Source organism: Gopherus flavomarginatus, chromosome 16, assembly GCF_025201925.1.
Source record: "Gopherus flavomarginatus isolate rGopFla2 chromosome 16, rGopFla2.mat.asm, whole genome shotgun sequence".
Lineage (NCBI taxonomy): Eukaryota > Metazoa > Chordata > Testudines > Testudinidae > Gopherus > Gopherus flavomarginatus.
The window spans coordinates 21373502-21496821 of NC_066632.1; the positions used below are offsets into that span (position 1 = coordinate 21373502).

General features: G+C 44.0%; 1 protein-coding gene across 7 annotated transcripts; it reads left to right on the forward strand.

The window, feature by feature from the left end:
* Positions 1 to 2916: 2916 nt before the first annotated feature.
* On the forward strand, positions 2917 to 116891 carry LOC127035685 (cyclic AMP-dependent transcription factor ATF-7). Of its 7 annotated transcripts, none has more exons than XR_007769900.1 (13): positions 2917 to 3044; positions 36889 to 36957; positions 75492 to 75588; positions 79370 to 79488; positions 82727 to 82861; positions 84153 to 84310; positions 87416 to 87515; positions 88767 to 88880; positions 90964 to 91116; positions 93121 to 93318; positions 96269 to 96377; positions 102068 to 102601; positions 116508 to 116891. XR_007769900.1 is itself a non-coding variant. In XM_050925915.1 (13 exons), exons 3-13 carry the CDS (start codon positions 36910 to 36912, stop codon positions 102283 to 102285), a joined length of 1449 nt encoding a protein of 482 aa, XP_050781872.1. In that variant the 5' UTR covers positions 2917 to 3044; positions 26184 to 26273; positions 36889 to 36909; the 3' UTR covers positions 102286 to 107155. The 7 variants fall into 7 exon arrangements, 6 of the variants coding, with proteins under 6 accessions (XP_050781872.1, XP_050781873.1, XP_050781877.1 ...); XM_050925915.1 differs by lacking the exon at positions 116508 to 116891 and adding an exon at positions 26184 to 26273 and having other exon boundaries at positions 102068 to 107155; XM_050925916.1 differs by lacking the exon at positions 116508 to 116891 and adding an exon at positions 28914 to 28976 and having other exon boundaries at positions 102068 to 107155.
* Positions 116892 to 123320: the final 6429 nt, after the last annotated feature.

The following is a 123320-nucleotide window of genomic DNA, read 5'->3' on the forward strand; positions in this document are numbered from 1 at the left end:
TTTATAAGGGGGGGGGGGTCGCATTCAGAGGCTTGCTATGTGAAAAGGGTCACCAATAAAAAGGTTTGAGAAAAACTGCTGGTACTGGCAACTGATACTGGGGCCATGTCTACACTATGAGGATTACAGCGGCACAGCTACAGCAGTGTAGCTATGTCGTGCTAGTGTAAATACTTCCTACATTGATGGAAGGGGATTTTCCATCGATGTAGGTAATACTCTACCTGAGTGGCAATAGCTAGGTTGACAGAACAATTCTTTCATTGACCTAGCTGTGCCTATACTGGTGCTTAGGTTGGTTTAACTATCAGGCGCTCAGTGGAGTTCATAATCTAATTAGACAAAACAAAGGGTGGGAGGGGAAACAGAGACATGGAGGGGAAGTTATTTGACCAAAGTCACCCAGCAGGTCAGAGACAGAACCAAGAATAGAACCCATGTCTCCTGATTCCCAGTCTAGTACCTGATCCGCTGGATCATGCTGCTTCTCAAGAGGGCCTAGTGCCCAGATTTCACAATGTATGTTCCTAAAAGGCTGAGATTATTATTTATTTGTATAGCAGCAGTGCCTAGGAGCCCCAGTCAGGGACCAAGAACTCATTGTGCTCTGCATTGTACAAACACAGATCAATAAAACTGTCCCTGGCCCAAAATGCATACCTGCTATAACCCTTTTTTTACCATGTTTTATGCTGGAAGGTGTTAATGGCTGCCATCAAGATGACAATCACATATACAGACAATCACAGACCTGGTCAAAGCCAATGGGTATGCAAAGCACTCTTCATTCAGTCTAAATGGAAGGAACAATTAAGTCCTTTTTATGTAGTGATATCTAGAACCAATACCAGGCTACTGCCCAAGGCACTGGGTCACATGGTGAAGCCTGAGCAAAATTGAGCTACTGATCGGAGGACGGGGGATTTCCCTGGTTACAAATGCAGGAGCAAGTGGCAAGCTGTTTGTGTGAGAGGCAATAAGCCTTGAGGCACAGGACTGTCTGGAGAATCAAGCTTGGAAATTGCCTACTGTTATTTATTGCTATGCTGTTCAGCAAAGCAGGACTTAGTTCAAACTTGTTTATTTACAAAGAATATACACAAAGAGTAGACCTGACTCAAATTATTCATTTGTCCTCCTAATGGGAACAATCTGGCAACAGCCCAAATGGCAGTAACTACTCAGGAGCAAACACACATTTATGCATCTTGGGTGGCTTAGTTTTCAAATATCAGAGGAGGTAGCCGTGTTAGTCTGGATCTGTAAAAGCAGCAAAGAATCCTGTGGCACCTTATAGACCAACAGACGTTTTGGAGCATGAGCTTTCGTGGGTGAATACCTACTTCGTCAGATTCATGCATCTGATGAAGTGGGTATTCACCCACGAAAGCTCATGCTCCAAAACGTCTGTTGGTCTATAAGGTGCCACAGGATTCTTTGCTGCTTAGTTTTCAAACACCTCTTTTGCAAGGAAGGGTTGCTTTGAATAACCAGCAAGTTACATGGTGCTGTATTGTTATCATTGGTATCCAAGAGGAATTACAGTCATTGGCAAGCATTGTAAGAAACCTAGGACTTCATGGCTGTCAGGTTTGGTGCTTACCATGGACACTGCAGCAAGGGGAAGAGAATCCAGATCTTCATGCTCCAAAAACACAAGCTTCTACCACTTCTGCCAAGAGGAAATTGACAGTAGCAGTATAGGGCTGATGACACACAGCTAAATGGGTCAATTTCCAGCCAGTAGAGAGTGGAGGTAGATAGAAAAAACATGTATGCTAGCTAGTTCTTTATAGTTGGACAAAGGAAACTTAGTCATCGTCTCTAAAACTATCTACAAAGTGGTGTGTGTGAAGAGTGCTGGTGTGAAGTCAAATGCCATTCATATGCTGGGAGCTTGTCTGCTGTCCTCTCTTTGAAATCTGGGGGACAGAGAGCAGTGGGGTCACTATCCCCTCAGTGGTGGGCGTGAGGGGGTCTCTCTCACTGTCCCCTCAGTGGTGGGGGTGATGGGGGGCTCTGTCCATGTCCCCTCAGTGGTGGGGGTGAGGGGGTCTCTGTCCATGTCTCCTCTGGAGGGTAGGGGTGAGGGGGGCTCTGTCCATGTCTCCTCTGGAGGGTGAGGGGGTCTCACTGTCCCCTCTGTGGTGGGGGAGAGGGGGGGCTCTGTCCATGTCCCCTCAGTGGTGGGAGTGAGGGGGTCTCACTGTCCCCCCTGTGGTTGGAGGGGGCTCTGTCCATGTCCCCTCAGTGATGAGGGGAGGGGGTCTCACTGTCCCCCTTGTGATGGGGGGGCTCTGTCCATGTCCCTTCAGTGGTGGGGGGAGGGGGTCTCACTGTCCCCCTTGTGATGGGGGGGCTCTGTCCATGTCCCTTCAGTGGTGGGGGGAGGGGGTCTCACTGTCCCCCTTGTGATGGGGGGGCTCTGTCCATGTCCCTTCAGTGGTGGGGGGAGGGGGTCTCACTGTCCCCCTTGTGATGGGGGGGCTCTGTCCATGTCCCTTCAGTGGTGGGGGGAGGGGGTCTCACTGTCCCCCCTGTGGTTGGAGGGGGCTCTGTCCATGTCCCCTCAGTGGTGGGGGGAGGGGGTCTCACTGTCCCCCCTGTGGGGGGGGGCTCTGTCCATGTCCCCTCAGTGGTGGGGGGAGGGGGTCTCACTGTCCCCCCTGTGGGGGGGGGCTCTGTCCATGTCCCCTCAGTGGTGGGGGGAGGGGGTCTCTGTCGCTCTTTTCCGCGCTGTCCCGTCCAGTAACGCCCCCCTCCGAGGAAGGCAGAGTGGGCGGGCACGTTCCACCCACCGCCTCTCGCGGGCAACGCCCACCCCTCCGCTTTGGCACACATCCCGGCTGATGATTGGTTCTCTCTTTTCCATGCCCCGCCCCGTGGGAAGTCTCGCGAGACTACCGCGCGTAGGGAGGGAGGGGGCACCCCAGCGCGAGACCCAGGGACAGCTCGGGAGGGACGGAGCCAGCGCGAGGTTCCGTAGCCAGCGCCAGGCAGAGGTGCGGACCTGAAGCAACCCAAGTGTGCCCCCCGGTCTCGAGGTGAGCGAGGCCCCCCGCTATCCCCCTGGAGTAGACGCTGCCCCCCCAGCTCCCCGAGTTTTCGTGAGAGTACCGGCCCCTTCCGTGAGTGACAAGCGTCTTCGGCCAATCGGTCCGCCGGGCGGCTTGGAGTGATGGGCGCCGCAACCAACAGCGTCCGGGAATGATGTGGATCACGCCCCGTCTTCAGGGAGGGGCGGGGCTCTGGCTTGCTGAAGCCTCCAAGGGGCCCGGGCGGTGGCTGGTTGGGGGGAGGGGGCCCCGCCACGGACAGCTGGTGGGGGGGGTTTGTGTGAAAATGTCTGCTCGTGAGGGGGGCCTGGGCTCCTTGGTGGGGGGCCCCTGAGTGCTGTGGTCTAGGGGGTGGTGAGAGGCCCCCGTGATGAGAAGGGGTTCTGGGCTGTGTGGATGGGGGTTATGGGGGGGGGGCCTGTGCAGCAGGGCCGTGCTGGGTCAGCAGGTGGCTATGGAGAGGGTCCTCGTGCAGTAGGCGAGATCCTGGCCTGGGTAAGGGCTTGGGACTCTCTAGTTAAAATGAGTGAGTTAAGGAGATGGTAAGCGCGGGGGGAGAGGGGGCTCATGGGATTGGTAGATTGGGGGTGTCACAAAAACAACTTGATGGGGGTCTAGGAGTAGCGTGGGTAACGCTGAGACTAGATGTAGTGGGAGTAACCCTTTAACAGTCCCCTCCTGGGAAGTGTATTGGAAGGGGTTGACTTCCCCGCCATCCCCAGGCAAGTTTAGATCAGTTACTCTAAACATCAGTAGGGTAAAAACTTCATGTTTAAATTGCACAATCTGTGTGCATGTCTGTGTATAACAACAATTATTTAAGAAAAAATATGTTGTGCAATTTAAACATGAAGTTTTTACCCTGATTTTAACTTGCCTGGAGATGGGAGGAGTCATCCCCTTCCAATAAACTTCCCAGGAGGGGGCTCTCTCTCTCTATTGTTTCTTAAATAATTATTTCTCACTTTTAGATTTTGGGAGCCCAAACTTTATGAGAACTTCTTGAAGCAGTGAGTGTTTAATCCATTACTGCACAATTACTTCTCTTTCACTTCCATACAGTTTCTAGTAAACTAGAACTATTAAACCGTCTCATTTGTCAAAAGGGTTTCATCTTTATTGCTAAAATTAATTGGGCCCCATTTTCTCTCCTTACCCTAACAGAAAAAGACCAACAGGTTTGACTTTTCTTACATGAAATGTTACATGAAAATAAAAATACTTGGTGATGCGTATAAAATCAACATGGATTAATCAAATAAACTTAAATTTTTAAGACCAGACTCTGTTGTAATTTGCACCCTTCATGAAATCCAGTTGAGGACCACTGCCATCCTTCATAAACTCTTTCCATTCTCTAATCTGTACCTTTTTCCATGCTGCTTTCTTTGCATGGAATGCCATCTCTATCCTGGTTCACCAAGTAGCTACTGTCTCCATATTCAGGTCCCTTCTAAAGACTGCATTTTTCTATGAATATATTACAGTGATAAAATGATATGCATACTTTCTCTGGGCTCCTCAGCATGTCTTGTTTCATCGTTGTGTTCTACGGGGTAGGGACTTTCTTCAGTTTGTCTGGTACAGCATCGAGTACATTGCTAACCATAACCAATAGCACTATCCAAAATGATTGCATGGTGCTTTACAAACTGTATAAATATAGTTATTGCCTATGCACTAAAATATAGACACTTGTGGTGTAGAATGCAGCAGCTAATCTGAACCACCAATTCTATAAAACAGTGATTTGACACAAATTAAGAATAACTTGATCACTTGAACAAAAGGGATTTTATGAGTGTAGAATATAATTGCCCGAGTTGGAATCTGGTTACTAGTAGGGTTAACTTTCTTAATTAATTAATTAATTAGAGATGGTTCTTAATTTGGGCCAATTATTTCTAATCCCAGAATCTGATTGGGAGTAGAGTGGTGGAAAACCAGTCTTTCTGTTTCAAAACAGCGAGCAAACAGGCATTGGATGAAGCTATCCTGTCCACAGGATCCTAGTTTACAAAACCTGGAGGGCCACTGAATTATAAAAAATTGTTCAATTTTCACAGTTGTACTCAAGCAGACATTTGGGGACTGTCAAATTTTCTCTATATTTCAGGTGATACATTTTCTCTCTCTAAATTTATTTATGCTGTTTAATCATAGCTGTTAGATCAGGAGAATATCTTTCAGGATATCTGGTCCATCTCACTGGCCAGTGCAGGATTATTCCATTCTAGATTTTCTTGAGACAATCCAGACAAGCAATAGGGTTTCTTTGAGGAGACTATTCCTGCATCTAACAGATTTATTTAACTTTTGACAACTTTATTTGTACTTAGCCAAGTTTTGCCTTAAATTTGTGCCAATAATGGCACAAATTTAAGGCAAAACTTGGCTAAGTACAAATAAAGTTGTCAAAAGTTAAATAAATTTGGTTATACCTACTTGTACAATGCTCCTTCACCCTCATTGGCATTCACTCTTCAAATAATTGTAGGCAGTTAACATGTATTTTCCACTGCATGCATTCAATGAAATGGGCTGTAACCCACAAAAGCTTATGCTCAAATAAATTTTAGTCTCTAAGGTGCCACAAGTACTCCTGTTCTTTTTGTGTCCCTCTTAGTTGTCATTAGCCGAATTACACATGTACTACTTTAATGTTTCTTCATAAATCAATCCTTTCTGTGACTTTATCACTTTCCCCCCTGAATGTCCTCCAGTTTGTCAGTAGTGAGTGCTGATATTGGATTGCTTAGAGCTGCATACAGTTGACATCAGAGTTTTAGAGATGAGGCCATAACCTTTTTGCTCTGGGTGTAGGCCTGAATCACATTTCTCCACCCCCCTTCCTTATCACATTACAAGCTCCTGTCTGTCCACTGTCACCTCAAGTATCTTCTTCCCTCCACCTGTGATCTAGTTTACATTCCCCAGAGTATTAAATGCATTTATTTCAAGTTGAATTTCTTTTTTTGCTCATATGTCATGCCGTTTTTTCTAATGTTTCTAGATTTTATTGTTTCTCAGTTCTCCCTGGTGTTTGCAACACCTCCCAGTTTCTTTAATGCTCTGATTTCTTTGTTCTCTTGCCCCACCACCCGCATTCTACATAATGTACAAAGATGTCAAATGAAAGTGAACTTCATCTTGACCCAGTAGTGCTCATCCTGGTGCTGCATCCCGCTTGGTACATTGCAATTATCATTAACCTTTTAAAAATCTGGTTGAAGGACTGCAGTTAGTCTGTGTGACAATGTTCTTATGAAGCTAATTTGGAAGTGCTGTAAAATCCATGTGGCCTGACTCCTACTGTGATGATGATTGCAAAGATATGCAATGCACAAAGTATGGAATAGTAACATATTGAACTGATTTGTATTGTCAATGTAAATAATTATAGTGGTTTACAGTGAGCTTAGTTCTTGTGACACATGGTTATAAATTAAAAAATGTGAGCATCGTGTGGGAGGGAATGTTTAGCAGTTAGAATAGGGCCTAGGAGTTGGGATTCCTGGGTTCTCTTTTCTGGCTTTGTCACTCTAGCCATGTGATACTGGGCAATTCATTTAGCCTCCCTGTGCCTCAGTTTTCCATAGGTAAATTAGCTCTAATACTCACCTTTGTAAAAGTGCTTTGTGAGCCTTTTGTCGGGTGAAAGGTGCAGTAAGTGCGGATTGACATTTGGAAATGTTGCTTTAAAAAGTTTAAATGGGGAAAAATAAAACCGTCTCATTTAAAAATCAAACTTTTTTGATTGGGTTTCTTTATTTTCAGATTTCTTGTTAATAGGGCTCGTGGTGGTGGTTGGGAAGACTGAGGAGGAGAACTCCAAAATGGGCAAAGTGAGCTGACTAGAGTCTGAGGTTCCCAGACTGGTATATAGGGAAGTTATTAATTCTCCCTCTACTTGTTGCTCTGAAAGGTGAGGAAACTTAAGAGATGAAGTGCTAATGGATATCAGGAGACAGTTGTGTGAAGGAAACTAGATCTCTGTTCCGAACCTCCTTTGGCACATAGAACGTAGGTTATGAATCTTGCCTATTGTAGGTGATTTGGGGAGGTGGGGAATATGAGCACTCAACAATAGAATTCTTATGGAAATATGTAGCAGTGATTGGAGTTTGCTACCATTTGGGACATTTCCTGGTTCACATTCTGTAGTTTCCCCTTCATGGTAAAAAGCTTTAAAACTTCTCAGTAAAACTTTTTAGAGAATATCATCATTCTACGGGTCTCCTGGTGTGGCAGGTGTGTTCAGCATGTTCATCTGGGGATTGCAGTATTTGGATTCCATATTGGAATGATGCATAGAATCATATTTCTATATGATATTTTGCTTTACATGCTCCTCACTTTTTGTTAAGCACTTAATGCTATATTTTCAGAACTGCTCCTATCCCATTTAATCACTTAAATGAACTGAACATCTTTTCAAGGGTGACTCCCCGTGGAAGCTGTTGGCTGGTGAGTTCTTTTAACAGCCTGGCCTCATGGACCTGATTTTTCATAGATGTTGTCTCTTCTGCTCTCACTGACTTCTTTTGAAACTTGTATTTTTTTTTGCTTTAAAGAAACTCCTAATATGATGAGTTGACTAATTTTTCAGCAGTTTAAACTTAAATTAATAGTCTTCTTTTCTTTTGAATTAATTGCTAACCTCAATTTCCAGCATTATATATTTGTTGCTAAAACGTTAGATCATAACATATGTGTTGAACTTTTGTCTTGTTGCCATATTTCCCATGACGTGTCAGTTAAACAATTGCCAGTGACTCAGTGGCCCCTTTGTTCTCCTCTTCCCCCTTTCCCTTGATAGTGCAGACTAGGTCTGAAATAATTAAGGCTAGACTATGCACAGAATTGCTCTGGTTTAATAAAGGTGTTCATTTTTTTTTAACAGATTTAGTTAAACCAGTACAAAAGGCTGTGTGGATACAGTGTTAGCTTAAATTGCTTAAGAACAGGTTGAACTAAACAGAAATAAGGTTCAGTCTACGCTGTGGCGGCACACCTGCTGCAGCATTGTCATATAGGTGCTTCTTACATTCATGGAAAAGTTCCCCCCCCCCCCGCCCTCCACTGATATAGTTAACTCACCTCTCCGAGAGGCATTAGCAAAGTTGACGCAATCATTCTTCCGTTGACCTAGCTGTGCCTACAGTGGGGATTTGGTCGACCACACACAACACGCAGTTTTTCACACTCCTGAGCAATGTAGCTAGGTCGACTAAAGTTTTAGGTATAGACCAAGCCTAAATGTCTATGTAGAGGTTTGTGCCATTTTCACAAAAGAGGTGCAGACTTTTGTGTGGACAACTCCTTAGCTGCAGCATTGTTGCAGAGGGGAAATAATTAACTCTAGAAGACGCTGTCTTTTGCTGGTGCCAGCTTCACAACTATGAGAGCTACTGGCATCAAACGCTCATCTCTAAAGTAGTGCGTTAAAGTTCATGCCCTAGGATGCCTCCTCATTTTTAAATGCACGGAGATGGGATGGTTCTTAAATGTTAATAGGTAACTTGCTTTTGCTGTAGTTGCTTTTTAGTTCTTTTGAGAGAGAAATTTAGCTTAGTTCTTCGTACCAGTTCATATTTCTCTCTATTCTGTAACTGTTTATCATGGAGTTTCTTGCATTGTTCTCTGAAGCATGTATTCTAGCCATTGTTGGACAGAACACTGGTCTGCACTGCAGCCCCAAATGGGCTGTCTTAAGCTAGAGAACCAAAGAGGAGCAACCCAGAATTGAACCCCCAGTGTGTGTAGTGAAGTTCCCTAAAGAAGGCAACACAGTATGATGACAGATTTCAGATAGCAAGTAGTCCTTCAGCTCATGTTTCATAGAGGGAGATGTAGCTCTGTTAGGAAAGTGCTGCAGTAGTCTGGAATGTAACTCTCTTCTGTCCCACCCTTACATGAAAGAATAAACTGATGGCGAAGTACTGCTGCCAGCCATTACAAGCTGATTCATGAGTGAACAAAGCCTCTCTATCACATTAGAGACTGGTATTATCTTCTTATTCATGATAAACTTACAGTGCATATCTTCCAGATATTTTCTGTGTACTTTTTGTGAGGCAAGAGAGGTATTTTAGTATTGAACTGTGCTAAAGAAAAGTCTTCAGGTTCCTTTTATCTGAAACGCCAGTTATAAATGGAGTGTTGTGGTGAGGCTCTCCCTTTCAGTGCATTTTGAGGGTGTGCTCCCACAGACCCAGGATTTGCAATGCCACTGAAAATTAGTTCCTTGGATTTTGCTAGCCTGCCATGCTCACAAAGAATATTTTTTCAACTCTGTGTTGGCAAAGGTAAGGAGAGGAAATGATTCTGTTCTGAATACCACTGTTACTTTTTAAAAAATAGCTGCCTAAGGCCCAGTCTACACTTAAAACTTATAACAGCATGGCTGTGTTGATCAGGGATGTGAATAAAAACACAGCCCCTAGTGAAAGAGCTAAACCAACAAAACCCCCAATATAGGTGCAGCTGTGCTGACAATAGAGGACTTCTGTTGGCATAACTAATGTCGTTAGAGAGATGGTGTTCATACACTGGCAGAAAAATTCCTTCTGTTGGTGAGTATGCTGACAGTGTATGGTGGTGACTCTGTAGTGTAGACATAGCTTAAGGTGGAACATAAGCTTTTGTCTAATAGCAAAAGCTTTCACTTATGGTTGCAAAAATAAAAACCTACTACAGTACAACCTTAATTATCTTACTGTATTGGGGGATATTGAATAATTTCAGATAATCAATGTATTGAGTATTTGGGGGAATTTCCACCATAGCAAATGAGGCATAATTCTGTTTTGGGTATTTGAGAGTCAGATGACACTGGTCTACAATTTTTGAGAAGTCGTCTGCTTCAGAGATAAAATGTGATATTTATTATGTATTTTGATGTGCTGAATTCAAATATGACAATGATTGGCTACTGTTTCTAAGATATTTTTAAGTTTACATTTTATGTCTATGTATATTGTGTAGATAGTAGAGTTTTAATCATAAATTGTAAACCTAGGTCTTTTCATGTGTTTATGGTTGTTTTACATGATAATATTTCACCTGTCCTGTTTATGTAACACTTTAAAAATCAGCAAAAGGGTTATATAAATAAAATTTATTATGAAACAAAAGGCAAAAAAACTATTATGTACATAGTTTAGTCCTATTGAGTGTCTGCTCGGCGCTTCTTGGCTTGTCTCTTATATTCATTAAATGGAGCATCTCTTGTCACTGTCCAGCAATAGTCTGCAAGCATTGATGGGCTCCATTTGCCCTGATAGCCTGCCAGGAGATTCCACTGCTGTAGTCTGGAGCCCAACAGCTCTGCCTTACTCTTGGGTAGTTCCAAATCCCTGACAAGGTCATTCAGTTCACCTTGTGTTATGAGGTGTGGTTCAGAGGAGGAGGATGGGAGAAAATGTGGGTCCTGTGACACTGATGGTTCAGGACCAGAAGTTTCATCCTCTTCCTCTTCCTCATCTGACTCAAGTGAGAATGATTCTGGTGTATCAGGAACTGGCAGCCCTTCTCCGTGGGGTACTGGGCGTATAGCTGATGGAATGTTTGGATAATGCACAGTCCACTTTTTCTTCTTTGACACACCTTTCCCAACTGGAGGCACTATGCAGAAGTAACAATTGCTGGTATGATCTGTTGGCTCTCTCCAAATCATTGGCACTGCAAAAGGCATAGATTTCCTTTTCCTGTTCCACCACTGGCGAAGATTTGTTGCACAAGTGTTGCAGTATATGTGTGGGGCCCACCTCTTGTCCTGATCTCCAATTTTGCAGCCAAAATAAAGGTGATAGGCTTTCTTAACCATAGTGGTTATACTGCGCTTTTGTGATGCAAAAGTCACTTCACCACAAACATAGCAGAAGTTATCTGCACTGTTCACTCAAGTACGAGGCATCTCTGCTCACTTTGGCTAAACAGAAATGTGTCCCTTTGCAAAATCAAACACTGACAAATAAGAGAGCACGACACTGTATGATTTCTAGAGCTGATACAGGGCAATTTGTTCAGCAGAGTGATGTAAGCTTCGTTATGATTGCATCATCCATGACTTCTAGGAATAACATGATGCAATTCATATCATGTATGACGCAATACCAGCTTCAGATTGCATCATTCATTGTTTTGCCTAAAAAGCAAGTACTGTCCAAACCCAGTCATAGATTTATTCATAGATCCAGTCAAAGATGTATTTTAGTCATTTCTGGTTTAAATTGAGATCCCTTCCCTTTGTAACTCACTTATCCTCTGCCATTCCCAAGTCAAGGGTCGTATATACTGACCCAATAGCATATCTTGAAAACTAGAGCCAATCAACAATTTTAAGCATCATTTTCATTCTCAGTGACCCAGAATTAGTAAAGTTGGACTACATTTATTTCAGAAGCATTTAGCTGTAGAGCAGTGTAATCAGGTTCACATCGTAGAAGTAAGTACTTAATGGTACTATTTTGGGGATTCTCTTCGGGGTAATGTTTCACTGTCACTTTCCCTCCCCTCAATTGAAATATGACATCATTTGGGCAGGAAAAACTTGAATAACTAATCTGCTTCTAATAAATAAAAGTTTGTCCTTGCTGCATTACTTATTGCGCTAGAATCTGAAGTTCAAGTCTACTCAACATCTCCTATTTGAGATCTATAGTCTAGATCAGATATAGAAAGATGGTGGTTTTAAAATTTTCAACATTGTGATAATTTGAATTAGAAGGAGAAGAGAGGCAGGTGAAGTCCAAATATAGTACTAAGTATGTCACTGGTGGTATCTAGGTAGATGTAAATTTCACTAATGTAAACTGCTTAAATCTTGACTTGTGAAATCTGACTCCTTTATAGGGAGTGCACAGATAATTTAGGTCCAGGATTTAGTATTTAAATCCAGGAGTGGTGATTGTCACTTACTTTTATTCTTATTTGGTTTATATTTTACATTTTCATAAACTTCTGTAAAGTTTTTCCCATTCACAACAGAACTAGACTCACCAGTCTAGTTTTAAACTAAACAGTGTTCAAAAAGTAAACAGTGAACCATAAACTAAAACTTTAATTCCATCAGTTTTCATAATCTGAGGTAGTTTTAATAACCCAATATGGTATCTAGTACAGGTATGGATATTTTCATCATAATAGCTTGACAGTTGATAACTTTATTCACTCATCTTCAACCAGAAGTTCCCTGCACAATGTACTTTGATGAAGAAATGCATATAATCTTTGTTTTATTTCTTTGTTTTGAATCTCTGCATTTAACACACAATTGTGGAATATATGAATTTTGATAATCTATAGGATGCTCTTTTCTCACTTACATAGTGCCTCTCATCTGTAAGGATTCCAAATTCCCTATATGGGTAATCACTTTGCTCTCTGCTAAAAGGTAGCCCTTTCTTAGGTGAGCTGCAGCAGTTGTAGACATTGCCTTGTTTACAAATGGATCACTTCTTGCACCCATCTGTGAGCACTATAGCATCACTTTAGCCCCTCATGCATCAAATAATCCACACTGTAGAATTTGAATGCTGAATACATATAAATGCCCACTGTATGTTATAAATAAAAACAGGCAATTTTTTGCTTTTGGTGAGGGAAATATTTTCACTTAATGTTCACACATATACAACTGCCTCATGGCTTCACTTAACTCCAGCTCTCACACTATGAAGCTCTCCTGCCTACATAGCGCTGTACATACTACCATTTGTGCCGGGGTAACTTATGTCATGCAGGGATGTGGTTTGTTTTGTTTTTCACACCGCTGAGCAACGACATCTTTGGGAACAAAAGGGGTAGTGTAGACATGGCCTCGGTCCTGTTTACTTTCATTGAGACTTGGGTTCCTAAGTGCCTGTGGCCATGTCTACACTAGCACTTACGTCAGTAAAACTTTTGTCGCTCAGGAGTGTGACACACCCCTTTCCCCCGAGCGACACAAGTTTTGCTAGTATAAGCTCTCGTGTGCATAGCGCAATGTCTGCACGAGACGCGTTACTGCCGCTCGTTGAGTTGGTATTATTATGTCTACATGAGCACTCTTCCAGTGCCACAGCTGTCAGTGTAGACATGGCCTAAATGACTTTTGTAAGTGGGATGCAGACTCCTAAGTCATTCAGGCACTTCTCATAGTTATCGCTGTAATAATCAATAGGGAGCACTGGGTCTCTTACATTTTTTTCTCCATTGTTCTTGCAATCGTAGTATAACTGCATGTGAATTATTTCTGCCCCAAGTATATTAGGTGTCTTTCAATAGATGAACTTAGTGTACATAAGGACATGCCAAAGCTAGTGAACAAATACAGGGGAAGGCTAGGATTATGTCAAGATCAAGGTGTTGCTTAGGTGGTTATGAGTTCATTTTGGAATACCTTTTTTTTTAAATGTAGTTGTCTAGTCTGCTGGAAACTGTGCCAAAGTTTCTAATTCTGTGACCTCTATATGGAGCACCTTCAGCAAAGGGTTACAAGGAGTCAGTGGGTCAGCATGCTGAACAGTTGCAGTCTAGTCTTAATACGTCAAGATCAGTAATATGAGAAGCAGGTAAGACACAAACTTTAGATTTTTTAGTGAAACCTTGTGCAGTGTCATTTTGGTTTGATGTTGGATGCCGAGATGCCTTGGATCTCCTTGACTTTTGTCAGCCTGGATTCAGAGCTGAGTTCAGCACAGTCTGGTTATAATATAGATCTGGGGTCCATGCTGATAGTGTTAGATTTAATCAGCTTCTTTGATACCCTTGATTATGCTGTGGATCTGACTTGGCTGTGACTTCAATCAGAGTTCATTTGGGCAACTATTTTTCAGACCTGTGTCCTTCACCTGTTACTTGAGTTCATTGTAATATAGAGATTGTACTACTGCAATGCATGCTACGTAGTGCTACACCTTGGATCAATTTGGAAATGAGCTAGTGGTTTGCTTCTTGAATAGAGGTTTCTCCTATGAGTGCTTGACATCAGTGTACTGTGAATTGTACTTTCTGTAGGTTTCTGGGTAGAGTTTTAAGTGTTGTGTTTGACTTATAAAGTTCTAAAAGGCTTGGAGCCTACTTATGTGCAAGATTTGCTCTTGACTTCTGCTATCCTGGCTTAGCTGCAAACAGCTGGAGCTTACCTTAGTTTAGTGAAAAGAGAGCTGCTGGCAGGACCTTCTCTGTGAACTGTTTGGTGACTTGGAATTTACGCTTTTCCCCCCCAGGCTGCTTGCCTCTTGCTTTGAAATACCATGAATCAGTTGATCTCCAGGCATGCTGCAAAGTCTTTCTCTTTTTTCCAGGCTTTTGGGGAGGGAGGCAGGAACTTAGGAATTTGAATATTGTGCACTCATCAGTGGGGGACTAGAGGTGGTCTTTCTGATTCTTCTGGTTTGGGAAATTGATGACTTACTGTTATGTTTTAAGTTAGTGTTTTTTTATTTTGTTTATCAGAAATGTAAATAAATGACACTAAGCAATTAATAATCCTTACCTAACCCATGTTAGGTTGGTAGGTATTTGGAGCGTAGTAACCGTTTATCTTACTGGATTTTTGCAGTTGGGATCCATGCTTTCAACATGAAACCAGGTTGGAATGCCTATGGCTTTAAAACACTGAACCTGTGAGGTACATGTAGGACACCTTGTAAACTATTTTTAGCCATGTACCTGCATTGCAGGTCGGTTCCCTTATTGACTATGATTAGTACCTATGTCCCCTGGAGATTGTGGTTGTTCCAGATCATCTTAACTTGCAGATATGCTCAATGGCTTTACAGACACGTGTTCCTTTTGTATCTTTTTTTGTGAATTTCTTTCATTACTAAATCTTTTTTTTAAAAGAGAAACTTAGATCTGATGTCTTTCAGTGTCCTTACTCTGCTGATTTTATGTACCTGAGTCGTCATCCCTTCTCTTATATTGTTGCCCAGGTGCACCTATAATGCCTTGCTCTGTCTCTAGCATTGAAGTTTCAACTCAGGCCAAGTCCACATTATAATCTTTTTTTTGTGGTTAGTGGTGTCATTTCTTCTTATGACATTTTTATCTTGATAAGTCCTAGAATAGAGGCCACTTTAGTGGCAAAGAAGTGCTTTTGCCAGTATAACTTGTTTCATTCAGGGAACTGGTAGAAGCCAGAAACACTCTTGGCAATTTAAATTGTGTCTACGCTGGGAAGATTTGCTGGTAGAGCTACTGGCAAAGCTTTTCTAGTGTAAACTAGGCCCCGTGTGACTGATGCATCTGGTCTTGAGGCCATATTATTCCTTTCACTGGAGTTTGTTTTGTTCTTGGCTGAAATATGCTATCGATGCCTCTCTCATATCATCCTGGCATAAGTATGTTGGATTTCTTTGCAGCTTATAGTTACCAAAAGTGCATATGGGGATTGATAAACGTTAACATTTCCCTTCCCTTCAGCCCTCATTAAATAGGACCCAGTTTGTGCTCTGGATATTTAATTTGTTACATTATAAGCTTCCTTTAAGCCACTTTAACTGTGAATTTTTTTTCCTGACGTGGAAGGTTATTCCCCCAATGGCAGCGATTTCAATATAGTGTGAGTGAACTCCAGCCCCTCTTATTCTAAATTTTAGAGGGTCAAGGTTTTCAAAGTCCTCAGGCCGGTATTAGCAGTGTACTCCAGAGCTTCTGGGCACCAATTTCTGTGCATGCACACAGAAAGACATAATTTAGTGGGAAGTAGTTGGACTTTGCTTTCACCCTGCATTATAGGATAACTTGGAATAATTTGTTAAATACCATGTGACTGTTGGAGATTTACCTCAAGTAAGTTTCTTGCCAATATTCCAGTTTATACAGTTGGGTTTGCTTTATCAAGTTTATAAAGTGTCAGAGTGGTGTGCCTCTAAAGCAGATTTTATAGCATTAGCTTTTGGGTTTTCTTTCCCAGATGACAATTTTAAGCTTTCTTCCAGCTTTTTTGTTACAAAGCAAACATTCCCACTCCTTCCCCCCACACCCCAAAATAACTCTAAATTCAAAGCATACTGCTAGCAATAGTCTGTGCATATTTACCTTAGGTTCTGAAGTGGACTGTTTCCCAGAAAAACTTTATGAGGATGTCTCTTGGTGTGTAACATTTAGTGATGAATGGTCACACTTACAAAGATACTTCATGAGATTTTCAAAAGCGCCTAAGCAGGTTAGGCACTGTCTTAGATCCAGAGGGTCTGGTCCATGCCCGGCATGTAACCAGTTCTTTGAGTGGGACCCCGTTAGTGTGCTGGACCATTGTGTTCCATTCATTGTGTTCTGTTCCAGGAACGAAGCCTAGTGGCTCGAGTCTCAAATACTTAGCCTGATTTCCCATGTATAGGGAGAGAAGACCGACCCCTTTCGCCTCCCCCTCTCCCCCATGTGTAGCAATGCCAAAGTGACAGGTATAGAGTCATAAAAATACTTTATGAAATTCCTGTGTTTGTCACAGGCACCTAATTCCACAAAGTACCTAATCTGCATGTTTAGGTGCCTGAAATATCTGTCGTAAATGTGGCCTGAAGAGATCATGGGTGAAATCTTCAAAACTTGTCTCATTTTAAAAACTGACTTCAGTCACTGGGATGTTAGATGGGGTGGGATCTGAGTTACTACAGAGAATTCTTTCCTGGGTACTGGCTGGTGAGTCTTGCCCACATGCTCAGGGTTTAACTGATCACCCTATTTGGGGTCAGGAAGGAATTTTCCCCCAGGAAAGATTGCCAGAGGCCCTGGAGGTTTTTCACTTTCCTCTGCAGCGTGGGGCACGGGTCACTTGCTGGAGGATTCTCTGCACCTTGAGGTCTTTAAACCACGATTTGAGGACTTCAATAACTCAGACATAGGTTAGAGGTTTGTTAAGAGCGGGTGGGTAAGATTCTGTGGCCTGCATTGTGCAGATCAGACTAGATGATCATAATGGTCCCTTCTAACCTTAAAGTCTGAGTACGTAGGAGCCAAAGTCCTACTGACTTTCAGTGAGAGTTAGGCTCCTAAGTGCCAAAATCACTTTTGAAAATGGGACTTAAGTGCTTTTGAGAATTTTACCCTATATCATGATGAGTTACAGTGTTTTTGAATATTACTGTAGTATAGTACAATAACCCATGGCAATGTGGTGATGGAGACAGGGCTGAGAAATGAACTATGCGTAAATCCCGAGGAAGGGTTGGCAGTTGCCTATCCTATATCTTGTTTGTGGATCCTTGCCTGTTGCCATTCTTATCTCCCAAATTGTCACCAACATATTTAGTGCATTGTGTGCTGAATGTTCATTTTGGTCAGAAAGCTTCAGGCAGAGATCTGCTAAACAGTATATTTTAAAAAACAAAAAGCACTTCTGGAACTGTCTCAAAGCAACAGGTTTCCTTCCTTGCGTTGTAGTGGGAAATCTTTTACTATTTTAGTCACTTCCCCAAGCTTTCAATTTTATACTTCCTCCTTTTTTGGATAGCGAAGTAGAAATGTGTGTTTGTTTTTATTTTTTTGTCTCACTTTTATTACAGAGTAATTCCTCCTTAATTATAGTAAGTACTACATTTTTCCACATTCCAGCTTCTGTTGGTGATCATGGGCTCTGCGTCTGCTACCAGTCTACCTACATTTTTGTATCTTCCATTGTAAGATGTATCCCGAAGTAAAGATTCTGTGTAGCCATCTCTAACAATCCAGTTTTGTTGTGGTTTTATCTTCCCAGTAGCAGCGTATTGTCTTTTCTTAGGGGTTGGCCTAAGAAAAACATCATTAGCATTTCTATAGGCTTGTTTTTATCGTGGGGTTAGTAGTTAATGTTATTGGCACGACTCCCAGGTCTCAGTAAAATAACTGGGATGGCCTTGCTACTTAGTGTGAGAATTAATCCTGTATAACTTTTTTAGGAGTTAGCTAAATTTCATATCTCCATTTTTAGGCTTCTGGCATGCAGTAATATAGTAGTGAGCCATAGGCCCAAAGCACTATGTTCTGAGAGCATGATTTACTGGAAAGCTAAAACAGACTTTTAGACTTCTTATAGTATCCATGTTACATCTTATAAAAATCACATGAAAGTACCTTGGGTGGGCTGTGTTTTATGTAAGTATGCAGTGTTGTAGCCATGTCAGTCCCAGGATTTTAGAGAGACAAGGTGGGGGAAGTTGGTCCAATTAAAAAAAAAACAAACACATGTTACTTGACCCGCCTTGTCTCTTATGTGGATAATATTGTAAGAACACTATTTCTAGCTCAGCTTTCCTGACAGTCAAGTTCTGTTATGCCTTTGCTTTTGCAATAGTTCAAATCAGGCTCCTGTATTTTATAAAAGCAATTTTTAAGAAAACCCTTAAACCCTTTATCTGAAAGAGTTACCTATTTAAAGTGCCTGGGACAGCTGGAAACAGGTTTTCTGCTGAACTGCATATCAATGTAAGGATTTATTTATTTTTTTACCTGTAACTTTCTCAGTTGCTTGCTATGAAGCTCTTTGTTTGATCTAAGCCTACTCCTTTTCTCTGAACCTGTTCCTGCCTGTCTAAGTGTGATGTCCACAATGGATTTCAGCCTTGACTGCAACTGCTTTGTTATACAGAGTACTTTTTATTTAACATAATCCTTTGTTCATTCTAGTAAATGTCCTGCAGTAATCCAGGAAAGAGTAAGCACGTTGTACAGTTTGGGCTTCCTCAGGGTAAACTTTCCTCTGTATTTGTTTGCTGCTAGCGCTAATCCTCTGGTTGTTCTCCCAGTATGTATTCAAGTCTCTCTCTTTCTGCCTCCACCTCCCCAGCCATTCCCTAATTCCTGTTTCTTAAAATTTAATTAAATGTTTTTAATATCTTTTATGCTTATGGTGCCTTTCACTATGAAGGTTCCCCAGACGCTGTTTATATACAGTGCTAGTAATACATATATACAGCCTCTGTGGGAGGGTGGCCAGTAGCCAGTTGGTTCAGAGCACTCTGAATAAGAGTATGAAGATGGGAAATTTTGACCAAGGATACTTGGGCAACTCTCTACTTCTAGAAAAAGTGCCTGAGGATCTCTGATGGCCCTGCTGAGCACACAGAACTGGAGTGTCTAGTCTCCTCCTCCAGTACAGTTCTTTGGAAGGGTGAAGGGCTAAGCCAGCCCTCCTGAGATTATAAAATTGTAGTTTTAAGCCTGGTCTGCATCTAAAAATTAAATCAACCGAGCTATGTCACTCAGGGCTGTAAAAAATTTCACGCTGTGGTTAGGTCAACCTAACCCCTGGTGTGGATGCAGGTAGGTTGATGCAGGAATTCTTTCATTGACCTAGCTACTGCCTCTTGGAGAGGCGGATTAACTGCACTGATGGAAAAACCGCTTCTGTCAGTGTCTACAGTACAGTGTTACCGCAGCATAGCTGCAGCACTTCAGCTGTTCCACTGTAGCGCTTATAATGTAGACATGGCCTGAATGTCCCTTGTTAGGTGTCTCAAAGCCAGTGCTTAAACGTTCTGAACTGTCCCTCCCATCAATACATGTGTTCTTGTCTCCCCTCAGTTCTCCCGCTTCCTAGAACTGTATGCTGCAATTAGAATAATCAATTCACATTAAAATACCTGTCTTGCATCATTGATTCTCAAAAATAAAACATCAAATTTTAGTGAGAAAAAAATTTGCTAATGCTACCTCTTTTAAATGATATACAGGGAAAGAAGTTTATAATTATACCTGTATTCGTTCAAAACAAACTCTCAACCCATTCATAGCTGCAGTGTGCCCTAATTTGAAGAGTTTAGTTTAATTTATGGCCAGATTTCACTCTTAGCACATTCTTCCTCCCCACATCCACACAAGCAAAAGGAAAGATGTTAGAAATATATCTTTCAGTTCTGTTTCTTTCAGCTTTTTCCAGCTGGTTAAATCCCAGTGAGTTTTAAACCCTAAGCATGTGAGCAAGTGATTCCCATACTTGAGATTGGGTTTCCCACAGGTGAGACTGGCATGACCCTTTGGAATTTTTCACCTTCCTCTGGAGCATGGGGCGCAAATTACATGCTAGGATCTTTTGCATATATCTCACCTAATCAGTTCCCTGCCATTGTGGGGGCCTCTGGCATTGGTACAACTTGGTCTTTCCTGTTCTTTGCCTGTGGCACACAATAGTTCAATCTCCTGAGAGCTATACTACTTTGGTCTAATTCTGATTGTTGGGCTTGGTGTAGGGGTGGCTGGGGGGCGGCTCGCAGCCTGTGACATACAGGCAGTCAGACTAGATAATCTGGTGATCCCTTCTGGCATAAACTGTGACTCTTAGCTGATGATAAAGCTTTCCACAAGCAGGTCTCTAAGACCTAGTCTGCAGTTTTATATTGATATAACAATTTCAGTTAGGGGTGTGTGATGTTTGCTTTACTGAGATAATTAAATTGGTTCAGCATGGACATGTTTGTACTAGTGTAAAGGTGTCTATTAATCCTCTACATCTACAGGAAGAAGTTATACCAGTGTCTAGAACTGTATCCACACTTGGGAAGGGTTGTACTGCTTTTACTAAACTGATCTAGTTAAAACCATATCATTTTTGTGCGTGGAAAAGCACTTATTGAGATCTAGGCTGTTAAGACTGGTGGGCCCCAGGCATTCTTGTAGTAACAGTAGTCACGTGCTGTGTACAGTGCAAGAATATAGCGATATTTTTAGAGCATTTTTCATGCAAACAGTATCACCCAACATTCTACAGCGCTAAATCATGACCAGAGAATTTCCATCCTGATACTGAGGCATGAGAGGGAGAAGGATGTTCTTAGTGAAGATTTGATGAGATGAAGAGATACTAGGAAGCTTTTCTAAGTGGCAGGAGCTGTAGAGAAGTTTTTTTACTACCAGAGTGGCCAGACTGTACAGGAAGACAGAGGCCAGTGTTAGGCAGAATGTGAGAGGAGGACAAGGTCTGTTTTCTTCTGTGTAGGTTCTTATATTGTGCTCATCACCATAGTATCTGAGGGCCTTCCAGTAGTACATTAAGCAATGTGACTAAAATGTTCTGCCTGCCTGCGGAAAGGAGAAGAGAAGTATGTGCAGTTGAATGTTCTGTTCTGGAATATTTTAAACACCCACCCACCCTCCTTACAGAAGGCAAGGTCAAAGATGTGCCTGATATTGAGTGGAAGATGGTGAGGTTTATGATGATCTTTAGTTTCTGTGAGAATTCATTCCACAGTCTAGAGCTGGCTTCCAAGAAAGCTCTGTCTCCTGCAAATTCAAGCTTTATCTTTAATGTTGAACGTTTCTTTGTGTCAGAAAACAAATTTGTTGACTAGTCTTCATCGCAGATATAACCAGTTAGTTCATTTTATCACCCACTTATCATTGTGTCAACAGATTTAGGTTGTACTGTAGACATAGCCTATGTCAGCATAATTTATATCACTTGGGTGTGAATAAACCATCCCTGAGTGACATAAGTTACACCGACATAGGAAATGTGCACACAAATGCTTATGTCGTCAGGAGAGCTTCTCCTGCCGACATAGCTTCTGCTGCTCGCAGAGGTGGGTTGGGGTTTTTTTGGTTTTTTTTTTATGCTGACGGGAGAGTTCTCTTTCGTCAGCATACAGCATCTTCACCAGATGCAGCGCAGCTGTATCTGTACAGCTATGCCAGAGTACGTTATAGACATGGCCTTAGTCATTGCATGCATTTTTAAGATTTATGTATGCATGGGTAATTGCAACTTTATTGCTTTAATAAAATTTTAAGTACAGATAAGACATTGTACACGGATAGTGACCACACACACACTTGGACTTTGTGTGTTCCTAGTGTCTCCAAATGTGAGAAGAGCACCAGAGGTAATGTTCTCTCTGAGCTTGAAACTGTAGCAAGAAGAACTGAACCCATGGTAGCTAATAAAAAAAAAAATTACTAAATTCAATTTAAAATAAAAAGGCTGCAATGGAGCTGTTGGCTATCATTTCGCTACCCTGACCCCAGGTCATTGAGTACCCTGAAAATAAGGACACAGCATAGACTTTACCTTATTTTGTTGATTTTTAAGGTGATACTGTATGGGAACTTGATTTGATTCTCAATGGGAGGCCAGTGGACGACAGGTTTGATGTGTTTGCAGTAGCCAGTGTTGCTAAGAATTTGTTTCAGCATTCTGTACCATTGGAGTTCTTAAGCACTGAAGACTTCATGCTCAGGTATATTGTATCACTGTAGCCTAGCCAAGAGATGAGAAAGGTGTGAATAAATGAAGCTAGGTCATCATTGGCTAGAAGACTCCATCCCATCTTGGCAAATGAGAGAGAGAGTAGAAAGAAGACAGTATCATGGCTGCAAACTCTTCAAAATGTTTTAATGTCCCCACCAGCATCACCTCTGTTTTCCTCAGATTCAGTTTCAACCAGCTGTTCTTCATCCATGAGCTGATCTTGTCCAAACTCTGGGCTATCTGGTCTTGGTAATGGAGTGGTCATATGTGATAAGTAGAGTTGTGTCATCTGCCTATTCTTGGTGTGACAGGTAGTCCATGTCATCTGACCAGTTCATCTAGTGGCTGCATGCAGATGTTAAATAAGACCAGAGAAAGAATTAATTCTTATGGAACTTCACAAGTGAGGGTTCTAGCAGTGGAACTGCTGTTTCCCATTATCACTTGTTGGGTGCTTCCCCCAGGAAGAACTCAAACCATTTTAGCGCATTATCCTGAACTTCTGCCACACCTCTCAAGTGCTGTCTTGTCTATCTCATGGTTGACAGTGTTGAGAGCTGCAGAGAGGTCCAGGAGGATGAGAATGAATGTCTGCCCTCTGTCCGTTAACAGGAGACCATTTGTTAGGCCACTGAGGTGGTTTCAATTCCTGGTCCCAACCTGAATCCAGATTTTCTAGGATATTGACTTCAATTAAATGAGCTTGAAGTTGGCCTTTGGGTAGCTTTTCTGAGCTTGCTCAGGAATGGAATGTTTGGAATGGGTCCCATATGAGGAGAGATTAAAGAGGCTAGGACTTCTTAGCTTGGAAAAGAGGAGACTATGAGGGGATATGATAGAAGTATATAAAATCAATCATGATGTGGAGAAAATGAATAAGGAAAAGTTATTTACTTGTTCCCATAATATAAGAACTAGGGGACACCAAATGAAATTAATGGGCAGCAGGTTTAAAACAAATAAAAAGAAGTTCTTTACACAGCACACAGTCAACTTGTGGAACTCCTTGCCTGAGGCAGTTGTGAAGGCTAGGACTATAACAGTTTAAAAGAAAACTGGATAAATTAATGGAGGTTAAGTCCATTAATGGCTATTAGCCAGGATGGGTAAGGAATGGTGTCCCTAGTCTCTGTTTGTCAGAGGGTGGTGATGGATGGCAGGAGAGAGATCACTTATATTGGGCAGTCGTTGGCCAGAACTGATGTATCCAGGATGGGTTTCTTCATTGTTGATCATGCTATTGGCTGCTTAATGGAGAAAGGGAAGATTCCTTCCTTGAATGGGGCAGTGGGTATTTTGATCCAGAATGGCTCTAGTTGATCATGATTCTGCTTTACAAGCCAGGAAGGGCATGGGTCAGATGCACAAGCCTTGAGTTGAGAATCCTACAGGTTAGTGTGTGTCCAGAAGAGAAGTTCTGAGGTCTTGTGAGTTCAGCGTAGAACAAGTCAGTAGAGAGTTTACAAACAAGAAAGTTAGTTTATAGCTTAGTTCTGAAAGGGGAATCAGAGGAGTGCTTCATGGTTTGGGGGAGGGGGGATTGTACATGATGAATAGTTGTACAGAAGACAGCTTTCTTTTCACAAGATTTAGATCATAGTCCCCCTCACAGCAACTGACTTATGATGTTGCCAACAAAAACCATTGACTCACTCTGTGGCCTTTGGCAAATTGCTTAAACTCCCTGCCTTGGTTTTCCCATCTGTAAAACTTGTGTATATATAATCAAAGCACTTTATAGATCCCATATTCGGAGAGGCTCAAGGTTATTTCACACTTGCAATAAAAATAAGAAAAAATACAGATCATATGATATGAGAAACTGTTCACACATAGAACAGCTTCTTAAATGATTTCCATGAGATGCCAGCATGTTTTTAAGGGATGAATTTTCCTTGTGGCAGACTGGCCTTTCATTCCTGTTGTCAGTAAGTTCTATATATCTAATTTCCTAGGAAGCCCTGTTTAAATTTTACCCCTAAGGTCTGTCTAGAGTAAGATAAAATGTTTTGTTTTGTTTAATGAATTAACGAGCACATTTTGGGAATACTTCAGTCTCTGGACTGAAGTAAAGTGGGAAACTTAGCACTTGGTTGTGCTAATGTCCAAATTCATGGGCTGATTAGCACTTTGACATAGAATCATGCAATTGTAGGACTGGAAGGGAACTCAAGAGGTCATCTAGTCCAGTCTCCTGCACTCATGGCAGGACTAAGTATTATCTTGACCATCCCTGGCAGGTGTTTGTCTAATCTACTCTTAAAAATCTCCAATGATGGAGGTTCGACAACCTCCCTAGGCAATTTATTCCAGTGTTTAACCACCCTGCCAGGAAGTTTTTCTTAATCCAACCTAAATCGTCCTTACTGCAATTTAAACCATTGCTTCTTGTCCTGTCCTCGGAGGTTAAGGAGAACAAGCTTTCTCCCTCCTCCTTGTAACAACCTTTTAATGTACTTGAAACCTGTTATGTCCCCTCTTTTCCAGACAGAAAAAACTGGGTTTGTTTAATCTTCCCTCATAGGCCATGTTTTCTAGACCTTTTAATAATTTTTGTTGCTCTTCTCTGGACTTCCTCCTATTTGTCCATCTTTCCTGAAACGTGGCAGTTAAAACTGGACACGCTGCTCCAGTTGAGGCCTAATCATTGTGGCATTAAACTTATTTAAAAATAATTGTTTGAACTTTTGATTATTGAAATAAACAAGAATGACTCCTCGCATCAGTCTCCCAAATATTATTTTCATCACAAGTTAATAGTGTGATAGTTACACAGCAAACTGAAGTGCTTAAGGCCATGTCTACACTAAAAAGCTTACAGCATCACAGCTATACCAATACAGCTTCAATGCTGTAAGATAGCTCCTGTAGCTGCTCTGTGCCCACAGGAAAGTGTTCTCCTGTCAACATAATGAAAGCACTTAAATGAGCGGTGATAGCTATGTCTGCCAGATACGCTCTCCTGCCGACATAGTGTTGTGCATAGGAGCGCTTATGCCAACAAAATGTATGTCACTTTGGTGTGTTCCCCCTCCCCTCCCCCCCAAGCAACAAGTTTTACCGACATAATTGGAAGGTAGACATGGCCTAAACTTGTATAGTAAGGGGGGATGTCATTTTATATCACACCTCTCCCTCTCTATCACCTTTTCCCTTTCATTTGTTATGAGAGACATATAAGGTCATGTCTACATGGGCAAAAATGCTTATTTTTCCGTTAAATTAGCTGAAATTAACAACCCTCCCACCAGCCAAACAGTTGTGTAGGCAAGTTGCTTTCAACCTTTCCAGACTACTGTACCCCTCTTTCAGAAGCCTGATCTTTGTCTTGTGTACCTCACTTCAACTGCTTGCTTACAAAATCAAAGTGTCACAGCACTCTATTACTGAAGAACTGCTTACTGTCTCATTTTTACCATATAATTATAAAATAAATCAATTGGAAATAAATATTGTATTTACATTTCAGTGTATAGTGTATATAGAGCAGTATAAACAAGTAATTATATGAAATTTAAGTTTGTATTGACTTCGCTGATGCTTTTTATGGAACCTGTTGTAAAACTAGGCAAATATCTAGATGACTTGATGTACCCACTGGAAGACCTCTGGATACACGTACCCCTGATTGAGAACCACTGGTGTAAACAATGTTTGACACGATCGTTTGGGTTAATTGTATTCTAGCTTAAGGAGAGTCTAGCAACAACTTTTTAAAGGTGTTAAATTCCATCTGCACAAGTATTGGAGGAGAGTTTAATCCATTAAAGCTAACTTAATTGAAAAACACACATTTTTGGCCAATGTAGACAAGGACAAAAGTACTTTAACTTCACATATGACAGTTGGTGTATAATTAGTTTCTAGTTAGTCTCACAGTTCCATGCGTTTTTTGTGTGAGTGTTTCACAGCAACATGGTAAAGAACTATTATTATTATTATTATTATTATTTTATTTTTTTATTTTTTTTTTTTAGATGAAAACATGGTTGTAAATCCACTGAAACAACTATCAAGGAAACTCCGAACCTGGGGTTCTGCCTGAAACAGCTTCTAACTACTTGCAAGTGAGAGGGATGAGCAGGTGGCAGGGGGATTCACTGATAGAGTTTGGGGAGGCCAGGGATATACATGGGATTGGGGGAGGGAAAGAGGGTTATGTGCAGGGGGTCCTGTGTGGGGAGACAGGCTGTGGCCTTGAATAGGGAGCACCCAAACCTTTATTCCTCTGGCTCCCTTGCATCCTGATTCAACCCCATTCCTTCACAGAACCTACCGTTTTCCCACTTTCCCATTTCTGTCTGCCTTCTTTGTGAGACGTACAGACATTATCTTTGAAAACTCATTGTGATTGGGGTAGGTCCCGGATGACTGGAAAAAGGCTCTGTAGTGCCCGTCTTTCAGAAAGGGAAGGAGGAGGATCCGGGGAACTACAGGCCAGTCAGCCTCACCTCAGTCCCTAGAAAAATCACGGAGCAGGTTCTCAAAGAATCAGTCCTGATCACTTTCTTTTCTTTCAAGTGCATCAGAAACAGTCAGCATGGATTCACCAAGGGCAAGTCATTCCTGACTAACCTAATTGCCTTCTGTGATGAGATAACTGGAATGGATGAGGGAAAGCAGTGAACGCGTTATTCCTTGACTTTAGCAAAGCTTTTGATACAGTCTCCCACAGTATTCTTGTCAGCAAGTTAAAGAAGTGTGGCCTGGATGAATGGACTATAAGGTGATTAGAAAGCTGGCTAGATCATCAGGCTCAACGAGTAGTGATCAATGGCTTGATCTCTAGTTGGCAGCCAGTATCAAACAGAGTGCCCCAAGGATCAGTCCTGGGGCTGATTTTGTTCAATATCTTCGTTAATGATCTAGAGGATGGCATGGACTGCATCCTCAGCAAGTTTGCAGATGATACTAAACTGGGAGGAATGGTAGATATGTTGGAGGGTAGAGATAGGATACAAAGGGACCTAGACAAATGAGAGGATTGGGCCAAAAGAAATCTGATGAGGTTCAACAAGGACAAGTGCAGGACTCTGCACTTAGGATGGAAGAATCCCATGCACTGCTACAGACTAGGGACCGAGTGGCTAGGCAGCAGTTCTGCAGAAAAGGACCTAGGGTTTACAGTGGACAAGAAGCTGGATATGAGTCAACAGTGTGCCCTTGTTGCCAAGAAGGTTAACAGCATTTTGGGCTGTAAAAGTAGGGGCATTGCCAACAGATCGAGGGATGTGATCATTCCCCTCTATTCAACATTGGTGAGGCCTCATCTGGAGTACTGTGTCCAGTTTTGGGCCCCACACTACAAGAAGGATGTGGGAAAAATTGGAAAGAGTCCAGCGGCAGGCAACAAAAATGATTCGGGGGCTGGAGCACATGACTTATGAGGAGAGGCAGAGGGAACTGGGCTTGTTTAGTCTGCAGAAGAGAAGAATGAAGGGGGAGTTGATAGCTGCTTTCAATTACTTGAAAGTGGTTCCAAAGAGGATGGATCGACTTCTTCTCAGTGGTACCAGATGACAGAACAAGGAGTAATAGTCTCAAGTTGCAGTGGGGGGAGGTTTAGGTTGGATATAATGAAAAACTTCTTCACTAGAAGGGTGGTGAAGCACTGGAATGGGTTACCTAGGGAAGTGGTGGAATCTCCCTCCTTAGAGGTTTTTAAGGTCAGGCTTGACAAAGCTCTGGCTGGGATGATTTAGTTGGGGATTGCTCCTGCTTTGAGCAGGGGGTTGGACTAGATGACCTCCTGAGATCCATTGCAACTCTGATATTCTATGATTTCTTTTCTTTGGAGCAAAAACAATTAACACAACAACCTCTGAAGCAACATAGGAAGCAAAGCAGACATCTGAAAAACCCGTGTAGTTTGTTCTCGGACCTATGTAACTTTACTTAACCCCCACCTAAAAGTTTTTATTGATGTAGCAGTCAGTGGCCATGTCTACACTACTGGCTAAATGAGCACTGCTGCAGTCGATGCAGTGGTGTCGATTTAGTCATAAGTCGACCCAAGCTGTGTCGACTTCCGTTATGTAATTTAAATAACTGAACTAGCGTAACTTAGATTGATTTACATCATTAGTGTGCCCTGAAATATAGAAGAGATGAACAATGAGAAGAATGGTCTAGAGCCAACTACTGCTAGCTGCAGCTGTGTTTAAAAAGACCTACGTCTTCCCTTGTTCAGGAGAACTGGGAGATAAAGTGTACATTACAGTATACTGTACTCTGTAAATAGAGGGGACCTGAGCACAGGACCGGGAGTCAGGATCCTTAGAATTCTAATTCCTTGGGCAAAACTCGTAACCTCTCCACCTTTTCCCCCTCCCCCAATAAGGGCTTGTCTACCCTAGGATTTATCGCAGCCAGGTAACGTGTTACCATATAGCTTGCCCTGTCTACACTAGTTTTCAAACATTAGTTAAAATGTTTTAGCTAGCATTTTTTTTAAATATACCTTTGTATCCTAGTTTAGACATATTCCTTCAAATGGTAGAACACATTCCTCAGGTGGGTGTTGCTACTTTTAAAGTGCTTTGAAGATATAAACTACTACAAAAGTGCTAAGCATGAGAGATCGTTTAGCTCCTGTCAACCTATATCAAAGCCTTTAGAACTGTTAATGTCACTTATGGGAGTGACTTTCTTCCTTCCAAGGCCCTCTCATAGGTTCTTGTGGTGTTTGTTCCACTATACATTTTCAGGTGTGGGATCTCAAATGCTTCAAAAGTGATCCAATTCCAAAGCAAGTCTGTGTTGTGTTATAGGTATGTCCTATTGTGATTCTCGATCTGATACTTTGATTTGGTTGAATTTTTCTAGTTCCCAGCGCTTCTGGTAAGATGTTCTGCAAGCATATTTTGGTTGGGCCTCGTGACTGAATTATAGTGTATTAAGTAATAAAGCATGGTAAGTGGTGTGCAGACGGACAAAATAGATGTTCCTGCACCAAAACATTTACACTCCTACTCTGACTTTTTGGAAAATCTAAATATAGTAGTGTCTTGCTAATTCTCACTCTACTAATCCACAAACCTAATAATTCTTCCAAAACCCCCAATGGTCTATCCTGAAATTCCTGAAAATGTAATATGAATGTTTCGGAGGTCTTTGTTTAATAAGCCTTCATTATTCACAAAATATATTACTTTATTGCTTGCCATATTGAATTTTCATTTTACGCCTATCAAATACATGAGCAGAGTGCACTTTGTGATGCAGTATCCTTGGTGTTTATTTTTTGCTCTAATGTGTTTAATGTGCAAGGAGTCTGAGTCATTAGTTTAAATTAGAGAAGGTTTTGCTTTGTTAAACTTCTTTGTGGAGCCAAATCTAACTTTATTATATAATGTGAAAAAGTCATTAATGCAGTGTTAATACTACTTATGCACAATTCTCAAAGTGCTTACAAAGGTGGGCAAGCATCATTTCCACTTTATAGCTGGAGAAACTGAGACACATGGTAGGAAGTGACTTGCCCGAGGTCACAGAGCAAGTCAGTGGCAGAGCTTGGAATAGTTCTCAAGTGTAAGTTCCTGGGTGTAGGGGTTGTGCCTTATTTCTGTTTGGAAAGTGCCTGGCTCATGGTCAATATTATCAGAAACACACATCTTTTGTGTAAGCCTGATATTTAATGGATCACATGGCCTTCTGGCATGTTCAAAAGCCATTTAAAATGATTTTTCCTCACTCATCTCGGTATCAGAAATAACAAACAGTCCCTAAGAATGGAGAGCCATATATTTCACAGAAAAAATGTCCAGCATTCGGCATTGATTTTTGCAAACTTTGAATTTCTTGGATAAATCATGCTAGAGAAGGGTGAGGTGTTATACTATTGTCTACACTCCTCTTGGGAGGACTCATAAATCTTTTTGTGACACTGTAATGGTCTTGATCTGGAAGTGATGATGGTATTAAGTTGTTGACTTAAGTTGGGGGAATAAACACCTTTAAGAAACAGAAAAACTCAGAAACAAAACTCTTGTTTTCATATATTACTGAAGGGTGAGAGGGATGGGAATAAGAAAATATACAGGCTCTGGAAGCAGAAACTTTTTCTCAGGGCATGGCTACACTCGCAAATGTAGTGCGCTTTGAGTTAAACCAGTCTTCGTAGAGCGCAATAGGGGAAGCACTGCAGTCTGTCCACACTGACAGCTGCAAGCGCACTGGTGTGGCCACATTTGCGGCATTGGGAGCGGTACATTGTGGGCAGCTATCCCACAGAGCACCTCTTCCCATTCTGGTGCTGTGGCTTGTGGGAAGACGCAGGGGGTGCAGGGCATTCTGGGTCCTGTCCCACCCCTTTGATGCATCAGTTCGCATCCCAGCAATCTGTCTGCTTCGGTCCACCATTGGTGCCATCTTTCAACGTTTTTTTGTACTGTGTGCCCTGTCTTCCCTTTTGGTCTGTGGGAAGTGGGTGGGATCACATTATCATGCAAGTCTGAGATGACGAGCAGTGGCCGCAGAACTTTTGGATGAGAAAAGCCCCTTTCGTGGGACTGTGTGTCGAGCTCGCCCCCACCCTGTGGCGCAAGGACATGAGATTGAGAGCTGCCCTGCCAGTGGAGAAGTGGGTTGCTATTGGATCTGGAAGCTGGCAAATCCAGACAGCTACTGATCGGTCGCTAACCAGTTTGGAGTGGGGAAGTTGACCATTGGAATTATGTTGATGCAAGTTTGCAGGACCATTAATTGCATCCTGCTCAGAAGAACTGTAACTCTGGACTCTGGGTAATCTGCATGACATTGTGTCTGGCTTTGCACAAATGGGTTTCCCTAACTGTGGAGGGGCGATAGATGGGATGCGTATTCCAATTCCGGCACCAGCCCACCTAGCCTCCGAGTACATTAATTGGAAGGGCTATTTCTCTATGGTTCTCCAGGCGCTTGTGGATCACCGTGGGCGTTTCATTGACACTAACGCAGGCTGGCTCGGAAAGGTGCATGCATCTTTCGGAACACTGGCCTATTCAGGAAGCTGCAAGCCAGGACTTTTCCACAGACCAGAAGATCACCGTAGGGGAAGTCGAAATGCCCACTGTGATCCTTAGAGACCCTGCTTACCCTTCAATGCCGTGGCTCATGAAACCCTACACATGGAGCCTTGTCAGCAGCAAGGAGCGGTTCAACAACAGGCTGAGCCGGTGCAGAATGACTGTGGAGTGTGCTTTTGGCCATTTAAAGAGCTGCTGGTGCTCTCTGTATGGGAAGCTGGACCTGGCCGATAACAGCATCCCCGCGGTATATCTGTGTGCTGTATCCTCCATAACATTTGTAAAGGGAAGGGTGAAAGATTCACTCAGGCATGGAACTCGGAGGTTCAACACCTGGGGGCTGAATTTGAACAGCCAGAGAGCAGGGCTGTTAGAGGGGCCCAGCACAAGGCTGCAAGGGTTAGGGATGCCTTGAGGGAGCAGTTTGAGGATGAAAGCCACTAGTAATGTCTGGTGCCCTGCATGGGAGTGAAGTGCAGTGCAGTGGTTCCAATGTTAGTTGGAATCTGTGTTTTGCTGCGTATGATACCCTGACTTGCAGTGCCTATTGCTTTCCTGGGCTAAGGTATCTTTTATTTTATGCAATAATAATGTTTTCAAAGAAAAAAAAATCCATTTATTGGGAAACAGAAAGAGCAAAGGGGTGGGGTGGGGAATGGTACAATCTCAGATTTGCGTATGTCCTGTTATCATACTCAGCCTTCCCGTTTGGAGAACTGTGCAATGAGTGCTGCACTTCAGGATGGCTGTACTGCATGGTGATGGGGGTTGAGTGCAGTGGATAAGTGTCGTAATTTCACCACCCAGCCCTGAAAACTACAAGTGTTGAAGGCAGCTGGTGGCAATAAGAACCTGGATGTTTGGGAAAGTGGGTTGGAGGTGACATGGGGGCACAAGGGAAAGAGTTTTGGGACAAGGGCTGCAGTATGTGTGCGGGGGGGTAGTGGTGGAGTAATCAGAACTTTCCATGAGGTGGTAGATGCTCTTCAGAAGTGCACTGACAGGATTTTAAAGAAAAATTCAATAATCTAATTCTTTGCTTTATGTCGTTTTTCAAACATGCTAAAAATAATCAAAACAGCAAAATATGGTCCTGGGGCTGTGGGAAAAGGAATAAAAATGCTGTTCTCCCAGTATCCAATAATCTGCTTATTCTGCCTTTTCTTAAGAATAGAGTTTATTGAAGCAATTTATCCTGACTAAACGTGATATAAATCTCTGTACATGTATTCACATGCAGGTTATTATTCTTAGTGAGTGAGCAGTTAATAGTTTTTGAGGGACAAAATGAATATCCTCCTGATATCTTGCAAGATCAGTTAACTGCAATTCTCATAGTGCACAAGTCTTCAAATTTTTAAACAGAGCCTCTTGTTACACTGTCAGAAGTGTCGGAGGGGAAGAGGGAACCTGAAATACATTGGTTCCCCTCCAGTTTTGATTAGTTTTATCAAAGCCACAAGAGTGTCTGCTGATCCTTTTTTTTTTTTCATGTCTTAAACAGCTTTTATGTGAACTGGAAGTATAAATACCAAATGAAGAGAGACTCAAAATCTTAAATATTGGTGGAGGAAGTAAGCTGTTTAAGTGACAGATGTCTGACATTACATGAATTAAGGAAAAGTGAGGATTTTAGCCTTGTAAATTAGAGTAGCCCTTTTTATTCTCCTGCAAATTTAGTAGACTTTATTAGAAAAAATAAAATCACTTCTCCTCCTAGCTAAGTACACCGTGCAGCTCCATTTAAAACCCCAAACTATTAGTTTTAACTTCATAACCGTCTTCACCTTTTTTAAGGTGGATTTTTGCAAAACTTTAAAAAATAACTAATGCCACCTTTCATCCATTCTCCTATTATCACAACATGATTGCTCTTTCTTCAGGTTTTGGAGCTGTTAAACCATTGCTGTTTAAAATTGCTGATGAAATTCACCACTGGACTGAGAGAGGACTTCGCTCCCCATGGCTGTCTTGACAATGCAATCTCCCCTCGTACACAGCTTCACCAGTGTACCTAACCCCTGGCTCTCTGAGAGGGGGCCATAGTCTCCGTAGGCATACAATCCTTGGTACTGAGATTAACAGTTTTGAAGACTTTGCAATCATAGCAGTTTACATCTTCAAAGTGATGTTTAAACATTAATTGTTACACTCTGTGAAACGAGGGGTGGTTATCTTCTTTTACTAATGGAGAAACTGAGGCATGAAGATGGGAATCAACTTGTCAAAGACCGCACAAGTTATTGTCTAACCAGGGATTAGAAATCTGGAGTACCTGATGCACAGTTTTGGGTTGAGTCCATACACCACACTGAAATGGTTGCTGACCTTATGTCTGGAGGTACTGAGGAGTCTTTGGACTGCATGTTGGACCTATGACTTTCCTGGTTGGTAAAAACCAGCTGGGGATATACTGGGACTGTGCTTGGTGAATACCATCACATCCTTTTGGGAGAACAGGGTACCAGCTTCCTTTGAATAGGCAATTGTTAGGTCTTGTCTTAGTATACCATCTCTTGATACTGATAGTCCTGCCAAATTACCATCCTGTTTCAAACTTTACCTTCTTTTGGGAAAGGTGGTGACAAAGCAATTCTAGCAGGATTTGGAGGGAGTCTTAACTTTTCCTTCAGTCCAGTTAGATTTCTGATCTGGTTATGGTACAGAAACAGCATCAGTTGCATTATCCATCTAAAGGAAGAAATCAAAGATAAATTCACCATGTTGGGTCTTTTAGATCCATCTGCTTCCTTTGGTACAGCCTACCACAAGGTTCTGGGGAGATGGTTCTGGCCCTTAGCTGGGGCTAATGGAGTTTGTCTGGTCACTTTGCTCTTTTCTTTCTAGATTGCAGAGAGTTGTTTTGAGTGAATGGGCATGGTGCAGACATGCACATTACTGTGGCATTTGACCTTGTCATTCCTCCTGTTTGAAGGCTTTGTGTACGTTAGTTATTGAAGAAGCATGGACTTACCCTGCTAACAACAACATACTGAAAACACCACATCTATATCTCTATTTTGTGGTGTCATCTGATGCATAGGAGTAATTTTTTCCCCCAATGCCTGAATGAGATTAGGTCTAGAATGAGGGCTAGCTGTCTGAAGATTGTTGGTCTAGAGGAAGATTGTGGTGATGTTTGTAGACTCTGGTTAGAAACTAAAAGAAGTGGTGGAGATCAGCCCCCTTGATTAGAGGGCGTGCACTCACCTTTTGGTTTCTCAAGTTAACAATTTGGGGTCTGAGTTGGAATCTTAGACAGATGTGGCCGAGACTGATGTGTTTCCCTCCCCCCTCCCCAATCTGTACTTGTTGAGGCTTTTGACATATTATAGATACTCTTCTTGCTGTTATCTGCCATGTCTTTGCCATTTTGAGATTAGATCACTGTCAGGAGCTCTCTAGGCCATAATCTTCAGATCCATGAGAAAACTCCTGCTTCGTGCTATGATGATGCTCCAGGATCTATATTGATTTACAGGTACAATTTAAGATGTTGTTGATGATGGATAAAGTCTTAAACAGTTTGCATCCCAGATGAGTCTCCCATGGGTTTTTTCTGATCAGCAGAAGCCTCTGAGCTGACAATCCTGTGGTTTCTGAGGGAGGGATTGCTAGCAGGGCATTTTCCGTGAGGGACCATTGCCATTGGAACTGTTCTCCTTCCCCAACCACAAACAAAATCCCAAGCCAATCTGCTTCCTCTAGGATCTTTTGAGCTTGTTAACTAACCTTCAGTGCACTCTGCAAGACCCATTTAACTTCCTGAGTTTTCTGGAAGGGGTGGGGGTGGGGAGAAGGGGATTAATATTTGTGGTTATCCTCGTTTATGTGCAAATTATGAAGCACCCTTGTTGCTAGTCCGTTATATTTTTGTTTGGAGGCTATTTACCGATTGTTTTCTCGTGTTTATGTAGGGCCTAGAGTTCATTTGCTTAATAAATCTAAACATAGTCCAAATTGTGATAGCAGACTTTGTAGATACCCTTTAGAACGAGCAGAATTGCAATCCACTCACTTCACACAGGCTGCTAAACAGGGAACAGTTTTTAGCCGGCACCAATCTGGGCCAGATTTGATCAAGCCCTCTAGGGAAGGGAAAAGCTCCACATCTCATCATTCCTTTCAGATATGCTATTACTTTACACCCCTAAGCCATCTTTAGCTCCCATTAAAATGAAAACTTCTCCCACATACCCTCCACGTCTTGTTTTGTTGCACCACTAGAGTACTTTCCATATAGTTCCTAAAAATAACACTCTCCACCCTCTCAGTGCTACTGAGGTGTTTTTACATGGTCAGAAATTTTAAAATCTAAACAAAAAGGGTGTATTTTTTTATGAACTAATTTTAGCTGCATTCTGGTTCCATTTCTGTTCTTGGCTCCAGTGATGCATGTCTACTTTCTACAGCCAAGAGCGTAACTCGGAGAGAGAGGCTGGAAGCAGCATGAACAGTCAGCACACGTTCACACAGTAAACCCCCTGAAGAGATAACATTTTCTTTATTATAGCTTTTTAAAATCCAGCTATAAAAATATCAATGGGTGGATGGAACTATTATTTCTAGAATTTGAGGTGGTGGGGGTTACTTTATTTACTCTTATTTTTTATTAATAAGAATAGCTTCACTTGTAGCATAATAGGACAGAGTGCTTTGTTATCCTTGGCTATAATCTGTGATAAACTACCCTTGCCATCAGCCATGTAGTTTACCCACTAGGGAGCCAGATTATTGCCTTGTAAAATGGAGCACCACTCCTATAATCCCTTAATTAATTAAATGACAAATTTTAGTTCTCTCCTATTGAAAATATAACTTGTATGTAGAGCAGACGCGATTTATCTAACTGCTTCTGGGTAGCACGTTTTTCTGTAGAACGTTACACTGTGTGTGTGTACATGCTTTATTTTCGTCATTGATTTTTAATATAGTATACAAACCGTTGGATTAATACTTCGCTTTTCTCTAGTACCTTCCATCTGAGGATACAGGAGTGTTTTTGCAGATGTTTTATTTCTCACAGTCCTACTGTGAGACATGTAGGTACAGTCGCCAATTCCAGATGGGGGTTTGGGGTGGATACGGAGGGTATGTTTACACTGCAGTTGGGAGAGTTCTTCCCAGTGCGGGTAGACAGACGTGCACTAGCACGGGAAGGCAGCTTGAGATAGCCAGGGGGTCCAGGCAGGTTTGTACTCATGTGGCTAGCCCGAGTGACAGCCTGTGCTATCCCTGGCTACACTGCTATTTTCAGTGCACTTATTTGAGCAGAGCTACCGTGTCTGTCTACCCATGCCCAACCTGCAGTGTAGACATACCCTAAGATGGAGAGAGCAGAAATGCCAGGCCATGAAAGAACCAGGAATGGAACCCTGGAGTGCTGACTGCATATCCCTTATCCTGACCATGAGACTCGGCTGTCATGACTCCTCTTTTAACTACTAGACAAAATTTCCTCTTTGCAAATGCAAAAATTACTGCGTCATGTTAATTAAGCATTTAACTCAGACTGGATGAATTCCTTCTTCTGTATATGTAATCTAGGGGCACAGAAACCCCCTTCTTCCTCATATCAGCAGTCTTACGCTCTTTAAAGGAATGTAATTGTCTGCTCCTGATATTTGAATTTTTTAAGTTATTTAACAATTTCCATCCCTCTTTCCTTTCTCCTCAGCTTTGCCCAGCTATATGAAATATGGGAGACGACAGGCCGTTTGTGTGCAATGCCCCTGGCTGTGGACAGGTACTTTTACGGTATACTTTATTGTGAATGTGTTGTTGTGAATCAAAGTGTCTGTTTTTATCACTGAGGCAAAGAGTTTAAAGCCAGCATTTTACATGATCACTGGAGGTAATCAGATCAGAGGATTTGCAGTGTGTAAATCCAAGTTATGAGCAAGTGCAGGCACTACAAAGTAATGAAATCTGCCTTGCTTTGTGCCATATTGTTATTCTGCTGGTGTCTTTCATAAGACCCACACAGCCCAGAAAAAACACGCTGATCTCCAGTTAATGTTTTCTGATAGTGTTACATACGTTCATTCAAGGCTATTTAACCAAAGGACAGATATTCCTTCTCTGTCAGGATGAGTTAGCTGTGATAGCATATTCTGTAAGGCAGCTAAGAATGTGACAGTTGATGGTTTGCTGCTATGTGAACCCCAAACTGCTAGATTCTATTTTGAGCTCCCCCCCAAAAAAAAAATCCTCCATAGGTTACCTGCTGGTGTTAGTTGCAGCTTTGCAAAACTTTTTTTTTTTTTTTTTTTTTTTGCTCACTCGCCTGGGTTGAGTGGTTGGGGTGTGTGTGTGTTTGTTTTATGAGTGAGTAAAGTACGTCTTTTCATGTGATAAAGAACAGGTGAGTAGACTTTTGTGCCTGAGCTCGTAAATATCCATGACAATCCCACCCCCACCCCCTTAGTGCTTCCCTGAAGTCTAACTTAATGCAAAACAAACCTCTAAGAACAGACAGTGTCGCTTTCCCTTCATTAAAACATTAAAGCCTCGTGATCCTTTGTAGTGCTGGTTGCCATACTATCTAGGCAACTTTCAGTTTTCCTTTAAAAACCAAAACATATGAACTATTGAGCCATTCCAGAGGGGACTTGGTAAAATCCAACAAAAATTCCTTACCGCAGTTACTGTTGGCTAATGAATTAAAAGCCTATGTGTTATGGTGCAGAAATTTCAGAAGGGGGGAACAGGCATGCCCCTAAATGGTTTGTGGCTTTTAACCAGATCTTCAGTGATTCATATCCACTTTGTTACCTAATGGTCACCGTCAGGGAAATGGGTTGCCAAACTATTATAATTGACACACTTAAGAGCCATAACAAATTCCCTGGATGAATCCCCACAGCATAATTTACGTTTAAAAAAAAAAAATTAATGCCTCTTCGGGTGTTTCATGATGAACATTAAAAGGCATAATTCTTTACCCTTGAGGCATGTGCTTTAAGACAACATGATGATGATTTGGTACAGCTACTTTGTATAGTGGAAAAATCTAATCCACTAACCAACTACTTTTGGCTTTTTGAAAAAATATGCAATTGCTGAGTCTCTCTTTTGCTGAAGAACATGTATAGTATCAGTCTAATCGAATGCATTTTTTTTATCCTGCCTTTATGTGGACTTGATTTTGTAACTTGTTTGATCTTTCCTTTTGTTCCTGAAATTGTGCAAATCGTCATAAATTGTATCTGATCACTGACATGAAGACTTCAGTTATATAACTCTAAAATCAGATTTGTAAGCAACTGAGGCAACCTAAAACTTTTATTTAAATAATTTGTAAAAAACCCGCCCAAATGAGCTATAAGGGTGGCTGCTTTTTTTTCTTCTTTCATTGTTCAAGGAGAATCCTCCTCCTCCTTGTGTGTAATTCTGTCAGTTCTTGATTTTTAATGTTGAAATATTAACTTTACACCAATATTATTTATTTATTATTACAGCAGTGCCTAAGGGCCAATCAAGAATGCAGCCCCATTGCACTGGCTGCTGTACAGACACAGTAGTAGACAGCCCCTGCGCGACAGACAGATGCATACACTATAAGCCTAGAAGGGACCACTGTGATCATGTTGTCTGACCATGTGTATAACACAAGCCATAGGACTTCTCTGAATTTAATTCTGTTTGAACTAGAGAATATCTTTTAGAAAAACATCCAATCTTGACTGAAAAATTTCCAGTGATGATAAATCCACCATAGCCTTTTGTAAGTTGTTCCAATGGTTAATTACCCTCGTTATTAAAAATGTGCTCCTTATGTCTAGTTTAAACTTGTCCATTTCAACTTCTAGCCATTGGCTCTCGTTTATATATTTCTCAGCTAGATTAAAGAGCCCTTTTTTTTTCTTGCTGTTCCCAATGTAGATGCATCTAGACTCTGACCAAGTCATCTTTGTGTTAAGCTAAATAGATCGAGTTCATGACTCTTTCTTTCACTGTATGGCATGTTTTCCAATCCTTTAATTATTTTCAGTTGTGCACTTTACCCTGAAGGTTTTAAAGCCTTTTACAAACTCTAAGCATGGCGTTCACCACTAAAATGCAGCCATCTCTGCAGTGGAATGCAGCTATTCAATAACACAGAGAAACCGTAGACAACAGTCTGGGACCGGATGTGGAGGTCAATATCCAACTTTGAATGCATTTAGGGAGGCAGAATGTCAGCTGAAGTTAATTTCGCCATTGACAACCTTTTTTTGTCACTGCAAACAAGGAAATACAGAGTCAGCAGGCTTCTACTTCCCCAGGTGTATGTAAGCGTGGTTGGTAGCTTTTAATAACTTGATTTTTATAGTAGAAACTGGGGGACCATCCCTTTTAGGGAGATTGTTTACACTGGTCAAATTCTGATGGCATGTGCTGCCATTTCTGGCGCCAGACCCTGACCTTTGACAGGGGTTTCTTCAGGTAAACATGTGCTCAAATATAGAGGGTCAATTCAACTGTGGCTTCCATTATAATTGCACCCACTTATTCCATGGGTGAATTTGTCCCCAAGTTGCCTAAGAATTGGGACCACTGTTCCCAAATGTAGTTGGCCTAAATCTTTGTATAGGCAGCTAGGTAAATGGCCCAGCCTTTCAAAGATCCTGAGCACCTACAACTCCTGATGTAATCAGTGGGAGCTGTAGGGGGAAAGCACCATTTGAAAATCAGGCTACTTTTTATTTTGATGCCCAACTTTAAGTTTGAAAACATGGGTCCAAGATTCTATTAATATGATATTGCTTACATTATTGCACTAACTAGACCTTTTCCAAGGAAATAGAGACAATTCCTGCCCCCAAAGAACTTGCAACTCAAAATATTGACACTAATAACTACATTCAATATCCTATATGAAATAAGTCTCAGTCCGGCTCCCAATAGAAAGGTTATAGAAGTTACCATCACAGTATGACCGTGCCTGTCCCTTTATTGCCAGTTTCAGCAGAGGCCAAGGATTGGATGGATGAATGTAGGGGAGGGCTCTTCTCTCCACTCTGGAGGACTGTCCCTTCAGGTCAGGGGTGAGGGACATTGGAAGATGAAGCTTTTCTTGCCGCAGTGCATACTTTCTAAACATCAGTCTGCAGGGCTGTCGATCAGGCACCTGTCAGAGACCCTGATGTACTTACCTGCAGTGTGCCAGGTTACAGCCTCTTTTTCTGGCTCCTCCAGAGCCCCCCCAGCTGCACTTTACCCCCACATCTTTTCCTATGTACACACCCCATCTGTGATCCCCAAAAGCCATGAGTTTGCCTCATCACCCCCCCGAACATTGTGCAAAACTCTCTCTGTCAGACCAGAGAGGGGAAGCTTGAGGGAGCCTCAGTGATTGTGGGGCCCCTATATGTGACTATCTTGCATAGCTGGTCGGAGTTCCTTTGGGTAGTGTCCTTTGACTCCTTGAACTTCTTTGCAGGGCGGTAGGTGCTGCCAGGAGTTCTCTGTTCACGTGTCCCATTCTTTTCCCTTGTTTTAAATCTTAGAATCATGCTCCCATTCTTGGGTTGTGTGTGTAGGTTTTGTTTTGTTTTGTTTTGTTTGTGGTGCGGTGGGGTTTTTTTATTATTTTTTTGTCCCATGGAATCAGTTGATCTTTCGTTCTTTGACCCATTCCTCAACTGAGGCTGTGAGGGTGATGAGATAGCAAGCATAAAAAATTGGAGCATTTGGGGGTAGTATAGTTGCATATATAAGACAAAGCCCCTAATACTGGGATGTCTGATCAACCTGGGGTGGGCCCTTAGCTGCAGGTGGGCTCTGCCCACCATTCAGGAATAGCAAATAAGCTGACACCATTCACCTCCACCTATCTATTTATCTATCTCACACACACGCACGTTTCCTGGTTTTATTTGCAATTCAGAACTCATTTATGCTCTTCAGTGAGCCACCGTTTGGAAACACTGCATTAAAGAGCATGTGAGCCCAGGAGAAGAGGGAAAAGGAGAAAGCAGAACAATTCAAATAGCTCTGAAAAGCAGACTTGGAACAACTGTTATGAAGCCAGTCACACACACATTTTTGCTAAAGGGAGAAGTCCATGACTTCCTTATATGAGTTGTCAGTTGGCTCTTCTTTTCCTATGTGGTTGTGGCCAGCGTCTCGCTTTACTTCCTTTCTTGCTAGTTTTCCCTTCCCCTCCACTGGTTCTGTATAGAAATTAGAAAAATGCTGTGATAAGGGAAGGTGAGGGGGAGTGGATACCTAAAATAGATTAGAAGATCTTTCTATACTCACCATATAATCAAAACTAGTGAGCTTGCAGTGGGTATGTAAACATGTTTTGGTTGCTAGGTCTTTAATGGCTGCTATTTTTGGATTCTGTACATGATTACTTCCCAACAGTGAGTCTGATGTGACCCAGCTGAGTTCTAAATGTGCTGCATATACGTTTTAAAAAAGATTCTGCTGAAGGTCGTTTATCTGGTGTGGTGTGCAGTTTGTTTTATTTATTTATTTATTTATTTATTTATTTTAAGAGGACAGATTACTCTCTCTCTCTCCACCCCACCCCCCACTTACTCCCTCCCTCATTGTTCAACAGCTCCTCTTTTTGGCAAACAAGAATGTGTCCCTTGGCTGCAACACTCTCTCTGAAGGAAATAAAGAAAATAAAGAAGCATGTTAGTTTCTGTATTGGTTATAGTAGATGCAAAACTGTGCCTTGAGTAAGGCTTTTGTTGTATGTAATGTGAAACAGATCCAAAAGGTCCTGTTGGGGAAGGTGTCATGCTGTAGCTAATGATTATTAAAATAGTCTTCTAATCCTGTTTAAAATACACTCTCTGTGATTAACTACACCCTTTGGAACTAAATGTTAGCAATAAACTTTAATGTTGTCATTACAATGGAGAGGTATTAACTAAAAATGTATAATGATACAGCACTGACTCCCTAATAAAAGGTAGGATTTTACCAGGTTTAAGCATCTTAGGCATCTAGGACAAAGGTCTGAGAGGAAGGCATGGATTCTGTTCAGAATTCTGCCACTGATTTACTGTGACCTGAGGCAAGTCACTTAGTTTCTGTGCCTGTTTTCCCCTTATGTAAAAATACTTAGCTACCTCTTAAAAGCACTTCCAAGATTCGGGATTGAAAGTGGAATTGAATCATTGACTGACTGGTGTGAAATGGTGTGTGTGTGTGTGTGTGTGTGTGTGTGTGTGTGTGTGTGTGAGAGAGATAATGGAATATACTTCCCTCTAATTCCACCTGCTTTATAATGCTATCTGTGAGGGTTGCACATTTTTTTTCGATTTTTTTTTTTAATGAAGTTTTCTTATGGAAAGAACGTCATTATTAATATGCTTCATCCATAACAGTTGCCTAAACTAGAGAGCTGTTTTAATGGAGATGCAATCATGTTGAATATAATCTACAAGGAAGAGGACTTCGGCCAGTTACCACCCCCAAAAAAACAGAACATTTCATTTTTAAGTGACACATCACTTACAGAATCTCATCACATAACTTTTATACAAGCCATTTCCTCAAACAATCATTTGGGTCTTAAACCCACCCTTAATTTAAGAATTTATTCCTTTCGAAGCCCATTTCATTGAGGTGATGTCCCTGGAAAGTCCAAGAAACTAGAAGCCCAGAACTTTCATGAGGGCAGGAAAATGATTTTTCTTCTTTGTGGCTTATTGTATCCTCTTATCTTGTCATATAATAGAAATAATGTTTATGGCATTGAAGCTGCAGCATCGCTTGGCATTTAACCATCCTCCAAAGCAGTTTATTGCTTTGTATACTCTGCCGCTATGACCATTATCCCTTAAATCTCTATTGCTTTGTAATATACGAGGCAACAAATGGTGTCTGTGATTGGCTAAATGTGGAACTGAAGCTAAGGTGTGTTTTATCGCCTGTATAATACAAATGAATATAGATTATTCCTGTTGTACAAGCTCTGATAGTAAAGAGAAAAAAGGTTCTCTTCTCTCTCTCTCTCTCTCTCTCTTTCTCTCTCTCTGAGGCTTTCCAGTGGCCAGTTGTCCCCTCCATGCTTCAGAATTTCCACTGGCATAGAATATGTGGAGTGCTAAAGCCTTGCCTGCCCTGGCAGTTGTGCCACCACGACAGCCACTGGTATAAGCCATCTCTGTAGACAGCGTAAACTACTGTCTGTACCGGCACAGCTTATCCCAATTCTGAGTAGGGGGCGAACTGCCCTAATGCAAAGAACGGTTTTGCCTGCCTACAGTAGGGTTTGTACTGGTGCGGGTACATCAGTGGCTGGAAATTCCCAGTGTAGGGAAATCTTAAGATGAACTATACAGGAAAAAAACTCCATTGTGAAGCAGTTAGGGCTGCTGTACACAGGATCATGTAGGAAGAGAGTAAATACTAGTAGATGGCTTAATTTTCCAGTGCTGGGATTGTGTTAGGTATTGTGGTGGTGGGGGGGAAGCCTGAACAATGAAGTGTTTTGCATATTAATTTCCTCTGTTTGTTTTTTTACTTTAGTATTTAACTGGGGGTCTGGGGGCAGACCTGTGGTAGTAGAGTGCAGTCAGAGAATATCTTCTCCATCGGCAGCAGTGGATAGAATAAAATCTGAGAGAAATGCTCCTCATGGTGAAGATTGTATGTGCCTGGGCTCATCAATAAGGCTTCTGTGCAACTGGCCCCAATCCGTTAATCAAGCATGTGTGCACAGCGCACAGCAGCATTCAATTACAGGTTGAACCTCTTGTCTGGCACCCTCAGGACCTGACCTTTGCCAAACCAGAGAATCTGCTGAACCATGGGAGGTCAACACAGTATTGTAGTGAGCACAGGGCCGGCTTCAGGCACCAGTGGAGGAAGCAGGTGCTTGGGGCGCCCAATGGAAAGGAGCGGCACGTCCGGGTCTTCGGCAGCGGGTCTCTCAGTCCCTCTCTTCCTCTTTGAGCTGCTGCTGAAGTGTCGCCGAAGAGGGAGCAAAGGACCCACCGCTGAATTGCTGCCAAAGAATGGAGCGGCACAATTGAGCTGCTGCCAAAGTGCCGCCAATCGGCTTTATCTCCTCTCCTCCCCAGCCCCCTGCTTCACCGCTTGGGATGGCAAAAAAGCTGGAGCCGGCCCTGAGTGAGCGGGTCTCTTTTTATTTTTGTCTTGCCGAGGTGAATAAACAGAACAGCGTACCACTGTGCCCTTTTCCAGTTTCTATTTCTACAACAATTCCACCTTTTTCTGTATCGATATTGACACATACTTACACTTAGCAGCATTACCAACACTTCCATGGCTTGCTCGTCTCTTAGATGACATATTTAGGGGAAAAGTAGAGCTAAATACACAGAACGCTGAGAGCCAGGACTGGTGACTGTAAACAAACTTTGCCGGACTGCAGAAACTTGGCCCCACCCCCAATAAGCGGACCTCCAGCTAACTAAAATCATGATGGACCACAGATGTTGCTGGACCAGAGAGTTCTGGACTAGAGAGGTTCAACCTGTTAAACATTAAAAATATCCTTGAATTTTTTTTATTTTTTAAACAGTTTCCCATTATACCAGTTCTCCTCAGGGTCCCCCTCTCTACAAGGTTTTGTGTAGGCTGGTAATTTTAAGAAGATAAAGCAAAAGAAAATTCTAAGGACATAAAAACTAACTCTGTGTGACTCTTCACACCACATGTCCACCTACTTTTATTGAAAACAGGAATTTACACCCATTTATAACCCAGCCCTAACAGTGGAATCATTACCATGCATCTGTGTAACAGAACAGGACTGGAGTTTAAAATAAGAGACACTGATCAAGGAGAGTGGCTTATGTGGAGAGGAGACTGAGGCTTTGTCTGCACTACAAGGTTTTGTTGACGTAAATTAAGCTGACAGTCAAAAACTGAGATGTGCATGTTCACACAACGCTCCTTCTGTCGGCAGAGCATGTCCAGAATTGGTGCTCTAGCACTGACAGAGAGCAGTGCACTGTGGGTAGATATCAGCTCTGCTACTCGCCACCTTCTGCAGCTAGGAGTTGTAGGAAGGCAGAGTGGATCGCAGTGCATCATGGGTACAGGTTCTATGGAGTTTTTTCCATCCCAGCATTCCATGGGTTTCTGACACCGTTTTGTGGCATTTTTCAACGGTCACTGTTTTTACTGTGTGCCTGACATTTCTGTCTGAAAGGATAGATCCCACGCTGCTCTCTACTGTTATTGTCATGAATGGTCAGGCAGTATAACATGAGCACCCAATCTGAACAGGAATCAGAATTGCTTGACTTGCTGTGTGCCATGGGAAGAAACAACACCAGATTACTTTTAGCATTCATGGAGCAGCTGAACACAGTGGACTGTCACTTCTGGTCTTGGGGAAACGAGCACTGAGTGTAGGATCACATTGTTATGCAGGTCTGGTATGATAAGCAGTGGCTGCAGGACTTTCAAATGTGGAAAGCCACAATCCTGGAACAGTGTGCGGAGCTTGCCCCAGCACTGTGGAGCAAGGATGCCAAAATGAGAGCTGCCCGATCAATGGAGAAGTGCAGAGCAATTACTATTTGGAAGCTGGCGACTCTAGCCTGCTACCAGTCGGTTGTGAATCAGTTTGGAGTCAGGAAGTTGACCACTGGGGCTGCGGTAATTCAAATGTGCAGAGCCATTAATTGCATCCTGCTACCAAGGACTATGACTCTTTTTGCAATTTGCGTGAAATATTGGATGGCTTTGTGGCAATGGGATTCCCTAACTATGGCAGGGCGATAGATGGTATGCATATTCCATTTTTGGACCTGGACCATCTTGCAACAGAGTACATCAAGAGAAAGGGGTATTTCTCTATGGTATTGTAGCTGCTTGTGGATCACCCTGCGCATTTAATTGACATCAATTCAGGGTGGTCCAGGAAGGTGCATAACGCATGCCTCTTCAGAAACAATGGCCTATACAGAAAGCTCCTAGCAGGGACTTTCTTACTTGACCAGAAGATTCCAGTGGGGGGGATGCTGAAATGCCCGTAGTGATCCTGGGAGACCCAGTGTACCACTTGCTTTAGTGGCTCATGGAAGCCTTACACAAGAAATCTGGACAGCAGCAAGGAGCCCTTCAACAATAGGCTGAGCAGGTGCAGAATGGCTGTAGAATGTGCCTTTGGCAGATTAAAAGCGCGCTGGCGTTGCTTTTATGGCAGGTTAGCCCAAAAGAGGAAAATATTCCCGTGGTCATAGCAGCATGCTGCACACTCCATAATACTTGTGAGGCTAAGGGCTGGTCTACACTGGGGGTGGGTGTGTTGATGTACAGATATGCAACTTCAGCTAAGGGAATAGCATAGTTGCAGTCGATCTTATTTCGACATACCTCCTGTCCTCACGGCACGGGATTGACGGCCGCAGCTCCCCCGTTGACTCCACCAGAGCGAGAGGTGGAAGTGGATTTCTGGAGTCAACAGGAGTGCATTTGGGGATGGAGTCATCTCATCTAGACAAGATGCAATAAATCGATCTCTGATAGATTGATCGCTACCCGCCTATCCAGTGGGTAGTTTGGATGTATCCTAAGGATGAAAAGCTTCCCCCAGGGTGGAGCATGGTGGCGGATCGCCTGGCTGCTGAATTTGACCAGCCGGATACCAGGGCTAATAAAGGGACACAGTGGGAGGCTATTCGAATCAGGGAGGCTTTGAGGCACCATTTTGACAATGAGCCCCAGTAATGTGTTTTTTCTATACAGCACTCTGCCATGCTTTGTTAACTTGCTGCCTTGCATAAAAATTTGTGGTGATTCCTGAAAGGGACTTGTAGTCAGCAAATGATCAAATTGACAGTGTGTATTACTACCAGCAGCAACAACCACATGTACGAGACCAGAAAAGACTGCTTATCTTTCAAAGAGTTTGTTTTATTAAATACCAATTAACAACACATCCTGCACAAGTGATTGCTGATTGGCATGGGAATGTTTCCTAGAATGGGGAAAGGAACAAAGCAGCACTTCCAAGGAATCTTCAGCAGAGGATTGGCAAGTACCACCAGGAAAGTTTTTTCCTAGAGATCTCTCAGTTTGCATTAACACTGTTCTGCCACACTGTTGAGCTGCACAGAGGAATGTGAAGCACATGTCCAAGACTAGCTGTGTTTGCATTTCTATCCCTTCACCCTGTTCTAGAATATACAAAGCAAAGGACAGCTCTGTCTCATAACATAAGAATGGCCCTACTGGGTCAGACCGTGGGTCCATCTAGTTCAGAATCCTGTCTTCTGACAGTGGTCAGTGCCAGGTGCCCCAGAGGGAATGAACAGAACAGGTAATCATCAAGTGATCCATCCCCTGTCACTCATTCCCAGCTTCTGGCGAACAAAGGCTAGGAACACCATTCCTGTCCATCCTGGCTAATAGCCATTGATGGACCTATCCTCTATGAATTTATTTAGTTCTTTTTTGAACCCAGTTATAGTCTTGGCCATCACAACATCCTCTGGCAATGAGTTCTACAGGTTGACTGTGCGTTATGCGAAGAAATACTTCCTTTTATTTGTTTTTAACCTGCTGCCTATTAATTTCACTTGGTGACCCCTAGTTCTTGTGTTAGTTCATATAACTGAGCAGCATCAACTCAGAAAAGATCACTTATCAGAGCTCTCCTCTTCCATATCATGCATGCTAGAGACTGACTGCTGGGACTGGCTAGACCAGGGGTGGGCAATAATTTTCACAGGGGAGCCACTCCGTGAATTTTGGTAAGTCGTCATGAGCTGCACATTTCTACTGTATTAAGGAAGGGAGTTTGGCTGCAGGAGAGGGCACAGGGACTGGGATGGAGTTTGGGTGCAGGAGGGATCTCTGGGCTGGTGTGAGTGTTGGGGTGCAGGTGAAGGGTGTGGGCTCTGGGAGGGAGTTTGAGTGTAGGAGGAGGTTCTGGCCTGGGGCAGGAGGTTGGGGTGCGGGAGGGGGTGTGAGGTGCAGATTCTGGCTGAGAGGTGCTTACCACAGGTGGCTTCTGGCCGGTGGCTCAGGCAGGTTGCCTGCTTGCTGTGGCCCCACACTACTCCTGGAAGTGGCTGTGGCCAGCTGCTACTGGCACGTCTCTGCGTGTCCCTTGGGAGGAGGGGGGCAGCGAGTCTCTGTGTGATGCCCACACCTACAAGCATCGCCCCCGCAGCTCCTGTTGGCTGGTTTCTGGCCAAAGGGGAACTGTGAGGATGATGCTGGGGGCGGAGGTAGTGTGCAGAGTCATGCTGGAAGTGGCGTGGGGCCACAGCAGGCACACAGCCTGCCTGAGCACCCTGCTGCGCTGTGGGACTTCTAGCGGCCCAGAAATTGCGAGGGGGCAGCCCAAGATCCTGGCGGGCCAGACAGAAATGTTAGATGGGCTGGATCCGGCCCGTTGGCTAGACCCCTATGGATTGGAGAAGAAGTCTGGACTCACAGTGCCACCGGACAACCCTGCCGTGTCCACCACATAATCCTCCAACTCGACCTATTCATCCACGACTTGGTCCTCAGGGTTGAGTCCATTGTCTCCAGCCCTGCTGAAGTATCAATGAGGCTCTTGGCAGTGGAGGTGAGGTCACTGCCAAGGATGGCCTCCAGGTCTTTATAAAAGTGGCAGGCCTTCAGCACAGCACCAAAGCGATGGTTTGTCTCCCTTACGTTCTGGCATGTCTGCCTCAACTCCTTTATCTTGGTATGGCTCTGATATGTGTCCCGTTCATAGCCCTTATCCAACAAGTCACAGGAAATCTGACCATAGGTATTAAAGTTCCTATGGCTGGAATGGAACTGGGACTGCACAGCCTCCTCTTCCCACAGTGCCAGCAGATCCAACAACTCAGGTGTGCTCCAAGTGGGAGAGCGTTTGCTGTGTGGAGCTGCCATAATCAGCTGGGAAGATGAAATGTGAGCTGTCCATGCCAAGAAGACAGGAAGTGGGATTTAAAAAAAATCCCAGGCCTTTAAAGGGGGAGGGACGGATGCCTGTGTACCTGGGTGCAGGGCAGCAGAGTTCAAACTGCTGACCAGAGTAGTCAAGATGAGCATTGTGGGACTCCTCCTGGAGGCCAGTTATAGAGACGTAAGCAAGCACGGTGTCTACACTCACACTTTGTCGATTATAACTTTGCCGCAAAAAGCTCTAAGCCTCTCATGGAGGTGGTTTTATTTTGTCGGCAGAAGGAGCATTGCAGTGTGCAGACCTCCCGTTTGTTTGTTTTTTCCAAGGGAAGCTGACTTTTGTTGACAAAACTGTGTGATGTAGACAATGTCAATAAGCCTGTTGGACTAAAATCTTTTTTGGCTGACAGTCCCCTTGTCAGATAAATATTGAATAAAATTCTGGATATAAATGGTCAAACTTGAACAACACCTACGACAATGTAGAGGCAAAATTTCATTCCATTTTCAAGCTTTCATTCTTTGCCTGGGTTTTGTTGCCCAGTGCATGTATATGGTATGCTTGATCATGAGCTCTCCTTGTATTGTTGCTGCACCTAAATGACTTAAAGATCTGAACCATAAATTGTAATTTCGTTGCTATTAAATTCTTCAAGGAAGTATCTAAGGATACCTTGAAAGATTCCTAGCAGGATAAACTTGGTCTTCCTCCTACCTCATTTATCCTTGTTTGAAACTGCCATAGCTGAATAAAACTAAAGAAATAAAATTCTACAGAGAAACATCATGGTTAAAATCCTTCTAGTATGTTACTGGAATGCAGGTTTACGGAAGTATTTTCTTTCAGATTAAGGCCTTTTCCAGTACCTACATACCAAGCACAAAGCAGTAGATGGTACGTATTATACTGTTATTGCTTGGAGACTTGAGAAATGAGAGTTCATAGTAAGAGTAGTTGTTGCTTATAGGAGCTCTTTTAGTTTTTAGTATTGCATTGATTTTGTTTTTTAAGAATTGGAACTCTTGTATTTTCAGTGCAGTGAAATAACATGTCCTGCCTCTCACTGAAAATCTATTTTTGGAAGTGGGCAGATGGAAGCTAATTTTGAATAATAAGCTGAAAAAGGCATCTGAAACCAGTAAACTTTTATTTTTTACACACCTATAACTTAACAGCCAAACCAATTTAAACCAAATTGGATAATAAAAAAAAAAATTGCTTCTATGCTGAGTCCCTGTATGCCAAGTTCCAACCTGGAATGAATTTTTATGACCATATTATAAACCCCCTAGAAATGAAGGTTTAAAATGGAAATGTTGACAGACCTTTAACTACAAAAGCACTATAATAGAACTACTTTTTCTAAAATGCCTGTTTTAAAGTATAATTAAAGACTTAAATAATATTTAGTAGCAACATTTTCTATATTTTGTGAAACTTAATCATTCCTATGGCTAGTATTCATTGCAAATTTTAAGAATACCACTCCTGCTTTACATTTGAAGCACGCCTGCTGTGCTGTACTGGCAGAGACACTTGTCTGTCAAATAGAAGAGGGTCTGAAAAGGTTTCTGAACTCCCCTTTTTCTAAAGAAGAATATAGATACCAGTGCATTTAATGGGACTCTGCTGTGGGCATGTCAAGTAACTTCAATGTCAATCACCTCCGAAAAAGTAAGCTTTTAATAACAAAAAAAAAAAACTATAAAAAATAACCAGGAATAGGACGTTCTGCCAGGAGAACAAGTCTTTCCCTTCTCCCTATTGAGGTTTTAATTAGGGATTGCACTTTAATATGATGGCTGCCATCTTCTCATCAGGACACGCTACTAGGATTTTTGGGCAGTAACTGCACTTTAGGATAATTTGTTTAGATAGCAAGTCTACCAGTATTTAAAAAAAAATAACATGGGTCTGAGCCTGCCACTCATAACTTGCAGAACTCTCATTGACATTAGTAGGGAGTTAGGTGCTCCAGACTGTTTGCAGGGTGGTGGTAGTGGAGTTGTATATTGCAAAACCCCAAAAAGGTCTGTATTACTTCGAGACCCCTAGTATTTGCTAACTCTTCCCCTTTTTGCATTCCCGCCTAAAGTTGGCAAAAGCCAGCCCGAATTAACTGTGTAAAATTACTCCCTCTCCCCCTACCCCATATACAAGGGATATTGGCCTCCTCAGCTTTGCACTGTGTTCTGTAAGGATTTTTGCACCGTTGCGATAAGGGTGCATTAAAGTAGGTGGACCCCTGAGATTTCTGTAATGTAGTACTGACCTTACTGCATAGTTACAGATGGAAAAGTGAATCTCTTAATGTCACCTTCTTACACACCATACTGGATCTGCTTTTGAGTCCTTGAGCCCATATCTACTAGGTTGATCAGACAGCAAGTGTGAAAAATGAGGACGGGAGTGGAGGAAGTAATTGGAGCCTATATAAGAAAAAGCCCCAAATACTGGGACTGTCCCAATAAAATTGGGACATCTGGTCACCTTACACTGTCCTGTTGACAAAAACAAGTGAAGATTGAGCTGGATTTCATTCTGCCTTTGGCATGGTCCACTGCTGCCAGATATGTACTGTGGGAGAAGCGTTTTGTTACTGATGACCATGGAGGTAGAGAGAACACCGTTTGACCTTTTGCCCTACGTTTCAGAGTGCATTTGCAGCTCTAGCCATAAGAGAACTTGTCTATGAGTTAATTTGCTATGGAAACTTAAATATAACAATACAGTAAAATATACAGAACTCAATGACACTGAAAAGGCCCCCCCTTTCCTACAGAGACCCAGGGCAGGAATCACTTCAACCTTAACCCACTTATTAAGGCTGGATGGAGAGGCCTGACTCTGCCCTATAGAGGCAGCTGCAGCACCAGTGACTGGAGGCCACTTTTGAAAGCACAGGAATACACAGATGGGTGTGCCAAGCACACCACAGTCCAGCAAAACTGGCTTGTTTAACACCGTCAAAAGCCATCCTTTTAAAGAGGTTTTGTAGTGAAGAAACATTCTAGTCTGTCAACTAAGGCATGATGTACACAAATCCCAGGTGTTCTACTCTTCAGTCATTTGTCACCCATTTTGATGGCTTGTCACATTGGCACGTTTGAAGGTTGAGAGCTGTGATTTTTATAAGACTACTGTCTTCTTTTCTGAGCATATCTGCACTGTGTGTGCCTGGAAAGCATGTTGATATCCCCTGAAAGGTGCTTCAGAAATGTAATATATTTCTGTCTAGCTACTGTGTTAATGAAGACGTCACGTCTTCCCATTCTGTGTGGTCACACGTGGCACCATAAATCTTGGTGTTCCAGACAAAGGGGCTCATGGAGACTGCTACAGACATATCACTGATGTGGCTGTAGAGAGAGTGTTCACTTAATAACATTTGAAAACAGCTACATTTTGAACTAGAAGTCAATTCTGTAGCCGCCTCCTTCTGGTGACATGAAGTAAATATGTATATACACACACAAGGAATTAAATAGTTTAAAAGAAATTGCACTGCATTCCTTTCTAGCTGTTAATTCAAGGAATATTCTCAGAAATGAAGAAGTGGGATGTATGTTTGCAGTGCTGTTGTATTGGGATGTGATCTTACTACCAAATTTCATTGCAGAGATGAGTGAGGAGGTAACTAAAAGCCTTTATGATGATGATTCTCTTTTATAACATGGCTATCCATTCTGGTGAACTGCTGTTCCAAAGTCATCCCTTTATCGGTTTTTTTCAGCGATGCTGTTGCTGTAAGATGCCTTAGCAATTAAAATCAGTAAAATATTGACTTTGGCTTCAAACAAACCATTGCTTGGATTTTCTTCACACACACCAGCAATATTGGAAAGGTTATGCTGAGGCTGTAGACCACCTCTTGAGGCTTTAAAATCTAGAGATCATCTTTAAATCAAGTCCTGCCAACAGAACTGATAGAGAGAGATGATGTGTATGTTGGGACATTTTCTGCTGCCACATGACGCATTGTCCTGCAATCGAACACTCAGATACTTGGCGTCAAGTACAAGGCCACACAGAAGAAATAAACACATGGCTGTGGAATAGCTAAGGATCTGAATGGATATAGTTACATTTCTCTTGCTCCTTTTGTACTGTGACTATCTGTGAAGCTCCTCTGAAGTGCAGCTACTTTTGGAGCAAAGGAGCCAGTTGATATGCAGAGTTTTCTGTGACGGCATAGTTGAGAGGGTGTATTTTTGGCTATGTACACCAAGGCAACACCTCACCATTGCTCTTTTCATTGACGTCTTTGTTTTTACAGAGCGCAGAAAGATCTTCAAAAAAAGATCATCTTCAAGCTTATCCCTTTGTCTCTCCAAAAGAAGTATACAGAATCTAATGCTGTTGCAGTTTGAACCTCTGCTTCCAGGGAAGCATTCATGTGCGCTGTTAAGCCATTCACTTCTCATTGGGCAGCTCTGAAGGAGAAAGTTGTAGGTTTTGTATATACAGTAATGCTTTTGGCATTCATTTTATCTGTTAACTGCTACAGAATAGGTTCTGGTTAAGAATTGTTCTTTCTCTGAGGGTTCTGATGCCATATCTAACTCAAAGGAGAGTGGGGAGTGAAAATCTGCTTCAGTAATGTAATTAGTTTGGATACCGGTCAAGTAGATTGTCCCCCTGCTTGGAAACTGGGCTTTCCACAATGCATTGGGATGCAGATTTAGCAGGAGTATTCATCGATATATGTGCTTTACTACGGACTTAATATTTAAAAGAGGGTATTAACACTCTTCTCTCTTATGGATTACTGAATGTGAGCGGTCCCACTGCACGCATTTCACACCTGCAATGCCAGTTGGTTGTGCTGCAAGCAGAGTTTTGCCAGCCAGCATAGCTAATAGAACCAGATCTGGAATATCTCATGTGGTGCCAGATTTCGAATTATTTTTAATTTTTTTTTTGTTTTTGATGAGTGTACCAAGATAGTCATGAGAGCCTGCCTTGTTCTGATTCCTGTTTCTGGTTATCCCTGATCCACAACAGTTGAGCATCCCTTCTCTTTGGAACCAGAATCAGCACTGCAGGGAAAACATGGCGGTTTCACTTTCTAAGCCTTTGTAATGTTTGTCAGTTCTGATTTTGAGTGGATTGCTGTGAACAAACGCAGTGAAAACCCTCTGGCATGCGGCTCACCAGGGTAAGCACCTTGGTGGTCCGGGCCTGTTTGTTTACCTGCTGCCTTGGCAGGTTCGGCTGATCGCGGCTCCCACTGGCCACGGTTCGCCGTCCCAGGCCAATGGGGGCGGTGGGAAGCAGTGCGGGCGAGGGATGTGCTGGTCGCTGCTTCCCGCCGCCCCCGTTGGCCTGGAATGGCAAACTGTGGCCAGTGGGAGCCGTGATTGGCCGAACCTGCTGACGCGGCAGGTAAACAAACTGGCCCGGCCCGCCAGGGTGCTTACTCTGGCAAGCCACGTGCCAGAGGTTGCCAACCCCTGGGCTAACACATCAGTATTGATCACTGTTTGCAAGTTCATTAACCTCATGTGATCCCATCTGTGATTGATCTTTCCTATATGGATCTACTTTTGCTATTTTGATCTACTACGACAGGGGTTGGCAACCTTCAGCATGCAGTCCATCAGGGTAATCTGCTGGAGGGCAGCGAGACATTTTGTTTGTTGGCCATCCGCAGGCACAGACCCCCACAACTCCCAGTGGCCGGGAACAGCGAACCGCGGCCACTGAGAGCTGCGGGGACCATGCCTGCGGACGGTCAACGTAAAGAAAACGCCTCGTGGCCCACCAATAGATTACCCTAATAGGCCATGTGCCGAAGGTTGCTGACCCCTGTACTAAGACCTGCAGAAGTCATCTCAAATGGCTGGAATGGTTCCAGCAATGCTGCCTCAGGAGGATTCTCAGGATCAGCTGGGAAAACCGACACAGTAACATCAGCGTTCTCTCTGCAGCCAATATCAGCATTATGGAAGTGCAGATCATGAAACACCAGCTGCACTGGGCTGGCTGCCGTGTACATATGCCTGACACTCGCCTCCCGAAGCTAGTACCCTTTTCTCAATTAAGTCAGGGAAGGAAGGGCTCGCAGATGGCAGCGAAAGCTCTTCACAGACCTACTGAAAGTACACCTTAAAAAGGGAGGCATCCACCCAACAAAGTGGGAGGACTCGGCACAGAACATAACACAGCTGTGCCACACCATACACCAAGCCACAGCTCACTTTGAGGAGAACAGACGTGCTCATGAGACAGAGAAGCGACAAAAGAGGAAAGAAAGGGCACAAACACTCCAGCCAACAACTGTCTCCTCCAAGATCCCACCTGTCACTTCTGTGGGAAAATCTGCAGGGCAGAAATTGGGCTCCTTAGCCATTTAAAAATCGACCAATGAACCCCCTTGGCAGACGACATCCTCCCATTGAGGGATAGTCGAAGACTATGAGCCGGTCCTAAAATATGTCACCAGTTCCTGAGGTTTAGAAGAGAGAGGTTTTTTGTAGTGGGATCTAATCTGTTTCTAATCAGCCTTTAATGACTGCTAATATACTGTTGAGGAAGCTTGGGCCTGAGCTTCACATTAGTTAATGTGAGGAAGAGTCCTCGTGAAGATAGGGCTGTTTGTAGTTTTCACACATTAGTAGGTGAGGAAGTCTCAACCTGCTAACATTATTTTCTCTACAATTTTACTGTGTTAGCTGATACCTTTTTTCCTAGTGTGGTTACACCCTCAGTTTGGTTAGTGCCTTCTCAGCCCTCCATGTAGCTGATTGAGATGGCCCTAGGCTTCTCCTAACACAGCTTTTTCCCTTCCCTACTGTAGACAGTACCAAAGAGTCCAGCATTACTGCCCAGAAAACTTCCATTCTCCTCTGATTCAGAGTCTTGATCATCTTTTCTCTTGGTCTCTCTAGTGACTGCATGCTAATTGTCATTGTCTACCAGAAGACTGTTAATAGTTTTTTAACGGTGGTGTTCAAGACCCTTTAGAACTGTTCCTAGCAAACAGAAATGCAATTTGAATCCATCTCTGTTCCTAAAGTGACTCTCCCAAAGGGAGGTGGGTAATGTGATGAAGTGGAAAATATTTTGTAGTATTTTTTAATCCTATTTGTGCCTCAGTTTCCCCTATATGCTGCATTGTTACCCAGTGATTGGAAAGAGTCTGTTTGCTCTCAAGGCAGGGAAAGAGAGATAAGTGTGGGTGTTGCCTAACTATCTGGGCCTTGGTCTCCATTTGAGAAGGCAATGGTGAATCCAGTCGCCAGGATATTGGCACCTAGCAACCAACAACACAGAGGGATATGTACTTCTCAGCCTCTCCTTAGGGAAGCTGAATAACAGTCCACCTGCTCGAGATCAAAGGACTGAAGAGAGATGAAGTGGGGGAGATAAGAGTTGACTGCTGGAAGGAATCAGGGCTCTCACCTGAAGTATGACAAAGGATGTCCGATAGAGACAGAGCTAGAACCAAGGGGTTCACTACAGCTTGGCTAGAATCTGAGCTAACCAGAATGGACTATGCTTTAACCTAAGGACTTCCTATGCTGTGTTCCAGTTAACGAATAAACCCCACTGTTTTCACAGTGCTGTTTCAGTGTCACTGCAAATGCTTGGTGAGATGCATTAATCTCTGGAGGATGTACAAATCTCCATCAGGAGTCCATCTCCGTTGGACTTACTGAACGGAGCTCAGTAGTGAAGCAGGAGTACTGAAGGCCCTGAGGTTCAGTCCAAGGAGGTGGTGAAGCTGTGAGATTTATCCCGAAGGAAGACTGAGACCTGTAGGGGATCTGGCACATTGAAGGGGTTCCTTCTAGACACGGTTCCAAAGCTGGGGCCGTAGCACTGATCCTGTAGATCCCTGGCAAGTACTGGGGAAGTATTTAAATTGAACTGTCTGGACTGATGATTTGTATTATGCAAAGTTGGAAACTAAGTTTTGATTCCATGTCTGACTTTCTTCTCAGCCCAGCAGCTGCTAGGTATTTCTAAGGTAGCATGTTTAACAATTGATTGATCCATGTTGGCAGATGGCTTAGTGATGTCAAATGTGACCTTTGACTGAGGTGGAAAAAACAGGTCTTGTGTCCTTTTATGCTTAATCAAAAGAAGGCCTGAAGGACTTTGAGTGTTTTAATTTATTTATTTTTTTAAATAGTATTTCAGGTTCTGGCAAGGCTGGAAGTGTCTATGATGGTAAGAGAGCTCATGTACCTGATAGAATCGCAAAATGTGAATATGAAACAGAAATTCAGAGAAGGGATTTATAGGGACTACTTTAAACTTTGGGGTGCTTTTCTTAGCACCTATCTAACCAATGACTTAAAAAAACCTTTGTAAAAGATTCAGCAGCTTCATCCCTTCAACTGAAGTGCTAAGAGCTCACAATAAACATCCCTTACTTCCCAGGTGTCTTCTTAAAAACAGTCCTGAGATTTCTAAGGGATTGTCTACATTGAAAATGCTGCGCTGGTGTAGGTGCGCTGCTGTAGCAGTTAGGGCTGGTCTACACTGTGGAGGGGATCGATCTAAGATGCACAACTTCAGCTACGCTATTCTCGTAGCTGAAGTCGAAGTATCTTAGTTCAACTTACCTGGCGATCCTCATGGTGGCAAATCAACTGCTGTGGCTCCCCCGTCGACGCTGCTTACTCCTGCCGAGGTGGAGTACGGGCATCGATTCGCAGATTGATTTATTGCGTCTAGATGAGATATGATAAATCGATCCTCTATAGATCAGTTACTACCCGCTGATCCGGCGGGTAGTATAGACGTACTCTTAGTGAAAATGCTACTTACTCCCACAAGAGTTTCTCCTGTAGGCATAGGTACTCCACCTTCCCAAGAGACGGTAGCTTTTGTCGAGGGGAGAAGCCCTCTGGTTGGCATAGCACTGTCTACACTGGTAGTTAGGTTAGTATAACTTTGTCGCTCAGGGATGGGGAAAATCCACAGCCCTGAGTGATGTAGTTTATATCAACATAAGTTGGTAGTGTAGCCCAAGCTTGTGTACATCAGGGTGTGTCACACCTGGGCTAGCCCTGTGTTACGCCCGTGCAGTACATCTACATAGGGGAGGTTGTACTGGTATCTAGCTACAAGGATGCAGAAAGCACTGTTGTAGACACACCCAGGAGTTTAAAAAATCAAAACGTTCAGGCCCTCTTCATCGTAAAGAAACAGAAGAGGGCACAAGGCCAGTTTTTAGTAATCTTCAGAAGTCACCTTTGAAAACAAAATTCTGCTAGAAGTTGGTGACACATAGGGTGGGATATAAAAATATAGGATAAATGAGGTATTGGAGTTTCAACAGGGATACAAAGGGCCTATGCAGTTGTTTCATTTATGCTGTTCGGAAAAGATTCCCTGAGAACCTCTAGTGAGGGTAAATCTCGTGAGGATCATGGCATTGTCTTTATTTAACACCTGCTTAATGATGCAAGCTAAGAAACTGCACCACCACTTCGCAAAGCACTTGTACCAGCTGTTTGTTTATATGCTGGATTAAAACATTAAAGTCCTAAAATTCCCCCTGAGTAAACATCTAGACAATAAAGAATTGTCTGTGTATAAAGGATGGCAGTGGGAGAATCCTGCAGCAGATCAAAACAAGCTGTAAATTAATCTCAGCAGTAAAGCTTGCTAAATTAGACCAGTTCATAAAGTAAAGATAGTGCAAGATGTAATAGTCTGTCTTTCAAATGGTTAAAGTTTTTGCCTTTTGAACTTCTTCAAGTTATTTATAAACAGTAAATCTGTCTTGTGTAGTTGTTACTTACTCATCTTGGTCAGATAAGCAAGGTTTATTTTGGGGAGTAGACAGGTGAAGGTTTTATGGTTGCTGGTGTAATTGACTAGGATTCAAACATCACCTGTTGCCTTTTATCCTCTTACATGCTGAGAGGATTTAGTTCAGACTTTCTGGGCAGTCAGAGAGCATGCTTTTGAGGCTGTATAACAGAGGCAAGACACTGTATGGCACAAACAGGTTCATAAAGTAACAGCAAGGGACAGAGATTAGCAGTCCAGACTTGATTGTAATCTAAAAACACGGTGGAGGCTGGAGCCTTGGTCTTGTTTTTATTCATTACGTGTGGAGTTTTCTGGACTATTTACTTTCTTTTCATAGCAATATACTACCTTGGGTCAGATCCCATTTGCTAACCCACATTCTGATACAGCTGGACATATAATCTTATTTCTAAAGGAATTTCAATGAACTGTCTAAATAGGAGTCTATTAACATTGCAAGTGCATGGTTTATTTAGACTCACGCCTTTCCTTTTGCCTCTGGTGTCCTAGAAATCTGCTAAGTGACAGTTCAGTCTGGATATGTCCACACTGCAGGGTAGGCCAGGGTTAGCAGAACTCAGGTTTGTAGACCCTGGCTTTAACCCAGAGCTTGAACATCTACACTCATTTGCAACCCCATGTTAGGAATTGTTGAACCCTGGAGCTTTAGCATCTACACTGCATTATGCAGGCCCAGGTCCAACCACCCATATCCAGATTTCCCAGTGTCGTCCCAAAACGTGGCTGTGATAGCCCTTTGTTTATGGTGCAGTGTGGGGAAACTCAACTGTCCACAAAACTTAAATGACCAGAGGACAAAGAAAATCAACCCAGGGATTGTGGGATACTTTCAGTGAACTCCCAGAGCATGAATTTGGTGGGCTGTGTCTATACTACAGAGCAATAGGGCTTGAACCCTGGATCCTGGCTTGACTCAGGCTTGGTCCCTCCACCCCTGCGAGGTCCTGGGAACCTGGATCTGAGCCCTGGGTTAGTGTGATTTATGTGTAGACAAAAAAAGGGGGGAGCGGGTGTTAGGTTTGAGCCTGCGTTTGAATCCTTTGCTTACATTGCAGTGTAGACGTACTGTGACTGGATACCCTGAGTCCCAAAGATACAGGTGCAGTCTCTTCCTTATGAAATCTCTTCTGTTGACATCTTACTACTTTGCTTCAACCTTTATTTGTTAGCAATTTTTACATTAGGGGATTAATATGATCTTTCAGTTTGGCAGTTAGGAGAAAACCTTTTTTACTGTATGTTTGGTATTTAGTTAAAAATAAATTGAGTGCTGTGTTATATTGGCTCCATCTTTTAAGAGAGTATCTTTGTACAAATGTTTAAGATTTATAATAATCTAAAATAAAATTGAGGCACTCCCCTTTTACAGCAAGGGCGTTTTTATCATAATTTGCATCTGATAAAGCAGAAAAGCAACTGTTCAAGGTACTCTTAGAACACCAGCAAAATTAACATTGGTGACCTGTAGATTTCTACATCACAAAATCAGCACACAGTTGGCAGCTCAGCTGAGTAATCTCTGCTCAAGAGGGGTTCAGAATTCTAAGTGTGGAAGGGAAGGAAAGCTGTAGATCAGAACCAAAGTGCAATTGGCAAAGCCATGTGGAGAAAAGCTTTCGCACAGCCTTCTTGCATTGCGCTTGGCTCTATCAATTCTAATTTCTCTAGCACTTACAGTTTATCCACTTAATTTTTATTCAGGGGTTGCAGCTGGAAAGTAAAAAAATGTTAAAAGGCTTTACCATTAGCCAGGAGTAGCTAAGAAGGCAATTATAACTGCACATTAGTAAAGCACCAGACCCAGATGAATTGCATCTGGGGATTCTGGAACAACAGACAGAGGCTTTTTGTGGGATTTCACTGGCCCTTTAAGTACACAGATAGTACGTAGGACTGGGAGCTCGCTAATATACTTCCTAAACTTAATCCTTTTGTGCAGACAGTTGAAATCTCACAGTTGTCAACTTATGAAAGCTGAAAACATTCTAAGGAGTTAAGAAAAGAACATTAGAAGAGCAAAGAAACACTAGTTTATACATGTAAACCTGACTTGACTTGTAGTGAAGAAATTGGCAGCTTTTGAAAGACTAGATTGCATAACAATTACCGATGACTAATGCAAGGGACAGCCAGACTAGATTAGGATATGGAAAATTGACTCGCACATTCTAATTTTCTGGGTATTTCACTGAATCTATTTATAAGGCGGAGTGGATGAGGCTTTGAGGGGGACCAGAGTACTATGCAGAATGATTTGCGCAGTCATAAAGCTGAAGATGCAGTATGGAAATTGTTGAGAGATCAGGGATTCTCAGACCTCTTCAGGGTCTGAGAATTTCTTTAGTGAACCTTTTTAATGAAAAGATTGTCCAATGTCCAGTCATTCATGATCTCCAGAACAACCTCCCCTTCCATGTGTGATCACATAATGCCCCTGTAGCAGCTATAGTAATTTCTTACATGGAAAAATATTAGCAAAGTATCTAACATTTGTAGCTGGCCCACAGTATAATTTAGTAGCTGGAAATCGAGTAGCACTATTTTACCAAGTCAGTTTTTTATACACTATCAGTGTTCGACAGGTCACTGTTGATCTAGATTAAGAATTCATTTGGAGTCAGTGAATGGAAGTATCTCAAGATGTACTTGTTATTCTATAGGATGATTAAAAAACAGGGGAATCTCAAGTAGGAGTAAAGTTCTGGTGTCCACAATTTAAGAGGAATGTTGATAAATTGGAGAGTTAAGAGAAGAATGATAAAAGGATTAAAAAGCAGTCCTTATAGTGATAGACTCAGGGACATCAATCGGTTTAGTTAAACAATGAGAGAGTTTAAGGGGTGACTTGATTAGTCTATAAGTACCTACATGGGGAAGAAATATGTAATAGTCTCTTCAGTCTAGCAGAGAAAGGTATAACACAATCCAATGGCTGAAAGCTGAAGCTAGACAAGTTCAGAGTGTAAATAAGGCATACCTTTTTAAGAGTAATTAACCATTGGAATAACTTATCAAGGGTTGTGGTGGATTCTTCATCACTGATCATTTTTTAATCAAGAGTGGATGGTTTTTTCTGAAAGGGCTGCTCTAGGAATTCTTTTGGGGAAGTTCTATGGCCTGTGTGATATAGGTCAGACAAGGTCAGTGTTCCCTTCTGGCCTTGGAATCCATGAAGATGGAAAATGATTAGTCAATGGGAAGATGACACACAAGGCACAGCATTAGGGCGTCTCATTTACCTTGTATATGTTGCTACTTAAAGAGTAGCACAACCTGCTGGTAACAGAGAAAGAGGGGACAGAAAATAGATATCCTGAAGAATCCCCACTCTAACACACCTTTAGTAGAAGAGATGGTCACAGCTACCAAGGTGCACCAACCAAGCCAACAACTTCCAACAGCCAGATGCAAGTTCATTCATTTAGGAGCATACGATGTAGGCCAGGGGTGTCCAAACTTTCTGATCTTCCAAGCCACATACGACAGTCTTCACAAGTTCAAGACTTGGCGTATACCTGTCAGGGCTCTGGGCTTCAGTCACGTGGGAGGCACTTGCTGGGGCTCAGGGCTTCAGCCTTGCTCCTGTTGAAGCCCTGTGCACCGGCAGGTGCCACCTGCTGGGCAGAAGCCCTGAGACATCCTCCCCTCCCCACCCTTGCTGGGCAGAAACCACCCTACTGCAAGGCAACCACCCCACCACCCTACTGCAAGGCAGAGTCCTGAGCTCCATCCCTCCCCCAGTCTTGTAAGTGTGGAATGGGAGGGACATGGAGGGCTCCCCAAGGCACACTTTAACCGTAAAAGAGCCACATGTGGCTCGCGAGCCACAGTTTGGTCATCCCTGATATAGGCTATACTTACAACCCAATCTGCTGTCTGTATCCTGGAAAGCAGTGACGCTGAAAAGGGCTTGAGGACTATTGTGGATAATACAATGGGAGCTCAGGGTCAATTTATCTCAGGATATATGAACAGGAATATTGAGTAAAAGTAGGGAAGTAATAATACTTGTGTATGTGGCATTGGTGAGACCACTACTGGAATACTGCGTCTAGTTCTGCTGCCCGTGTTTTTAAAAGGATGCACAACTTGGAGAAGGTTCAGAGAAGATCTACAGACTGATTAAAGGTCTGAAAAACATACTTACCCTGAGAGTTGGGAGCGCACTATTTATCAGAAAGAATGTAAGCCGGTGATTTGATCATGGTCTAAAAGTACCTGCATAGGGAGAAAATATCTGACATTTTGAGTGGTGCCTTCAATTTGATAGACATAGCAGGATCCAATGGCTGGAAGTTGAAATTAGAAAAGTTTTAAATTGAATGCAGTTGTAACTGCTTAACCAGATAAGTAATTAACATTGGAACAGCTTGCCATGTAATGTGGTAAATTCATCATCACTTGCACTCTTTAATTGATGTTGGATGCCTTTCTAATGGATATGCTCTATTTCAGCCATAATTTATTTGGCTTGTGTCTATAGTAGAAAAGAATTCCTTCCACTGCTTGGATTCCAGAGTGAGATTCTTTACCCGTTACAATGTAAGAGGTCAGGCTTGCCGATCATATTGGTTTCTTTTGGCCATAGTCTATTAAATCAGTGAAAATGGAGAACTAGTTTCATCCCTTGGATGGATGGAAAGGGTGGCCGGATGGGGAATCCAAAGCCGGAAATTGTCCTGTGGTATGAATGGATTAATTATATGGGCTGTTAAATCACTTTTGTTGTCTTTGGTCTCTGATTTCACTAGAACAACTGTGGAAATTCAAGACAGCTTAATATCTTTTTCCTAAGCCAAAGATCTCTTCCATTTCTTAATTTCTATGAAAAGCAAGAGTCCTGTGGCATCTTATAGACTAACAGACCTTTTGGAGCATAAGCTTTCGTGGGTGAATACTCACTTCATCGGATGCATCTGTATTCACCCACAAAAGCTTATGCTCCAATATGTCTGTTAGTCTGTAAGGTGCCACAGGACTCTGTCGCTTTTTACAGATCCAGACTAACACGGCTACCCCTCTGGTAACTTAATTTCTATGATTATTAAGCCATCGAGCCCTTCATGTTCCCTCCTGGAGCCCGTGCAGGACTTTCTACGATACGTTAGGTACTGTTTTGTACACGATAGTTTTAAATGTCCCAAACAATGGGGCTTCTATCCCGTCACTTTGTAGACTGGATTCAGGAGTGCTACTAACCTAAATTTTCCCTTTATCTCACCCTATAGCTCCAAGTTGTACCCCTGTGTACCGTACTGCCTTTAATAATTACTCTCCCTCCTTGACATTTATACCCTTCAATAATTATGGGCTCTCATATTCTGTCCACATATCCCTGGCCCACTACCAGTTACTTCCATAGTTCTGTATTTCTAGGCAACTAATTCCCTTCTGCCCTCTAACTGGAGACATATAACAACAAACTCTCTCCACTTTGATACCTTATTGGTAACACCTTATGCAATAACATCATAACAGACCATTAGAAAGGGCAGATCTACACTAGAAACTTATTTTTCTCCCGTCAACATACCTACTGCCTCTCATAGAGATGGATTAGCATCTTCACTGAAGCACTGCAGAGGCTCAGCAAGTGTAGATCTGCCCAAAGTGCCAGTGGGGCCAGTGCATTAAAAGCATCTATACAATATTTGATTGTAAGCAGAGACTGACAGATATGTATAATATAGGTACAAGATGTTGTGAATGTGTCCAAGGAAGTTAACCTTTCAGTGCATAACAACTTTGGAAGATTGCATCCACTTCTAATCAAGGGTATGGAAAGGATACTGTTGAGCAATGTGTGAAGCTCTCAAGCTGTGACACAAGAAACAAACTGGAAAAATACTCATTTTCCATTGCCCCATTAGAGTTTTGTCAAGGAAAGCTAACTTCTAGGATGAACTTTGGGGCAATGTTTTGAAACAGTAGCCCATCCAACTAAACCTTGGTAAGGTGGTGCAGGGTATATTTGGATAGGACGAGAACTAAAGCCTTTCTGGATGAAGAGAGCCAAGTTATAATTAGCCTGTACACCAATAATCTAGGAGATATATAAAACTGTTTCAGGTGGTAATTAATGTGACAGAATTCTGGGTATAGTAGCCCTTAACTATTAGCAATGAGAGAAGATGAGTGGATGAAAATTAATGGCAGTGTAAAGTCTTCATCAAGGATCCCATGATTGTCTTTTGCCCAGGCATGCTGAGCGTGTGCAATTGATATCTCTAGGCACTAAGGAAAAGATCTTAAAGGCCAAATTCTTGCTCAACTCCCTGAATCAAAACAGTACTTTTTGCTTTTTAATAACATCTATTTTTTACTCCACCCTCCCATAAGAACTCAATTCATTGCCTTCCCGGCATTGAAGGAGGACTTCTGGCTAGGTACTGCAGAGTTGACTTTCTGCTAAGCGTTGCAGCATCTCCACCAGGTGTGGAAGCATGCTTGGTACAAACCCTCCATTGTTACCAGCGATTTAAGGTTTGCATATTGAACGAGCGTGAGCACTTAACTTAAATGTACTGTTTGGCAGGGAATCTGAAAGTCATTCTGACTTGCACCAGTGAGCAGTCCTAACTGCATGTGCTAGCACCTGCTGCCAAAATCCTTTCTTGCCTGTACATTATTGATGGACTGGGCCATATGCCAGAGACTTTTTAAGATCCCAGTACAGCCTCCCAAAGCACAAATCCTCAACCCTGTAGACAAATTAATCAGCTCCAGTTCTGATTTAATTACTTTTACACACACACATTCTTGTTTCTTTGGGTATTTTGGGAAGGAGTTTCCTGTTCTTTTCTTTTCACTCTATAAATTCTCTCTCACATGCGCACACAGTGCAGGGCTTGCTGCTGATGCTGTTTGTTTGCTGAGAAAGATTCTTCAGTTCCAGCTTATTCATTCAGGAGCTGTCGAGTTCAAAGCAGGAAGTGTGACTCACTTAGTAAACAGCAGAGTCTTCCAGTGGAAGGCAGAAACCCAGTATTGGATTTCTGTGGGAGATCTGCAGTCTGGTTTTGGTTGTTCGCCACCACCACTGGGTCTTATGATTTTTTTTTTCCGGATTGGATGTGGGCAAGGCCCCATAAATAATATGATTGTATGGCTGTGAGGTGGCTGCATTATTTACCTCTTTCCTCCTAGATGCCCCAACTTCCTAAACTGCACTAGAGAAAAATGTTTCTGTAGGGCAGCTTAGGAACTCCACTCCAACAGCGTCTCCCTGTTCCCCACCCAAGACACTGATTCTGCCCCATTTATTTAGTCCCCACTCCCCAGCTTCCAAGCTATGCAGGAACTGCTAAGCTCTTAAACTAGCTCTTCAAATGGCCCTTAATGGACCAAATGGCTATTTCCATTTCATTTTTAATTTGTATTGTTTTTCTGTAGTGTTCCTGACGGGTATCTTAGCGCACTGTCATGCCATTGAATTTATCCTCGAAGCACCCTAGTGAAGCAGGGAACATTATCCTTATTTTATGGTGTGTACTAGGGACGGAAAGAGTCAGTAATTTACCCAAGGTTACACAGGAAGACCTTGGTACTGCTGGGATTAGAATGCAGAATGTAATAATCCTTATTTACTTCCTCATTGTAGTGCATTTTTAGATTTATTTCAATAAAATTGATGGTTATTGAATAAATTTTTAATTAGCTACCACTGTCACATAATGTAATGCTGTTCTGTTCCACCAAGCAGCAGCAGCATGGTGCTATGGATGGGGCACCACACTACGAGTCAGGAAACCTGATTCTGTTTTCAGCTGTTCCAATGAATGCTCTTTGACCTGGCCAAGTTACCATAACTTCAGTCTTCCCAGCTGCGAAAGGGGGTTAATAATCAGACTCGCCTTTTGTAGAGGGCTTTGCATTCTACAGATCAAAAGTATGAAGTATTATTGGCCAAGGTTTATTTTAAATGCTTGCCTAAAGTTAGATACCCAAATGCATAATCAGGCCTCTGAACAAAAGTAGCCTGACATAAGTGCTCATCACTCACAAATTATATTGGAATCCATGAGAGAAACTGATCTGTATTGTTGAAAATTAATCAATGCTTTTATTTAGGAGCCCAACTTCAGTCAACAGTGGTTGAAAACTTTTGGCCATTTTTGGTTTGAATTAGGCAGCCTTGGTGCCCAAGGTCTGTCAGAATACCCATTCCATTCTAGGGGGGGGTTATGCAAGTCGCTGGATGCTTTCCTTCTATACCATCCATGCAGGATCACAAATTTCATCTTTCTGTCCCCCCTCGCCTAGGGTAGCAGATGGATCCTCAGCACTCTAGGAAATTCCTTTTTAGCAGGAGAGTTGGCTGACTGACCTAACCATCACATATTAATCACTGGTTCAAATTGTGACAGTGTGGCGCTCCTTCCAGTTAGACAAACTGAGTTCCAGGCACTTTAAGATACTAGGGCTTGTCTACACAGGAGTTTAGTGCAGAATAAGTTCAGGTGTGAATTCAAAGCACAGTAGCTATTCTGCACTGTCCCCCCTCCTCTGTGGGATGTTCTTATTCTGCACTAAGGGCACCATTGTGCAGTTTAACATAGTCTACTTTAAAGCCACTTTTAGGGCAATATGTGCTTGTTCCTAGGTGGAGTTAGCACAGAATAAGCTAATGTGTGAATTTAAATTGCAACAGCTACTCTGTGCTAACTTTATGTATACAAGCCTGTAAAAACTGCAGTCCTTTCTGCTGTGATGGACATTCAAGGGGCCTTTCAGACAAAGTAGATACCTTCTTACTATGTAGCATTTTAAATAAGATTTGAGGTTTGTATCATATGGCCTTGGACAACAATGTTCTTTCCTCACTACTGTTATGTAGTGTACTACAGTGGTTCTAACTTATTTGATTGCTACCCTCCCCTTATTTGTGTCTGTAGTATTTTACGGCCTACTCTCTCTCTCTGCCCTCCTCCTCCCCCGCCACACAAGAACATATATGGCAGCCCAGGTTTGAAGGCAGAGCAGAGAGCGGTGACTGCTCTCTGGTCACCCAGTCTGAAGGCAGAGCAGGTTCTCATGCCTCCCCAGAATACATTCTGTGTCCCTCAGTTTGAGAACCTCTGGTGAACTGTGCACCAGATGGTTGCCACCCACATTTCAGTGGAGTTGCAGGGTACCTGAAGCTCTTTGGGATAAGAAGCTATAGAAATGTAAATTATTTACCCACTCACATTCAAAGGTACTACCTTTCTGGCTAAGGAGGGGCTAGATGCAACTTTCTCTAATACTTGTTATCGCTGTTGCATAACAGACAGGAAAGTCAGCCCTTGAGTAATCTAAGCTACTCTGTCCCACTGCGGACTAAGGGTATGGCTACACTTGAAACTTCAAAGCACTGCACGTAAACCACCTCCTCGTGGGGTTTAGCTTGCAGTGCTGGGAGCCGCGCTCCCAGAGCTGCGGCACTATTTACACTGGCACTTTACAGCACTGTATCTTGCAGCGCTCAGGGGTGTGTGTTTTTCACACCCCTGAGCGAGAAAGTTGCAGCGCTGTAAAGCGCCAGTGTAGCCAAGGCCTAAGTGTGCCATCTCTGCACTGCTTCCAACCTCTGCCAGAAGAAGAAACTGCTTCTGGGAACAAACCTGGGTCTTGTAAATGATAGTAGCCACTAGACTGATTATCTCTCTTTTCATGTCTAAGTTTTACTGCATAGAATCATTTGAGTGCAGATTGTAGCTGCCATGTTGTCTGATGTAAATCTGTGACAGTTTATGGGCATAGTGAGATGCACGGCTGCTTAAGAAAATGGCAGATTTTGTAGGTTGGTCATATCAGGAGTGGCAAACTTGCTGATTTTTTGCATGTTAACCCTAACTAAAGAGATTGAACATCAAAAGAGCCAGTTAGCAGTCTTGGTTTCCTAATAACAGAAATAAATGTGCCTGTGAACAGAGCCTGAAATTTCTGATTTTTTTTTTTTTAAACAAGGAAAGAAATGTGAATTAATCATAGTCCAGGATGTAAGCACATTTTTAAAGTAAAAGACATATCCACATGGGTCTCTGGAGCTGCCTGAGCCAAAAATAACATTTCAAGACTTAATCTGGATGCGGTTTGAGTGAGCGAGAGTGTGAGTGTGTGTTGCCCAGAAATGCATCAAACATGCTGTTTTCAGGTCGGACTATACTAGCCAGAGATTTTCTGATTTTCATGAGACACTAATAAACAGGGAGGAAAACACCTTGTTCTGTAGCACTGATTTTAAATTGGGAAAGGCACTAGATACTTTACTGTCTGCATCACAAAATGTTTAGGCATAAAGACAGAAGTGTCCATGCTCAGAGACTAACAAAGAAAATGACTTAAAACACATACTCTGACTAGATCAGTTTAGACTGTCAATGCATGTCATAGCATGATCACCATCTAAGTGATAAATCATGAGAAAATGTCCTTTCAGTTATGGCTTCTTACCCTCATTCTCATTATTTACTGATCTAATCCTTTGTCTGTCAAGTATATCGAAGGGCTTTACAGGAATTAATTATGGCTCTCAGTACTACTGTCAAGTATCAGAGGGGTAGCTGTGTTAGTCTGGATCTGTAAAAGCAGCAAAGAATCCTGTGGCACCTTATAGACTAACAGACGTTTTGGAGCATGAGCGTTCGTGGGTGAATACCCACTTTGTCAGATGCATGTAGTGGAAATTTCCAGGGGCAGGTATATATATGTGCAAGCAAGCTAGAGATAACAAGGTTAGTTCAATCAGGGAGGATGAGGCCCTGTTCTAGCAGTTGAGGTGTGAAAACCAAGGGAGGAGAAACTGGTTTTGTAGTTGGCAAGCCATTCACAGTCTTTGTTTAATCCTGAGCTGATGGTGTCAAATTTGCAGATGAACTGAAGCTCAGCAGTTTCTCTTTGAAGTCTGGTCCTGAAGTTTTTTTTGCTACTACTGTGTAAGTCATAATTGTCCCCATTACGTAGAAGGGGAAACTAAGTCACCCAGTGAAATGAACTTGGGTCCGGGTGACACAGCAGGTCAGTGGAAATGCTGAGAATAGAACCCAAGTGCCCAAATTCCCCTTCCCTGATCTAACACATACACTGCATGCTGGTTTTGCTTATTGGTTAGGTTTAGGTTCCCCTCAGCTCTCTTCAGAACAATCCATTTACCCCCGCGGTAGGAGCATTAAAGTGTATGTGCTGTGTACTTCAGAGAGGAAAATCTGTCCTTAGGAATGCTTCAGTAACTAGCCCAATAACTTGCGAGCATCCATTCCTTCCTTTTTTCACCCTGTTTTCTCTGACTTAATTCACACACGTGGTGTCACCTGCTCCATCAGAAGGACACAAGTAGAACCATCGTGGCCAGTTGCTCAAAAGAGCTCAGCTCCTGTTTAGCCACCAGCCTAACTTGCAGTACATTGGGTGCTTTTGAAAATGTGGCCATATGTCGCAATGAGAGCTGATGACCGCTTCTGAAGATCACTCTTCGTGTGATGGTCTGCCTGCCTGTGAGCCTTTATGTTGTAATAACACAGTGGGAGCAAGATAGTGGGCAGGGACACAGGCAAACTTCTGAGAAAATTCTCCTTGAACTCACAACTTTGTGCACCTCACACACAAATGTAAAAATATACAAATCAGCTCTACCATTGGTATAATAGAATGCAACAAGTCATTCCAACACCAGCTATGGTATTGCCCCAACACCTGCTCTACAGTGAAAACAGATCTGTCTGGGTGCTAATAGAGTCCCCACTAGATAATTATAATGATCCAGTCTGGCCTTAAAATCTGTGAATCACTCTAGTGTGTGAACATCTTATGAACATTAATGAATTTATTCTCATCATCCCTCAGTCAGACAGAGAATCGTCATAATTTTACAAAAAGGAAACTGAGATGAAGTACTTGCCCAAGGTCACATAGGGAGTCTGTGGCTGATCCGGGAACCCACATCTCCAGAACCTTAATCACAAGCTCATTCTTCCTTATTATTAGTAACTTAAAGGCCATTCCATTCTGAGAATTAAAGCGAGGGTGGGAGGAGGGGCAGGTGACCTTCCTGAATAGAGTTTGGCTTCAGGGCCGGCTCCAGGCCCCAGCTAAAGAAGCAGGTGCTTGAGGTGGCCAAAACCAAGGGGCGGCACTCCAGCCGCTATTGGGGCAGCATGTCCAGGTCTTCAGCAGCGGGTCACTCAGTCCCTCTCGGAGCGAAGGACTTGCTGCCGAATTGCCACCAAAGAGTGGAGCGACACGATCGCACTGCTGGGTTGTTTTTGTTTTGTGTTTTTGCTGCCTGGGGTGGCAGAAAACCTGGAGCCGGCCCTGCATGGCTTTCTTTGAATGTTAACTACTTGTGACTCATCGTATCTACCGTATGCTGTCTGATGCATCTCGTGTAAGCATGTGCCTGTAAATTTACTACTGCAATAAAGGACATGTTTTAATTCACTGCTAACGGTGTCCAGCAAGATATTTATACCCTGCTATGCCATTAGCATGGTATCTGAGTGCTGCAAAATCATTTGTGACACTGTAGTTAGTTAGGTTGGGTCAACATTTCATTTTCCCACTATTAACAAGGGTTTATTAATTTAGCTGTAAAAACTCATTGTGGGCTGCAGCTTGGTGCAAAAGATCTTGGCTCCCAGTCTTTTTTCATGCCAATGAAAATGTGCCGTCTGCTCCCACTTTCACTTAAAATTTCCTTTTACAAGTGTATTCTGTGGCGCAGTTTGGAGCCTTGTAATTTAGACCCATTATGTTTTTTTTTTTTCCCAAGGAGCTAATGTATTTCATAATTGGAGTTACTTTCTTCTTAAATTACTTGAAAAATATGTCTTTATGGCCCAGAGATTTCTGTGTGTGTATGTTAAGCTGTTGGGCTCGACACAACAGATTTAAAGGCACTTTGAGTGCTATCTTCATGCCAAATGCAGTCTGCTACCATTTTCCTCTTTATTACAGAGCTTGCCCCACAAAAACTACTGGTCCCAGCGTGCTCCACCTTGCTGTTTGTGCCCCGGCTGCATTGTACCCTGGGATCTGCAAGTTGTCCTAACAAGCAGCCAGTGTAGCTCTCCCATTGCCTGTATCAGTTTTTGTGGGCTTTGTAAGTGCAGACTAAGGGCAAAATCCTTGCTTTTTTTTTCTTCCTCATTGAGTTGAGGGGAGTTTTGCCTGTGTAAAGACCTAAAGTTTGTCCCCATGTACTTTATTCTCTAGCTCCTTATTACATTACTGAAATGTACCAGCCCATCAGGAGTTATTGTAGCTTTTAAAATAAACATTTTAAAATTAGTGCATTTAAAATTACCAAAATGTTTATTCCGTTGGGCTGTCACAGCCTGTTGGATAAAGAATGCAAACTTTCCAACCTAATAAGCCCCAAATCTGTCTTCTCTGGAAAACTTTTACTGTCTCTTGGGTAAATAAACGCAGATACTTGTTTACCCAAATGCTAAATAATCATGCACACACTAAATACATTGTATCAGAGGAACTATGGGTCTCTTGTAGGAGCATGCAAGGCCAAATGCAGCCTGGAGACTCCTAAAAACAAGCCTGGAACTGCGTGAGGAGGATGAAGCTCCTCCACTGAGGTTGTGTAATCTAGTGAATTCAACCACCATCTTTCAAAGAAGAGAAAAATGCAAATACTTATGTCTGTGTGCATTTATCTTTAAAATGTAAATTTATACACCAATCAGGTAGCGGTGCTGCAGCTTGGCCCGTAAGGGCCACATTTGAAATAGTGGGGTACCTGTAGTCTCTTGAGTTTTCTGTCATAAGCTGTTTTTCCTCCTCTCCTTGATGCATATTTAATGTTTATATTGCACTAACAACCCAGAAACTCCTAACAAGGCCTTGATCTTGATGTCGTAGCCTGTGTACAAACACATTTAAACGCATGATACTTGCCCCAAAGAGCTGACAATCTACATCATCTTCATTTGGGGACAGGAGGGAAACAGCCAACTTCAGGCTGAAATAACACAGAGGACGTGACAGATGCTGATGGGAAGAAATTAAATATTAAAGCTGATGCTGTGGCTGTAACTCACTCTGTTTGTTTTTTGTTATACTCCACTCACTTTCCCCTCTGTGTTAAATGACATGATTTAGCCTCCAGGTTTTGGTGTTTGGAAATATACGTAGAGAGATATATTGTGTCTCTGAGCATTTATGTGTAGAGGAAGAGAGCACTCCAAAGCCTGTAAGACCACATAAAGATGTTACATAGAGCTGTAATGTGGAACAGAAACATGAAGAGTGCCCTAAAAATTCCCAAGATGCAACAAGACACGATAACTGGCAATTAAAATAAATTCTAGAGTACAAAAGCTGCAGAACCCAAATCACAGTTGACTAAAAGACCTGGCTCTTCCAGAGCATGGCTTAGTTTTTTAGGTGGCTACAGAGATCTCATTATTGAAACACACTGAGCTATAATGTGACGTTACCACACTTCCTTTAAAACTCGTTGCCACATAACCATCCTTTATGGACAATAAATAACCTTGATTCCCATTCCCAATGGCTTCTAGTCTTCTTGCTGCTGCTTACAGTCTTGTCAAACTAAAAAAAAAAAAAAAAAATCTTTCCACTTTTTTACCTAGCACCAGATTGTAGTGTCAAAGAAACAGGACTTGGACCTGTGGGGTTTCATGTTTGGTGTAACTGCATATTTACCATTTAAAGCTACTGCTGATGCTTCTAGATACATATTTGAAACTCCCTTTCCCCTGCCCACATGTATTATTTCTTTCTCTCTTTGCCTTAACCTACTTCTTTTCCTCATACAACTGCTTGTCATTGTCTCTCAGGGAAAGAGCAGGACTGGCAGCTGAGTATGTTAGAACCAGACCAGTAAATGCACCCCTGCTTTATGGCATGATGTAAAAAAATGCTGGAAAAAATCCTTTCCCTCTTAAAAAACAAACACACACACACAGGCTGAAAATCCTGCACAGTAACAATGTTTTCAGCCTTTTAATTTTTCTCCCCTGTCCAGTATTTTCTCAGCATAAATGAATTGGGCAGATGTAGCTTCAGCTGAACATTGAAACAAACAGGATCTGCTTAGACATCATCATCAGCATTAGGTTTCAGGTGGCTTCTCAGACTTTGAAGAGAGGGTACCCCAGCAAGAGGATAAATATTATTGTGAAATATTACAGGGGGAATATGGAGGGTAAATAAAGTGGCATTCATGCTTCAATCCAATATTTCACAAACTTCTAGAGGTAGAAACCCTTTTGATAGAACTACTAAAAATGCTTTCAGGACCAACAAGTTTTTTAAAGCTCTGGCCATGGTCCGCCGTTCACAGACACTTTTGAGATGCCATTTGTTTGAGGGATGAGGCATATTCTACAAAATATCTTCTATGATAATAAAGGGAAAATAAACTTTTTTGTTTTGTGTAAACATTAATACGTATTATTTCTCTCTCCCCCACTATTATAAACCTCCTCTCAGTAATGCTGATTAAGGAAAGCTACAAGGTCAACATGTAGCTTCCAGGGACACGTATCTACTTGGAAAAGAATCTAGACCCAAGTGAGCGTATAGAGATCAAACTGCCAGTTTGCACTTTAGCTGGTTCACAGGTACAGGTGTTCCTTTTTTCTTTTTCCTTTTCTTATAAAATTCTCTGCCATGCAGGAGCGATTTCTAGAAGCAGGAGGATGTCAGAACAATACTGCACAACTACTGGATGAATAAAAATCCTGCAGTATGGCCTCATGAAATGCTCTGAAGCTAACAGTTTGTCGCAGTCTATTAGGAGAGGCACAATCCATCCTCTGGTCTTTTATTGTTATTTAGCTTAACTCTTTCCCTCCTTTTGTACCTTTTTATTTCAAAAATGCAGAAATTGAGACAATAATTTAAAAAACGAGTCAGCCCGTAACACTCCTCCAGGGACAAGAAGGGGGTGAATCCTTTTGTTTGGGTTTTAAATGTGACTGCCATATCCCCAGTACTCCCTTATCCTCTTGAACTATTGAAGCAAAGCCAAGTTCAGCAGCAGCACCCAAAAGCCCTTGAATGCACTTTTATTCTGTAATTATGCTGCAGGTGGAATTTAGATGGCATCTTTATTGCGCTTGAAATGTGTCGTCCTGGTTCTGTGGGAGCAGCATTTGTGCAACTGTGCTCTTCCATGCCATTACAAATAGCCATTGGGCATCGATCTCAGGCAGTCTCGCTCTGTCCTGCTCCATAAAACCTGGGCCCGAATTGCCTTGCGGATGCCAGTTCCATTACACACGATCCAAGAAGTTAACCGGTCCCCCTAATAGTGAATAATTTATCTCTCCGTTAGGCAGTAATAAAGTGGTACACTTCACAGAGCACTGCGGTGAGGATAATTTGCATTTCCTCTTTTGGTTATGAGTGACTGCATGACCCCTGCCACTTTTTTTTTTATATTTAAAATTTGATTATTAAAAGTATTTTTCCCTGTTCACCAGAAGCCAACATAATGGCTTTTTCATTTAGAGTGATGTGCTCAGACCCCGCTTCTCAAACAATCTGTCCTGTTCTGTTTTTGCTTAACACAATGTAGCGGTTATGTTACAGCCTCTCTCAGGTGGCTTTCACCCCTCCCTTTCTGCACCCCACCTCCGCTGCAGGAAGTACCATAAAATGCATTTATTCACTCCTTTTAAATTGTTTCATTTCAGAGGTTTACAAACGAGGACCACCTGGCAGTTCATAAACACAAGCATGAGATGACATTGAAATTTGGTCCTGCTAGAACCGATTCAGTCATCATAGCAGGTATGTGCTGCTCAGTCCTGGTCAGCTCTGAAAATGGTGCACATTAATATAGCCTGACTGTAAGATTAATACTAGGGACCAGATGTACTGAAAAACGTCTCTACCTCCCATAAAAAGCTCTTGTGATCTGCATTTAATCAGGGGGAAAGGAAAGCCAGAGGCTGCTTCCAAGTTTCTACTTTTTTCATTTTTTATGGTAGTATCAGGTTTTGTAGGATTTTTTTTTATTTTTATACTCACCCTTTTTATCAAGACTCTGGAAGATTTACAGACAAAAGGTCTTTCACATTTCTTCATGCACTTTGAGGATGATGAACAAAAGCTGACAAACTCCGTTTCCTCTCCTCAGCCCAGGTGTCAATTTTCTTGAGCTTTTAGGCTGGCAGTTAATAAATTAAAACTCCATCTAGTGCATTGGCTACTGCCGAGAGTGCATTTGTGAAGCCCAAATGAGTTGCTCTGGAATGACTCTACACAGTCAATGCAGCCTTTATAAGATTTGAGAAAAATGTACATGGTTGTCTGGCAGCAGATCATTGCCAGTTATGGATATTCTCCCACCCTGTCAATCCTCCTGCATTTTGGTTTCTTAAAAGGGGGCAGGGATTGTGTCACCCATTGAATGAAACTGCTGTTATATAGAAAATGTGAAGGGAAGAGGGAAATCTTTTTTTTTTTTTTTTTTAATTTTATTTAAAAAACTTCACGTGAGAGCCCAGTTTGATCTCTCCTGGGGGCAGAGGTGAGTCTCTAAATGGACAAACGTCGTGTCACCAGATTTGGTGCTGATGAAAGCAGTTGCAACTCAGTCCACTTCTTACGGCCTTGAGATTAATCACTACATAGGGTGGATGTTTACTGAGTTTATCTAGTTTGGGAAAATTTACGGTAAAGGCAGAAAATACTTCCTAGTGGGGACATACTGGTTATGGAATAGTATTCATAGAGAAGTGTTGGAATAGTTGTAAATCAGATTGTACAAAACCCTGGCCAGGAAATGCTGGGATGAATATTGAAAACCTTGGATAGTATTCCTTTCATTCTGTGAAGTTGAAGGCTAAGAGAGACTGCATGGTGCGCAAAGAATGTTCTTTCTCCATTGCTCTACCTCCCAAAAATAGAGATGCCGGACGGGTTGCAGTTTTCATTTGATAACTCTGAAGTATAAACTGGCCAATCAGTGATTTGGGGTTCGCGGATTAATAATGATCAGTTAATTACGTTTTAGATTTTCTCAGCTCTGTTTAAGGTGCTATCTCCACTATAGAAGGAAACATGTAAGTACAGGATTCTGTTGCTATTAGCTGTGTTCATGATATAACATATCTTGTTTTCTGGGTGAGCAGAAAGTCTGTGTTGTAATCATCCATGTTGTACCATAAGTCTTGACTCATTTTTCAAATGCAATTATAATAGGGTTTTCTGTCCATTCAAGAATGCAAGAAAAATAGCATTACACAGCTACATCACACCTGATTCTGACTGAGATTCATAGTGGCACATGGTTCTTTCTGTCTTGCAATCTGAAAAGATTAGGGCTGTAGAACTGCTTGTTTACACAAGTAAGTCTTCTCTTCACTGCCAAACAAAGTGTATCCATTGGGTTTTTGGTATCCCAACATAAAACCACAGTGAAGACAGGGCACTTCAGTTTTTACTTTGAGGTAAAATAGGTGAGAAAAGCAGTATATCCAGCCCTGGGGTTGACCTTTTTACTTTGCCATAAAAATGAAGTGCTGGTCTTCACTGTGTTTACTGCAGACCCATGCTTATTAGTTACCCCAAGGTAAAAAAACAAAACAAAAACAAAAAAACCCAACTTTTTTTAGCAGTGAAAACTGGGCCTAAAACATGCAGAAAAGACTGAGTCATGTCTTAACACTGTGAATAGTTCTACATTGCAACTAGGTCCAAAAGCCTTTTCTGTTTGATATTTATGTGGTCAGTAAAGGACTATTGGTAGGGCCCTAGAAAATTCAGGGCCCTGAAAAACACATCACAAACCGTGAAATCTGTTCTTTTGTATACTTTTACCCTATACAAAACAGATTTCACTGGAGAGACAAACATTTCTTGAACTGGGGGTCTCAACCCAAAAGGGGGCTGTGCCGGGGGAGGGTGTCACAGGGTTATTGTAGGAGAGTTGCAGTATTGCCACGCTTACTTGTGCATTCCCTTCAGTGCTGAGTGGCCAAAGAGCAGTGACTGCTAGCCAAGGGCCCAGCTCTGAAGGCAGCAGCTCAAAAGTAAGGGTGGCAATACTGTGACCCCCTAACAATAACTTTGCAACCCCCTCACAGCCCTCTTTTGGGTCAGGACCCCTACAGTTACAGCACTGTGTTTTGAAATTTTAGATTTAAATATCTGAAATCATGATGTTTACAATTTTAAAAATCCTAGGACTGTGAAATTGACCAAAATGGACCATGAATTTGGTAGGGCCCTAATATTGGCGGTCTTTATGAATGCTGAAGGGCACATTAGTTCTAAGCAGCTGGATGTAGGACAAAGCATAATTTCCTGTGTTCATAAATCCTTTGTAGGACAAACACCATTGTCAACATTTCTGTAATTTCCTTTTCTCCTTGATAGCCCCTGTTTTTGTGCTTGGTTGTTGATACAAGGTGGCCTCCATTGAAAGACAGGAGATTCAAGTTATTCCTCTTGTAGCAGCTTTGAAGTAAAGCACAAAAGGACTGTTTTCCTTAAGCTTCCATCATCAACAAGCAAACAACTTTCTGCTTGATCGATTCAAACAGAATAATATGCTAGTGATGGGCTCCTGTTAACTGGACTACTGACTAACATCACAGGCAAAAATGAAACTGGCTGGGTGAGCTGATCTGGATAATCAGGAGACTTTCTGCTGTGTAGACTGAGCTTCAATTACAAGCTGAATTGTGGTTCCATGGCCTGTGGTCAGCTATATTAATACTGTACCAAACTGGCCATTTCAGTCTTGCAGAGAGATTATTATAATGAAGTAAGGTGCTGGTGATGGTAATTTGCTCTTCTATATGGCCTTCCATTCCAAGGATTTCAGAGTAACTTTTGTGCATGCTAATTAATCCTCAGCAATCCCTGTGAGCTGGGTGCTGGTGATGGTAATTTGCTCTTCTATATGGCCTTCCATTCCAAGGATTTCAGAGTAACTTTTGTGCATGCTAATTAATCCTCAGCAATCCCTGTGAGCTGGGTATCATCCCTGTTTTACAGATGGAGAAACTAACACACGGAAAGGGTTTGTGACTTGTTCACACAGCAAGTCAGTGCCAGGGCAGTTACTTTAAAAATCACAATACCACAAGGCATTTCTGCTTCTTCAGACTATTATTTTTTTTAAATCTACTATCTTGAAGGACATGCACAAAACGTTCTGCTTCCCTGCAGTACCAATTCAGCAACACGTACCATTCTCAGAGTTGCACTGATGCCAGGGCAGGCCCTGATTTTAAATAAGGGAAGGTGCTACAACACATTGTTTTCAGTTGTAGTGATCTTAGTGCAATTTGAAATATGTTATTTTTGTTAATGCCACAGTGTTTGCCAAAAGGACAAAATTAACAGGAAAGTATTGTCACTTGCTTTGTGAACACAAAGAAAAATCCTAGAGGAAAAACATCCAAGCTTCCTAAAATAACACAACTGAATCTAAATGTTAAGTGTGTATTGGGAGGAAATATTCCTGGTTTGTCTTGTCCTGTGAGATGAATAGAGTAGTTAAAAGTAATCCTGTGACCTCACTTTGATTCTTTTGTTTTTTGTGTTGCAATCTGAACAGATCAGACTCCGACTCCAACCCGTTTTTTGAAGAACTGTGAGGAGGTGGGGCTCTTCAATGAATTGGCCAGTTCCTTTGAGCACGAGTTTAAGAAAGCCACAGAGGATGATGAGAAAAAGGCAAGAGACAGAAACCACCATTCCAATCAAACTGAAACATTCACAGATTGTAGGGGCTGAAGAGGGAATTATGCTGTTCTGATGAAAGGCATATGTTGTAGGGTAACTAAGTGTTGTCTCATAGATTTGAAATGCTCAATCACATACTTTATTTAGTAACTTGTGTGACTTTGGCTGTGCTACAGTCTGAGTCCCAGTTAGATCTGATTTTAATAACCTTTTGTTACTACAGCTTTTTGTCATCCCAATCCCCCCCACCGCACCCCCCTTTTTTTTTAAGTTAGTACCCACAATTCTGATCTGACATGTCCTGGCAAAGGAATGCCTGAGAAGTACCAATACCTTGTTAACCACGTAGGCTCTGATCCAAAGCCAGCTTGGCATCTCTTCATTGATTTCAAGATCATTAAAGAGCAATTCCCAGAGCCATGTCTTAAAAGCATGGTTGTGGAAATAACCTTTTTGACCACGTTCTGCCTTTCCTGTCTCCAAAGGATAGGAAAGAAGCCAAGCTTTTGTTGTGTTCTTCTTGAGTTCTGAGCAGTTGCGTGCTGCGTATAAACAGAGAGGAGGTTCCATGGCAGAGTAAGAGTTTATAGGTCTAGAAGACAGCAAGATCTCAAGCAACTTAAGAGATTCTTTCCAACCTTCCACCCCTGAATAGCAGCAGATGCATGTTGTACAACTGCACTGGTATTTTTTAGACTGGCTTTGAAATGTATGAAATTGGCAATTGGCAGCTCTGTTCACAAACACGGCTGCATAAATCTGTTCAAATATAACAAATTCAGAGTTAAAGTAGAAAATTTTGTCATTCACTCACTCATTGAGAACCAGGTGTCTTTCAAACATTCGTTGATCTTACATCCTGGATGTGCTGCAGTTCCTAGGCACATTGAGGTGGCATGTCATGCTTAACTCTGAATTCCCTGCCTTTCATTAGCTACAGCCCAGAACTTTAATATTCTTTGAGGGTAGCTAGAATTCGTGGTTTTCTATATAAATGGTTGAGCAACCCACAGTCTAGCCAGTCATTTTATATGTACGACCACCCATATCCTGTGCTGCCTAATAGCTATAGTTAGGATTCTTAGACTTATGGGTGTTTTTTAATACAACTGCAGTTAAGATATTTCCAGCATCAGCCAGGAGAATGCAGCAACTCAAAGCATGGGCTGGCTTCAGACGTAGGGAAAGAATTATCCCTCCTAGAAGTGCCCTCCACACGCTAGAGCTCAGACCCAGATGGTTTGTCACTCAGTGAGCCTGGCTAGAGATGCATTTGTGAGATGCTTTGAACACTTGGCTAAGTTGAGCCCAGTTACTGCTGTTTTGTTTTGTCTTGCTGTTCCAAGGGTGGCCTGGACACCAGCATGTGCGTGTTAATTAAAAACATTGGCATAGTGAGGGCTCCCCCGGAGGCGTTTTAAGTGGTTTGAAACTTTCCTAAATTTTAATCTCTTCTCTTCTGTGATTTAACAGTGAAACGTCCCTGCTTAAGAGGGCAAGTAAATGGTGACTTCATGTATTGAAGGCAAGGCTGCTGCATAACTCAGCTATAACAGGGGCACTCTAGGGCAGTGCCATTCAACTAGAGAGATTGTTCATCAGGGAGAAGAACCATAGATGCCTATTTTGACTCTGGTTCAACTCCCCATCTCCCACAATTGTACAGTGTCCCACAATGTTAGTGTCACCCTGGTGACGTGGCTTTTTGCCACTCAGACACATCATCTCTCTCTTCTTCTCTTCCTTGGTGCCTGCTGCAGAGGCTTGGCTGCTCAGCTGTCCCCTGCAACCTCACATAAGAGCTCCTTCTGATGTCCCTGGCTTTTATGGGATCCATGAACTCCATAAGAGCTGGGGTACTGACGGAGCCACATCCAACTCTGGAGCCAAAGGCTGAGTGTCTCTTGCTTTTAGAACAGGGGTGGGCAAACTTTTTGGCCCAAGGGCCACATCTGTGTATGTAAATTGTATGGCGGGCCATGAATGCTCATGAAATTGGGGGAAGGGGTGAGGGCTCTGGGTTGGGGCTGGGGATGAGGGATTTGGGGTGCAGAGGGTGCTCTGGGACCGAGGGGTTCGGAGGGCAGAAAAGGGATCAGGGCTGGGGCAGAGGTTTGGGGCATGGGAGGGGTCAGGGGTGCAGGCTCCGGGCAGCTCTTACCTCAAGCAGCTCCTGGAAGCAGTGGCATGTTCCCTCTCCAGCTCCTATACGGAGGTGCGGCCAGGTGGTTCTGTGCGCTGCTCCGTCCACTGGTGCTACCACTCCAGCTCCCATTGGCCTTGGTTCCTGGCCAGTGGGAGCTGTGGGGGTGGGCGCAGCATGTGGAGCCCCCTGGCTTCCCCTATGTGTAGAAGCTGGAGCAGGGACATGCCACTGCTTTCGGGAGCCATGCAGAGCCACGGCACGCGCAGAGTGGGGCAAGCCCCAGACCCTGCCCCCCAGCGGGAGCTCGAGGGCAGATTAAAACATCTGAAGGGCTGGATGGATGCGGTCCCCGGGCTGTGGTTTGCCTACCCCTGCTTTAGAAATCTGCACTGTACACAAAAAGGCCCCTGTCCCTTGACAGGTCTGTTTCTGTTGTTTGACTGTATGTGCCACCAGCCAGGCAGTTCCCGCATGCTGTCATGAGTGTGTTTGCCTCATCCTCCTTCTGGGCAGAGTCTGGGGGAGCTAAGAAGTCAATGCTAACTAGTTAAAATGGGGCATATAGTGCCCTTGAAAACTGTGTAGTGGCGGGTTGCCAGATTCAGGCATATGGTTAGGTTTTAGTTTAATGGGGTGCTCATAGGTATTTAATAACTTTCATGACTTTGTGTTTGCTTTTGATGATCGGGTAATAAAATAATTGAGGCTGATTTTTACAATGCTTTATACCTCTTCTGTGAATGAAAGTGCCTTCTGTAACTTGCAGGCGTTTGCTTTGTTACCTGTTCTACTTAGCGGAGCCTTTTTACCAATAGAAAGAATTCCACGTGTATATGTTACTGAGGAACCACAAAGCACTGGCCTTCTGGCCCAGGGAATGTCTGTTTTTTGTACAGCACTTACCACCATGAGGCCCTGGTCCAGGACTATGGTTTCTGCCTGCCACTGTAATGCAAATAATAAAAAAAAGCCTTTGGTAAATGCTCCTAGGTGCAACTAAGCAGTGGCCCTGGAAACTAGTTGTGTGTTTCGCCAGTGGTATGAAATTACTTTCATTTTAATGCATTAATATTTTCCCATTAGAATGCTGGACCTCTGGACATGTCTCTGCCCTCAACCCCAGACATCAAAATAAAAGAGGAGGAGCCAGTTGAGGTGGATTCTTCCCCTCCAGACAGTCCTGTATCCAGTCCGCAATCCCCACAGATCAAAGAGAAGGTAGGTTTCCTGGGCCATTCCCACTTGCTGTAATTTACCTCTTTCACCAGGAGAACTGATTCTAATTACAGTAGAATAAGTTCTTTCTTCACTTAACTGCCAAGGCTTGAGTTGAAGGTTCTGTTCCCTTCCTTCAGCGGGAAAGTGAAGAACTGATTTTACATTAAAACAGATTGTCATTCTTAAGTTTCCACACAGATTCCAATAATGAACTGCTACCTTTTTTTTAAAAAAAAGAGGGCAGTCAGATTCATGGGGAGGCTGGCATCATACTGACCGGGGTAAATCTGAGGAGTTTTTACAGTCACTGGGGTGTGGGCGATCAAGCCTTGTGGTTGGAGCAGGAGTTATGCCTACTGGTTGGAGTTGAGGGTCAAAACCAAAGACAGCATCAGCTACCAAGCCAAAGGTCAGAGCTGGAGACAGTCAGGTGCCAGGCCAGGGGTCTGAGCCAGAGACAGCGTTGGGGATAAGGCAGAGGAGCAGGGGCCTGGAATAGGACAGGACTGCATGAACTGGGAGCAGACAGGGGTGTGGGATGGGAAGACAGGAACCAGGAGGAAGCAGGGAACAGGAACTGGGAGCAGGCAGAAATGCAGGGCTCAGAAGTCAGATAAGATGGAGGGGTCCACAGTGGCACCAGCCAAGGATTCCTCTAGTTGCTCGGACAACTTCCTGGTTCATATAGTACTCCTTAGCCAATAGGGGAGCTTTGGGGGCAGGCTGTCCCTTCTCTGGATCCTTCACTAGTTACTCAGGTGAGCTGGTGGGTGGCAATTGTGGCCTCAATGCTGCCTGGGGACCTGTGGGCCCAGGTTTGAGGACTGGGATCCCTTACAGGTTTCTTCAGATGAGAAGCATCTCTGAATAAATAAAGCGTTTTTTATAGGGATGGGGCCACTGTGCCCTGAGGATTGTTGTAGTGACCCAGAACATGCACCTATAGAATAATATAGGTGGCAAAACTGTTGGTTGCATAATTGTGCTTTGTACCTATTCCAACTTGGGCTGGAGCCACTGGTTTTTAGAGGAGTGGTGTCTAACCATTTCTGCAGGACTCTGGGGGTTGGGACTTAGGGGTTCTATTCCCGGCTCTGCCACTGAATCACTGTGACCTTGGATAAGTCCCTTCCCCACTCTGTGTCTGTTTCCTTATTGGGGTGTTGTGAAAGTTGGTTTAATGTTTCTAAATCACTCAGATTCTCAGAAGAAAGATGTGAGAGAAGGGTATATTATTACGATGAGGCTGATAAAGTATCTGTCCTTATTTTTGTTTGTTGATTCTCTTTAGGAGATCACTTCAAAGCCGGTTATAATTTCTACTCCTACTCCAACCATCATGCGTCCAGGGTCACTGCCACTACATTTGGGATATGATCCGCTACATCCCACTCTCCCCTCCCCGACCTCTGTCATCACCCAGGCTCCACCTTCCAACAGACAGCTTGGGTAAGAAAGATGCTAAGACTTGGACCGAGATTTTAAGAATTTGGTGCCTAAAGTCAGGCTTTTTAAGTCTATATTTAAGTGCATAAATGTTACCTGATTGTCAAAAGCACTGAGCTATGTGCAACTTCCACTGTAGTTCCATGTATTTCGGGGTCTAACTGTAAATGCTGTCATGAGAACTAGTTTTAACATAAATTAAACTAGGACAACCCCAGGGAAAGAAAAATAGTCCAATCCTGATATCCTTCCACTGGCAATGCCTGCACTGCATATACACCTCTTCCCCAATACAACGCTGTCCTCGGGAGCCAAACAATCTTACCGCGTTATAGGTGAAACCGCGTTATATTGAACTTGCTTTGTTCCGCCAGAGCGCACAGCCCCGCCCCGGGGCGCTGCTTTACCACATTACATCTGAATTCGTGTTATATCGGGTCGCATTATAGCAAGGTAGAGGTGTAATATAGGAGGTTTGCCCAGCTAAGGACTTCAGAACTGTACTTTCACAGATTTGTTTTGCCAGAGGCTCATGAGTTGCCTTTGCTACCCAATTAAAAGGACAAGACTTAAATAAAACTGCAAAGTGGTTGAATCTTTAGTATTTTGGGGATTTTCCAAGACAGCTGTTTTTTCTGAAGTGAAACCTCTATAACCTGTTGGCCTCCTTCAAAGTCAGGTTTTGCTTCTGTAGCTATTTGTTTTCAGATAACCCAATGACCTGCTCTTCTGGCCCCTGGAATAATCTAGACTCAAGGCTGAAGAGCATTCAGTGAAGTGGTTATGAGCGCATTGCATTGTGGGGTAGTTTCAACCCTATATATAAAAGGAAGGCGCCTAAATGATCCAGGAAATACATTACAATGGGCCTTCAGGAGAGGTATATTTAGCCCTGTCTCTGTTCTTTGGTGTCAGGATGCTTCTGTTGTGCCATGGTTGTTACTTCTTTCTAATTACCCTCTTTGGATCTGGGTCTTTGCATTAACAAGGCCATTTTTTTGGCTGCCAAATCATATTTTTGTGTGTGTGTGTGTTTTAACCCCATGGCAGCATCAGTCCAGACTTCCTGACGGAAAGGTCTAAATCCTGTCTCCAGGCACCTTAAGGGTTAAGTGATTGTCTTTGTGTTTTTGAGTGTATTGTGTGTGTTTCCATAAACTAGACTCAAGCTCAGGTGTAATGCCGTCTTCTGGAATTGAGGCACCAGAGCATTGCCCTGCTTGGAGAAACAGAGAAGTGAAATCAGGACAGTCCATGTATTGAAGCTAGAAAGTTTGGCCTGTAGTGGAACTTGCAGGGATGTCAATGGGACTGAGAATAAAGGCAGGGTATGAACTTCATGTGGCTAAACTTTTGGACTGGGATTTTCAAAGTAGCCTGAAGGATCTGGATACCCAGTTTCTATGAGAATTGAATGTCTAGATTCCCTATGTGGCTTTGAAAGTCCCACCCCTAGTCGGTAAAGGTATGAACTTGAATCTGGCCCAATTTTACCCCCTGTGACTTTCACTCCTACCCCATCTCACCATTACCTCACACAGACCCCACAGTGTAATGTTCTTAGCTTAGCCAGCAGCGACTCATCATCCCTCTCATCAGGGCTAGGAAGAAGGGATCGTAGCAGCGGATTTTCTCCCCACTGCCCAGATGCCTGCTCAGCACCAGCCCTGCTCTTCCTCTCCTAGCTGTTCTCTTTGCCTCCATCTTGTGCTATCATGAGCAGGGGAGAAATAGGAGAATCTCCCCTAATAAAAAATAGGGGAGAATGCAAGGAGACCACTGTCCTGACCATGTAAGTTCAGACACAGCTCTTTCATCCCTCTCCCACACTCTTTGGACAGCAACTTTTCGAGTGGTGGACCCCGACATGGTGGAGTCAGGGGGAGAGAGTATATCACTGCAAGTCATCACTCTTAAATAGTAGTGCACTCTACGATCGAGGCAGGCTGCCCCCATCCCTTATTTGTCACTGCATTCAAAAGCTGGATAAGCAATTTAGGTGGGTGTTTCTGCAAAATGATCAGCAGGGAGAAAGGTTGTTGGCATTTTTAATATCGTCATTAGGCTTCAGCGTAAACACCCCTTGGCAATGAATGGAGCTCTTCGTGTTTCTCAGACCTATTGTTTCAGGCGTTCTGCAGACACAGCCGTCTGTTTAGAATGTTTTCTCTGAGGGTTAGCAGTGTTTTTAAATGAAAGTCAAATTAATGCACAGTCTCATTCTGCCATGAGGGCTGTATTAATGCATCTCTCTAGCCACAAATTGAACAGTATGTAGGAACAGTTGATCTAGCACCCCAGCCTGCCTCGTGCATCTGTTCATATGCCAGTAGGGGGCACCAAAGCAGCAGCAGGACTCCACCGAATAGCTACAGCAGAGCATCAGGGACACATTTACGTGTCCTGGTGAGTGTTACATTGCTCCCCTGAAAACTATGGCTGAAACCCAGCATTGGTTCTGTTTACTTTGCTGTGTGTTTTGGAGCAGAGCTTCTGTTTGCATTGGCACAGAGAGAACTCAGGTGGACTACTTCCTCCTTCTCCTGAAACAGAGAGCTCAATGTGTAATATTTGGTTATCCTCACCCTCTGTTCAGATGAGTCCAGCTTGTTAAAGTCCAACATCCCTTCTTAGAGGCATCTGGTCTTTGTGCTTTAGCAGCCTTATGCTTTTTGGCAAGCAGGCCAGCAAGCTTACATAGAGGAGTTAAATAAGGAGAGCCGTAATGCTTCCATCAGCATATCCTGCCAGCACCAACCAACAAATGGTTGTCACACAACTTTGCCTGAATACCCAAAATGTGATGTTATCACGTCAGTTAATACATGTTAAGAATCTCATGTAGCCAAGGCAATGTGTACTTTAACACATGGTAAACTGGGCTTTAATTCGACCAATTTAGCACATGCTAAAGGTGCTGTGCTTGGTTTATGCTCGACTTTTAAAACATGTCAGTCGGCCTGTGTTAGCTAGCATAATGCTTTAAATCCTAGTCTAGACAAGGCTAGAAATCACCTGTATCTTGGTGGGGTTGGGTGGGGGCTACTTAGTCTTGTCTGTACAGTATAAACTTGAATTGACACGTGAGCTTGAATTGTGTTTCTCTAGGTCTCCCACGGGCTCCCTCCCACTTGTCATGCACCTTGCGAACGGACAGACCATGCCTGTCCTCCCCGGCCCTCCTGTACAGATGCCTTCTGTTATATCGGTAAGAGAAACTTCCAGCATGTTCTCTGTGGTAAAGAAGAGGACAGATTTTCTCCTGCCCAACATATGCAGACGCTTTCATTTGCAAAATTAAAATACATCTACCCCTCTGTGTGAGATAAGCCTGAAGTGGAAGTGGGCAAGGGCTGATGCTAGGAAGGTAATAATAACACGCCAGTCACACTAGAGGCCTATAAGGCTGAAAAATAAAGCCTGGTCTGGGCAGATGGCTCACACCATTGATCCAGGACTGGGAACTGCAGGATCTCTGATTAGTTGGTTGTGTTTGGAATGGAATGCCTCAATTGAAACCATTCGAGCTTACAGAGAACGTGTTAGTCTTCGCAGGCCAGGAAAGCCGCCCCAGCCTGGGCAGTGTGCAAAATGGTAATTTATATTTAACGCTGCAGGTTTTACTTCAGCCTAAGGAGAATTTTTCAGGAGACAAAATTCACAAATAAATATACCTACTGGTGGACTTGTGTGTGTTGAGTGAGTCAGCCTGTGCAAATCCTGTTTCTCCTGCTGGGTGGGTATTTTGTGTTCTGAGTCGGTGATTCCAGTAAACTAGTGCCTCAGGTAGAAGGACTGCTGAAGTTGCAATCCACCAGTGGGGATGGGGGGATGCACATCTGAATAGCCAGTATGCTAAGAGTTTGGCATTTAGGACATCTCTGTATTTTCTTGAAGTATAACTCATGCTCCTAGCACCTTTCATGAGAGTATTTCAGTGTGTCTTATCAAACAGAACTAAAGCTCCATTTCCCCTTTTTAGGTAAGCCTGGCAAATATGCCTGTTTTACAGATGGGGAAGCTAAAACTTAACCAGGATGTTGCTGGAAGTCCATGGTAGAACTGGGCTTAGAACCTAGATTTCCCAGTTTTCATGTTCCTCTAACGGCCACCTGGCAGCACTGCACCCTGTGGTGAACAGATTTTCTGGGTGTGAGGGAAATGAAGGAGACCTTTCACCACCAAGTATAGTATATTTCGCTTTCTGTCGTCAGCTGTGAGTTGCCCTTGCTGTGCTCTCTTAAATAGAAGCTGTGGCCACCACAGAGGTGACTGCCCACCTTTGAGTGATTGACGAAACAATCCCTGTGGCCATAATTATAAAGTTTGCCAAACACTCTAGGCTCTCTGCATTAAAGGTGCTTTGTCACATGGTTATAATGATGCCATTTCATGTGGGACGCTCCACTAGCAATGACGTAACTTCTCAAAATGTGTCTGCTCTTTTCTCCACATGTAGCTGGCTAGGCCAGTGTCCATGGTGCCCAACATTCCTGGTATTCCTGGTCCACCCATCAACAGCAGTGGTTCCATTTCACCGTCAGGCCTTCCAATGCACTCTGAGGCTAAAATGGTGAGTTCCAGAACATAGAGAGAAGCCTATTGACCTGTGCCAGGGAAGATTGCTTTGGGGGATATATTCATAGAATTGTCGTAAAAGCCTTCACTTATCTCACTTAGATCCTCCAGAAAAGAGTTTGTTTAGAATCTCTATACTCGTGGCCCTCTCATCCTTCTAAAGAGACACCAAAAGCTCTTGAATAGATAAGCTCAAATTAGTGAGCTGAGACCGCTCCTCCCTGAAATCCTTGGCAGCAGTAAGAGTATCTTAAAGCAGTGTAGGCACACTGAGAGCAGGTGTTATAAATATATAAAAAAGTAGGAATCTGTTCTTCATTAAATCACCCAGCACTGCCAGTCTGCCATATGGACCTTACATATCATTGTCAAGGCAAAGATTCCTGATCCGATCTTAAATATGGGACATGTTGTAAAGCAGTGGATTCCTGTTCCAGTATGACAGATGGAGTGGAGATGGGGGGAGGGAGGAGAGAGCCAAGAGCGGAGCGGCTGTGCTGTAGTGATCTGGCAAAGGACTCTAATAAGGGTTTTCAGTAGGATGCTCTTCCAACTGTAGATTTATGAAGGAATTTCTTTCGCCGCTTCCCCGGCTCTTACAGCACACGTGCTGGGTGCACACAGGAGGAAGGAAAGTAGGGATGAGGCGGAGGGAAAAGTAAGTTTGGATACAAAGACAGTGAAAGCACGTTTGTCTTGCTGAAATAATATCAGTGGGGACTTGTTTGCAGTCAGGGCTTCCACATTATTATGTGCGCCATTGCTGCAGTGACCTTGGTGCTTACAGGAACTGCTACTTCAATTCCACACTAGCTAGGCGTTTGCAAAGATTCATTCTGCATTCGTGCGCTGAGCTGAAACTAGAGCAAGGGTGGACAAACTTTGGGGCCGAGGGCCACATCTGGGTGGGGAAATTGTATGCGGGGTGGGGTTGGAGTGCAGGGTGTGGGAGGGGGTGCAGTATGCAGGAAGGGGCTCAGGGCAAGGGATTGGGGCAAAGAAAGGGTGTGTGAGGGGGCTCAGGGAAGGGAGTTGGGGTGCGGAGTGCAGGAGGGGGCTCAGGACAGGGAGTTGGGGTGCAGGATGGGTGTGGGGCATATGAGGGGGCTCAGGGCAGGGAGTTGGAGTCCAGGAGGGGTGCGAGGTGCCGGCAGGGGGCTTAGGGCAGGGAGTTGGGGGCAGGGTCCAGGAGGGGTTCAGGCTCCAGCCTGGCGCCACTTACCTAAAGCAGCTCCAGGGTGGCCGCAGCGCAGATCGGGGCCAAGTCAGGCTCCCTGCATGCCTACCCTGTCCCCAGCCCCACACTGCTCCAGGAAGTGCTGTGGTACCTCCCCTGAAGCTCGCATTGGCCGCGGTTCCCCATTCCCGGCCAGTGGGAGCTGCAGGGGAGCGGTGCCTGGAGGCAAGGGCAACTCACAGAGCCTTCTGCCCCCTCCCAACCCGGGGGCCGCAGGGACGTGGTGCCGGCTGCTTCTGAGAGTGGCACAGGGCCCACGGTGCCACAGGAGGCCATCCCGCGGGCCGGATCCAAAGTCCTGAGGAGCTGGATCCAGCCCGCGGGCCGTAGTTTGCCCACCCCTGAACTAGAGCCATTGTGGGGGCTAGGAGGGTAAGAATTCTTAAACTCTGTTATATGTGTGTAATAATATGCCCATGCTTCAGTCTCCTTTCACCTAGGTTAGTGATTGTGTTAGCAAAGACCTCTCTTAGTTTGCACAGCTTTGTTTATTCCCTGCTGTGTCCCTCCCCATGTGTCAGATCCCCCTCTTAGCATCTGAAGGCTGTTCAGTCTCCACAGTCCATTTGGTCCACTGTCCTTCTGCAGAGACTGCCAGCTGGGGAGCTAATGAGTGCCAGTTGCTGTAGTGATTTTGTGATGTGGACACCTGTCTGTTCTGAACTGGATTGAGAACCACCATCTATCTTCATGTGGGCCACCCAACACCTGCCAGATGATAACAGCTTTTGGCTGGATTTGAATCATCCTTTGAAAAGAGCGAAGAATAAGTTATGTTAGGGCCTGTGTCTCCGAGGCGAATGGAGAACCCCATTGACAGTTCTGTTCTCTCATTTTACAGAGACTGAAGGCCAGCCTGACGCACCAGGTTTCTTCCTCACTGAATGGCAGCAGCATGGTTGTGGGGTCAGCAAGCACGATGGTGACCTCACGTCCAGAGCAGGGTCAGATACTTCTCCAACACCCAGATGCACCTTCTCCAGCTCAGCCACAGGTCTGCTCCTTCTTAATCTTCAGAGATATGATGGCTTAAAACAGCGGTTCTCAAACTTTTGTACTGGTGACCCCTTTCACCTAGCAAGCCTCTGAGTGCGACCCCCTCCTCCATATATAAATTAAAACACATTTTTTTATATTTAACACCATTATAAATGCTGGAGGCAAAGCAGGATTTGGGGTGGAGACTGACAGCTCATGACTCCCCATGTAATAACCTCATGACCCCCGGAGGGGTCTCAGCCCCCAGTTTGAGAACCCCTGGCTTAAAGTGATGATGGAGGAAACAAAGATCCTGGGAGTTCTAGTCTGTTAGGAAAGGTGGGGGGAATAACCTTATGAATCTGTCACTGTCTGCTCAGACCTATATGCTTTCCAGTGTGCAGAGCTGTAGGGTTTTGAGGTGGGTTTTTGGGGGGTTGGGGTTTAATGTGTGTGAAACACTCCTTTTTGTAGTTACCATCACTGTCAAACAGTCCAAGTTAGACTTAGCCGACAGGCACAGTTACTTAATGTGTTCTGGAGTTTAGAAAGAGTGTTTTGCTGTCCTCTTTTTCCTTTTTAATTACTAGGGTTAAACACTCCCCTCTTAGGCAGTCAACCCCACTTGCTCCTGTCAGCTAACCAAATGCCAGCCTTCCATCAGAATTGCCACCTGCTCCATCAGTTAGACAGGCTTCCAAAAGTTTAATATCCATATGCTGTCTGACAGTGAGTAGTGAAGTGTAACTGCTCTCTCACATTGTAGCTGTGTAATTATAGAGCCGATGCAGTAGTGCTGAGAGGACTGAGTCTGGGGTGATTTGTCCTTGTTGGTTTTTCCTTTGTTCCCTCAGAATACAGCAGGATATTGCAGTGTTACAGAATCCACTCTTAAATGCCTGTAAGACTTCGTACAATGATGTTAGAGCATAGCTGAAGATTGGCTGTGTTACACAAACGCCCGTATTCCCTTGCAGAAGTGTCATGTATATCTGTAAAGATGGCTCTGTTGAGTTGTTTCCCTCTCGCATTGTAACCTGTGGTAAATTCCAACAATATGAAGCTGAATAGTCCTTTTTTAAAAAACAAAACAAAACAAAATACAAAACAATTTTTTTTTTTTGACTGAGGCAGATGCTAGGGGCTGAATTGTAGTGCTGGTGGAAATAAGGATTAAACGAGATGTGCTCTGCAGGCTTCTCCCTCACAGCTCCTCCCTGGCCCCAGTTCCAGCCAGCATTGCCTCCTGCTCATCCATGATACTAACTCCTCTTCTCACCCTCTCACCCTCCCTGCTGTTCTACTCTTGAGGCTTCTGTCCTTGCAAATTGCGGTAGTGACTTTGTGGTCTGGACAAATATCTACTGAAAATCAGACTGAGGCCAATCAACTTCTTTCCACTTAATGGCCTGAGGTGGGATTTAAACTGTAGTCTTGCAAGAAAAGTGAGCATATTTAATCCACTGCAAGAAATACCATCTGGTTCCTCTCCAAAACCCATAATAATCTAATATCCACCACTTGACTGGAGAGCTCCCCTGTATGTTAAAAATATTCAAATTATCCTGACACTGAGATAGTAGCTCAGAACTGAAACTTCATTGTGCATCTAGTACATATTGCCCATTCATCAACACATGTCACAAGATTCGGTGCTTGGGAGGAAGGATAAGGTGCAGGACTGAGAATCAGGGAAGCTGGGTCTCCATCACAGACTCCCAGTGTGACCCTAAGTAAGTCATTTAATCTCTCTCCCTCACTTTCCCTGTCTGTAGAATAAGTCTCAACAAATCTGTTTGGACCTAATTCATTAATGTCCATAAAGTACCTTGAGAACACTGGAAGCTGCTCTGGAAAAACTGTTTTTTAGTTTCAGAATCAGCAGCTGACACATCCTACATCCTGACTCTCCCAGCGAATTGGAATTTGCTCTGGACTGAGTACAATCAGTGTGGATAACTGTCTGGTTTAATCAAGTGTGTTTGTTTCAGTAATTCTCTTCTTTCTGTCCTAACTCCAGGTTTCCCCTGCTCAGCCCACACCTAGCACAGGTGGCCGGCGGAGACGCACGATGGATGAAGACCCGGATGAGCGCAGGCAGCGTTTCCTGGAGCGGAACCGTGCTGCAGCCTCTCGTTGCCGTCAGAAACGCAAGCTGTGGGTGTCTTCCCTGGAAAAGAAAGCAGAGGAGCTCACGACACAGAACATCCAGCTGAGTGTGAGTATGTAACCAGGGAGGCCGAGCCCATCTGCTTGGCTGCATTGCGGCCTCTACTCCAAGGAGGATGTTTTTACCGTGGTGCAGAGGCACTGTGTGCTCTGGTGGTGGTCTTTAGTCTGTGAGAAACCAGAATCAAGGGCTAGGAAGGTTGCAGGATTTTTTGTAACATGTTTATTTTTTCTGTACTTGATTCGCAAAGACTTGTGTATGTGCTTCTGGCAGTGGAAACCAGTATTTGTACCATTAAGTCCTGGATAAGCCTAAGGTGTAAGAAAAGGAGCAGGTGGAATTTCATATCACCATTTCCAACCCCCTCTGCTGCATACAATACATAAGAGCTGCACACCCAGTCTTGCCCTGAAAAGGTTGAAGGGGGTAAGTGAGAATCCAGCATTGTGCCCTGCCACTCATCCTCTCAAGACTGCACCCTGGAACATTCAGCTGCTCCAGCCACAGAAGATAGCTGCTGGAACAGTGCAAAGGCACCAGGAAGCTGCTGTATCCTAGCTGAAACCACCCCCCCCAGCTTGGGAAGAGCTGTCAACTGGCACAAAGTCAGCATAACTGGCTTCTGCTCTGTTCTCTGCCGCTTGGGACTGGAACTGTGGGCAAGCAAAGAGGGAACTGCAGCTGAGGCCCAGGGCAGTTCAGATTCTCCTTGAAAATCGGGGAGCTCTAACTAGCTCCCTAACAGCCTCTCTCCTGCTGTGCCAAGCAGAACTGTGCATAATTCCCTTCCCGTCGCAATTAGTCCCCTTGTTAATGCTCTCAGCAGACAGACCGAGGATGGAAAGGATTCTGAAGACTGAACTCACGTCCGGTGTAGGCTGTTTCCCCCACTGGCTTTCAGTGACTCATGCAGTGTGCTTCAATAGCACTAATTACAATGTCTTCATTCTCTTTGTCACACTCCCTGGAGTGGCTCAAAACTGTGAGTGCCTGCCACAAAGCAGACTGTCAGAAACAGGGTAGATACCACCAGCTTGGGGTATGTTCTGTAATTAGATTTCACCAAACCAGTAACAAACGTGGACTCCTGGATCACTCTACCAGTCTTACCATGGAGTCACAGACCAACTTAGACTCTCTGGACTGTTTTGCCACCCAGACAAACGGAACATTGTGATAATGGTCACTTAAACCAAAAATCACACCACATCAGGTTGATCCAGTCCCAAGAGACCAGCCACTTACCCCAGATCAGCTGGTACTTTGGATCTTACACCAAAGACAACCCTGGCACTGGCAACCAATAGTAAATTAACTAAAGGTTTATTAGCTAAGAAAAAAGAATGAGAGTTATTGAGAGAATAAAGCAGGTAAAATATCTGTCCAGGGGAATCACAGTTTGTAACTCCGAATGGTGGCAACTATACAGTGAACTGCCAGTTTCCCAAAAGTCTTTCCAGGGTACCTAGATTGTCTCTGGGGATTTCTGCTTTATATCTGGTACATTTCCCTGTCAAAGTCCAAAGATGCAGGAACTTTCTTTGAATCCCTTCTTATAGCTTCTTCTCACAGAAAACAAGCTGTCAGTCTCTCTTCCCACGTTGATGACAATGAGTAAGGAATGTCTCAGACCTCCAGTCATCACACACAATGGCCATTTGCTTTGTAATTAGCACTTTTTCTGATAAAGTCCTTGATTACCATTCCACAAGGCTGCTTTGATGTCTGATGAGTTTAGTTACAGCAGTATTTACAGTGTAAATGTTTGATGCATCATAAGAGGATACAGATGAGAGAAAACAATGCACTTAACATCCCATTAGTTTTATGAAGTTTAAACACCTAAAGCACATATACATTTAACAATCTCTTTGATCTATACTAATACATAAGTGAGTTGGCCTGAATACACTCTGACATGACCTGGTTTGCCAGCGTCATGCTTGTCACAAGGTAATTGTAGAAACCGTTTTCCTAGCCAAGTTCAAAGTGCAGTTGACTGGGTTTTTCAAATACAAGGGGACAAATGTTACGCACATCTCAAATTTCAATTACAAACATGCTCTCTGAAATTTTCAGGGAAAAATTTTCAACTAATGGCTGAGAGTTAACCTGAAGTTTTTGAAAGCATGAACATTTTTTGTTTTGGTGTTGAAAGGGATGGAATTGGCTTCAGAATGGATCACTGCTTGCACCTTAATCGTGGGGAGGTGATAGAAAGGAAAGATGCCCTATTGGTTACGGTGCAAACCTGGGACCTGGATTCAGTTTCCTCCTCTGCTACAGACTTTCTGTTGTGACCTTGGGCACGTCACTTAGTCTCTTTGTCTCCGCTCACCACCTATTAAATGGGAGCCATAGTAAGTACTTTAGATGGATAGATGTAGGTCTAAGCAACCTCCACCCAAGTATATAACAGGCTGACACCTACAGACTCCTCCATGTTAAAGGTAAGAGTAGCTGTCGTGTTCTGAACAACTTGAGGTGGGCCTTGGGGTCCTATTTTGTTGCCCTTGATATACCAAAGAACAGACGTCCCTGATATGGTTTTACTCTGTATAGCTGCTCATGGTCAGTCCTCATTAGTGGTCATCTTAGAAAGATGTTTTGGCCTTCAGAGAGAGATGCCACTTGAATTTTTAGCTTTCCATCAGGGTCACCAGAATATTGCATTGACTCTTATTGTTAGCATTTCTTCCATTGGTGGTGGTGGCAGGTGCATACAGACTAATTTACATCTGGAACTTGGGATTTCTCGGTAAGGTACAGGTCTGTAAGAGGACAACCTTGCAAAGCGTGTTTTGTATGCACACTCACTCGCACACACGCAACTTTTTATTAAGGTGTTAATTTGTGATGACCAGAGTCTGTAGACCTCAGATGACACAAGAGTTTGGTGGTAAACTTTGAAGCGTCTACATGTTAGTATACTGCCATTGCTAAGAGATATTATTCCAAACACTTATGATCCCTATAAATGTTGTTTTCTTTACCTCAGAATGAAGTTACACTACTGAGGAATGAAGTTGCTCAACTTAAACAGCTACTGTTGGCTCACAAGGACTGCCCAGTCACTGCACTACAGAAAAAAACACAGGGGTATCTTGGTGAGTTGTGACTTGCCCAGTCGGCACTGTACCTTAGGGTACATCTGAGTAGAATTACGTGAACTTAGCGTTCCTGAAGGATGCTAGATTGACAGCCCTGTGGGCTGGTGTCTTCTCTGCAGAACCAGGTAAAGCACAAGCAGTGGCAGTGCAGGCTTCTCCCATGCTGTACCTTATCCCTGCACTGAAGCAAGCCACGTATAGGTGGTGACAGGGACGTTCTGCCCTGGGTTTCTCTGATGCTCCCAACAAGCTCTCCAATTAGTGTCAATTGTTGTGGTGGTTCTTATGATGTTGGGCCCCTGTCCATTAGAAGCTGGACTTAAAACAGACAACTCACTTTGTGTAGGAACAATAATACTGGTAACATTCTGTCACTACCGATTTTGCTCCAAGACGTTGTATTGCAGGCGATTAGTATCATGCTGATGACGTCAGTGTAAACACTTTGATAATATAACGTATTTTTCCTTTTGTCAGTATGTTTCCCTGTAGCATGAAATATTCGACATGCATCCATCACTCAAACTCCCGTTTCTCCCATGAATCTGGTCCAGTGTTGTCCCGAACGCTAAGTGTCCTCCTTTATACTGCTCAGTGTTGGAAACTAACACTGCTGTTCTAAGTGCAGGTGCAGTCGAAAAGTCCAGACTATATAAACGATATCACGGGGTTCTATATTCATGTTCTCTGCAATTCACATCAAACTGGTTCAGTTTACAAGTGAGAAGACGTCTTTGTTTTAAACTGCCTGCCAGTAGAGAGACATGGTGGGTGAGGTAGCATCGTGTATTGGACCAGCTTCTGTTAATATGAGAGACAAGCTTTCAAGCCTACACAGAGCTCTTCTTCACGTCTGGAAAACATACTCAGTGTTACAGCTAAATACAAGGTGGAACAGATTGTTTAGCATAAGGAGTTGGCATATATTTCAAGGGGACCATTCAAGGCAAAGTGGCCCATTACCACCCCTCCAGTCATAAGGAGTCTTAGTTCTCGCTGTGACTGGAAGGGTGTTAGCAGGCCTCTTCTCCTTGAATGGATCATCTGTTCCATCTTGAGGGCATGTCTACACTACAAAATTAGATTGACCCAAATTACGTTGACGTACAGCCACCGCAGTAATTAAATTGCTTTTGCATGTCCACGCTATGCTCCTTGTGTCAGGGTGTGTGTGTCCTCACTAGCAGCGCTTGCATCGGTGCTGAGTGCAGTGCATCATGGGTCGCTATCCCACTATGCAACTCGCCACTATGTGGAACAGGGTGTTTTGGAAAGGGCTTGCAAAGCCTCATGGGGCAATCGAGTTGCGCTGGGATGACTGGTAACATGGTTTCAACATCCCATGATAAGAGTTTCCTCCATCCCATGATATCTGCATCCCACAATGTTTCACGCCTCTTTTCAAAAGCCCCACAAACCTGCACATCCACTATGTCTGTGAGAAGCATGGATCCTGCACTGCTTTTCAGCATTGTGCTGACCATTATGAACACAATGCACCTGATCCTTCAGTATTTTCAGAGCTGCCAGAGGAGCTGTGAGGGATATAACAATGCCTTGCAGGCTGCCTTGCTGACGAACAAAGAAAGAAACAATTCAAGGTGGTTGTTGGCATTCACCGAGCAGTTGCCAGATGGTGGAGCACTGGTTCTGGGCCCAAGAAACAAGCACCGGTTTGGGATGATGAGCAGTGACTGCAAAGCTTTCAGATGCTCAAGGCCACATTCATGGAATTGTGTCCCCAGCCCTCCAGCGCAGCTACATTAAATGAGCCACGTTCACGGTGGAGAAGAAAGTGGCGATCGCTGTATGGAAGCTGGTCACACCAGATTGCTACCCATCAGTCAGGAATCAATTTGGAGTTGGAAAATTTTAGCTATCTCACTCTTGAGTGTAATGGAGGCTATCAGGGAAGAGGTCCTGCAAGCGTCTGGCTGCAGACCGGGTCCATAGGCTACTAGCCTGTGTGCTGCAATGGTGTCTGCTGAAGTATTTGCTTACTGGTGTGGGAAAGCGTCCTGCCGGGGTAGAAGAAATAAGGCAGCCCCCCCACCCACCCCCCCGGAAGCCTTCGGCTGAGGATTGCAGACTCTCTCCAGGAAAGTTTCCTCAAGTTCTCTGTGCAGGATTCACAGGACATCCCAGTGCATGTAAACAAACTGTTCCACAGGGCCCCTTCTGCCTAGCTGTCCAGGGGAATGAGAAGCAGGGAGAAACTCTGCCTCTATTGGTTGTTTCACTACCTCTTCTAGCCTGTTTAAAAAATAGTAAATGAACAGGTGGAACTCTGCAATATCAAAGCAAATGGCTTACTTACCAGAGGTTCCTTCCCTGCTTCCGGCTCACCAGTGCTGGAGAGTAGGGACCGGCTCGACGGCTCCGGTGTCAGAAGGAGGTCCTGGCTTGCCACGCCACCAAATACCTAGTTGTCTGTCCCCTCTATTTCTCCTCCTTGTCCAACACCTCACTGTGCGCTGTGGGGGCCTTTGATTCCAGCTTCCCCAAAGTATCCACGGGGCCCTTGGGAGGAGTGGTGGGGTCTTCCCCAAGGATGGTAGGCAGCTCCTTGTAGAAGCAGTGTGTCTGCAGCTCCACTCCAGAGTGACTCTTTGCCTTCTGGTATGCCTGCTGCAGCTCCTTGATTTTCACGCAGCATTGCTGCATGTCCCTGTTGTAGCCCTTCTCCCCCATGCCCTGAGTGATCTACCCATAGATACCGATGTTTCTATGGCTGGATTGGCGCTGTGTTTCCACAGACTCCTGTGTACTCCAGGCAGGAGCGCGTTTGCTGTGCGGAGCCGGCATGGGCAGTTGCTTAGGTGAGCACTCCATGCCAAGCAAACAGAAAATGGAATTTAAAATTTGTGGGGCTTTAAAAGACGAGGAGCATGTACCTGCATACCTGGCCACTGCACAGTGGAGTTAAAAATAGTGACAGAAGCTGTCACAATGGGGCATTGAGGGACACCTCTTGGAGGCCACTAAAGTTGACGTAAGTAATGCAGTGTCCGTGCTTTCACTGCATCGACATAAGCACTATGCCTCTCTGTGGAGGTGCGGTTATTAGGTCAACATAGCGAGCGAGTCTGGAGCAAGGTTTTAGTGTTGACACTTGCAGAGCTAGGCCCGCCCAGCCCAGACTCTCATGTGCTCCATGCTTCTGTGGCCCCAACCCCTCAGGAGCCAGCAGATTGGCTGCCCTGGCCCATGGAGATGAGGCTGGAGGGTTCCTCCCAGTGCCAACATGTGGGGCAGCCTTCCCACCTTCACAGTGTGCCACCCCACCCCACCCCACCCCCGGTCAGCTAATCCCAGTTGTCTCTGAGTATAGACCAGGCCTGAGTAAGTTTTCCAGACCAGAAGAAGAGCTCTGCGAAAGACCAAAAGCTTGTGACTCTTACCAATAGAAATTAGTCCAATAAAAAATTATTACTTCACCCATCTTGTCTCTCTAATGTCCTGGAACCAACATTTCTACAACCATAAGGCTTGCTTCACAGTAATCAGCCTGGGATCTAAAAAGCTAACTGGGTTTTCTGCCTCTTACATTTTCCCCACTAACAAAGATTTTGTACTCCTGGAATTTGTCTGACGGCTTATTGATGATGCTGAAGGCAGAGGGGTTCTGGCTGGCTATCCCCTAGCTACATTTGCTTGTATCAGCCTTGTGAGAGTTGGAAACTTGTTTGGGTCGGTAAAATAAGGTGGAGGGTGCACAGATCAAATAGGAGAAGTAAGAAGGTGCCATGCCTTCATAGTCACTCTTCTGACTCCCATCCCATTCTGAATCTCCAAAGCATTCCCCTCTGACAAAATGGAACACGCATATCTGCCTTGCAGGTCCCTGGCATAGCCAGTTTATTTTCAGTCATTACAGTGACTCACAGCTTGAGTAATGTGGTCATGAAATTCATCCCTATCCCCCAGCCTTTGCAGACAGGTGTTCTTTGTGTATAATGCAACATGATTTTTCCTGTTAACTTCCAGAGTTTACAGTTCCTATTTTTATTCCTCAGTCTGTCTACTCCAGTAATAGGAATTTGTCACACATCTGAATAATAAAAATGAAATTCACACCTCCCTACCCTATCGCCCTCCTCCCTGGCTGCCTTTTTTATTATAAAGATTTATCACTAAGCATGTCCTTAAACAAAAATGCCAGATTCCCTTGATGGAATTACAGCTGCCTTATGTACAGTTGGGTTGTTTTATTTGTAATATCTTGTAAATCTCCTTTTTGGGATGCCAGACTCTTCTGTTGCTCTGCTCAAACCTCCCTCCTCACCCCCAAATCACTTTTGAAATCTACTGTGCTAGCTGTATCTTTCGATATGGTAGCTATGTCCTAGCCAGCACCTTGCTTACGAGGGTGAGATTAACTGAGTTTGGGGAAGGGATACAGAGCAACGTGAAAGGACCTAGTGGCAATCTGGATCTTAAAACACTCCCAGCTGTGCACAATGAGGCTGTAATTTCTTCTCTGGTGTCTGGTAACATGGGCTTTACGCACTTGGTGTGTTACAGGAATCCCATGTATCCAGCCATAGGTCAATACTTGCTGTTTCAGAGGATGATAACCACATCCTCTCCATAATTCATCAAGCCAGCTGTTCAGGAGGGAATTTCCTCTGGACTTAGGCAGATAATGAATGAGCTTATACCCTCCCAAAGCATGAAGTTTGATCACCCTTACTGTAGCATGAAAGCAGTCACAAATCATCCTTTTTGTCTAGCACCCCTGCCCAGACACAGTGGGAGAGAAAACGAAGTTTGGACAAACCAATCTCTGTTGACCATTATACAACTGCAGAAGAAGCTTGCTGGCTTTGTCTTGTCCTCACTTCATTGTCCACAGCTTTAAGTTACAGAAAACTTTAGTGAGCAAGTGGTTTGTGATGAGGTCTAACTGATTTTAATGTTCTAGAGATCAATAAAGAGTAAACCGGAGAATTTATATAAAATTCAGAAAAACTGCTGTAACAGGTATGCTGTCAGCTTGTGGAAGGGTTTCTGTTTCATACCTCTCTGTGTGTTCACCCAACAGATGGTAAGGACTCCGAAGGAACTGTTCAGTCTCTGGGCTAAATGGCCTCGAACCAAGTACTATACCAGGAAACAACATGTAGGAAAGTACATTTATTATAATGAGGACATAGCTGCATTATAGGAAAGTTAAGCTAGATCTATTGTCTGTGCTTTGATGTTAGCACCCTTTTGCTAAAGTTCTTTCTAACTCGAGGTTCTTTAAAATTCCCCCTACTGCTTTTTGTATTTAAATGGGGTGGCCTAGCCAGATCCTAGTTTTGATCATTGTTTTCTGAATCCTTAGATTGTCCCTGCTTTTTTCAGGCAGCTTTTATTCTTTTTTACGTCCTGTCCTAGATAGTTGTGTTAGAACTGTTGCATGCTGTTAACAGCTGCTGCACCCCCTCTTAGAGCTGGATGCATATCAATGCTGGGTTAAATGGTTCCTGCATATGGATCGGTGTATCCATTCCCAAAGTGTTTTGGGATCAGGCAGGTTGAAAGGCCTCCATATAAAAGTAAAGCATAGTGTCTGATTAACTCTCTCATCATCCAGGGATGCTTGGTAGAGTTGGTCTCACTTTCCACAGCCCAGTCTTGATGTCAGTAGCATCATGATGGGTTCCATTTCAATTACTATTTCTTTTTCTCTTTGAAAACAGAAAGCCCAAAGGAGAGCTCTGAGCCTACCGGTTCCCCTGCTCCTGTCATCCAGCACAGCTCCGTGACAGCATCCCCCAACGAGCTCAACGTCCGCTCTGCAGCTGAAGCTGTTGCCACTTCGGTCCTCACTCAGATGGCAAGCCAAAGGACAGAACTGAGCATGCCCGTACAGTGGCACGTCATTATGGCTCCACAGTCTCAGTCTGCTGGCAGATGATGTCACAAACCAGGTGACAAAGAACTAACCCATAAGAACTTGCAGACTGAGAGACTGATCATAGCTAAGCCCCTGCTTAATGGGGGCAGATATGGATTTTTTTTTTTAAAGTGAGTTAAGGGCAGCTATGGAAGCTTCTTTATACTGCATATCCTATACAGATCCTGGCCCAAAACCATTGTCGTGATCATCTGTCCGTACAGGATGGCTTCAGATTGAGGGATTTCTTGATCCCTTAGTGATGGTCAATCAACTTGCAAAATCATCAGAACACAAAGAGCCTCATCTGAATGCATCTTGAAAGGTTCATTTTCAGGTATCAGTTACGTTAACACTAAACCTCCCCTGGCTTGTGGTTTCTCTTGGCATTATTGCTATTTTGAGTTTCACCTGTTAGCAGAGGAAAGTAGCTGTTGGGAGGTTGTGACATTTACTGGTGCTGTCACTTTATTTTTAACAGCTTGCTGCTTCCAATCATCTGTTTCCCCATCACTGCTCTAGCTGACCTGAAATGTTGCACCTTGGCACAAGAATATTGGCCGAGTTTTCCTCTCGGGCTATTGAGATTCAAAAGGCTGAGGATAATGGGCTTCTTAACTCCATGGGATTAACTTCCCTGACACCAAAGCTTTCTGGTTCTGAAGCAAGCCTGGCACCTCTAATTCACATGCAATTAACCATCATTAACTGCTGTAACTTGTGGGGTTTTTAAGTATGTGTTCGCAGTCACTGGTGCAGCAGTAGGAACTGTGAACATTTCATGTGCTTCTCTCTTAATTGACGCCATAGCTGCTAATGATGCAGGTACCTTCTTCAGAAAAAGGTCTGCTTATAAATCTTCCATACAACAGAAAAGCAGCACCAACCTGCAGTCTGCCAGGACTGCATGCAAAGCTGCTCTGTGTGATACATGAAAGGATGAGCTGGGGCAGATGGATATAATGTGAGTCCTAGAATTAATCGGCTGCAAAATCCACCACCCATCTCAACAAGTCACGAATTTAACAAACAAACCCCACACGTCAAAGGATTGTCTCCCATACATTTAACCTGATGACATTATCAAGTGGTGGCCTTGAACGAAGGGAGGTGGACGCATATCCCGCTTGCCTGGCCTTTTACCTCTTTTAATGGTTTTCTTCTGCTCCTGGTAGTGGTATATCTATTGCTTTTCCTCAAGAGCAAATGTAGTAGTTTTAGAGCTTCCAGGTTCATGGGGTAGATTTAAAACCAGCTGTGACATTTTTAAGGCACTTGGAATTGTCTGCTTATTGCCAAAGTGTGTGTGTGTGTGTGTGTGTGTGTGTGTACTTTCTTTAGGTTGTCATTGACCTTTTGCTTGCTGGGTAGTAGTTGTAGATTTGAATTTGTATTTTGGGAGCCAGAAAGGGGTGCTGTGTGAATTTGTGCTACAGCAAACCCATCAGTCGGTGAAACTCTCAGCACTTCATCATTCTTTCCATCTTTAAAGATGCTTTTTCTTCAGTTGAGCTCTTCAACGTCTTCACCCTGAGCTTCCAGACCACCTCAAATCGCACTTGCCACTTTGGACCTGAGTTAGTTTGGCTGAGTCAGTAGTTTGGCTTATCTAGACTTGGAATATTTGCCAGGGACAGCAATACCCAAAGCAAAATCTGAGCATGTAGAATTTGATCCACCCATCCCCAGATACAGGGAAATTCCGTTTTATTTCTTTTTTAATTAGGGGTCTCTTCCCCCCTTTTTCTCCCTCAGGTTTCTCCAGGCCTCTCTGCCATATTCTCTAATGTATTTCATGGTCCTAGTTGTCTCTTAATACACTGCCACCATGTGTTTGTCTCACTCTGTCGCACACACTCTCACACACAATCATTCCTGAGATTTTGTGTTTCTTTGCCCTCTCAAGACTCTGGAGCTAGCAGCTCTTGCATCTCTGTTTAGAATCTGTGTGTAGTTACTGCAAGAGGCATTCCAGATCAGGCACTTCATTTTTTTCCCTTAAAGCTGTTATATATAGAGAATTTTTGTATAGGAAAGTGCTTTGAGTATAACTGTCCCAACAGGGTGTCTGTTTCCTTGATGACAAAGCTATACCATCAGCAGTGTTTTCAGGATGTTGTGAGGATAATGCAACCAAGGAAATGGTTTATAAAGCCTAACGGCCTGATTGGACAAGACATGGGGCCTTTATTTGGCTAAGAATCCAAGACAGAAAGGGCTCATGGCCATGTTGTCAGAGGTCTAATACGACAGCAGGGAATCTGTTTGTAACTATGACTAGTTTAGTCTCTTGCAGACACTTCACTGTCTTGTAAGGAATAGAGTGCATAGCTCTGACAGATTCATTAGAATAGCTGGATTCATATGTGTAGTTCAAGAGGCCCAAACAGTATTTACATGATAACTGATCATACTCCACTTCCAGCATGTAGGCTAACATTAGTGTCTCAAAGCTAGTGGATGTTTAACAAGAGGTAAGGGAAGCCCATTTTAACACCAGCACCAGTGCATGTTGAGACAGCACCACTGGGTAAATACTGCCTGTCGATAGCCTTACCACATGCATAAAGCAGCCTTCAAATACCCTTCAGTTGTTAAGAGGCTGGCAGCTCAAGGATAGAGCTGCACAATAGACTGTACAAGGGGATGGGGTGGTAAGTACAGCTTGAGTTGGACAGGTGTGAAAGGCTTTAACTGAAAGTGAATTTGCTTTGGTGCTTACAAACCGTATTAATTTCCATGGAGACTTGTACAAGGGACCATGTTTTGGTCCGTGGAAAGCAACACGCATGTGCACGTATGTGTTTGCACAGGTGTCTTGGAATTGTTTCTTTCCTGCTGCTCAAACTTAGTCGGAACTGAAACAATACCATGTGACTTAGGTGACCAGTCACGTTTCAAACAGGAAGTAATCAAAGGCATAGTAGAATGGAATAGCTTCCCAGCACCGCATAAGCTGGAGTGGATTTGTGTAATGAGTTTGAAAGCTTCAGATTGCAAACAGACTTGTAAAAATCAGGCCATTGAGCAAAAACGGACAAGGTTTCTTTAACGGATTCTGTTCTAAATAGATCACTGCTACAGCCACGACTAAGGGTCTGTCTGCCTAGTAGAAACCGCACATGGGCTAGCTGAATCCAGCTATTCAAGACAGCAAGCCGGTTATGTACCCAGGGTCCATGCTGGGCTTGTGCTCCTCTGAGCTGCAGCTCGTACCATGTTGCGTTCACTGCTATGTTACCCGTGCTAGCTGGATTAAAGCTAGCTCAGGTAGACTAGCCCGTGCACGGCTTTTGCTGTGTAGACAGATCCTAAATTGCTGATTCTTTTCTTCCCAGCACCTCTCTTTGTAATGGGAGGGGCTTAAGAGGTTCAGAAAACAGGAAGATGCTTGAAGTGGAAAAACACAACAAGTGTCAGTGTAATGGACTCTGGTCCCTGCTCGCTACTGGCCCCTTGTGGTCAGTTGTGGTGTTGTAAGATCCTCCATCTTAATTCCTCCTTCCTAGGACTTCCTCCCGTGAGTTCAAAACAGGCTTTGTATTGCAAAACAGCCCTTTTTTCAACAGAAGATCCCCCAAATAAGGAAAACACCTCAGGCCTCTGGTCCCATTCTTGTTCCTTCTTAAAAGGACCAGTCATCCAGACACACAACAACCCTGTCAAGGGTATTTCCCACATGCCTCGGTCTCTGACAGTCTGAACTGTGGGGTTGCTTCTCCCTGGGGTCTGGAGGCAGACCAAGGGATTTGGCCGCATTCAGGTAGCTATGGGTAATGGGTGATTTTGCTGTAGATTCTGACTCAAGGGGTTTGAGTGAGCAGGAGAAAGCAGAATTATTATAGGTACTATAGTCTTTAGTCACTACAGCTGTAACTACAGCAACCATCGTATTCGTTACCAAAATGGTGTTTAACGATTGAGAGGTGTGTGAACTTGTTCCCTGGGACAGTACAGCATTAGTGTAAAATCTGGCTGCTTTTTTCTCTCCTTAACTACTGGGGATCAAAAATTCACAAGTCTGTGATCTGGGGGTTGCTACCGGGTCCTGCCAGAAAACTACGGCTGGCCAGACAGAGCAGTGACTATCGGGGGCTGAGACCTCATGCCCTACTGGGTGCTAGAAACATACAGTGTACCCACGGAATATTTCCTGCCCTGACAAATCACCAGATATCAGACCTTAAAATCTTGTCCTTCTGATTACCATCTTGTGCCTCACCCACTTCAGTTCTGACATGGTTTGTGTGTATGCTCTGCTGAACGTACAGAGCTATAAACTAATGCTTTCTACCATCTGGAAGCAGCCAGGAATTCCATCTTTCAGATGGTGTGTAAAGCATTAATCTTTATGGGGGTTCATGAGCAGCTACTAAACATCCAGCCAGAATTGGAAGTTTAGAGGAGGGGAAAGCAAGATGATGATTTGTGTGACATGATTTTAAATGTACATTGTCAAGTTAAATCACACTTCAGTCTGACAGTTTTTACCTCTTTATAGGCGATGCCTAAGATTGCTAGCAGTTGGAGATAAAAAATAATTATTTGTAAACTCCCCCCTCCCCCGTTTATTTACTCTGCATATTTAGCAATATCTTAGTTGGGTTTCAGTATTTCCCCTCTGTCACTTAATCAGTTCTCCTGTATGTTTGAGTCATTAGTGTGTTAAAGGGAGAAACATCTTGGAAAAATAGGAAAATGTGCCTGTAAAACTGCAAAAGTTGGCGAGAGTGCTCAGGAGACATGTAGACCAGAAACTGCTTTTAATGGTAATTGACTAGATTTCAAACTGTTTCCCCTTGAAGTGTGTTTCACTGAACGTGTAAAAACAGTGTTCAGTCTTTAAAATATCTGTATGTATTTAAATAGAAAACTCGGTAGTTTCACAGAAGAGGTGGAAGTGAGTTTAATCTCCGGCTGTTTTTCTGTCTCCCAGCAGAGTCTGAGCATGTCTGAGTCCCAGGTTGCTGGAGACCGTTTCTCTTTCTGTGTTCAAAATACGCACATGGGCATGAAACTTCCTCCAGCTTCCTTCATGGGGCCTGGGGAGCTCCTTGGTAATGACCTTAGCACTCAGATGTCCTCTCTGATTTCCCTGGGTGAAGGAAATGCAGCAACGAGACAAAATTCTAACTTTGGCACTTTTGAGATGTTCTACAGAACAAACTCAAGATAGCAAATGTATTGAAAATAACTTCAGTCCTTTAGGTAACACCTGTATTTCTAGGTCCAAAATCTTAGAACCTGCTACTTCTGGAAATACTGGCAGGAGCAGTACAGATGCTGTCAAGACCAGTAACTCCATCCTCCATCTCCCTCAGCACAGTTCCTGGATCAGTGATCAGAATAAAACATATTCTGTTCCTACTCAGTGTCCATTTCAGCTAAGGCTTGCCACTGAATGAATGTATTGCTAGAGCAGCTCCAGATTTGGTGGTTCCCCACAACTACATGCCCAGCTTAATAGTATACAAGACAGCTTAGCTTTCACTGACAAGCTGATCTTTGCCTGGCCTTATTAAAAAGGACAGATTTAGAAGAAGTAAACAGGAGTTTCAGATGTGTAAATGTTGGAGATCCCCTTCATTATGGGGCATACACCAGCCTGGTACTACCTTGTGAAAAGCAATCATGGCTATGCAAAATCTTTTAAATAGGTTAAAGGGTTTTTTTTTGAAAGTATTTCATTTTAATCTCCCCAATCCTGATTTTAATATCAGCCCATCCCTTCCCTCCCAAGTCCCTTGCTGTGAGCTAGCCTGAAATGTAAATAGGCTGGGATCTGTTTCTCATCCATTTTAAAGCAGACGCATCTATATAGAATGTTCTCATCTATCCCACTTCACGTGGAGGGCCTGATCCTCGGAGATGCCAAGAGCACTCCTCTCCCATTGAAACCAGGAAGAGCTATGGCTGCTAAATATCTTGCAGGAAGCATCACTGGATTGAGGCCCATAAGGGAGAGATGCTACCAAAGAGCCCTACTAGCTCCAGTCACCTATGGCAAAATCCTTTGCTGTTTTCTTGCCAAACTGAAGTGGTGCGGTGCATTGCATGCAGACAGCACTTCCTGATCCACTCTTACCACATAGGAAGGTTGTCTATCCGCAAGTCGTCTGTCAAGCAAATGAGTAATTGTGCTTTTAACTAGATTAGTCACCTGTATGGGAGTTATCAGGGGGGTAACCTAGGGAGAGGATGGGCTCTGGAGAGTTGCAACAGATACAAAAAAATCAGAAGATAACATTATCAGATTTCAGATTTGTTGGTTTCAATGGACAACGACTTCGGTGCTAAGATTTGAATTTTAGGGGCCCTGTTTTTCCACTGGGGCCTCATTTAATCGCAACTGCACGGATTTCCTCATGCAAATAGACTAGCTGTGCTCAAGTAAATAAATACTGCATAGAGGAGGCCTGCTGAAAAGATGTGGCCCGTGTGAAGTTCTGTCCTGTAGCCAAGCAGCGTTTACAGCCCCTGAGGAGCCTTTATATCATGAGGAATATAATTCACTGACTGTTGAATGTGTGTTTAGAACAATTATGAAACCAGTTGCTGGGTTATTCCTTTAAATCACCAGCTTTTCCGTAATTGCATCTTTTCCTAGAGATGATTTCCAGTTAATCTGTGTGTAAAATTACTGATCGCTGTCCAGGCAGGCCTGTCTTCTTGGTCATTGGTTGTGGCTTTGTGATCATCCTTGAGGGTTGTACATGTTGGGAATTTCCTTCCAGATCTATAGATGGGGGGTGCTCTTTTTTATCCCATTTTCCTGTGCTGGTGCAGCTACCCACATAAAGGCTGCACATCCTCATGGACTTGTTCGGTGACAGCTGCTTTTTCAACCTATAGTGAAGAACTTTTTTCAGAAAGCAAAACCGTAGGTTCCTGAATAGGTGGCAATATCCACAGATAGCTCGAACTCCACGTAGTCCGCAGACTTGCTGCGCATAGGAATTCTTTTGTCCTCCTAGTCCCCAGGCTTTTCAGGCAGCCTTCCCGATATCTTAGTGCTTGGAGTTAGCTAAAGTGAGTTTCCCTGTCCATCCCTGTTGCTTGAGAAGATCTTCAGGGATTAGTTGTCTTAGGCCAAAGGGGGCCGTGACTAATGCCATTTGCAATTAATTGACTGCCCACACCTACTTTTCATTAAAATTTCTCCTCCTGGGAACAACACAGAATGTTTTGTGATCTTTGGCCGTTATGTGTGGCCTACGTGACAGTGGGAAAATGATCCCCTTCTGACTTATTTCCTGAGGCCAGGAAAAATATTTCAGTGTTCAAAAGTACATTTAAGTTCTTATTGAGCAAGGACTAAGCACTAGTTGTAAGATCATACTCATTCAGAGCAATGTTTTTTAATCAGTTAGTGTTTACCACCGTTATAATAGAAAAAAGTAATTTATTATTTAATTAGAGGCAATTATGATAGACGTGCATTTCTTTCCCTACAACATCAGAATGTCGAACCCCATGACATTCTCAGCAAGAATCTAGCCTGGGCCCTCAGGGGCTCATAGCAGAGAGAAACTAATTTTCTCCTTTTGTTCTCTCATCCAATTAAGACTAAAAAGATTGGATCCCTCTGTATATCTCTTGAATTCCACTCTTGCTTTTTGATAAAATTAGGTGTGGAGGAGGACCTCAACCAAAGCATTAGTGTTGCTTCTTCCTTGTCGCTGTGGCTTGACAACACCCTGATTGGTACAAAATAAAATTTTTTAGAAATCTAAAGTAAACAGCATAACAAAACGGGGCTCCTGACAGAGCTCTTGGATGTGAGAACAGCTGGCACTAATTCCTTGCCTTCGTTGTGGCTTTTCTCTCACCTTTGTCATGGCCTGCTATATTTTTACATACCTGGGGTAGTTAGGGTGACCAGATGTCCTGATTTTATAGGGGCAGTCCAGATTTTTGGATCTCTTTCTTATCTTGGCTTTTATTACCCCCCATCCCCTCTCCCGATTTTTCACATTTGCTGTCTGGTCACCCGAAGGGTAGTAATCTTGTACTCAAAAGCTCTTGTTACTATTAGGGTTGAGCATTAATGGTCGTGAAACGACTAGCACCTTTAAGCGGTCATCTGACAGAATTGTGCCTTTGCTTTAAGATTTCTTCTGGTTGCCAGCCAAAAGAGATGCAAGTTCGCTGGGAGGAGGGATGGGTTGGAGGACCAGGCAGGGCTGGGTTATGAAATTTAGTAAATCCTGTGCTCTGTGGGTCTGCAGCCAAGTACAAAGAAAAATCCCCACTTTTCAGCTCAGCTCAGGTCCTTTGGCTCATGTATTAGCAAGTTCAGGGCAATAACTGGGAGGTCCTGTCTCATCAACACTATGCTGGTGAAGGACCTAATTTCCTAGTACTTTTGACTTAAATATATCATCCAGATTGTGCTGCAGTTCCCTGGGAGCTGGAGCACTTTGCTGGTCTCATTCCAAAAGGCAATTTAGTGTAGGTTCTTGGTGGACTAGGGAACTGCATGGTGAGAAAGCTGTGGGTTTTGTGGGTTAACCTCTGTGATTGTGGAACTCCGGCCGCGTGGAGTAGCCTATTTTGTAACTGATATTTTTTTTTTTGTCAAAGATCCGCCATCTCCGTGGGAGAGGAGGGGAGAATGGAGTTCACTTTTGTGTTTATAAAACTAGGTGGGCCTCTTACCCAGTTTTACAGTCGGTGGATAAAGTACACAGGACTCCTGTGACTTGATTAGAGGACACAGTGAGCCCAGGATGTTCCTGAATCCTCTAGTCCCATGCTGTAACCACTAGTCAATGTGATTTTCCACTTTGCTGGGGGTGCTGTTAACCACCCCATTAAGCAGGTGCTCGATTCCTGCCCTGAGCTGACTGCTGTCATCCACCTCCAATCCAGAGTTCTTAAATTCACCCTGCTGTTCCCACTCCATGACCTGAACTACTTTCTTTTAAGCTTTTCTCCAGCAGGAAATCTACGATAACGTTTCTGCATTAAACCTATATTTTCTATTTACGAGACGCGGCACCAGGAGAACTCAGGATAGGAGAGTCCTGAGGCAGGATGGGTAGTTATGTGAAGCGTTTCCTTTTTTCCACCCATAACCCATTGTTTACCCAAATGAGGTGTAAGGAACTCTCTAAGCTAAGCCAACCCACCCACACGTGCGTTTCTTAGACATTAGACACAAGCCTTAGACTCCTTTTGACTGTCTGGCCTAGCTTCAGACAAGAAACATTTGAAAACCTACGTGTCCTTAGCGAGGACCGTGAACGTCAAACATTCTGAGCTCTGTTCTGAATCTGTTGGTAAGGAAGACAAGCTTTCAAGCTACACAGAGCTCTTCTTCAGGTCTGGGGTATCTCTCACCGACAGAAGTTGGTCCTGTAAAAGATATTCCCTCACCCACCTTACCTCTCATGGCCTGGGACCGACCCGGCTACAACGACAAAGGTTCGATTAAGCAGGCCTGGCACTGGACTCACCTGGGAGATTTGCTTATTGGCAGGCTTACAGACTAGACATCAATCCCCCTGAAACTTAATCATGTAGCATTACCTAGTGCACCTTGGTTGCAGCCCCAGTTATGCGCGACACAAATGAAGGGGTCCTTTATTTTGCATTATGTCTGATTGGTTAAATTCCAGCCCAGCAGCAGAGGTATAAGGTGCTTCTGTGTCAGAGACAGACTGAATGTGCAGCGAGGTGTCAGCAGTGTTAGAGGTTTCATTGAGGTTTGAAGCTCTGGTGGCTCTAAATCCACATTTCCAGTTGGGACCTTGATGCCTTGGCTGTTTCTGGCTGCTGCTTTGGTGCCTTCTACTGGAATCTGTCGCACTGTACAGGCTGAGGCCTTGGAAAGCCGACCTCGCATCATTTCTGCGTGTGAAAGGGCTACTTTGTTCAATATAACAGCTGGCACCGATGCATAGAATTTCACTTTGATTCTAGTCTCCTTAGTCAGGGCTGTGCCCTGGGCACTTCCGGTTTGGCACTTTCATTCAGGTGTCTTGATTTCCAGTTTTGGTGCTATTTCTGAAACACAGGAGGGCTTCGCATACCAGAAACCTTGATTTCTCTACCCTCACCCCCTTGCCTCAAGCACCCAGGTGGGATGTTATAGAGCAACAAGGAGAGGGGATTTTGTTCAAACAGGGCAACAACCCCTCTCTTCCTCCTAAAGCCAGTCTCCATCTGGGCATTTTATACCATGTTCCTCGCCTTTTTTTTTTTAATCTGATCTTTGAGACACTTCTCCACTGACTTTAAAGGTGCTAATGACTTGGAAGGGTCCAGAGACACTGCCGTCTGTACCCCGTGGAATCTAGCACAAACACAACCATGGCGCTGTAACAAGAAGCTGCCTTTGTTCAGCTGGGTTTGTCCCCCGTGAGCCCTTTTCTCCTGTTAAGCATTGTGTGCTGTATACTGCAGGACTTGCAGGACTGAATCATTATCGTTGTGTTAAAAAGTCCCGTCCCGGTAGTGCTGTAGAGTTCTGGCTTGCCATACGTTATGCATTTGTTGTGCTGTATTGCTTTTATTTTGGGAGGGGGTGGGGGACACGGGAGAAGGCGCTGCGGATGCTTTTGGGGTGGGGCAGATTCCCAGTGCACCCTGTATCCATTAGTGGCCGCAGCTGCACAAAGCCAGCACCTTCTGTCTCGAAGGAGACTGTTATAATTGCAGAAAGGAGTTAAGGGAAGGGTATGTTGTAGGTAGCCATAGGTTGCCTTAGCTGTTTTCCACCTAAGGCATGGGGAGGGGAGGATGGTGCGCTGGAAATGGGAACTTATCTCCCACCCAGCATGGTCTGTTACAGATGGTACCTGACCAAGATAGGGGCTAGATGCTTGTTAGCTTTTTCTCTGGAACTCCAGGCTGATGCCAGTCGTGGAGCCGGTTTCCGTTGCGCTGAGGTTTCTCATGCAGTCAGGCAGGGAGCCGCACTCTGACCCCAAACTCAGCCCTGGTCTGCACTACAGACTTCGGTTGACACAAGGCAGCTTACGTTGACCTAACACTGTAAGCATCTACCCTAAAACACAGCGCCCGTCGATGTAACTCGCCCACTTCGCCACCTTAATAACTCCACTTCTGTGAGCGGCGTAGCTCTTAGACCGGTGCAGCGTCCGTGGAGACATTGTGTTGCTTCCCTCGGCTGTTGCCGCCTTGCAGAAGCCACCCCACAATGCCCCACGCTGACAGTTAAATTGGTGCATGCGCTCCTGGGGAGGATGCACACGGCTGGCACAAGCAGCGTAGTGTGGATGTGCAAAAGCAGTGTAATTACTGCGGTGGCTGTGAGGCGAAGTACCTTAGGATGACTTAATTTTGTAGTGTAGACTTGCCCTTGGCATCTTTCAATCCTAATGGATTGGGAAAGGAATCACTTAATGAGTAATGGGAAGTAACGGTCCACCTGCCCCTCAGGCTCCAGGACCTGTTCATCACTCCCTCCCTGTCGGCCATTGCGAGACCACCACTTGCTGCTTCTGCCATTTTCCACACAGTACTGAGCTGCTGAAGCAACTCCATGATACTTGACAGTCACAAGAAGCCTTCATTTTTTGTTTGTTTGTTTTTTAAAGGGCTGAGCCAGTTGACAGAGGTTCGCTGCAGTGGGGAAAATCCACTTGTGGGTTAAAATGGGGATGTTCATTTTTAACTTGTTGAGAGATGGAGGCCGCAAGTTTTTATGGATCTGGAAACCTGGAGGATATGGGTTTGGCCCACTGGAGATCAGAGTAACCCAGATCCCTCCAAGTTCTAGACTGCCCAGAGCCAGAATTTTCGTTTGAGCCCAACTAACTGAGGGACCTTCAGCCTCTGAAATAACATGGTAGCGATTTCACCTTTAAATCTGTTCCACTAGCTCTGCTCTAAAATTCAGTCAATCTTAAAACGTTTCACATAAATGAGGCAGGCCCCACCCTGGCCTCTGCTCCCCTCTCTCTTCTGCTGCAGATGTAAGCAGTGTTTTAGCCCAGGCCGAAGCTGCTCCATTGCCTTGGAAGAGATAGCAGGTTATTTCTGATTCCTCCAGTAGCCTTGATTCTCATTAGCAACGCCCGGGGCTTCAAGAGGACGGGTGTCGTGTGCAAGGCCTGCAAGACAGGTGACCTGTCCCTTCCGTCTCTGGGCTAGAGGCATCACGAAAGGAACAGCCTTTGCCCACGGGCTCCTGCCAGTTGTCCTGGGTGCTCTGTGGGAGCAGGACGGCAGCTCTTTGACACACGGCCTTCCAGGTCGAACAAAGTCTTGCTCTCTCCCCCCACACCTCACAGCAGCCGCCCAAGGAACCAGGTCCTGGGATATGCCTTCCCCCAGCACAAAGAACCAGTCTTCATTTGCATGGGACTGCAGTGGTGGAAGAATCCACCTGACACCTGCCCTTCAACCAATAGCTGGCTGTTTTATATGGAGAGCTTTTACGATCAATAATGGAAGAAAATTAAAAAAAAAGCCCACAAAAATAAATCCCTGAAAAGCTTAACCACAAGGGTGTAGTATCTCTATAAAAGACAATACCTATCTATGAATATATATAGAAATATATCGACATATATCAACTTTCCTGAATGGACGCGCAATTCCTTATGCAATGAAATTGTTTTTAGATGTATCCAAACCTGGACTCCCCGACCCTCCCTCCCTGCTACAGGTTTGTTGTACAATTCTTGACTTGCTCTGCCTTTCGCAACAAAGCTCGCAGAGGTGCAGGCAGGTCGCACTAGCAAATAAAAAAATGTTCTTCACCGAAGTGCTCCTGTGAGCAGGTCCTCACAATTTAGCATTAGCCTGTGCCATGGATTTCCGTTGACCTGCGTGTCCGCAGGCGCGGAGGAGAGTCGTGGCACAGCCCTGTGTTGTATTTTGCTGTTTAAAAACAAAATCCTGGCACTTATCAATTTGTTCCTTCAGCCACTGTTCTTACCAAACATATAATGTGCCTTTTATTTATGCTGCAAATATAACATTAAAATATTAACAAGGATAAGCTCTCTGCCGTGTGAGTCCGTTACAAGAAAACCCCAACAGGCATACACGGTGGGGGGGATCGTCACTGTATAGACATTTCTCTCTCTCTCTCCCCTGGTATTCTATCTGTTGCTTTTTTCCCCTGTGTTTCATCACAGGCCTGGTGTTTGTGAGCAGGCAGAAGGTTGAGCAGATAACCCCTTTCCACACCAGAGGCAGCTGCTCCCAGAATAGCAGGGCAACTGGAGTAGGGTCACAGCATCTATTCCCTGATACTACTCAGTGGTCAGTTTTGGCCCTGACTTCCTAACGGCAGAAGGGCCGGGCTGACCAACTTCACAGCTGTGTTGTAAGACAAGGTGAAATACTGTGTGACTGTTACACGCTCCGGGCGGCCTGTACCGCTCCGGGCAAGCCCTAGGTTAGATTGCTGCTGCGACTCCATTTCCTCTGCGGTTGTGGCATTTGGTAGATGGCCTTCCTGAAGACCATCAGAAAGGTATGTCTACACTGCCCTTAGACACCCAGGCCTGGTCCATGCCAGCTGGCTCGGGCTAAGTGGCTGTTCAGTTGCAGTGCAAATGTTGAAACCCTCCCACCTTGCAGGGGCCTAAAGCCTGGACTTCAGCCCGAGCCCCAGCATCTACACTGCAATTAGCCCCTTTGCCTGAGCCCAAGTCAGCCAGCATGGGCCAGCCGCCGCTGTGTCTGATGGCAATGGAGCCATACTCTGAGTGTGGTGTTCAGCAAGGCCTGCTGGTTCCTGTAGAAAGTAGAGCGCTATGGAACTAACAGGCCACTTCAAGCAGGAACTTGCCCCTCTACTCAATCGTCCCGACACCCCAGAATCTCTGCAACATTAGCAGCACAGTTCTGTCCTCCAGTGGGTTGCTACTAGAAGTAAGGCACAAATGTGTAACAGGGTGATTGACTAATGGAACAAACTACCCATGGAAGAGGTGCATTCTCCATCTCTTGATATCTTCAGACCCAGCCCGGAAGAGATGCTTTAATCACACAAAAGTTCTTAGGCTCAGTATAGGAATAACTGGGTGAAATTCTCTGGCTGGTGTCATACAGGAGGTCAAACCAGATGGTCTGATGGTCCCTTGTAGTGGGAAAATGTAGACTTCAAAAAATGTTCTCTCATAAGAGGCTAAAGTTCAGTGGTCAGGCAAAGTGGTGCAGAAACTGGCTAAGAGACAGGAAACTAAGAATAGGAATAAATGTTCAGTTTTCATTCCCAGCCAAAAGTTCAGTCAGTGCTTCAAGGTTCTGTGCTTGGACAGGTGAGCTGTGAGGTTCTGGGGAAGGCAGGGGAGAAGGAAGGTCCAGAGAAGATGGTGAGGAACTTCAGAGAAACCTGACCAAGGTAAGTGAGTGGGGAACATGGGCGCAGATTGAATTTAATGAGTAAAGTAATGCATGTCGGGAGTGGGGTGGGGATGGAACTCCTAAATCTTACTAGATTTTGAATCAGGAAAGGGGCAGGGTCGAAATAATAAATAGCTCCATGAAGTCCTCTGTTCAATGTGCTGTTGCCGTTGAGAATAGCTAACCGGGTTAGAACACGGAAGGAATGGATGGTGAATAATCCTGAGAAGATAACACCATTAGAGGAATCAGTGGTGCAGACTCATCTGGCTGCGGGGCTCAGCACTGGCAAGCCCATGAAAAGAAAGGCAAGTGCAGACCAAGGGTGGTTCCGAGAAGGGGGTGAGAATGTCCGAGGGCCTAGAAAAACTCTTGCAGGGAGAGTGGGATTGTTTACCATTGAGAGGAGGTGAACAGGAGCAGGAGGATCGATGTGCACAATGCGGTGAATGGGATGAAGAAGGTGAGTTGGGAACTTCTGTTCTCCTTGTCTCATGAGACAAGAGCAAGGGGACATTCCGGGAAAGATGACAAACACTGATCAAGGAAATATTTTCCCATAGAATGGGATGTAGACTCTGGAACTCCCTGCCACATGACACTGCTGAGCCCAAGAGCAATGCAGCACCCCCAAAAGCCCTGGACGTTTCTGTGGCCAACCGGAATATGCTGATATTGGAAGGATTATGAAACCTCAGCCAATCTCTGCCAGGGGGGTTGAAAATACAGCCCTGGAGGTAGATTATCCCCCAGCAGCAGCCTATTGCAACGCTAGCGCCTTCCTGGTGGCCACTGTCAGAGACAGGACACTGGACTTGGGGGACTTCAATCTGCCAATTCCTCCATTCCCAAGGAGCCATGCCTCAGTGGGCCTTGCAGGTGAGTCGCATACACATCTCTCACACGCTTCCTCAGCAGCTGGCTTCAGGCCACGGCTCTCACTGCGCCTGGACCCAGAGATCTCCAGGGCTGGAGCATTCTTAGCCCTGCAGCCCTCCCCGGGGCTATCCTGGATGAAGGAGCGATGTGACAGGAGTGAGGGGAAGAGGTCGCAGTGATGAGTACTCAAGCTGCATGGGTACTGCCTGGCCCCGGCACGCAAGGGGTTAATTCCAGTTTCTTTTCTTCTTGGGGACAGGGTGCAGGGGAGGCGCTGCTGCCCGGACACATGGGGCAGAGGCTTGTGGGAAGCAGGGTTCTCTCCCCCAGGCTCGGAGGGTGAGCCCCAGCTGGGGCAGTGATTGTTCTGCCCCACGCGTGGCGGGTGCTGGACAGACCAACCTGTCTTCCATTTTGACTCAGTTGTACCCCAGGTCTCCCGGCTTCCAGTCCCCTGATACCACCCCTCAGCCAGCTCATGGCTTTGGCCTTGGAGCCCGAAAGGCAGAGATAGGACACTGGCAAGAGCCAGAACAAGCCCACCCGCTGCCTTCCTCTAGCGGGGCTGTGGGTTCCAATCATGCACTGCTGGGCCTGAAGGGGAGAGACCCAGTTGAAGTCTAAGGGGAGATGGGATGGTGCAGAGGCAGTAGCCTCTGATGCACTGCTGCAGAGCAGTGCCAACTCCCCCGCCATCTCCTTGGTGTGATCCCCGAGGGTCCCGGACTTGGCCCCTGTCCAATCATTGGAGGGTTTGGAGATGGTTCAAGGTTTCAGTTCCCACCCACCCTGCCATTGGAGCTACACCCTGAGGAAACCTCCATGTGTCCTTTATCCCCCTGCCCTACTCTGTGCCTGTCTTGGCAACTGCTTGGGGGCAAGGAATGGGTGCTAATGTAATGGGGCCCTGAACTGGGGTGGGCTCTAGCCTGCCACTGTAATAAACACCATTAACATAAGAATGGCCCTACTGGGTCAGACCAATGGTCCATCCAGCCCAGTATCCCGTCTTCCGACAGTGGCCAATGCCAGGTGCCCCAGAGGGAATGAACAGAACAGGGAATCAAGTGATCCATCCCCTGGTGCCAGTTCCTAGACTAACAACAACAAACAGGTGGTAAAATTCTTTCCACTGCATCCACACCTTAGGGCTGTCTTCCCCAAACTGCCAAAACCCAAGTCCCTGCTTCAGGAAAATGAGACCAAGATAACCAGCCCATGCGTGCATTACAGGTCCCCCGCAGTACCAATCTGCACAGCATAGCAGGTGTTACAGCCCCCAGTTCTGCTCTTCAGCTCCAGCTTTTAGTTCTGGAGGGGTCTGGTTTAACCTCCGGGGTGCTGGCCAAGAGGCCACCTCTCAGGTATTCACCTTTCTGCAATCTGGCTATATGCTCACCTTAGCTGAGCCATCTTCCTCCCACTTACCCCAGCCTCAGCCTTCATACACCACATACTTTGGAAGGCACCAGCGGAAGTCTCCAACAAGATCTTTCCTCTCCTTTGTGCCATGCTCTGATGAACAGAGAAATACTTCACAACGTTGCATTTAAAAAACTAACTCGGATGTGAATGACGACACCCACAGAAATGTGACCTACACAGAGCTGTCCTCTGAGACTCTCTGCAAACTCTGGCAGGTGGTGGTGTGTTACTCTGCTCAGGACAATTCCCCCATCTCAGAGCCATTGGCTCAGGCTCTCTGCAAACTCAGACAAACATCTTGGCCTCAGTCACACTGGGGGTCACGCCCTCAAAGATTTCTTTGCAACTCTAACACCTAGAGAATAATTTAAAAAAAAATAAGATAAAAGCTGAGATGCTAGGGAACGATTGGGAAGTCGGTCTGCTCTCAAGGGCTAGTCCTCGGCACACACTCACCCCGTCAGCGCCCATCCCACCTCCGAGAAACACTGCCCTATGGGAATGCATGGGGAAACAGGCTTTGTAGGTTGCCCTAAAAAGTCCCAGGATCCTGGGGTTGAGGAATTAAGTTCTGAAGTCTGTGCCCTAAGCTGCTATGCATTTGGAAATCAATTGCACCCAGCATCCATATTTAGGCTTGGACACAACAACTCCCACCGTGCAAACCCAATCTGCTCTGAATTTCAAGGCAGACCATGATTTTAAGACTTGGGGTTGCGATTGAGCATAGTGGCCACTAGATGGCAGCTGTGCTCCACCACCCCAACCCAGAGTGGCTGCATTTTCTTCACCCTGTTTTTTAATTTTTCAAGGGGGCGGGAGGTAGGAGAAGAAACACAACCCACAATGCACCTGGGCAATTCATTTAAGCCCCAAAGCCCTGATCCCTGCAAATCATTGCATGCACACGCGTATCTTAATCCAGACATCACTGAAACCACTCACGGGCTGCATTAATTGTCCTGCTCTACCGGGTGCTGACGAGGCCCCAGCTGGAGCCTGGTGTCCAGTTCTGGCACTTTAGGAAAGATGTGTACAAACTGGAGAGAGTTCAGAGGAGAGCAGCAAAAATGACCAGAGGTTTAGGAAACCTGATCTAGGAGGAAAGGTTAAAAAAACTGGACGTGTTTAGTCTTGAGAAAAGATTGGGGCAGGGGTGGGAGGGGAGGCGGCTGATAAAAGCCTTTATAGACTTTAAACCTAGTAGGAACCACTATGATCACCTAGTGTGACCTCCTGCACATCGCAGGCCACAGAACCTCGCCCACCCACCACAGAAGAAACTTCTAAAAGCTGAGATAGGGCTACAACAGGCCCTTGATTTCAGGATAGCAAACGGACTTTGGTACGAGTGGCTTATCAGATGTTCCTCATACCCAGATTAGAGCCACTTCAGCAGTAAATTCTGCCGGAGGGTATCCCTACACTGAATAAAGTTCGCGGATGACACGAAGCTGGGGGGTATTGCTAACACGGAGAAGGACAGGGATACTATTCAAGAAGATCTGAACCACCTTGTAAACTGGAGTAATAGAAATAGGATGAAATACAATAGTGAAAAGTGCAAGGTCATGCATTTAGGAATTAATAATAAGAATTTTGGATATACGTTGGGGGCGCATCAGTTGGAAGCGACGGAGGAAGAGAAGGACCTTGGGGTACTGGTTGATAGCAGGATGACTATGAGTCGCCAATGTGATACGGCTGTTAAAAAAGCAAATGCGATTTTGGGATGCATCAGGCGGGGTATTTCCTGCAAGGATAAGGAGGTGTTAGTACCGTTGTATACGGCGTTGGTGAGACCCCATCTGGAATACTGTGTGCAGTTCTGGTGTCCCATGTTCAAGAAGGATGAATTCAAACTGGAACAGGTTCAGAGACGGGCTACGAGGATGATCCGAGGAATGGAAAAACTGCCTTATGAAAGGAGACTCAAAGAGCTTGGCTTGTTTAGCCTGGCCAAAAGAAGGCTGAGGGGGGATATGCTCGCCCTATATAAATATATCAAGGGGGTTAACGTTAGGGAGGGAGAGGAATTATTTAAGTTTAGTACTAATGTAGCCACGAGGACGAATGGGTATAAACTGGATATTAGGAAGTTTAGACTTGAAATTAGACGAAGGTTTCTGACCATTAGGGGAGTGAAGTTCTGGAATAGCCTTCCGAGGGAAGTAGTAGGGGCAAAAGACTTTCCTGGCTTTAAGACAAAGCTTGATAAGTATATGGAGGGGATGTTATGATAGGATCGTCAATTTGGGCAATTGATCTTGAATTACCACCAGACAGGTCTGCTCAATGGTCTGCGGGGAGATGTTGCATGCGATGGGTACTGAGTTGCTGCGGAGAACTCCTTCTTGGGTGCTGGCTGGTGACTCTTGCCCACATGCTCAGGGTTTAGCTGATCGCCATATTTGGGGTCGGGAAGGAATTTTCCTCCAGGGCGGATTGGCAGGTGCCCTGGAGGTTTTTCGCCTTCCCCTGCAGCGTGGGGCACGGGTCGCTTGCTGGTGGTGTCTCTGCAGCTTGAGGTCTTCAAACCATTTTTGAGGATTTCAATAACTCGGTCCTGGGATAGGGGTTGTATAAAATTGGATGGGTGGGGTTCTGTGGCCTGCCTTGTGCAGGAGGTCAGACTAGATGATCAGATTGGTCCCTTCTGACCTATGAGTCTATGAGTCTATGAGTCTACACTGTATGTTACAGGCTGTTATAGAGAGGGCCGTGTTCGATTGTGCTCCGTGGCACTGGAGGTAGGACAAGCAGTGATGGGCTTAATCTGCAGCAAGGGAGATTGAGGTTAGATATTGGGAAAAGCTTTCTATCTCAATGGGGAGTTCAGCTCGGGAGCAGGCTTCCGAGGGAGGTTGTGGAATCCCCATCAGTGGAGGGTTTTAAGAACAGGGTGGACAAACCCCTGTTGGGGATGGTCTAGATGTGCTTGGCCCTGCCGCGGTGCAGGGGTTGGACGGGTGATGCCTCGAGCTCCTGTCCAGCCCTGCATTGCTAGGATTCAGTTCTCGCACGCAAGAGCGAAGGGTTTGCGGGATCCTTGCTGAACTTTGAACAGTAAGAGTCTGCAGTACGGGAGCCTTCTCAGCAACCCTGTGCTCCTGCTGACTGACCTCCGCCCCCAGCAAGGCCAGGATTTGCGTCTGCCTCTGTGACACTTCCAATGATACAATAATCAATGCTCAGCTCTTACCATCATCCGTCCCATGCCATTGGCTGCATAAGGCAGGAGTTCAAAGGTGACAGTTGTCCCTAGCCTGGGCTTGTTTTCCCAGGCCTTCTATATTCAGCTGTTATATGACGCTTCAGCCATTATTGTGCTAGGGTGCGTAACTCTCCGGCTTCTCTGTCCCTTGCTCTGCCTGGGGCCAACAGAGAACTGCTTGCTTAGGTAGCCTGCTGTCGGGCAGTCATAAAATCCCCCAAACAGATCCATCTCTTCCTCCCGATTCTCATATTCTGTCTATTCATGGAATCATAGAAGATTTAGAGTTGGAAAAGACCTCAGGAGGTCACCTAGTCAAGGCAGGACCAGCACCAACTAAATTATCCCAGCCAGGGCTTTGTCAAGCCGGGCCTTAAAAACCCCTAAGGATAGAGATTCCACCACCTCCCTAGGTAACCCACTCTAGTGCTTCGCCACCCTCCTCGTTAAATAGTGTTTCCTAATATCCAACCTAGACCTCCCCTACTGCAACTTGAGACCATTGCTCCTTGTTCTGTCATCTGCCACCACTGAGAACAGCAGAGCTCCATCCTCTTTGGAGCCCCCTTTCAGGTAGTTGAAGGCTGCTATCAAATCCCCCCTCACTCTTCTCTTCTGCAGACTAAATAAGCCCAGTTCCCTCAGCCTCTCCTCATAACTTATGTGCCACTTAATCATTTTCATTGCTCTCCGCTGGATTCTCTCCAATTTGTCCACATCCCTTCTATTCTATCCCTTCTGTCCATCTAGTCTAGCACCTCTTCATTACTCATCCTATCAGTCCAGTTTACGTTGAATATTCCATGCAGGCGCCTGCCCTGAAAGATGTTCAGTTGGCGTTGGATGGACTTATCGTTGGTTTTCCAGGACTCTGCTCTACTTACGGCTTGTTGTCTACATGTGGAACTCTACAGCAGCACAGCGCAGCACTGTGGTGCCTGAGGGGTTCTCCCATCAATGCAAGCAATCCACCTCCCTGAGAGGCGGTAGCTAGGCCGGCGAAAGAACCCAGCGCTGCCTACCTGATGACTTAGGTCGGCATGGGTTTTCCACATCCTTGGGCGACGGTGCTGGGTCGACCTAGTGTAGCCCAGCCCTTACAACATCGCTTCTAGAGATCTGAGGTGTGGCGTTTTTACTGATCCTGTGGGACTACCGTATTGGACTGAACGTTTGGAATAAAGCCCTTGGTTCCCTGTTCCGGGTTTGA

Excerpts from the sequence above, each read along its gene's own strand:
- LOC127035685 (XM_050925915.1), top strand. The coding sequence starts at position 36,910 with ATGGGAGACGACAGGCCGTTTGTGTGCAATGCCCCTGGCTGTGGACAG. Across the intron at positions 79,489-82,726 it reads CAGAGGATGATGAGAAAAAG|AATGCTGGACCTCTGGACAT; the intron begins GCAAGAGACAGA and ends TTTTCCCATTAG. Across the intron at positions 91,117-93,120 it reads CTTCTCCAGCTCAGCCACAG|GTTTCCCCTGCTCAGCCCAC; the intron begins GTCTGCTCCTTC and ends TCCTAACTCCAG.